General features: G+C 39.5%; 6 protein-coding genes across 10 annotated transcripts in view; 2 read left to right on the plus strand and 4 right to left on the minus strand.

Moving 5' to 3' along the window:
• Positions 1–9,567, minus strand: part of rab44 (RAB44, member RAS oncogene family) — a 15,217-nt gene extending 5,650 nt beyond the window's left edge. The window contains exons 1-6 of one of the 3 annotated variants that reach the window (XM_077602381.1): positions 9,523–9,567; positions 4,403–9,445; positions 2,273–2,322; positions 2,097–2,182; positions 1,882–2,007; positions 1,731–1,812 (exon numbers count right to left, since the gene is read on the minus strand). In XM_077602381.1, the coding sequence (XP_077458507.1) occupies positions 1,731–1,812; positions 1,882–2,007; positions 2,097–2,182; positions 2,273–2,322; positions 4,403–9,433 (5,375 nt within the window). In that variant the 5' untranslated portion in view covers positions 9,434–9,445; positions 9,523–9,567. Of the gene's footprint in view, positions 1–1,730; positions 1,813–1,881; positions 2,008–2,096; positions 2,183–2,272; positions 2,323–4,402 lie in introns of all 3 variants that reach the window. The other 2 variants (XM_077602382.1, XM_077602380.1) reach the window with 2 other exon arrangements.
• A 144-nt stretch (positions 9,568–9,711) lies between these two features.
• Positions 9,712–17,458, minus strand: srsf3a (serine and arginine rich splicing factor 3a). The gene is made up of 7 exons (XM_077602385.1): positions 17,306–17,458; positions 15,769–15,806; positions 12,095–12,308; positions 11,878–12,009; positions 10,387–10,425; positions 10,228–10,314; positions 9,712–10,131 (listed from the first exon to the last, which is right to left on the minus strand). The coding sequence occupies exons 2-7, from the start codon at positions 15,773–15,775 to the stop codon at positions 10,104–10,106; spliced, it is 507 nt and encodes a 168-aa protein (XP_077458511.1). The 5' UTR covers positions 15,776–15,806; positions 17,306–17,458; the 3' UTR covers positions 9,712–10,103.
• A 13,891-nt stretch (positions 17,459–31,349) lies between these two features.
• fkbp5 (FKBP prolyl isomerase 5) lies at positions 31,350–47,828 on the plus strand. The gene is made up of 11 exons (XM_077603310.1): positions 31,350–31,760; positions 38,092–38,222; positions 38,301–38,445; positions 40,087–40,229; positions 41,938–42,052; positions 42,137–42,293; positions 42,471–42,561; positions 42,646–42,729; positions 42,813–42,998; positions 44,959–45,198; positions 45,820–47,828. The coding sequence occupies exons 2-11, from the start codon at positions 38,118–38,120 to the stop codon at positions 45,919–45,921; spliced, it is 1,368 nt and encodes a 455-aa protein (XP_077459436.1). The 5' UTR covers positions 31,350–31,760; positions 38,092–38,117; the 3' UTR covers positions 45,922–47,828.
• Positions 47,829–49,368: 1,540 nt separating this feature from the next.
• Positions 49,369–94,906, minus strand: LOC144075874 (sodium- and chloride-dependent GABA transporter 2-like). 3 transcript variants are annotated; one of them, XR_013300658.1, is made up of 16 exons: positions 94,732–94,906; positions 85,144–85,328; positions 83,611–83,745; positions 79,877–80,017; positions 76,774–76,858; positions 76,561–76,693; positions 76,141–76,275; positions 68,554–68,657; positions 58,950–59,074; positions 58,034–58,146; positions 56,501–56,638; positions 56,328–56,430; positions 56,154–56,254; positions 52,971–53,141; positions 52,637–52,858; positions 49,369–50,453 (listed from the first exon to the last, which is right to left on the minus strand). XR_013300658.1 is itself a non-coding variant. In XM_077603309.1 (15 exons), the coding sequence occupies exons 2-15, from the start codon at positions 85,322–85,324 to the stop codon at positions 52,751–52,753; spliced, it is 1,773 nt and encodes a 590-aa protein (XP_077459435.1). In that variant the 5' UTR covers positions 85,325–85,328; positions 94,732–94,906; the 3' UTR covers positions 49,369–52,750. The 3 variants fall into 3 exon arrangements, 1 of the variants encoding a protein (XP_077459435.1); XR_013300657.1 differs by having other exon boundaries at positions 52,628–52,858; XM_077603309.1 differs by having other exon boundaries at positions 49,369–52,858.
• A 16,396-nt stretch (positions 94,907–111,302) lies between these two features.
• LOC144075470 (green-sensitive opsin-like) lies at positions 111,303–113,643 on the plus strand. Its single transcript, XM_077602505.1, has 5 exons — positions 111,303–111,799; positions 111,865–112,033; positions 112,472–112,637; positions 112,719–112,958; positions 113,057–113,643. The coding sequence occupies exons 1-5, from the start codon at positions 111,409–111,411 to the stop codon at positions 113,153–113,155; spliced, it is 1,065 nt and encodes a 354-aa protein (XP_077458631.1). The 5' UTR covers positions 111,303–111,408; the 3' UTR covers positions 113,156–113,643.
• A 7,010-nt stretch (positions 113,644–120,653) lies between these two features.
• synprb (synaptoporin b) lies at positions 120,654–125,746 on the minus strand. Its single transcript, XM_077603377.1, has 5 exons — positions 125,607–125,746; positions 125,020–125,144; positions 121,943–122,141; positions 121,677–121,868; positions 120,654–121,295 (listed from the first exon to the last, which is right to left on the minus strand). The coding sequence occupies exons 1-5, from the start codon at positions 125,628–125,630 to the stop codon at positions 120,960–120,962; spliced, it is 876 nt and encodes a 291-aa protein (XP_077459503.1). The 5' UTR covers positions 125,631–125,746; the 3' UTR covers positions 120,654–120,959.
• Between the last annotated feature and the right edge of the window lie 2,400 nt (positions 125,747–128,146).

A 128,146-nucleotide genomic window follows, 5' to 3' on the forward strand; every position in this document is an offset into this window, starting at 1 on the left:
AACATGCTGTGATTGGTGTTCACTAGTCTTGCTATTGCAAAGAATGCTTTGGGTATTTTAGAAAATTATGAAAAGCAATCATTGGTCGAGCAATAGTTCACCAAATCTAAAAATTAAAGTTGTTAGGTTGTATGTTTATACGTGTGTACATATGTTTACTCAGCTGCTAAACATTAGACTCCTCTGCCCTCACAGATACACTTGCAATTTCTCCCCATTGGAAAATGTATTGGCATATTTCTTAATTTTAATGACTTGATATTTGTTTCCCCTTTTTGTGTTTTGCACACATTTCATACAAAATTGGCATACTTTTATCAATTGTAAGGGGTTTTAGGGGAAGAATTAGGAATCTTACCGCATTACAATGTAATATGCGTCTCTACAAAAAAAAATCCAAGTTACGAAACCACTTCTGGAATCAATTAATCTCGTAAGGAGTAAATTGTAGGCATGACTTTGTGAAATCCATCCATCTGCTACGGTTGACTACAGAGTAGAGGCGGGTTCACCCTTGACTGGTTGCCAGTTAAGTGGAGGGCATAGACAACTAGTTACATTCACACAATGAGGAACTGTGCTTGAACATATTGGCCATTATGTGCTTGGGCAGTGGGATGGGGCAGTGGGATGGGAACCGCTTCAACGTGTATATCCTGCTAGTTTCTCAGTCAATTGTGAGGCGGCAGCAAATTCGTTTTAAAGACCGTTCCGGGACTGTGCTCACTACAGTGGACAGCTATTTTAAAAAAGGTGCTACTTAAGACCTTTAGCTTTTTTCTTATTTAATGTAAGCAATTACTATTATCATTTTTTTAAAAGATTTTTTCAATATTTTTGTTGGTGACATTTTAACAAATGAATACAACTTTAAGAGCTAAATTAATTGAATTTAAAATGAATATAAATAAACACTGGTTCCGCCCCAAGTAACACAAAAAAGGAGATTTTCCCCCCCTATTATATTTAAATCATTGCATGCCATTGATAACGATATATTTATGTCCAAATCATTTAAACTGAGAAGATTGACGTGGGGTGGCCCGGCGGCTGAGTGGTTCGTGCATCAGCCTCACAGTGGGGGACCTGGGTTCAAATCCAGGTCGGTCCACCTGTGTGGAGTTTGCATGTTCTCCCTGGGCCTGCGTGGGTTATCTCTGGGTACTCCGGTTTCCTCCCACATTCCAAAGACATGCATGGTAGGCTGATTGGACACTCTAGATTGCCCCTAGTGTACGAGTGTGAGCGTGAATGGTTGTTTGTCTCCTTGTGCCCTGCGATGGGCTGGCCACTGATTCAGTATGTCCCCTGCCTCTGGCCCGAATTCAGCTGGGATAGGCTCCAGCACCCCCCAAGACCCTAGTGAGAATAAAGCGTTTCAGAAATGAGACGAGACTGACATTAATTCTCATCTTTCAGGGCCATTGGCCCTGCTAGAGGTCCAGTGAATTTTGACTGGGAAGGGGAAAACGAACAAACATTCATTCGCCCCTCCCAGTCAAAATGGATTGGACACCTAGCACCGTTACTGACAACCAAAGAGTTGAATGAGTGCCCTGTAAGCGTAAAAAAGAAAACGTCAATTTGTGCTTGAAAGGAAATCTTTACAAGTTGTTCTGGGACACTGCCGTGATTGAACATTATATCGTGTAATTGTTGGTTTCTCATGGGAGGTTACTGTCAAGAATAATAATTTCAAAAAAATGAAGTAGAATAAGATTAAGCCTTACCTTTCTTGACCTGCTGTATCCCACAGCTGTAGCACCACAGTTTTGCCATCCACGACCACAGTCCACAAGCACGTATCAAGACCTTCAAAACAAGTATACATCCTGTTATCCTCTATTTTCTTCCCAACACAAGAGAAAATAAGATTTGTACCAGCAGAAGCAGGCAAATCAGGAAAAAACTTCCCGTTTTGTGCTCGCTTCATGAAAGATGTCTTGCCCACGCAGCTGTCTCCAACCATGATCACGTTATAGGGGTTCAAGTTGGTTGATTTACCTGCTGACATAATATGGCTTCCTATAGAACTCCAAACTAAAATGATTGATTTAACTAGTTACAAATGGCAGACCCAAATAATGTGTTTATACCATGCGGAACATTCCAAGTATCTGGAGGCTGGTGGACTCTATCCCGAAGGATTTGGGATGGCGTCACGTCGTGAGTTGCATGCAGTCTGTTGTGAATCAGAGAGGGGAATATGTGCCAGTGCATAGTAGTGGCCTATTACTGAAAATAAAATGGAAGCTGTACATAAGACTCTTACCTCACAGACTTTGAAATATTAGATGATGGTCTCATATTGTCTCCATTGACCTGAAGATGAGATGTTCAGTCTTTTGTTACATTGGATTCAAAATAATAGAAAGGGGGCTATTTGATTTTGAAAATACACTCTGCATTATTTAAAAACACTTCAGTCATTTTTAAGCTCCTAAATCACAGGTGTAAAACACTAGGCCAGATCCGGTCCCTCCACTACATGATTTTTGCTCTAATTCCATATTTGTCATTTGAGAATTCACAAGGTTTTATTTGTAGTCTGTCTCTCTCTGTCTCTCTCCGTCTCTCTCCGTCTCTCTCCGTCTCTCTCCGTCTCTCTCCGTCTCTCTCCGTCTCTCTCCGTCTCTCTCCGTCTCTCTCCGTCTCTCTCCGTCTCTCTCCGTCTCTCTCCGTCTCTCTCCGTCTCTCTCCGTCTCTCTCCGTCTCTCTCCGTCTCTCTCCGTCTCTCTCCGTCTCTCTCCGTCTCTCTCCGTCTCTCTCCGTCTCTCTCCGTCTCTCTCCGTCTCTCTCCGTCTCTCTCCGTCTCTCTCCGTCTCTCTCCGTCTCTCTCCCTCTCCGTCTCTCTCCGTCTCTCTCCGTCTCTCTCCGTCTCTCTCCGTCTCTCTCCGTCTCTCTCCGTCTCTCTCCGTCTCTCTCCGTCTCTCTCCGTCTCTCTCCGTCTCTCTCCGTCTCTCTCCGTCTCTCTCCGTCTCTCTCCGTCTCTCTCCGTCTCTCTCCGTCTCTCTCCGTCTCTCTCCGTCTCTCTCCGTCTCTCTCTGTCTCTCTGTCTCTCTCTGTCTCTCTCTGTCTCTCTCTGTCTCTCTCCGTCTCTCTCTGTCTCTCTCTGTCTCTCTCTGTCTCTCTCTCTCTCTCTCTCTCTCATTTTAAAAGCGTGTTTCTGAAGGCTTCGTGTCATTTATTGTGCGCATGATATGGAGCCATCATATCGGTTCGTATGGCGGCAAAAAGGAGTTTGACATCTTGAATTTTTTGATTCATCACATAAAAATAGAAAGCAGATCAAGATAGCATACAAACATGTCACGTAATATAGTGTCTTTACAAATCCTAATTTCTAAAGCAATTTTGTTATTACGCTTGCAATCAATACCTGATCGATGTAGAAAGAATAGAATACCAAAGCGCACCATCATATTAGTTTAAATAGAAAGGAGCTTACATAAGTCACCAACTGTCCAGAATAAACAGTCATTGTATAATATACGCAGTCATTTATTTGAGATGATTGAAATCATGGATTGCATTGAACATTTAAATGTACAGACGCTCCCCTACTTACGAACATTCAACTTATGAACAATGGTACATACGAACATGTCTGCAAATTGCGTTTAAGTCGAAAAATGTATACCGACGCCTGGCGCTGTGAGGGCTCAGCTCACCCAGCATCTACCTTCTTCGTTGCAATGTGGAAGTGCGTGAACGTATCTCCAGTGCGCAAAGAACCTTTTTCATTTGTATCATTAAATATCTCGTGCATCCATTATTGAATATGGTTGGTAAAAAGCGAGAGGCTTCTATTGAGGGAGTTGCAAGGAAGAGGCAAGCCATTTCATTTGAAACGAGTGGCAATAATAACGAAGCTTGATGCGCGTGAGAGTGGTGAGCGTTTCACGGGCATTTAATCGTTCGACCGTCAGTACCATTTATAAACAGAAAGATCGAGCAGCAGGACCCAAATATTGAACGTTGCACAAAGTTTGCAAATCAATTGAATGATGCCATACAGTGCTACCGCATCATTTATGATGAAAAAAAGAAGAACTGTGCAATCGTCGTTAGATCACTTCTTTCAGCCAGTTTATAATACATAAATCTTTCTCTCTCTCTCTCTCTCTCTCTCTCTCTCTATACAGTACTGTACATATTCTCTCCATTTTATTAAATGTTTTTTTCAGTACAAACCAATGCGTGTTACTTATACAAGCCTTAAACATACAAATGCACTTATATAAACCTTCAATATACTTATATAGGCCTTAAACATAAATTATAATACAAAATATAGCACTGAATCAACTTACAAACTAATTCAACTTATGAACAATCGCTCGGAACCTAACTCGTTCGTAAGTAGGGGAGCGTCTGTATAATTATGTACTTTGTCTCTTACCTGTAATTCTTCCGCCCCTTGTATGATGTCATCAGCAAGGTGGTGTGTAGTTGAAGCTGTCACAGGTTCTGTTTGCAATTTGCCGGCTTCATTTGGTTTCACATGAGTTTGTTGTACTCGGGACTTCCGGTGAGATCCCATTTTCCGCTTTCTAACCCTTACTTCTAATTCTGAGAGCCCATCAGGTTTGGCAGCGATTGACTTTGTTTCCATGGTGTCGTCTTGAATCCGATACTCTGAAATGATATTTTCCCCGCCTGTATCATGAGCCGGGATTGCGCTTGGAGGATCTCCAGTGTGTTCTTTGTTTGGTTCTGAGCTTTCATGTTTCAACTCTTTATCATCGCTTTGACAGGCACGCTCTGTTAGAACACCATGAACAAGAGCTGTCACCGGTTCCCCTTTACTCAAATTCAACTTCAGCTCCAAGTCCCCCTTCGCCAAGGTTCCGAGATTTTTGCGTTTCGAGCCAATCCTTTTTTTGTCTTTCAACGTGGGACTTTTCACATTTTTATCACTCTCAGTATTTACTCCGTGTATATTTGGTTGTTCATTTATGTGTTCTCCACCAAGTATTTGAGTTGTGGGTTGACCTTCAATTTCACTAGCTTCGTGTCCTGTGGCTTTACTTAAAAATTCACTTTCCTGACTCTCACTGTACTGAGAACTTACATGATGAACTTTATAGTCTGGATCTTGATCAGGTCTATACGTCTCCGTAGAATGCGCCACGTCTTGGTCATTTCCTCTCACGTCAACTACTTGTGAAGCAAAACGATGAGCACCGTTTACATCATGCTCATTTTGTATTTGCATCGCCTTTTCCGAAAACGTAGTCATGACACCGCCAGTGTCCTGGACAACCTCAGCTGTGTTGAATTCCTGCTCCTTTTCAAGTGAATATTTGGTCCTTTGACTTAGTATTGCTTCAGTCTGCTGTAAATCCTCCATTGCTCCTACATTTTCTAGGTCTCCCCTATCGTGTTCTCTGTGAATTTCTGCCTCGTGTTTCTTGTTGATCCAAGACCTGCGAGTAGAGCCCATCTTTCTCTTCTTAGATGGCGTTAATGACTCATTTACCTGTCCTGTTTTTTCTGAATTATCGGGTATTTCTTCAACACATTTTCCCTGGTCATCTTTCTCAGTTTCTAGAATGTTTTCCAGGGACTCTTCATTTAAAGATATAGTTTTTGCCTGGAATCTTTCATCTGATTCTTCCACTAAAGTATTACTACATTGTACATCTGGGACCGCCCTGTGTGAATTGGTCTTGCCAACATCATATTTGTCTGAATTTGGAGAAATTGAGTCATCTGATGTAGTTAATTGAGTTTCCAAAGCTTCAACTGTCTCATCTTTGGGTTCCTGTGACACTTTATTCCAGATATTCTGTGTTTCTTGCATATTCAGTTCCTTGTACGATTCCAATTCCACTAAAGGTTCCATTTGTAAGAGTTCAGTTGTGGGGTCATCAAAATGATTTAGTGAGTTAACATCTAATTTTTGTTTGAGTGTTTTATTGATATCACTTTTCCAAAATTGAGAACTGTTGCCTCCAGAAATGCTGACCTGCTCACATTTTTCCTCCTTTTCCTCTTGTGGCAATAGATTTATGCCTTTTTCAGGCCCATACTGAACATTTTCATCTTTGTTAAGGCTATTCTTTTGGGTGTTTTCCATCTTGGGAATTTCAATTGTAAACGTCAACTTATCTTCTGGGGGATCTTTTTCATTGTTGCGATTTCCGGCTGCATCATCTGTCGTCTCATTGTGTGTCTCCTTAGTTATGACCTTTAGGTTTAGATTCAAAGCAGGATCAAAAATGACCAAGTCTTCATTACGTTCTGTCTCTATTGATTGAAGCTCGTCATTTAAAATGAAGTTGGGATACGGAGCATCTATGACTTCAAAAAAGCTTGCATGCTCATGTTGCTCATCTGTGGGTATTTCTGCTTTTGTTGAGGAAATTGTGGCTTTTGCTTCACTGTACTCTGTGTCTTTTTTAAGGCCACCTTTAGATGTGCACATCTCCAGTGTTGCAATAGAAAGCTTTGCATCTGAAAGTGGGTGGTTCAGAAAATCAGTCTGTACATTTTCCACCACCGATTTTGTTTTGGACTGAACAACTGGAGCTTCTACACTCCCTGAAACCTTAGTTGCACTCGATTGTTCATGTAGTATTTGTGAATGAGTATTTGATTCAATGAATCCGGAGTCAGTGTACAGTTCATCAGCAAAGACCATAATATGCCTTCTTTTGTCACGTCGACTAGAGCCCAGTTTTCTCCTGATCCTTACATCGGTAATGGAATCTGTTTGCTCATCTGCGCTTGTATTGTTGTCATCAGATTGGAAGTCAAAGATTTCTCTCTCTGGTTCCACACTTTGTGAAGATTCGCTCTTCATGAGTTCATCCTTCATTTCATTTTCTTTCACCTGACTTTGTGTGGTTTCTGTTCTTCCTGTTTCGACCCATTTACTCATGGAATCAGATGCATAATCCTTCATGGGGACCTCTTTTGCATTGTCCCGTGGAGTTAAACCCAAATCAAAAGAGTTCATGAGACTTAATTTAGATGCATGTGTTTCTAAAATATCATTGACAATGCCAGTATTTTTATCAACATCACCTTGATGTTGATCAATCAAGATTTCGCAGACTCTTATTTGATTTGTATCTAATAATTTAGCACCCTTAACTAAAACCTCATCTGGTTGTTGAACTGCTGTATCTTGTTTAGTATGCAAGTCCGTAAGTTCATCATCCCTGGATACGTCTGCTTTTGGTGGGGAAATTGCTGCTTGGTGCCTTATTTTCACATGTTCATTAATACAGGATTGAGATGTGCACACTTCTGGTGTAGCATTAGGCACCTCAGCATTTGCAAGTGATTGGCCAGCAAAAGAAGCGGGACTCTCATTAAAATCTCCATCCATTATTTCAGATTCAACAATGGAAAGTTCTTTCTCCTCTGGCATCTTCTTTGAAGGTGGTGACACAGCATGTTCATTTCCTCTGACAAACTCACTTATGTTTTCTTCTTGAAAAGTGTCTGAGTTGTATAATCCTCTTATCTCTAAATTTTCCAACGCAGTTGTTTCTATTTTAAATGTTTTTGCAACCTGGCTAACGGAGTCTGTTTGTTCATCTGCGCTTACATTGTTGTCATTACTTTGGGAGTCAAAGACGAGACTGTTCTCTGATTGCACACTTGAAGTAAATTCACTCACCATCATTGCACTTGAGACTTCTTTTGCACTCTGTTCAAACATTTCTTTAATGTCAATGTCCAGTTCCTGACTTTTTGTGGGATCTGTTTTTTCAGTGTTGATCCTTGTCTTCGAGAGGTCAGACGCATGCTCGTTTTTAAAAATCTGTTTGGAAACCTTTGTGGTGTCCTCCTTCATAGGGGGCCCTTTGAGGTTGTCCTCTGGATTTAAACCTGAGTCTAGACAGTTTATGGAGCTCAAATTAGACCTATGTGCCTCCAAAATTTCAATGATGCCTATATTGTCATTACCTGTAGATCCAGTTATCAGGATGTCCGAGTTTTTTATTGGGTATTCTTCCAATTGAGCCTTCTTGATTAAATCCTTGTGTTTGTGTTCAGCTGCTCTGACTTGAGAGTGCAACTTTTGTTCATCTGCTTTTGGTGGGGAAATTATGGCTGCCACGACATTGCACATCGTTTCTCCACCTTCATTAAGACTTTTTCTGGGCATATCCAGCTCTATTGCATCATCAAGATTTTCATTCTGTGACAATGGTGAAAAAGTTTCATTTTCCTCCCCTACTTTTGTCTCAGATTTGACAGTGGAAAGAATCTCATATAGCATCTCACTGGAAATCTCAAGCTTTTTTTGCAGCTGGGGTTCAGTTGAGTTTAAATCTGCATTTATTTGGTCAGGAACACTTATTTCTCCAACTGGACAAGTGTCTATATTGTCTGTTAGTTGTGTATTTTCAACTGCTTCCATAGTAAATCTCTCTTCTTTAATTCTATCTGTATCATCACCACCAGAGCCAATGTCCTGAGCTGTATTATCAATGATTTCATCATTCACATTTTCAAGACTTGCGCCAAGATTTTTGTCATGTTCCACATTTTTAGGTAAACCGATTTGGTCAAATTGGGATGATTTGAGCTCTTTAATTTGAATTTGGTGTGGAAGCTGAGACCCTCTGACATGTGAAAAGTCAGATGGCTCATGTTCCTCATTTGCAGACAGGTTATCTATTGCTGATGGATGGTTTGGTTCCTCAACATTTTTTTTTATTTGAGCTATTTCATTGTAGCGATTTGTGCTAGCAGGGCCATCTTTCTTATTGGCTAGAAAACTTGTTTCCATCGAGTCGAAATTTAGGATATCGCCCAAAAATTTATTTGGCTGTGTAGGGTCTTTATTTACAGTTTCTATTTCTGTATCTATCAGAACGCACTCTGACATTGTTTGGAAGTCCAACTTGTCAGGCCAAAGTTTATCTGGGTTTTCCAATTTTTCACAGGAATCAGAATCCCACTTACTATCCATCTCTCCACCATCTTGAGCCGAATGCAAATCACTATTAATGGGTTGATGTAGCTCTTCTTCATCAGGGTAGCCGGGTATCAAAGCCTCTGAAGTATCTCCAGGTGTGTAGGCTGAATACAAATGTGTCCCATATAATGAATCATAATCTTCACTTGAACTGCCAGGTTTTTGCATCATCTGTGTTTGTATTTTTTCTGCGCTCGCATCTTCAATATCCTCTGTTGGTTTGTGGTAAGATTCAACAGTAAATTGCTCAACACCACGTCTTTTACTCTGTCTATTTGATCCGAGCTTTCTTCTGCTTGATTGCTGCTTTGATGAAATTCTATTCTGAGATTCTAAAGTGACCTGGCTTTCATTAGGTAGTATATTGAACGATCCTTTATTTTCATCCGGTTGTAGTACAGATGGCTGGTCTGTTACAAACAAATCCTCTGGCATTTCAACACGCTGTCCCACCCTTCGATGAGAGCCAAATCGCCTTTTCCCGCCAGGCATGTTTGATTCCTCCTACATTTTAATTCGATTACAGTAATACCATGTTAAGTACAACAATGACATTATTTGAAAATTGGTAAATGACTTACCCTAATGTGTGCGTATCATCAAATAGGTTGTGAGGTGCAACGGTAGTCACAGCTAAAGGGGAAGTCAGGTTATATAAGGGAGGTGCTTCTTTAACCATCACTGGAAGCTTCCTGTGTGACTAAGACATGAGTGAATAGAAATCATGTGAACAGATTAAAAAATAATAATTAAAAAGACAAAGACCGACATTGTTTGACTAGGCAAAAAACATTTATTGATCAAAAAGAATCTTGTCAGCCACAAAATGAAAGAGCATCTTGTAAAACAACGACAGATGCTGCTCTATGTAGTTAACAGCCCTAGTCAAGTCAGTTTTTAACAACACAATTGGAAGAAAAAAAATTCCACTTCGACAACAAGAGGACAAAAATTAAACCAGGAGGGGAAAAAAAGAATCCCACAACATACCAAAGACAATCATGCTGAATGAACCAATAGGAAAAAACGTAGTTTATTGTTAACCGACAGTATTGACAGGGTTACTTGGACACCCCCGAACACCAGCTTGAGTTGGTAAATAACGCCTAAAGAGATTAACTATAAAACTTTTGAGTTCCCACACACAAGCGATTCCGTGTCCTCACTTCCTGTCGTTCGAACGAGAGCGGCTGTGAAGGAAAGGGCAGAAACAATGGAACAATTACGTATTCATGTAACATTTACCAAGGGTAGATTGCAATGTTGTCATTAAACTAAACACATACCTTCTTGACCGCGAGAATGATTTTGAGCGTTTACGGTTCTTGTCTCGTGACAGAGACCGATACCTGCGTTTGTCTCGTGACAGAGACCTGAAGGGAAAATGATGGTAAATGCATAAATAAGAAATGAAAAAAGATATATTTAAAAAAAAATTAACATACCTGCTGCGACTGCGGCTCAAACTCCTTCTCCGAGGGGATCTAGAATGTAGATAAAACCAGGAGGGGGAAAATATGTTAAAGTAGAAAAAACATGGTTGGGTAGAATGGAAACCTCACAGGATCATCTTGACCGGGCTTCCTATTGATGGCTCAATGTGATAACTTTTTTTTTTTAAGTCGTGAACCAAACAGGAAGAGGTCCAAAACACGTGACAGTCTATGCAAAGTCACTCTGCTTTGGGACTGTATCCAGTTACAGTACGTGTATTCAAGCATGTGTGTAGAGATGAAGGGGGCGTGTCGGTTTTAAATCGCTTGCTCAAAGCACTGCAACAAGCCAAATAAGTATTGATAATATTTTAAATGAGGGATATTTGAGAGGTGAAATTGTATTAACATAGAAGGAAAAAAAAAGACCAAAACTGCCAGGTCACTTTAAATGGCCAGTCGCTTGAGCCATAAACCATGGGCAATTATTTGCAGCAAATGCAATACCAGACCAGAAAAATCTGCCTAATGTTTTGTCGCTCTACTCTAGTGCTTTTATTTTTAATCTACACCACTGCCACGTGGATGATGGGAGCTTTAACGTTTCGGAGAGAAAAAAAGAAAAAAAAAACTCATTACTATGAAAAGCATGATAAAAGCAACTTACTATTTTTTTGAGGGGGGTTTGGACAATAAAGAAATGGCGCATGGTAGCCCTGGGCGAGGGAGGTGAAATTGCAGAAGATCTGCCGCATGCTGCAAATGTTGGCGATAAGAGGTTGCTTGTTTGCTGGCTGCAGGGGACGGCCGTAGAGCTTCCCTGTCTTTAGTGGGGAGGGATGTAAGCCAATGGCCGTTCCCGTTGATACTGCGGCGAATAGTACGAGTAATGACGCCGATCGGCTGATAACGTGAGTTGGGCTGCTGTTGATTGGATTAAGGTTGGAGCAGAGAAGGATGCCGTGAACTGCATGCTCAGGAACCATAAGCTTGGTGGAACCTGATGACTGGCGCTGCGCCTGGGTCATGTGACAAAACCAGCCAAGCAGATCGCTGGTCAGCAGTCACATGAGGCTGAAAGAGGACTAGTTGACTGACTCAGATGGTGAGAAGCGTGGTGGTGACTCTGCAACGGGGTTCAGTTTATTAATAGATAGAAAACTGAACTCAGCAAAACAAAACTAATACCGACAGAAATATTTTATAAAGTCATCTATGTATAGGTGGGTGTGATTGAGGTTTAGATTTAGGCACCTCTAAGATTATTGTATTTCTAAAGAAAAGAGGAAAATACTAAGTTACACTGTCGGGTGCAGACAGATGCTGCTTTTCTAAATTTGCCACTCGCAAATATAATTTACAGAGAAAAATGTGCACAATCACTCTGCTTTTTGCCGTTGCCAAGAAGTAGCATTTTCAAAATCAGTTTGCCATTTACAGTGTGGGGAAACCGGCCATCTGTACATAGTGAAAGTGACACCCTTGACACTTCTTCAAACATACCTGCGTCTAATTGGAGAGCTTCGGCGTCTGCCCTCATCTCTCGGGCGACTCCAGGACGGAGGGGGGCCGCGGCTTCTGGAACGCTTTTCCCCAGTGGACAATTCAACGCGCACTCGACATCCACACATATTTCTTTGAGGGGAGCGTGAGGTCACAGGTTTAGCATCTTTGCAGATTGGGAAGACATTACATGTTAACTAGGAAGCAAATGTTCTACCTTCCGTCCAGTTCTCTCACAGCATCAGAAGCATCTCTTGGATCTTCAAACTCTACAAAAGCAAAGCCTGGCGGGTTCCTGGCAACCCAAACGCTTCTTAATGGACCGAAGTAGCCAAAAGCCGATTCCAACTCTGCCTTGTTGCCGTTGTTTCCAAGATTCCCCACATAAACTTTGCAGTCCAGAGGACAGTCTCTGCTGCTGTAAGAATTGTCTGGCGTGGAGCAAGAAATAAAAATCTCTTAAGGGGTGCGTCTTCAGTGTTATGATATATATGCAAGATACTGAACATTACTTCTGAAATAAGACTTTTTTAAACTGTACATGCAAAATAGAGAGAGGTATTGGTTGTATTATATTTATGAACAAGTGCTGAATGAAGTTTTCATGAATAAAGGGACATGAATGTACCCTGCCCATTTTAATCATTTTCCCCCCAAGATAATAATAAAAAAAATTGCGTGTGTAGTATCAGGGTTAATTGGTACATGTGAATCGTGATACGAATATTCTCGCCAGATAAGAGGCAATACACTCCCCTAATATTTACCTGCTGCTGTAAATAAGAACATGTTATTGACCAACTCTGGCTCCCTTCTATCACTATGAGTAGCATATTAGCCTTGGCCCCTTTGGGTTTAGCTAAACTGCAATAAGAGTGATCCTCTCTTTTGACAAATATATACAAGATAACTTAACCAGCAGTACCAGAAAATGAAGGGTGTACAATGCTACGGTGGTTACATTTAATATAGAGGTCGTGAAATTTCTCAGATTTAGGTAGCGACCTGTATACTTCAGCTGCAATGTTTGTAGTTTCCCTTCGCTACAAACAGTTACCGTATTTACTCACATATAAGCCGCCCTCGCGTATAAGCCGTACCCATAAAATTGCCCTAAAATTGTTGAATTTTACAATATCTTGCGTGGAAGCCACCCCCCAATTCACAATTTTTACCTCCATATTCATAGTTTTAATAGGGAGTACAAATGTTACTTTGAGGGGAAGATCTTGAGAAAAATCAAAAGCATATTATTAGGGTCAATATCATAAAAGAAGTTTATATGCCTGTAAATGCAAAATATCAAAATATTCAATTTGAAAAAAGAAATAAGTCTATCTTGATGAGAATCTGATCTATTTAATGACAGAAATTACAATTTTCTTACCAGAAGTTTAAGATGTTGGCAGCCAAATTGCTTCTAATGTCGAAATGTCTAGATTTTTTTAGGTGGTTCATATTACCGCAATACAACCTGTTAAAAAAAATTAAGCGAAATTTTGTTTTATTTCATAATCACAAATGTACAATCATTTCCTTTCTGTGTTCCAAAAGGGAGGGTTGCCTGTACGTAGACAAATTCAAAAAGGAAGTAGCGTAAGCACAACCAGGAAGTTGTCCATAGCGGTACAGTGGTACCTCGACATACGAGCAATTTGTGATAAGAGTAAAATTTTGAGCAAATATTTATCTTGATACGAGAAAATTTTTGAAATACGAGCAGGCAGCGGACGCGAGAGGCTGCTCATAAGAACATCATGGGCACTGTCTCTCTCCCCGCAACTCCCTCGTGTAATGTCTCTCTGGTCGCAACTCCCTCGTGTAATGTCTCTATGGTCGCAACTCCCTCGTGTAATGTCTCTACAAGCACTGAGCGGAGCATTGCATTTTTTCAGTATTTTTCCCCCCGTTAGTCGGTGCAAATGGCTCGTTGGCAAGTGGTCGTGCATTATCCTATTGTGAGGACATTTGTGTGCATCACTTTGGGAATATTTTGAAGGGAATACAAAAGCAAAAAATCGATAGGTTGCATGTGAAAGTCAGGGTGGAGGCGGGGCAAATAGAGCCAACCCAGTCGGGAGAAGGTATACAAATTTAAAGCAAAATTATAATTAAGTTTAGTGTAAGGTTAGATTAAACTTATTTTTGAGTGTGTCTGCATTGTAATCCAAGTTCATTTAAATTTGTTTGTGTTGTTACGAGCGCGTTGCCGTGCAGTCAGGGTGGAGGCGGGGCAAATAAAGCCAACCCAGTAGGGAGAAGGTATAAAAACTAAAAAAAATAGAATTAAGTTTAGTGTAAAGTTAGATTGAATTTATTTTTGAGTGTGTCTGCATCGTAATCCAAGTTCATTTAAATTTGTTTGTTGTGTTACGAGCGTATTGCCGTGCAAAAAGTCCCCACTCTCTCTCTCTCCCCCCCAGCGAAATCCGTATAATTTTAGTAGTATTAAACACATTTTAGTAATATTAAACCACTAATTATTTGTTACTTTGTCAACAGATGGCAAATCAGGAAAAAAAAGTTTTTCCAATCCAATATCCTGTTTTGGGTGTTTTTTCAGAGGATTGGAACGAATTAATTTGTTTTTAGTTCATTTCTATGGGAAACGTTTGTTTGAGTTACGAGAATATCGACATGCGAGCTCAGTCCCGGATAAGCTAGTATCTCGAGGTACCACTGTATAGTGTTCACCAAGTCTCTGGGTGCAATAATAGCATGGGATACACATTATGCAGGTATGATATTTTAACGATCGACCGCAAGACCTCTGATCAGGCTTAACAACTATTGGGATGTGCTGACATAGTAAACGAACACATCTATCAAGACGACTCGCGTGTGGCAACCATAAGTGATTTTTTTCACCTTTTATGCGAGATATGGTTAAAATAAATTTTGTTTGCCGTTTTATCAGTTTATCTATTCTTTATTTTGAAATAAATAACCGCATCGTCCGCATTTTCTTGCATTATGGCGCTGCGTCTTTGTCACCTTGCCGTTTCGTGCATGTCATTTTTATGTGCCTATAAGCCGCACCCTCGATTCAGTCATCTTTTTTATGTCGGACAAATGCGGCCTATATGCGAATAAATACTGTATATTGTGAATGTAACCCTCCACTGCATACTGCAAACCCTTCTGCTTTCTGGATGATATTGCTCCAAAAGAAATCACTAACATACTGCGGTATACGCTTGCCTGAAAAAGATATTTACCATCAGAGCCACAAAGCTTGACAGAGTAGCAACAATATCTAAGTCGAATGGAGCTTTTGCAAAAGTTCAATCTTTGTGGACACACAGCTCATAGCAAAAAGCCTATGATATGTCCCATTCAGGGATGCTCAAGTTTTGTTCATTGGTTCTAATAAAGCACATTATGTTAGTAATGTAAGCTGTCGACTTGTAATCCCATTTATTAATTCTAGTTATTTGAGACAGAAGTGAGAGTACTATGAAATGAAAGATGCCCGAGATCAAACAAGATTTCACTATTTATCATCTTGCACCGTGTTAAAGTAATGTCTAGAAAACTGTAATTAAATGGAACTCTTGCAAGGGTCTGTGATGCTTTGAAGCATAACCTGGGTAAAATTAATACTTTATATAATTTGGTGTTCATGTCTCATCCAAAAATCACAATATTCATTAGGTCGGTGCATTTTTACTTCTCGGTATCTGCAGATTCTCACAACCAGGTGACTCGGAGTCTCATGCAAAAAATATGGAATTGGGACGGCCCTAATATCAGTGTAAAAGTAATGTATGTAGCGATAATACTTCACGTTTGATGAACCCCCATCTATATTGATTGCTAGCCGAGTTTCCACATGTAATTCAGGACAGGTGGTCATATAAAATATTGCCAAGTAACAACTTGACTTCTTACCTCCCATTTCAGCAGGTACACGTCAATTGGTGAAATACCTGCAACAAGAGGGGGAAAGAAAGTTGGAAAATTGTCATATCATCCACATTATGACAATAAAAGCATTCAATTCAATGCAAGCTTCCTACATTGCCAAATGGCTGAGTTTCAATAGCAAAGGGAATGAATCGGGCACTTGTCAAATTTTCAAGAAAGCTGCTGTTTGTGCACAGGTATTTTAAGATGCATTTAAAAAAGGCAAGAAAACGACAGACACTTAACTTGAGTCATGTTGGTGTTGTCCTGCATCTCATAATCGCTTATTTTTGTTGTGTTATAGTCCTTTAGCTTTTATGCTCGGTGTTAGCCACTCTATTGCTAACTATGTTAAAAATAGCTGCTTGTTCCTTACCTTCTTCATCTACTGAACATTGGTCTTGAACTAGCATTAACGTGGCATCAGCGCCCCAGTTCTTTGGGGCGTTCGGGTGGTGTAATTGCAGTTTAAATGTATTGAATTTTATCGAAATGTATTATTGTTATTTGACGATAAAATAGTTATCCATTTATTGCCGAAGTCTAATTTGATGTCTATAACCCTCAATGGCAGCGGAAGAGTTCAGGGATACAAAAAAACTAGTTTGAATATAGTACACAAATACCTTTCCAGTATAACATGTTTAAATTTGAACCACTGGGGAAAAAATCAGTATCAAGTTTGTTATCACATTGGACTGTTTTTTTCTATTACATAGGTTTAGATTAATTAAATATTTACATGTAGTTTGTTTGCAACCTTATTTGGTGCTGCAGAATTGATTTGCCAAAAAATGTTTTCACTAATAACTCCCTTATACGGATTTAATGTTGCATATAGGTATAGGATCGCGAATCGGTATCGCCAGAGCCACCAAATTGGGGGACTCGTACTCGACTTGCATGCAAATATTGCATACTTAATGTATTGTTTGTGATTTCGATGGTTCACACGTACGTTTTAACCACGTGACCTTAAAAATAAAGCGTATCTTACCGAACAGTTGCTTTTGAGGGTAATGTACACCTCTTCCTTTGTTAAACTAAAAGCAAAATGTGCACCTATATTACCACATAGAAGTAAAAAGTGGTTTGTATCGCGTACATCAAACATTAGGAGGCGCATATTGTAAAATCAATGACGTGTTTCAAACGAACGGCTCATCTGGGGAACCTCTTTCGACGCCATTTCCAGACTTCCCGTAGAAAAGGCAGGCGGCAATGCCATCACGTCGCGCAACGTTTCAAAGTACATTGTCAAAGAAAAGCTCCAGTCAATATAGTTTTGTTTTAAGCCAGGATTTACAAAACCTCGCCAATGTCGACACAGTAACTCAATCAGTACTAGTAAAACAAGTATTTTCCACCCATCCCCCTATAGTCAAACGGGCGAACACGGAAGCTAACCTTAGCATCCCAAAGAGTGAGTCATCACTTCTTGAGGCAATTGGCTATCAGCAAACCAGATTCGACGCTTCCGTCAACACTTGTTATTATTTTAACCAATTTTGACTTAACTCACCACAACCGAAGCAGTAGCGCGACTCAAATGTTTCCCGTCGAGTTCACTTCGTCCAAACGACTAGCTTCACTTGTTGGTAGCGCTGGCCGGAAAGAACGGCCTTCTTCGACTTCTTTCTTTCCTCGAGTCAGGACCTAATGGGACCCCAGCGCCCTCTGCTGTAACGGAATATACTGTTTGATTTGCGTTGCTTGAGGGCAAAAAAGGGAGGAATAAGATGTTCATTTTTACTTCAATAGTTAATTATTCGGAATTTACGTTTTCATGGACAGTTCTATCCAAAAGTTATTGTTTGCTTAACTTATTCACTTTATTTAGTGATAGAGTGCAATTAATATTGAAAACACGGGTACAATCAAGGGCGGCTCTGCGACTTGGGTGGTTAACGTGTCGGTCTCACAGCTCTGGGTCCTGGGTTCAAATCCAGGTCGGTCCACCTGTGTGGAGTTTGCATGTTCTCCCCGCGCCTGTGTGGGTTTTCTCCGGGTACGCCGGTTTCCTCCCACATTCCAAAACCATGAATGGTAGGCTGATTGGACACTCTAAATTGCTCCTAGGAATGGATGTGAGTGTGCATGGTTGTCCATCTCCTTGTGCCCTGCGATCGGCTGGCCACCGATTTAGGGTGTCCACCGTCTCCGGCCCGGAGTCAGCTGGGACTGGCTCCAGCATCCCCCGCGACCCTAATGAGGATAAAGCGGTTCAGAAAATGGATGAATGAACGAAAAGGATACAATCAACTTCAACTGGAAGGCTACAGAAGCGATCATTTGCTTCTGTCAAAGGCAACCAAAGAGTTAAGATATGAGAGGGCATGGAATATTTATACAGCAAAATACACATGGGCCAAACCTATTTGAATGTTTTTTCTTTGTTTTTTTAGTCTTATTTTGCCCAAATAATCTTTACTAAAGATTTATATATGTATTAATACATCCATTCATTTTCAACACCACTTGTTCTCATCAGGGTTGCGGGGTGCTGGAGCCCATCCTAGCTGACTTCGGGTGAAAAGGCAGACTACACCCAAGATTAGTCGACAGTCAGTCAGTCATAGGTGTTGATGTTCTAGTTGGTTTTGAAAAGTAAAGAGTTATAGTTCCTCTTCTGGAGAAAGTAAAGAAATTACTTTACAGACTATTTGTTTATGAAAGTAACAAAGTTACATTTACTTTATATATATAATATGATTGAAAAGAGCATTTTTGTGTTTCTGACATACAATAATTGAGAAGACAACTCCTTCCTAACTCTATGAAATGTAATAGAACAATATATGGTGCAGAAATTTTTTACAGCCATTTTATTTTTGTTAACTTGCCTTCAAAACAAAAGTTGTTGTGCAATATGAAATCAATGAAATAATAATTTGGGAGTGCGCATGGTCGTTTGTTTCTATGTGTGCCCTACGACCAACTGGCGACCGGGCTAGGGTGTAGCCTGCCTTTTGCCCAATGACAGCTGGGTTAGGCAACAGCAATTCCCGCAACCCTTTCGAGGATGGGCGGTAGGGAAGTTGCATGGATGAATGAATGAAATAATAATATTTTTTTAAAAATCAACCGAAGAGATGTGCGAGTGGTTAGCGTGTCGGCCTCACAGTTCTGGGATCGAGGGTTCAATCCCAGGTGTGGACCTTCCTGTGTGGAGTTTGCATATTTGGTGATGAAGAATGCCTTTCCCAGCATGATGGAGCACCTTGCCATTAAGCAAAGGTCATAAGAAAATGGCTTAAGGAACAAAACATTAAGATTTTGGGCCCTTGACACGGAAACTCTCCAAATCTTAATCCCCTTGGGAACTTGTGGTCAATCCTCAAGAGGCAGGCGGACAATCAGAAACCCACAAATTCTGACAAACCCCAAGCATTGATTATACAAGAAGTTGATCGCCAGCATGCCAGGGAAAATTGCAGAGGTCTTGAAAAAGAAGGGTTAACACTGCAAATATTGACCCATTGCATGTAATTCTCAATAAAAGCTTTTGATACTTGTGAAATGCTTCTAATTGGATGTCATCATACCATAGACACATCTGGCAAACACCTAAAAACTCTGAAGGAACAGACTTTGTGAAAATGTAATATTTGTGCCATTCTCAAAACTTTTGGCCATGACTGTATAGTTAACAATAGTATAATTATTAATATGATTCGCTATTTCAATTTAATTCCCAAATTGCTGTGACATTGTACTGCACAAAGCACCTTGGCTGGTTCATGCAGTCATTAAAATAAACAAGAACATTGTGTGATAATGTATTTTTATCCACAAATGTATGTTAACAAGACAAAAGCCAGATTTTTTTTTTACATATGCAGTCAGCACATCTCCTTCACAGTTCTGAGATTTTAGATTTCAGCTTTGGCCTTCCAATGTGGAATTTACATATTCTCTTGGTAATTGCTTGAGTTATTTTTGTCCATTAAAGGTTCATATAAAATGCTACGTCGCCTCTATATTTATATGTGAGAGTGAACACTTATTTTCACTGAAATTAATAAAAGACCAGTCCATGGTTTTCCAAAAGTCATCTCCAGCTCAACCGCGATCCTTGTGAAATAATGTGAAAAAATTAAACCAACCATAACATACAACTTCAAGAGAGATAAATATTACATGAGAGTAAAATTCCATTTATTTTTAATGTCATACTGCTTAATAAAGTAAATATATTTTCCAATGTTTTTATGATTTTTTTTCAATATGGCATTAATGTCACTGAAATAAATGAACTTTCCTAGTTCATTTAAATTTATTAGGACGCACCCATACTGTATCTAAATTTTATATTGTTTGCAATCCTGCCAAGAAACATAAACACATTTCATGCAGGCCAGCCTCAAATGCAGAGACCATTTTCTGAGGTTAGATTATTACTCTGCAAGGAATATGACTAAATCAACAAGATGGTTATTGCTCAACAGGACATGACTCACCAAACACGCTCCTTGTACTGTAGGCTGTATGTAAATGTAGTTTTATGGTCTTGTGTTCACTTTGGCAAAGGTCACGTTAGAAGTAGACGACTATGAAGACGTTGATTTACTTTTTATTTTATTATTTTTAACATGACAGTCAGACGTTCTGTTGTTTTCTTAGGGTTCACAATATTACTACTTGGACTGAGTTTATTACTGTGGAGATCGCTGGGTGTTCCCACACCCGCATTTATATTTAGATAAGGCACCAACTGTCAATTTGAACCTTTAACCTTCTTACAGTGAAATTAGTTGCCCACACTAGCATCTCAACCCCCATTTATGTAATTATAAGGCATGATGGATATCATTTCTTTTTAACAGATTATCGTCTGTGCTACCAAATGTTTTGACATTACCTCACATTTATGTTCCAAAGATGATGTGTCGCCAAATGGAAGAAAGTTAATGTCTGATGTTTTGTTGAAATGTCTTTGTTTGAATTTATCTGCTATTTTGAATGATTGTGTTCCTTTAAGGGGGGCCCGGCGGCTTGAGTGGTTAGCGCATCGGCCTCACAGCTCTGGGTCCTGGGTTCAAATCCAGGTCGGTCCACCAGTGTGGAGCTTGCATGTTCTCCCCGGGCGTGCGTGGGTTTCCTCCCACAATCCAAAAAACATGCATGGTAGGCTGATTGGACACTCTAAATTGCCCCTAGGTATGAGTGTGAATGGTTGTGCCCTGTGATTGGCTGGCCACCAATTCAGGGTGTCCACCGTCTCTGGCCTGAAGTCAGCTGGGATAGGCTCCTGCACCCCCCGCGACCCTAGTGAGGATAAAGCGGTTCAGAAAACGAATGAAAAAAAAGTGTTCCTTTAACATCAATGAATGAATTGTTCTTATTGTAGTACCCCATTTTTCAGACTGTACGTCACACCTGAGTATAAATTGTATGATATATAAGAATATATAATGAAGAGGAAAATAAAATATATATGTCACATTTTTGAGAGGGATTTTTAATTTGATCAGAAACCAAGACCAAACAAACAAGCAACAATAGTAAAATGGAGAACAACTGGCTAAATTTGCATCTGTTAATATAATCGTTTTTTAGATAGCAAAAAAAAAAAAAAAGAATTGGCTGGCAGTGCTCTGAGAGCAAAAAACAACAACAAAAAACAAAAAAGCAATAAATAAGTCACGCCTGAGTATCAGTTACTGGCCCAGCCAAACTATGAAAAAACTGCAACTTATAGTCCAGGAGCATATGGTAAGCAACTACATTATTTGATATGGCATTATGGAGGAGGATCACTTACAACGAATAACACGCTAGGCCCAAAAAAAGAAAGGAAAACAAAAAAAGAATTCACATCCTATGAGGTAGAACTGAAGTCTCTCAACAAAATACATACTTTGTTTATTTTGACCTTTTAAAAATGATGCCCGTCTACTGCATATTCCATCTTTTATTATATATTATTATACAGTACATTTACATGGTTTTATTCCTGTAAAAATATGTCATACAAGAGTTACATTTGGTTTTAATTTAGTGGGCTGAGTTTGACTTTGATGGAGGTCTCTGTACTGAAGAAAGAAAACTAGCCACAAAGTAATGTATCATACGTTAATGAAACATGTGTTCTACCGAGTTACCAGGTTACATGAAAGCTGAGTACTTGCGTCATAATCTGTCCACAAACCCTACACTCCCTAAGCAAATACAAAATTAAAATACACTACATCTTCAAATTACCTTTATTATTTTTGTACGTCTTTACTTTCATTATCCAGCCGTCTACAACATTTGCATTGGCAAATTATGTAGCAACTGTATTTAAAAATGTGTGTGCACAGGATAGTAGAATTGATGTTCTGTATTGCGGTGCTATATTTTCAACAAAATACATTTTAGAATTAGACTAAGATGAAGTACACAAGAGGTTTGTTTATTTCATTGGTGGCTATGATGCAACTGCACTGAAATAAATATATGCATTAACTACAAGTTAATATTTTAAGCTGTACAACCTTAATTACAGTCACATGTTTAGTCCTAATTTGTTCGCTATGCTTTTTTATTTGACAAAAACCTTTTTTTTCACAATTTGACATTATATTTATCTAGTTGAAAACATGTGCCTCTCTTGAAAAGAAAAAGTACAGTCATTTAACCCCTCCAAAATATCCAAGTTCTTTTATCAAAATAGTTTTTTTTTCTTCTGCTCATCTATAGGGCAAAAGTTCAGAGATAAACAGAAGCACACATAAGATTACACTTTGTACATAACACGGATGGCTGGAACACAAAGAACATTATGTCCTGTTTATTTTTTGTCTCAGTGACTGTAAGAGGGTATGCACTCTTTCCATTTGATTCCAAGCCCCGTGTGTTTTATATCACTAAATAAAGACTTTGTTTGATCAGCATTGTGGCATGCAGCCTACACCACTGTTGTGAATGAGTCTCCTTTTTTTCATGCATCTACTCAGGGTGGTGTTTTTCAGCGCGATTAGTACAGCACATTCTGTTCTGTTTCACTTCCTGATGACTGTGCAGGCTGTATCCCTGAATGAACTCACCCGCGTGCTTCTGGTTACACCGAGACACAAGACAGACGGATTCCCGCAACTGCCTGTCACGTTTTTATGACTTTTATAGCCTAAAAAAATAGGCTGAGAAAATCTTGTTGTTGGAAAAAAAGAAAAGAAAAGCTACATTACATAAAAAAAGAACAGTTGGAAATGAAAGAGCACAGTAAATATTTTAAACAAATGAAAGAAAAGCATTTACAGTAATCCCTCGAATATTGCAGATAAAGTAGACCAGACATGTTTTCGCGCATATACAAAATACAAGTACACAAGCATAATTATCAAGAATTGTATTCATTAAGTTATAGGCACATGAAAAGACTGAAATGTATTAATATCTAATTATAATCTATACATAAAAATGTAAATGTGCTTACAGTGAAAATAGTGCCTCTCCACTTGATTTAAATAATAATATTTTTTTTTAAACTGTTTTTTTTGTGAGCTCTAGCCCAAGTCCTCTTTGTCATATTCGAGAGGCATTGGATGATTGTAGGAATCGTTAGGAGGGGCCGTAGGGGCAGGAGGAGAAGCATTTTTCTGTGAGTTTTTCGGCCCACAAGGAAATATGCCGACCGTCGTATCATTTGTTGTACAAATATTCTTTTGTACAAGGACATGACAGTGTCAAGACAATTGCCAAATTCAATGGCTCCAACCATGTTGTTATCAATCTCCTGGACACATTGTTGCAAACTGCGTACCATATTGAAGATATCCTGCAGAAGACGTTGTTCATCCTCATTCTTGTTGATTTCCGCTGCCTCTTCTTCCGCACTCCTGTGCTGACGTCCTCTCGTCATGCCAACTTCACGGCCATATACAGCGTAAATCCCTTGTAATGCTGGTTCATTTTTTGTTCATTGTGGTTACCACTCGCTCACTGTCCTTGGAAAGGGATATTGTGGCCGTCTTCCGAATGTTTGCTTCTTCGTTTTGGTGCTATGACGTTAGCATATGTAGCAACATCACTTTTTTGGTCACTGTCATCATGTCTCGTTTTCCTGGGGTCATTCGCTGCCAGGATGCTTAGGATGCATTTTCAACGGCGACTTAAAATCCAAACCAAGCTGGAATAGGCTTAGCGTAGTCTTTCTCCACAGTGATGTGCATGACAGGAAATTCACTGCTGAGGACTTACAAGGCTCCATTTCAGAAAATAAACACGTTAAATCTTGATGAAAATTATGTATAATGATTCATACTCACATCACTATATGGTTAGAAGGTCATTTGCAGTCCGTATTTAATGGCACAACAGGTTTGAAAAAAATATCAGATCTTATAATACCTAACACAAACTTAAATCTTTGTTTTTTAAGATTTTATTAAACAATTTGCAAGGCAGCACACTGATGAACAATTTGCGAGGCAGCACACTGATACATATTCCGCATAATTATTTTAGTTGTCCAAAACACTACAAGACGAGCATGAATGAATGCCCGCTCTCTCTGTTTTGGGTTTTTCTTTGTGTGTCTGTGGCAATTGTAGGTCCCTTAGCCACCCACGACTGGACTCACCACTGTCATTTCTTCCCCTTACTTCTCTCTTCCGCATATGTCTTAGCTTCATCATATGTAGTCCCTGTAAGGTGACATCTCATCTCATCTCATTTTCTGAACCGGTTCATCCTCATTAGGGTCGCGGGGGGTGCTGGAGCCTATCCCGGCTGCCGATCGCAGGGCACAAGGAGACGGACAACCATGCACACTCACACCCATACCTAGGGGCAATTTAGAGCGTCCAATCAGCCTACCATGCATGTTTTTGGAATGTGGGAGGAAACCGGAGTACCCGGAGGAAACCCACGCAGGCCCGGGGAGAACATGCAAACTCCTCACAGGTGGATGTAACCTGGATTTGAACCCAGGACCCCAGAGCTGTGAGGCCGATGCGCTAACCGCTCGCTCCACTGGACCGCCCAGTAAGGTGACATATTAACAGACATGACAGTATATAATGTTATATAACATTCCCATTGGTCACAGCCAATGATGTTGAATGCAATACTCCACACTTGTGGCCAAGTTTACAAATTAATTACGATAGAACTGGTCAATAAGGTGCCAGATTGGCCTAATCAAAATAAAAACGAACGAAATACAGTGAGGCCAAAACCAGGAAGTGCCGGATCCAGTTCCTGTAGGATCCAGTACAAGTTAACCCCTGCTTACATCCATTTGTAGTACAAAGTATAAAAGATTGTAATGAATATATATTTGACAAAAAAAGCAACAGATGATCTGGGTGTTTTAATAGAAGTATAAAGATTTGGCCCGAACAAAGGCAGGATGGAAAAGCAGTCTTATCTTACACATGTGCGTCAGGATAAACATTGTTCAAGTATTTCATTTCACGTCAAGTCAGATGAGGTCATTGTGACTTCCATGTAAGCATAGCGAGGTAGAGAACATGCTGCAATATTATGCAAATCTGTGAAAAACAACTGCAAAAACCTGCATGGTTAGTACTGCACTGTTGTAGCGTTTCTTATCAATAGGTGGGAGGCGCTGCACGATGAACGGCTGTTTGTGTTCTTTGATCAGAGTTGTTTTTTTTTACATTATCTTTGCTTTCTTGAATGGAAATTTCCATCAGCATATGAGAGGCAGGCTTTTTCTGGCACTTCTACTGTTATTATTCATTTGGGTGACAAACTCCCAGCGGACAGACAGAACAAATTCACTTGTGTTATGTCACCCTTGTTACATTAAGATCACCATGTTCTCTTCCCGGTTGGGTGTGTGCCAGTAATGTGGCTAGGCAGCGTTCTTCTATGCAACGATGGGATCAACATTTAGAATGCTTGCAGGACTGAAAGAAAATCCAACTTTACATCTGATTTCACAAGGCAATGTAAAACAAATTAAAATAAAATATTTTTGTATTAAGAATATGATTTTACCACTGCTAAAAATGTCTAAAGAAAATGCATTTTGTTGCAATAACCCATTTGTCTACTTTTCTTGATGAATAAAATGTTGACAAGCGGTAAAGGGTAAATTGATTGCACTTTCTTTAGCTAAGGTAGCATTTTTTTGATTTGGAGGTCTATGAAGTTTTCCTTTTTTAAATGATGATGAAATGACATTGAGTTGTTTTATGCAATAAGAGCATGGTTTACTATGTTCTTTGCAGATTTAAATTTGGCTCAGCAAACAAGACCATGAAGCACAATTAATAACTTGAACTTTATTTTTTTAACAAATTTCACCCTGTAAGATTGCCCTATAAAAAGGCAATAAATAATTGATTAATAGCAAACACACTAAATATAAATTATATACATTTACATAAAAACAAGCTCACTCCAATTAACTTTTGGATATCATTCACAAATCATATTTTGTAGCAGAAGATTTGTGAAAAGAAAATTGTAAATTTGGTCAGAACATGAATTAAAATTAATCACATTTTTAAAAATGTTTCATCTTTTTATGGTATTTCCTAGAAATAATCTGTCATATTTAAGGAATTTAAGCCTTTTCATTTCAACATCAAATTTCTAAATCAACAATATATAAATAAACATTTTTTTTAATTTTCTGGTCAAAATGTACAGCACAACAAAAATGCAGATAACACTACACAATACACCAGCGCTGGCGAACATGCAGCTCTTGAGCCGCATGCGGCTCCTGGCTAAATTGAATGCAGCTCTTTGCTTCGTTTCATGTTTCTCTTATTTGTATTCTCTTAAAACACAATCAGATACATCAGGGCCCATTAAAAACAAATAATAAAAAAGGATGGAAAGTGTTTTGGTAATAAAATGATTTTAATTGTGTGTCTGTTTTGGCAAGTCACTGCATGGTGTGGCTCTTTGACTCTCACAGTTTAAAATGTTTGCTCTTTGTGTGTAATTTGTTCGCCACCCCAGCAATACACCAAACACAAGATCTGATAGTCATTTACAACGGTCTGTAATTACCATCCAAAGCATATTCATTAACAAAAGTTTTTGTAATCCACAATGTTTGTTTCCTGGTAAGCAAAAAAAAATTGCTTGTGTGCACAACTTGGACATGCTTGAGTAGGCTTTCCCAAAAGAACAATGCTGCAGTCGCGCTATTATACAACTGGGTGGCACATTATATGACGAAGCAAGTTCCATTAAAGGGTGTAAATGGAAGGACGGACAGTTGGCGTGCAAGTATTGTTCGTACAACAACACTTTCTTTTTGTTTCCTGTTAGTATTGTCGGTCATTTTTGACATTGTGAATGAGCATTATTTTCACAACAATGTTTGTTCTAAATTTTAAATTCCAGTTGAAAAGAGCTGTACTACATGGATTGTTTTTTGTTTAACTACTACACCCTAGTAATGGAATGCTTAACAGTGAAGGAGCGTTTATAGTAGTTATTTCTAAAAGGAGATGTATGACTAGCATTGGTTGCGCCTGTTATGTTTTATAGCCTACAACACATGTGTCAAAGTGGCGGCCCGGGGGCCAAATCTGGCCCGCCGAATCATTTTGTGTGGCCCGGGAAAGTAAATCATGAGTGCCGACTTTTTGTTTTAGGATCAAATTAAAATGAAGAGTATAGATGTATATTAAATTTCCTGATTTGCCCCTTATTAAATCAATAATTGTAAATTTTTAATCATTTTTTTCTGTGTTTTTAGTTCAAAAATCATTTTGTAATCTAAACATATATATAAAAAAGCTAAAATAAACATTGTTTTAGATCTATAAAAAAATGAATATTCAGGGCTTTTAATCCAGTTCTTTTAATCCATTTATAAAAAAAATCTAAATATTATATCTAAAATGGTCCTGCCCACTTGAAATCAAGTTGACGTTAAAGCGGCCCGCGAACCAACCTGAGTCTGACACCCTTGGCCTACAAGGAATACCAATCCTTAAATTTAGTAATTGTTTTCTTGTGTCCAGCTCATTTCAGGCAACAACAAAACATTTATGGAAAATTGAGACGTTTGAATTTTCTGGTCTGACATTATAAATGCAATGTATTGGCACTGTCAATCAGAATTATAGCTTGCAAAATCTTTGCATGTTAGCATCACTTCGTTTATGGGACCACATGCATAAAAACACTGAGAATAATGTCTTAAGACAATATGAACTATTTGTCACACTGAATAATCAGAAGTTGCTGCTTTAACTAGGGTTAGTCCTGTACATATCAATGTCTGGATTAGATTATATTATACTAAACTTTATTCATCCCGTACTCGGGGTTAAATCACGGGTGTCCAGGGCCACTTTAAAAAAATAAATCAAAAGATCCAAGGGCCAACTTGAAACCTTCCACGTGTATTTGCTAAAGAGATGATTGGAATCAGATAATTTAAATAATAACGTATTTGCTTCCTTTAATGGCTCCTAGCCCCCAATCCATTTGGATTGGTGGTCTCTCGTCAATGGCAGTTAGAAACGATAACAGTGTTGAAAATGATTTGATGTCTATAAATATCAATAAAAGCGAATGAGTTAAGGACTACAAGCAACAAAATAATCCAAAAGTATAAAGATACCCCAAAGTACGATGTTCACAAAAATTAAAGGAACACTTTTTATATTGAGCCTGGATTGAAATGGATTGATCTGATAATTTTCTGGTTAGTTAAGCAGTTGGACATCAGTTATCTTTTTCAGCTATATTAGTGTACATGGAATTAACAACAGGTGCAGTACAGTGGCAACATCAAGAAAACAATCTAAACAGGACTGGTTTTACATGGGGAGGTCATTTCAAGTTTCTCACTCTTGATCATTTTTTCGGTTGGTTTTCTACTCATGCTGGTTTTGGCTTGAGTAATTATGTCCAAGAGCAGTATGAGGTGATTCCTTAACCCTACAGATGTTACACAGGTTGTCCACCATGTTCAACATGTCTCCTAGCAGAATCTCCAGACAATTTTCCAATGATCACTTCTGCAACATTCCTATGAAATCACAATGTCCCATCTCTGGTGTGCTATTTCGAGAAAAGGCCTTAGGGCTGTTTTATTTATTTAATTTTTTTTTACTGGAACTCTTATTTCCCAGTAGACTCAGAGGGAGGTCAAGTCTTGTTTTTGGCTGTGGCTAATTGTAATTAGGAAAGAAAATCACTAATTTCATACCATCTTTTCTTTTAACAATAATAGATGAGATAAAAATCAAAAGTGATATCCTATGAAATGAAAGGAAAACTTTTGATTTTAGTACGTACACTTTTGTTGCAATCAGTTGCAATAAATTGTTTTTGATATTTTTGACAATATTGTTGCTGAAACATTTCGGATATTTACATGAAAAAGGAGAGAAAATTTTCCAAATACTCCGTCTTAATCCCAACACCAATTTCATACTACTACTACTAAAATGAGTTACTGGGTAAACTTAGACATGCTGCCACTCGAGTGAAATTAAATAGAAAGGAGTGCGATGACGGGACCAACAGTGACGCATACAAATAAAACGTAATCACGGAAGGAGCACGGCAAAGATACTCATACTAAACAGAATCGTGAATGGACACGTTTTTCTATATTCATAGATCCTCATTTAAATGTTGGCCAGTGCCTTAAAGGCACATTTCAACACAAAAATACTCACAATCTTCCCTCGAATTTCATGGATAATGTGGACCAGACATCACAGGGATTAAAAAACAAAAACAAAAAGAACGCAAAGTAGTATCACCCCTATTATAACTATATACTGTTATCACGTCTATACAATACTACATAGAAGTGTATATATATTAAATGTTACAGTTATATGCATATGTAAATATTGTAATGCTTTATTATTTAATTATAACCTATCTAGAATATATGTGTAAAAACTTTAAGTACTGTCCTCACAATGACAATAGCTTTTTTCTACTTGATTTTAATTTAAAAAAGGTGATGAAAGCTGCGCAGTATAACGAAGGTGAAGTGAAGATGATGAAAATGAAGTTTTACTGCACAACCAGAATGTAACATACAACAAATAAAACAAAGCATATAGGCTTGAGACTTTCCAGCCAACCCACATTCCCAACTGTCCTGAAGAACATTCATTCATTTTCTGTACCGCTTATCCTCACAAGGGTCGTGCTTATCCCAGCCAACTGTGGGTGGTAGTTGGGGGACACCCTAAATTGGTTGCCAGCCAATCGCAGGGCAGATGAACAATCATTCATGCACACATTCCCATCGAGGGGCAATTTAGAGTGTCCGCCGCTTGGTGCCCATAGTTAGCTGGGATAGGCTCCAGCACCCCTGAGGCTTGTGAAAATAAGCGGGTCGGAAAATGAATGAATGAATACTTTTATAACAATTTCCTGATAAAATGATTGAAATTTAGACTAAAGAAAAATAAAAACATACAAAAACGCCACTGTAATGAGATAAAATGAAAAAGGACGTAGTGCGCAAAGACACCGTCCGCCAGAGTTGTTACTCAGCAACAAATGGCTGACAGCAAAATGTGATTAAAACTTTTTATTTTGCAACATGCGTTGTGGCTCAGCGATAACCAATCTATCAAATTCAGTATGTAGCCCTCCCACCACCACATGAATAACGCTCCACTGTATTGACTGCGGTCCCTTAAAGGGTTAAAAAAGTAACATGATTTATGCAAAATATGTGGACCCCTGGGTATTTAGCACACCCCATTTTGACAACCTTTAGAGCAGGGTTGTCATTTTAAACTGTGAGAGTCAAAGAGCCACACCTTACATCAGAATTTAAAAAAATCTAATCTGCCAAATTATGTTTTTGAATATAATTTATTATTTGTTTTAATGGGCCCTGATGAATTTAAGTGTGTTTTAAGAGAGTATATGAATAAGAAAAAAATTAAATGTGTCAAAGACTCACTGTATAATGATAAAAAGAAAGGAGCCGCATTTATTTAGGCCGGGAGCCGCATGCGGCTCGAGAGCCACGTGTTAGCCACTCCTGCTTTAGAGATACACAGCATGATTGTTTTTCATTTATTCATACATTTTCCATAGCTGTTAACCTCATCGTGTGGGGTGTGTTGATCTTCTTCATACAAAAAAACAACATGCAGTATAAGTTTGAAACAAATGGAGTATTCACCATGAAAACTCTTTCAAAAGAGGGACTAAAGATAGAAATTAGCCCTCGGCTTCTTACATATTTACATATATTTGTTTATTAATGGGCAGCCCGGCGGCTGAGTGGCTAGCGCGTTGGCCTCACAGTGGGAGACCTGGGTTCAAATCCAGGTCGGTCCACCTGTGTGGAGTTTGCATGTTCTCTCCGGGCCTGCGTGGGTTTTCTCCGGGTTCTCTGGTTTCGTCCCATATTCCAAAGACATGCATGGAAGGCTGATTGGACACTCTAAATTGCGCCTAGGTATGTCAGTGTGAATAGTTGTTTGTCTCCTTGTGCCCTTGGGGGGCTGTGTTCCGTTTACACGGCGCTGTTGGTGCTGTTGACGATCCGAACTGTCAGCTGACCGGAGTGGGAGGACAGCCTGCCTGCAACGGAACAGCCTGTTCCCTCCCCACAGGCCGCAGACCAAACTCGGCACAGAACGGGTTACAGGTCAGTGTGTCTATTTGGAACACAGTGTTCTCATCAGCAGCGGCAGCGGCGGTACAGCCGGAACATTGTGTTACTTTGTGGCTCCTTTCCAAAACCTGCCCTTAATTTCATAGCGAACGCCCCTCCCGCATCTCTCGAATTCCCGCATCTCTCTCTCTCTTTCTGCGTATTTTCCGCCTCTGGACGTCCACCCGGCTCATTTTGGCGTGCGTGTCCCATGTGACCGACCGGTGCGTTTGTTACGTCGAAGCCGGACACAAGGCGACGGAATCCGGAGCGAGAAGCGAGAAGCGCGGCGGCGAACATCGCGTACCGTGACGCGGAACCCACAGCACTCATTTGACCAGGATTTGACATTTTATAGTTCATTTTGACCCAGGTGGACTTGTATTTTAAGAAGCACAAGGAAAAAGTGAGTTGCTCTTTATTTTGTTGACTTGTGTTAGTTGCGCTTTCGAGGGATCGATTTCCTCTGATTTTTTTGTTAATGTCTTCTGAAATTTTGTCCATTTTGAGGATGTCAGCGGTTTATTTTATTTATTTATTCTGTCACAACATAGAAGTTGGCTGGGGGCATTTGAGGTTGCAGGTATAGCAAGCCCACTGGTGACAATCCCCCCTGGTGACAGTTTTAGGATATGAATGCAAATGATAAGCTTTTTATGGTTTCAGAATATTGTGAAATGGAGAAAATAGTGGAGATCATAAATAAAACATCAACTTACAGTGAGATCTGATGTGAATGTTGATTTCACATCAATGTGTTGTAAGGGAAATCTGAGAAATTTTTGGGGGGATTATCACCAAAACCCCCCAAAGCATAGCAACTCTTTGTGCTTCCCTACACATTTGGAAACTACTATAAATCTTGCGTTTACCATTTTATTTTTATAAATAATTTTTAATATTTTTTTTAAATGCATTTGAATACATGATGCCATATGAATCTAAATACATCATCATTTTACACAAAAATACTACAAGAAAAAAAGTCATCTATGATGCCTATTTACAGTGTACGTATAATTCTCTATTCAGCAACTATAAAGATGATTATTTTTTTTAATATTATCATAATAATTTATTGTTGACCAAATAAGGGTGTTTGACGGATTTTTTTCACTCTGGAAAAATCAAAAACGTGTCTCCGAGGCTTTCGGAGTCCTGCGTAGGAATTTTGAGTTTAAGTACATCATTTTTTTTTTATTACGCATGCTAGTTGGACATATGGAAAGATTACACCACCACAGTTGATGTAAGAGTTGGTTCATGTAAATGTGATTAATATATTAATAGATGCTATGATGTGTAAGAAAACAGGTTTCATATACTATCTGGGCTGGGATTTTACACCATCATTCTACACCGGTTGGGAACCGTGAATAGAAGGAACATTGTGTTCAGACACACACAAACACACACACACACACACACACACACACACACACACACACACACACACACACATACACACACACCCACCCACACACATGATTATTAAAGGTTTGCAACAATTTAATCTAGAGAATTTACCATTTAACTATAAAATCATAAAGTAACAACATAAATAAAGTATGAAAGCATAAAGTCATTGAGTTTTTATGCTCAATACATCAAAATCACAGACAATACATTGGCTTAGTTGAAGTGGCCTCAATTAATAATTCCAATTTCTACTCAGTTGATCTTTTTGGAAATTGTAATCATTACACTCAAAAAGACAACTTTTACAAAAGAGAATAAAATGGGGGGAAAGGTGTGAACTATTGAAATATGAGGAACTTGTCATTGCACATGCGAACAAAGGAACCAAAACAAAGAGTGGAACTTGAATTTCATTGGATTCAGGTGTTTCATCACGTTGTCACGGTTCCGAATGTCATAAAACACAACACCTCTTCCCAGCACAAGGGAGCACACTTTGTCCTCATCTTTTGTTTCCTCCAGAGGTTATTTTGTTCTTCTCTTGGATGAGCTTGTTTTACCTTAGTACACGATGTTCTTACAGGCTCTCCTGACATATCAAAGTGTGTGAGCTAATACACTACTTTGACTGATTTGAATAAAACTAGAATGTCCAGAGAGTGGTTGAACTCTTCTGCTTTTTCAACCCACTGCGGCCTGAATTGGATGAAAACTGAATTTCATTAGAATTTTGTCTGAAATGGAAAACAGTCTGAAATCAGGTAATGGAATAAAATGACGTGTGCAAGATAGGCTTGCTGCTGACATGTTATCTTTACACATCATCCTTTTTAACCTTCTTTACTGTCATGCTAGTGTAAAAATAAGTTCATGGTTGGTGTAATGTAAACATGTGCTCATCCATTTGATGACAAACCCACGGTGGGAGGATTATAGTAATGGCTCGCTTTTTCACTTTTGTTGTGTTTCTTTTAATACTAATGTTGATTTATGCAGTATTGACTTTACTAGAGATGCAATCATGTGATAGCAAATCGTGGCAGATAATGGATCAGCATTTGGAAAAAAAACATCGTGTTTTTAAAATGAATTTATTAAATTATTGGCTGCCATTGATGGTGATAGACGTCCAATTCATTAAGCAAGAGCCCCAGCCTTTACATTTGGAAAGGATTTGATGTCTAGATCTGTCAATGGCAGTGAAAGAGTTAAGGGCTAAAGAAAACAAAATCTAATATTGAGGTATATTACAAAAATACATACACAGTGTATTATTCTATGTATTTATATTTAGACTAGTTGAACAAACTTCACAGAACAAAGACAACATGCTCAAGGACAATATAAAAGTCAAGAAAATAAGTAAAATTAGCTTAATTTATTACACTATGTCATTTCTTTTATTAAAAGAAATACTCACGCAGTATGTTTCCTACTATATATTTAAATCTACACTGGTGAAAAAAACTTTGGTGAACAAAAACATGAAAATTAAGAGCTCAATTTATCACATTGGACTATTTTTTTATTCATTCATTGTCCATACCGTTTATCCTCACAAGTCTCGCAGGACTTTTTTTTAAATTAAATGTTTATTAATGAGAACCAAATATTTAAATGTATTTTAAACTGATTTGCAAATAAAAATTAAAACTTTTTCGCTAATAACTTTCTTGTTCGGCTTTAATGTTGGATAGCTTTGTTTCAATAGGAAAAAAAGACATTTGGATGCTTAATACATTTCCGAGGTATCGGATCACGACTCTGTATCGACAGATCTACAAAATTTGGTTATTTAGACGGTACTCACATGCAAAAATATGTGTTCGGGACATCCCTAGTATTTACTGTACATGTGGTATTGAGCATCCAGGAGTTAGGACTCCTGATTGTCACCTTCCTAAAACAAGTTAAATTTTTTTCTTCTATTGACATTATCTCCTCACACGTACTCATCAGAGGCAGCGACATAAAAAAGGGAGAGAAAAAAATGCCAGTTTGTCTTTAGAGCAATTTTAGTCACATTCTTACAGCCGATGTGGTCATATCATTCACTCGATAATTATTATACGCCATCTAATTTGAGGGATTCTACTGTATGCCACTGCTAATTTAACTTGTTCCCACCAATTTTCCTTTTTTTGTTATGACGGAAAAACAACGTCTTACTGATTTTATCCTCCTTTGAACCTCAAACTACACTTCTTTTCAGATGCCTTTTCTCACTCATCACCATGGCAACCTCAAAGATCTATTGCGCTTGTTTAATGGCATTTTCATTAGTGTATCATTTCTGAACCTTAATTGTACCAAAGCAGATTATTTTTCATTACAAGAAACTTGACAATTTTTACAAAAGTATTCATGCTGAAATTATCACCATCTCATTTGAAATCACTTATTTTTGTGGGCCTGTTAATTTGAGACAAACCTGATTTAGTTAGAGGAATTGAGGGTGTGTGTTTGAATACTATACATTCATTAATTTTCTGAACCGCTTTATCCTCATTGGGGTCACGGTGGGTGCTGGAGCCTATCCCAGCTGACTCCGGGCCAGAGACGGGGGACACCTTGAATCGGTGGCCAGTCAATCGCAGGGCACAAGGAGACGGACAACCATGCATATCCACCCATACTTAGGGGCGATTTAGAGCAGGGGTAGGGAACTTATGGCTCGGGAGCCACATATGGCTCTTTTGATGGGTGCATATGGCTCTCCACTAACCTGTGAGGTAAACTATGGAAACTGCTGGTGAGAAAGCACAGGAATAGGAGCGTTACGTTGGTATTATGGCATTGACACTACCCCAGCGCCTTATAATCCTTTTTTTTTCATTACACTCTTTTGCATGGATTTTCTCATTGATACTCATTGATTAGCAACAACGCAACAATGTTGTCAAAAGAATTCAAAGACTTTTTGTACTTTAAAAGTGGTGAAGTGACTAAAAAAGGCGCACATTTTCATGTATATTGACTTTTAAATTCGGAGCATGGCTCTCAACGATTAACATTTAAAAAATATGAATTGTTTATGGCTCGTTCCATCAAAAAGGTTCCCGACCCCTGATTTAGAGTGTCCAATTAGCCTACCGTGCATGTTTTTGGAATGTGGGAGAAAACTGGAGCACCCGGAGGAAACCCACATAGGCCCGGGGAGAACATGCAAACTCAACACAGTTGGACCGACCTGGATTTGAACCCAGGACCCCAGAGCTGTGAGACCGACTCGCTAACCACTCACCCTGTTTAAATACTAATTGTCAAAATAATTGAGAAAAATTAGGCCAGTTCTGTGGATAGATGATATTTTGTCTTGTCATTACTAAAAGTTGTAAGTTGCAGATTTGAGTCATCAGAGTAAGTGTATGTATGTGCATTGTTTTTGTTGCTGTCATTTAGGGATTGTTTTTTGTTTAAGTCTGGTATCACTGCTTTCCTTTTAAGGAGTCACCTCACTATGATAAAAGCTTCATTTTTATACATAAATGGATGTCCAAGGGACTGGAATTCAGGTCCGTTTCACGTGTTTATTTATCTCATTTGACCCGAGAGTTCATAGCCAAAAGAATGTGCTGGCATATTTCCTTGAAAATATGCATAATATCAACTCGCACAAACACAAGTAGACATTAATGGTGATAAGTATTGCAATGAATATTTAAAATACAGACAGTCTTAAATTATGAAGAAAAAGCAAAAACAAAATTAAACAACCTGTTCCAAACCACATGATCCATCCCAATGTTTTCCCTTTGTGCCCGTCAATTCTTTAACCACTTTTCCATTATTACAAAGAAATTGATGTGCTTAAGATAACAGATGAACAGTTTCCAGCAAAAATTGGCTTTTCAACTTTTCTGTACTCATGGAAAGAAGTAACACACGGTGTGTTCTTTAGTTCACAAAGTGATTAGAAAATACTGATGTGTACTGGGTGTACAAAACATATGTATTAAAATCTATAGTTTATAAGAAGGGATTACTACACCAAGAACATTGTAATATTTTTTTTATCATATAAAATTATTAGGGTGACCGGGTGACCGACTGGTTAGTGTTGGCCTCACAGTTCTGGGGTCGAGGGTTCGATCCCAGGTCGGTCCACTGTAGGGAGTTTGCATGTGCTCCCTGTGCTTGCATGGGTTTTCTTCTGGTACTCCCTGTTTCCTTCCACATCCCAAAAATATTGAACACTAAATTGCCCCTAGGAATGAGTGTGAGCGTCTCCTTGTCACCTGCGACTGGCTAGCCACCAATTGAGGGTGTCCCCCACCTGGTGCCCATAGTGGGCTGGGATAGGCTCCTGCACCCCCAAAGACCTTTGTGAGGTTATGGAGTTCAGAAAATGAATGAATAAAATAATATAAAATTGTTAATCCTACAAAAATATGGGCATGCTGGTTGAGATCTCAAATATACAATGGTATGCATTTTATATATTGTGTGGTTACAAATTTTGCTAAGATTTGAGAATCTCTCATCTCATTTTCTGGACCGCTTTATTGTCACTAGAGTCGCGGGGGGTGCTGGAGCCTATCCCAGCTGATTTCAGGCCAGAGGCGGCGGACACCCTGAATTGGTGGCCAGCCAATCACAGGGCACAACCAGGCACACTCACACCTAAAGCTAGGGGCAATTTAGAATGTCCAATCAGCCTACCATGCATGTTTTTGGAATGTGGGAGGAACCCGCAGTACCCAGAGTAAACCCACGCAGGCCCGGGGAGAACATGCAAACTCCACACAGGTGGATGGGACCTGGATTTGAACCCAGGACCCCAGAGCTGTGAGGCTAACGCGCTAACCACTCACTCCACCGGGCCGCCAGACTTAAGAATGCTGCAATATTTGCTTCTCACATTTGGCAGGCCTTTAAAGAAAGATATGATTATTAATACAATTAAGTATTGTGAAATTATGGGCTTTGTTTTTCAATTTATTGATAGCTGAAATTTAGCAGTTGCCAAGGCAAAGTGAAAAAGCTTTGCTCAAAAATATTCAATATCATTTTTTTTTAGGTGTATCTACCTAACATATGAACAAAATACCATAGCTTACAGTAGAGGTAACATCTTATGTACACAGCATACATTTGTTTATTTTTTTATTTTTTTTATAGTCAAGCCACAATTTACCAGCACAGTACAGACTGCATTTCTTGGAATGGATTTGAGTTGTAATATTAAAGACTCATTTGAGTCACTATGTATGGGATTCTGGTAACTCTGTAATGGATGACATGCAGATATTAGAGTATAAAAATACATGGACTAATAAAATTGTTAACTCAAGATTTTAATTTGATCTATTCCCCAGCATCACTGGGATGTCCACCAGCAGAAATGACAACTGATCAAGAGTTTTGTTTGGACGGGCCTTCAGCTGCGGCTGCGTTTGCTGCAAAGGGCACTGATGTAACCGTTAAAAAAGACCAAGGAATAATCAAGGTATTTAATTCTATTGATTGTTTTGGAGACAGGAGATTGTCTGTTGTTTCTTTTCTGAAAATGAAATCCCACTTTCAGGTTGTGAAGCATCAGGGGATGGATGGGGAGCTCCCAATGATCGGAGACAGAGTTACCATACATTACACTGGAAGGCTGCTCAATGGAGAGATCTTTGACTCTAGCCGAGAGCGGAAGGAGTCGTTTTCCTTCAATGTTGGCAGAGGTATGTGCAACCTTAAGTGTCTGCAGCCATTTAGATTTTTTTTTGAGTCAAAGATGACAATATCTGATATGTACCATATTTATTCAAGTATAACACGCACCCATAATTTCAGACTAAAAATTGGTTTACATTTTTTTTCACTTTTTCTCAACTCACACCAAGGATTGCACTGGTACTGGTAACTGGCAAATGCTAAAAACATGTCGTCATGACAAAACATTTATTCACAACCTGGTAAAACAAACTACTACCAATATGAACAAAATTATCAAATCTTTACAATTTTAAATCCTTCTGTCTAATTCATCATCATAATATTTTACATTTTTAACATTCTGATTCATCATCATCAGATTCAGCAAACAATTGATTCCATTCTTATTGAGTGAGGATAGTGCCGCCTGGGTGGGGAATCGAGTGAGTGGTTGCCCCGCTAACATTTCTCTGGAGCAACTTTTTTTAATTTTACCCTCCCCTATAAACTTGCCGAAGGCTATTTAGAGAGCGCTAGCTTTTATTTAAAAAAAAAAGGTTGATTATATCTCCTGGGCCCTGGTAGAACAGGCTCTCGCGCGCCATCTGGCGGACAAAGACAGGTTTTCACATCTCCAATTTTAACGGCTGCAGAGGGTACTTTTTCCCCTGGATTTGGTCATAAAAGCGAAGACCTCATGTATAACGCGCACCCAAACTTTGCTTCAAATAAATACGGTAGGCTTCACTTAAGTATGTATCATAAATTGTCCAAAGAAACACGATCCAAAAGACACATTTTTAGTGAGTGTGACTTCAATGTTCAAAAAATCATGTTGACAACCTGTTGTGTTACAAAGAAACTCTTCTAACTTGTTTTTTCATGTTGGGTCTCGTGACATTCCACATTTAGCGAATTTAGTGAGCTCTGTAACATCTCTCATGTTGTGTTATTTAACGTGACAGCTAGAAAGTTTATGCAATGAGTTCGGTCAGTGTAGTTGGAGAGAAGCCATTTATTTCCAACTATTGCCTTAAAAGTAGACTCTATAGCTAAGGGGTCGGGAAACTTTTTGATGGAAAGAGCCATAAACAATTCATATTTTTAAAATGTTAATCTTTGAGAGCCATGCTCCGAATTTAAAAGTCAACATACATGAAAATGTGTGCCTTTTTTAGTGATTTCACCACTTTTAAAGTACAAAAAGTCTTTGAATTCTTTTGACAACATTGTTACGTCGTTGCTAATCAATGAATATCAATGAGAAAATCCATGCAAAAGAGTGTAATGAAAAAAAAAAGATTATAAGGCGCTGGGGTAGTGTCAATGCCATAATACCAACGTAACGCTCCTATTCCTGCGCTCTCTCACCAGCAGTTTCCATAGTTTACCTCACAGGTTCGTGGAGAGCCATATGCACCCATCAAAAGAGCCATATGTGGCTCCCAAGCCATAGGTTCCCTACCCCTGCTATAGCTAGTTATCATAAACAACAACTGTCGTTGCCACTTTACAGCAAACCTTTAATCATTTGTCTTGGTCTATTTTCAAAAGTAGCGTGATGTGCAAAAACACTCGATATCAGTGTATACTCCCTCAGGGTTTGGAGTTCTTTTCTCAGTGATGAACATACTTCAATAAATCTTATTCTTTTTTCTTGCAACCAGGACAAGTCCTCAAAGCATGGGATATCGGTGTGTTATCGATGCGGAGAGGAGAGGTATGCACGTTGCTGTGTAAGCCTGAGTATGCTTATGGTGCTGCGGGAAATCCTAAGAAAATTCCTCCCAACTCGACAGTCCTATTTGAGGTTGGTATCGATGGGAGCGTGCATTCCACTGAGTGACCATCCAGATTAATCTACATTGTTGGGACTTAGAAAAAAAAAATATATATATATATATGTGGGGACGGTGGTTAGCATGTCTGCCTCAACGTTCTGAGATGGGGTTCAATTCCCAATACAATGTTAATGAAAAATAAATAGATTAAAAAAATTAAAATCAACAAAATAGAAATACAGTGGTACCTCGACATACGAGCTCAATCCGTTTCCCATTGAAATGAACTAAAAACAAATTAATTCATTCCAATCCTCTGAAAAAACACCAAAAACAGGATATTGGATTGGAAAAAAATGTTTTGTTTCTTCTAATTCGCCATCTATTAACAAAGTAACACATAACTAGTGGTTTAACAGTAATAAAATGTGTTTAATAGAAGTAAAATTAGACGCATTTCGAAGGGGGAAGAGAGAGAGACGGACAGAGAGAGGAGTGGGGGCGTTAATTCGTTCCAACCCTCTGAAAAAACACCAAAAACAGGATATTGGATTGGGAAAAAATGTTTTATTTCTTCTAATTCGCCATCTATTAACAAATAAACACATAACTAGTGGTTTAATAGTAATAAAATGTGTTTAATATAACTAAAACTGGGCGGTGTTGTGAGCACGAGTATACTTCATTACCCAGAAAGCCCTCTTTTTGCCCGCGCATGCACGTTGTGCGTTTCATGGTCGAAACTCGTCTGAATAAATCGTTCAGTGCCCGTAGATATCTGTTTAGACAAAAGAGATACGGCAAAAGAAGACTACAATGCGCTACAATGATAAACAGCCTCTCATGTAATGGCCACCTGGCTTTCTCGCATCTCGAAATTTTGATCGTATTGCGGGCGAATTATTCGATCGAAATTTTCGTCGTACCACGAGCTGATCATAGTTCGAGGTACCACTGTACACTGGCTAAGGCCACAAAGTACCACTCTTTTTTTCTTGGTAGTATTTCACTCATTGCACCCCACTGATGGTGATAGATGTCCAATACATACCGATTGTGAGGATTGACAGCCACACCTAAGCTAGACATATGTCCAATACATTTTGACCCTTGTGACTCATAAATAATTCATTCATTTTCCAAACCGCTTATCCCCGCAAGGTTAGCGGGATGCTAACAATAATTGATATGTGGCCAAAAATAGTCACTTTCCCTAAAAAGTGTCAAAATATGTTGGACATCTATAGGTAGTTTTTTCCACTCTTACAGCTAACTACGGGCACCAGGCATTTTGAATTGGTGGGCAGCTAATTGGAGGGCACAAGGAGACAGATAACCAGTCACCATTTCTAGTAAAATATTTAAAATCCATCACAAATAGATTGGGCAGGGCATTGTAAAGTCAAGTATGAGTAAAAATTAAGAAATCTGTCATACCGTAGTCTATACATTACATTATTTTTTAAAAACTCTACTGTAGTATTTGTCATCTATTTCTGACAAATCGACTGTCCAGTTTTTGTTTGTTTTATAACTCCACTTTAATTACATAGGCATAAGAAATATTGTCCAACACATTCTGCTAAAGAATCAACCATTGAATGTTTGTTTGTCTCCTACGTGTTTTTTATGCTCTTTCGCCTCCCATGCCAAACTTCCCCTGGTCTGGTCCACCGCTAAATTTTTTGCTGTCTTTGCCTAAATTGCACATCTCACAGTGTTTGTGTATTGAAACAGATTGAACTACTGAAGTTCAAAGGACAGAACCTCACACATGATGGTGGAATCATTCGGAGAATAAAGGTCAAGGGGGAAGGCTACTTTAATCCCAATGATGGAGCAATTGTGGATGGTAACCGCCCCAGGGATAAATACTCATTTTGAAATGCATGTTGTAGGTAAACATATTACAAAATGCTGTTACCTCACCCTTTAGTGCATCTGGAAGGGAGCTGTGATGGTCGATTGTTTGACATCAGGGATGTCAGCTTTGTCGTTACTGAATCAGAGGATAAAGGTGTTCCACTGGGGGTTGACCGTGCCATGGAAAAGATGCAGAAAGGAGAGAGCTGCATACTCTACTTGACTCCTAAGTAAGCCAATACTAGAAGTAAATATTGTTGCGTCACCTCAAAAGCACTACACTAAGACATGCCATTGAATGTTCCTGTTCATTAGCAATTGTTTCAATGCAAATTTTTACCAATCAGGAAGTTGTTTCTGCATCCTTTTTCAATGTGATGTCTCTCCCCTCTACTCCACCATTCCAGGTATGGCTTTGGAAGCAAAGGAAACCAAACATTTAAAATTGGGCCAGACAAAGACATTGTATATGAGGTTACTCTCAAGGACTTTAAAAGGGTAAGCACAATTTATTTATTTTTTGACACTTTAATACGAAAATATTTGTAACTTTCCTTTACAGACACTAATGTATTTTCTCAGGCTAAAGAGTCCTGGGAAATGGAGTTGCATGAAAAACTGGGCCAGACCTTAGAAATCAAACTTAAAGGCAATCAGTATTATAAGGTAAAAAAATAATCACTTTTCTATTTTGATAAATAGTGCCTCTTGTTATTATATACAGTAAAATATATATATATTTTTTTCAGTTAGGAAATCACAACTATGCTATCATGCAGTACCAGCGCATTATTTCATGGCTGGAGATGGAGTTCAGCAATGACTTAGAGCAGCAGAAGCAGATAAATGACTTTCTGTTGTCGGCCCACCTCAATTTAGCCTTGTGTTTCCTGCGTACTCAAGATTTGTCACACGTAGTGGAAAACTGCAACAAGGTGAGTTGGCATTTGAGGTAACGGCCCCGCGCATTACATAAGCCGTATCCAGCAGGGGTGCTCACAATTTTTTGCTTTAATATCTATTTTTCAATGAGGCAACTTCCGAGGAAGTAGGCGTTATTTGGTACCAAGTCCGATTGCCAGCAAATTAGAAATTAATTGGTTCCAGAACTTTTTTGTAACTTGAACATTTTGTAAGTAGGGGTACTTAATATGTAAATTCTCTTAATTCGTTCCACGGTCCTCACACAACTTCCAACTAAACTCTTTAAAATTGGTGTCCAGATTTTGTATGAAAGATGTGAGGAAACACAAAAAGTGAGAGAAAATTATAAGGAAATTATTCATTAATGTCTTAAAATAAACAAAGCACATGAAAATGTGCCCTTCATCGCTCAAATAGTTCCTTTTGTGGCCGTTATGATGGGAGATGTAATATCGTGTTTGTCCGCCAGATGGCGGAAAGAGCCCGTTCTACCAGGTCCGAAAGCCTCCCACTTTGTACCACATTTTAGACTTCTACCTGTGCCCTATGTGTGGGTGTGTGAAAATATTGTATTTGTACGTTTTTAATTGCTTAATATAGGGGGAATTGCAATCATTAATATTGGGAGCATTTAGCCGATGAGGACAGATATGTAAGAGAGAACCTTGAAACATGTACAGACGCTCCCCTACTAACGAACGAGTTACGTTCCGAGCGATCGTTCGTGGGGTGAATTCGTTCGTAAGTTAAAATGAAGTTTAACTTACTTTTGGAAGATGTACTCAATGCTTAAGGAGATGATGGAGGAGGAGGAGGAGGAGGAAGAGGAGGATTTTATATCATGAGAGGGTCTTCGTCGTCGCTGGAATGGGCTTCAGAAGTTACTTCCTCCTCCGTAACTTCAATGTAGGAAGAAGTTGAGGGTCGAGGAGAAGAAGATGAGGGTTGACGAGTATCTCCCTTGGAGGATTTACTAGAAACTGGCCGAAAGAAGCGATCTAACGACGATTGCAGTTTTCTTCTTTTTTTCATCATAAATGATGAGGTAGCACTGTATGGCATCATTCAATTGATTTGCAAACTTTGTGCAACGTTCAATATTTGGGTCTTGCTGCTCGAAGAGTGTGATGGCTTTATTTAGTTTCGTCTCGAATTTCTTCATGGGGACAGGCGTTTCTTCCTCCTCCTCCTCCTCCTCCCAGAGGAAGGTGGATGCTGGGTGAGCTCTCACAGCGCCAAGCGTTGGTATTAGCGGCGGAAAGAAGCACTACTCGGAAAAAGGCGCGCAATACAAAATCTAACTTACGATCTTACAGCATCTCTTTCTGAACATTTTTCGACATATGCCATATGCGCAGACATGTTCGTATGTACCGTTGTTCGCAACTCGAATGTTCGTAAATAGGGGAGCATCTGTATAGTGGTTATTGTGAGACAGCAAATTGAATTGAATGCTTTTATTGCCATTATGAGAGAGAATGAGAGCGATGAAATGTGAGCCCAGTAGAGGGTAGCGATGTTCTAAAGTGAGAATCAATGCAACCGCGAGAATATTTTCAAAATAAAGTAACGGATGAGGAAATGCAAATACTTTTTGGGGGATTTCATAACTTGAATCTTTTTCGAAGCTAGAGTCGCTCATTTGCATATGAAAAATTTCGTAACCTGAAAATTTCGTACCTAGAGGCATTCGTAAGTAGAGGTATGACTATACATCTTAGTGTAAGTGTGAGTATTGCGGTGGTCACATTGGGATGTCACGGTCGGTATAAACGAGCCATTGCTCAGGCCCGGAAAGACTGGAACAAATCTTACTCTCAGGCAATCTACCAATACTAGCTTGGTCCGAGATACTACTGGTAGATCGCCAGTTACTGGTTAATCGCGATCGACGTAATGAGCACCCCTGGTATACAGAATATACATTGGTAGTTGCCCTGTCCATTTCTAACTTTGTTTTTGTATCCAAAGGTGATTGCTATTGACAGTTGCAACGAGAAGGCCCTGTATCGTCGTGGCGAGGCCCGTTTACTTAGAAATGAATTCCACTTAGCCATGGTGGATTTTAAAAGTGTGCTACAAGTCAACCCCTTGAATCAAGCAGCTAAAACCCAGATTGTGAAATGCCAAAAAAAGATGAAGGAGCATCACGAGCTAGACAAGAAGACATATGCTGACATGTTCCAGAAGTTGGCAGAAAAGGACGCAAAGGTGTAATTTTTTTTATATTCTTGTCAATACAATTGTAAGAACTATTTTTCCACACCTTTGCTATGCACACTTGTGCAATTATTAATGAGATGCAATACAATACAATATATATATATATATATATATATATATATATATATATATATATATATATATATATATATATATATATATATATATATATATATATATATATATGGTATATATATATGGTATATATATGGTATATATGGTATATATATATATGGTATATATATGGTATATATGGTATATATGGTATATATGGTATATATGGTATATATGGTATATATATATACCAAAAATCTTTGTTAAGTTCATTTTGAGTTGTTTCACACTGCCACTCGTTATTGTTGGTTCCACTCCAATAAACAATGAAATTGTTCCACCATTATTTTATATGTATGCCTTCTTCAGGAGTATACTAACCTCTAGTGGTCATTTACAGTATTGTTGGCTTGTTATGATAGAAGGTTTCCTTTTATACCAGTCAATTTGATGATCAACTTGATGATTGATGAATGAATAATGATTTTAGCTGAAAATGTATGAAGATTTATGCAAAGCGAATAATCACTGCTGTATCTGATTTGATGGAAACAGGGTGGGAGGACCAAGAGGAAGAGGGATGAGAGCATGAAAAGCAGCATGAACGGAGAACTGGACTTTAAACGTCGACGGAGTCAGGATAGGTCACACCAGTGAAAGTCCAGTATTTTCTCTTAAAGGAAAATATACATTTCTCCTTGTTGGCGACAGCAAAACTGCTGGAACAGTCCTGCGTGTGGCTCACCTTGTTTAAATACAGGCATTATTAGCCTTGGAGTTGAGATGAAATGTGCCTCAGCAATATGTCCAAATCTCCAAACCTTGCTTTTTTTAGGGTATGAAATCATATGTCACCATTGCCTGTTTTGGTCTGGAACTTGAATTTATGGTGTATTTTTTTAGCAATTTTCTTTTCTGAAAAGTTACTCGAAGAAAATTGGTGGAAGACTTGGTTTTCCTCCAATTATTAACGACGCTCTCTCTTGCTCTCTCTTGCTCTCCCAAAAATGCAATCTTTACAAGTAGGAGCTTAAATGACTTATGGGAATACAAATGGGAATTCATTCTAAAAGGATTCTGAAATTGGAAATTGAACCGTAATGTAAAGTTAGTTGAGGAATTGTGGACATACTTAGGAACTAAAACAATCCAGATGAACTTAATGTAAACTACTGAGAAATATATTGTGGAATTGTTTTAACGAAGGCAAAAACAAAACAAAACACACAATTTGTCGAAATAAATTCCTGTCCAAACTGAATGAACTTGTTTATACTTGCATGTGATAACACAAATTAAGCGTCCCCTTTACAGAAATTCCTCAAATTCAATTCCCTAGTATGTACAGCAATTTATTTAACTGATACATTAACTTCAGATATTATTGTTCTCCATTTTATGCTTAACAATCCATTCCTGTCAGTTGAATGATATTGCACCTTCAGGTCACAAAATGACTTTGCCAAAAAAAAAAAAACATTTTAAAAAATGAACACGGAGTCTAAAATTGCACTTCTACACAAATGTGTGAGAAAATGTTGCACGTCTTGAAAAATGGAGTTCCTAAACATGGCGACAATATTGAGAGCGCACGCACACATTGAAATGTTAAATTTATGATGCTCTGATTTCTATACCACAGTTGAAGATAACATGGTGGTAACATGTTCTCAATGTGTTTTTGGGGGACATTTTCAAGTTTTGTAAAGTGAGCCTTGCAACATCATCAAATGATTGTTTGCTGTCTAATATTTTGAATATATATCTCCTGTTAGTCTTTGCATGCTGACTGATGGCGCCACATTTAATGTACAAATTGAATGTGGTGTTTTAAAAAGTGACATTTCATTATGAACGTGACATACAGTACTGATTAGGGACAGTATCGAAGCTATTTGTCATAAGATAAAATCAAATATAGATAATTTAGCGCAATATTCAAGGAACACGTGCTCCTTTATGGATTTATTTTTATCTTGTGAATGTCAATAGCAGAAAATGATGCACTTGAGTCAGGCAATTGTTTGACTAAATGTCTGGAAAAGTACCAGACAATGACCGTAGATGTTTTATAAACATTGGTATGTTGAGAATTAAAAACATTTGCTGTCCTAAATATGTTGTTTATCGCTGTGTGAATTGTAATATTTTTTTTTAAATGCATTGTTATAGCTATCATCATTTTGTATAGGGATGTGTGCATGAAGTATTTTTAAATCTAAAAGATCATTTCCATATTGATTTGACTTATTTATACACCACCCCCCACCCCCACTTTCTTTTTTTAGCCCCCACCCCACCCAAAAAATACATGATTGGCAAAATGCTTAAGAAAACTATGGGCAATCTCCCAACTGGGTTTGAATGGATGCTACGGGTTATCCTTTACAATGTTTACATGTAAACATCACCATTGTTTTTCATGCTTTGAACCTGGCATTAATGCAAGACATACAGGCAGAAAATGGTCTGAGATACCATTCATGTGTGCATTGTATTTTTTCTTTATTATTTGTATTTTTTGCACTTCAGAAAGACTAAACAAACATTTGCATTAAGGAAAACCTGTCTCTTTCTTGGAAGTCCTGTTATTGGATTGGATTGAATAACTTTATTCATCCCGTATTCGGGAAATTTCGTTGTCACACTAGCAAAAGGGTGAGGATGCAGAAATGGGAAAGGCATTTTAGACATAAATAGATAGGTATGGAGGGACAAACGGGCCGCTCCTGACAGGTGAAGCTTAAGGTGGGACAAGACCAGGGGTGGGCAAAGATTTTCACTTGCGGGCCACAATGGATATTAAAATTTGACAGAGGGGCCGGGCCAGGAGCATTTGGACACGCAATGTAATTTATCAAACCTGGGGATTGAAATGTAAGAAAAAAGACACAATTGAAGGTGAAAATTTATTTTCAAATTTACTTTCAACATTAAGAACATATTATTCAACGAAAGAAAGCAGTCTTTAAATTGAGAGTGATGAGCGGCATGTCAATTAAGCTACTGTACTGCTGCTGTGCGTACATGTGCAAGTTGCTATTTTTAACACAGTAGAGAAACTCACATTTCAGTGGGAACTGTGTTGTTCTCCCTTTTTTGCCAGTGCATGAAAAGGTGCACTAGTTCGCCATCTATCGAGGAAACGAGGGTATTGCAGGGAAAGGGAAATGAATGAGGTCATTGATTTTTACAATAATTTGGACAACGTCGGCGGGCCGGATTAATAATAATAATAATAATAATAATAATAATAATAATAATCGGACATAGGCCCCTGTCGTCGTTATCACAACACAAAAAGCCTACTTGTCATCACACGCAGAAACTGCGTGTGACGAAATTGATGGTGCTTCTCCATAAGCTACGTTTACTCGGCAAAAGACCTAAATCAGTGTAAGTTACGGACTTGTAATTTGGCATTCTGCTGTTTTGGATACAGGTCGCTTACCTCTCGCTTACCTCTCACTGTCTTTCACTTACCTTACTTCAGTCAGCTAGTAGGAGGCAGATCACCACCCAAACCTCTTTTTATATTACCGCAGAAGGGAATGTGTGTTATGTTACCGCGAGTTTAGAGTTCTGATGGATGTGGGGAAAAAACTGTCCTTAAGCCTATTTGTCCGTGCTTTGTGGGACCTATAGCGTCTGCCAGAGGGCAGCAGCTGGAACAGATTGTGACCAGGGTGGTAAGGGTCCCCTATGATGTTCTTGGCTCTGCTGAGGTAACGAGGGCTGGCAATGTCTTCCAGTGAGGGCAGAGAGCAGCCGACAATCCTCTGGGCAGTGTTAATCACTTTCTGCATGGCCTTTTTGTCTGCCGCCATGCTTCCAGCGTACCACACTGTGATGCCGTACGCCAGGATGCTCTCTACAGTGGTTTTATAGAAGGTTATCAAAAAGCCTAACGTGCTGTATATGGCCCGCGGGCCGTAGTTTGCCCATGCCTGGACTAGACAAATTGTCGTACAAAATTTTCTTTGGATAGATTGCAGGCAGCGGAGTAGATATTGCCACAGCAAAAAACATATGCATGTTTCACCCTGTCTAAATAAAAGAAGACATTATCAAGACAAATAACGAAAGAGACAACCAACAAGGTCATTGATGTTAATGGCCAACTTCTTCACTGATGCTTGTTTTATTTGAAATTAATCGCATGAATACATTTATAAAATTGAATGCTATCATATATATCGTGAAAATGGGTAACACTGTCAGTTAATGTACCAAGTAATACAATATCTGGCAAACCAGGCCATAGATCCTAGCCCTCTGGCATACAGTACAGGAAAAAATGTTTGCTTTTATAACTCTTTTATCATGCTTGTTTTCCAATTTTCTTCATATTAGCCCTGCTTTGTTCTGACTATTTTTTTTGCAAACTCTGGTAGTGTTTCAATTTACTTCACCTGAAATGTTTTTTACTTCACAGGTGTGCTTTATCAGGGTTAAATTGTGGATTTTCTTACTTTATCAATGGGATTGGGACCATTATTTGTGTTCCATAAAATGAGATGTCCAAACTTTTAACCTGTACTGTAAACTGTTCGTCACAGAATCATAATGTTACACAAAAATCACACTCGAGTAAGACAACTGATTTTTAATTAAAAAAACAAAACAGCAAAAATCAACATTTTGCGGGTTATTTAAAATAAGTCGGAATCCAATAAAGTTGCGAGCTATAGTATTCTTAAAATAATCAGAGAATTTATTTCATGGCATGTAAGGTCATTACCCCGCCCAACCTGAATATTACAATTCAATACAAAATATGCAAAAAAACAAAATTAAATGTCAGTTAAATCATTTCTTATATTTGTTAGATCTTTAAATGTGAATAGAATTTTCAAACAATGGAAGACTACCTGGCATTCCAACCCAAAATCTCAATAATTATAAGTAAATGGCAAAAATGGGGGGGAAAAAAACCTTAACCCGAGTATTGTGAAAACCGTAACGGAATACATCAATAATCTTTAAAATCCCAATTATGTACATTGTATTTTCTTAACCCCCCAAAAGCCTGGTAACAATACAATTATAAAAATATAGACATTGTATAATCCATTTAATGGTTACACTCAAACTTTCTTAGACAACCACAAGTTTGCACCATTTCTCTCTTGGTAAACGATTTTCCCAGTGATGGTGGACCCTGCGCAATTTGTACAGCACCCTAAAACCTGGAAAAATCAGAAGCCCTTCAATCTTTGAGCCGTATATATTGTATAAATACAAACCAGACCCATTTGTTGGGAGTTACATGGAAACATTTGGATTGTCTTTCTAAAACATTTTTGGAGTGAGTTTAGAGGCTACTAAATCCTTACTCTGTGTCCTTACACCAGCTATATTTTGGGTGTTGTTTGCTTCATAGACTAAGCGTATTTACTCGCATATAAGCCGCCTGCGCGTATAAGCTGCACCCTGAAAGGTGCCTTGAAATTTTTGAATTTTACAATTTCTCACGTATAAACTGCCCCACCGATTCCCAATTTAGACCTCCATATTCATGATTTTAATAGGGAGTACAGATGTGTTACTTTGAAGGGGAAAATCTTAATAAAAATCATCACAAGTGGTATTTCTGAGATACTGTATGAATCAACATCATTAGGGTCAATATCATAAGGAATTTAATATGCCTGTCTTTGTAAATGCAAAATATCAAATTATTCAATTTGAAAAAAGTCTATCATGATAAGAACCTGATGCTTTCTAATTACAGAAATTACCATTTTCTCACCAGAAGTTTAAGATGTTGTGGCAGCCATATTGCTTCTGATGTCAAAATATCTCAATTCTTTTGATGGTTCATATTACTCCAATAGTTGTCACAAACAAAAAATAAAACCAAAAAAAATCAAGGTGGAATTTTGTCTTATTTAAAAATCAAGGCTTCTCGCATCTGGCGAAAAAAATGCTCCCCGACCTCTTTAAGACGGCTGCGCCCTGACTTCACTAAGATGTTTTATCTGTTTATCCCTTCTCTATTTTGGAATAAATTACCGTGTTGGCATCCGCTTGCGTCGTGACGTCACGGCGGACGCATGGGCGCCATTTTGAAGTGACGTCGTCATGGCACCGTCAAATTGCAGCTTTTTTTGCAAGTTGTGTTTTTATGCGCATATAAGCCTTACCCTCGATTCAGTAATCATTTTTTTGTCCGACAAAAGCGGCTTATATGCGAGTAAATATGGTATTTTAATACCAATTTCATTGTTTGTTGGAGTGAACAATTGCAAATTCAATTGAAAACTGGCCCCTTGCGTCCCATTCTGCTGGTCAGCTTTCTCAAGCAGGTTCAAGTTTTTTGAATTAATAGTTTAGTTAAAATGATTGAATGTCAGTAGGATAAAGTTAAAAACAAAAAGACAAAACTTCCTAGCTTCCCGTTATTATATAAATTTTCCCAAAAATAGAATATAAAATGAGCCCTATTTTCATAGAAAGCGCTCCTGCGCTTCAGCACAAAATAAAATACAAGAGTATTTTTTAGCCAGCCCAGCATGTGCGATTTACAAAATTAATTGGTTGCAAAGGTTTTTTCATAACTTTTACATTGAATTAGTGTAATTCGTTTCACAATCTTTAATACTACCCACTATAAACCCCGTAGAAAATTATTATATTTGTATGAAATATGTATGCAAAGGTAGGTATGAAAAAAAGCAAAAATATAAGAAAAATATTAAGCCATTGAAATGATGTGTTTCGTATGTTGAAGCATTTGTAAGTAGAGGTACCACTGGACTACATTGAAAATTAAAAAAAAAATAAAGTAGTAGAACCACCACATTTTCACAAGTTTCTAACTTTGTCGAGGAAAGTGTGGTGGTTTTAAATCATGTCTTTGTTCCGGGATATATTTTACTTAAACTGTGTGAATATTTAAAAGCTTTTCTAGCAATAATTTGGTGCAGATTCATATCCTATTGAAAACTATTGACGTTTAAGGCACTTATAAAATCTTGAAAAGGCTGTTACTGGCTCACATGGCTAAGATTCACACAACGTTTATATATGTGGATTTAAGGATTTTTGCTATCACTTTCAAGAAATTATAAACCACCAACAGCTTGTTTTTTAGGCTATAGTTATAGTTATAGGCTAAAGGCAAAAAAATGAATTGAATTATTGAAGCAGTGGCTCATTTCTGTGCTTGTTCTTTACAAGTGAAAACAGAAACTCTTTCTTATCCATAAAGGATATAGAACCACATTTTACATTTTTTTCCTTGTGGTTATTTTCAGAAAAAAATCCAACCATCCCTTACCCCTTTATGTAAACCTTAAATTATTATAGTTAGGAATGGACAGAAACAGAGACAAGGTCTTGCGATTAGTTATTTTCTAACCTGACATACTTGGCTTGTCTTAAAAGGAGACATCCAGGCTGGGAATTTCAGCTATGACGTTGCAAGGATGATTAAAAGTTGTTTGTTCGGCGTCACGAAGTTCACTGCAAGTGTCTAGTAGTCTCACAACATCACGTCTGATTTGTGCGGCAAGTTGTGTAATTCATGTACGTTGTTGTCCGATTTGGGCAGCAAAAGGTCTTTTGATGGAGTGCACAGGGTGGCGAAACGCTACAAAGACAAATTGTGGAAAGATTAGCCTTATGTTAAAAACGGATATTGGCAAGATTCAATTTGAGTGCTTACGATAATAAAGATAATGACAATCACATCAAAATCATACCTGACGAATTGTCCCAGGAGTGGAAAACAGGTTGTACGCCATCCGTAAAGGAACAATGAGTGTGGAGGACAAAGTGAACCACCAGCCCAGAGTATAACCCCACCATGGGTACTCAACTGTGTGGTTGAACATTAATGGCTTGTATTTGACCAATGAGAAGATAAATGTTCCCTGAAAACAGGCATGAAAAACAGTGAATACAGGGTGGGACGATCGATGCTGCTGTCTTCACATAGAAGCACTATATCAGGGGTCGGGAACCTATGGCTCGCGAGCCAGACATGTTTCTTTTGATGGGTGCATATGGCTCTCCGCTGACCTGTAAGCTAAGATGTGGAACCCGCTGGTGGGAGAGCTGAGTCCCGAACACACCAATAAAAGACCCTCGTTGGCACACCTAAGTGGGGCCGACATTAACTCTAGTGCCGCTATATTGACCAATGGGAGCATCGTGCTGGGACATCTCTGTGTCCGCGACAATACTTCGAGTGGCGCTGCATCGACCAATGGGAGCCTCGCACTGGCATATCTTTGTGCTCGCGTTCGCGTCATTACCTCGAATGCGCTCCATTGAACAAAGGGAGCTTCGCGTTAGCACATCAAAATTTGCTGCTTTAGTCATCATTTTTTGTTTCATTAGACACCCTTGCGGTTGCTGCATACAGAGAAACCTCGCTACTTGGCGCTTCGGTTATTGCTGTTTCACTAAATTGCGGATTTTTTTCTGGGGAATTTCTATCTTTTTTATTCATTCATCTTCCATACCGCCCATCTTCGAAAGGGTTGCGGGGGTTGCTGGAGCCTAACCCAGTTGTCATCGGGCGAAAGGGTGACTACACCCTAGACTGGTCGCCAGTCAGTCGTAGGGCACAAGGGAGACAAATGACCAATCATACCACCGTCTGCGAGAATCAAGCCTGCGTCTGCCCACAACAAAGTCAGGCGAGTGAACCTCTACACCACGAGGCGGCTTATTTTTTTAATTTTTAAAATTAATTTTTAAAAAGTTCATAAAAATGTGAAAATCCACTTCCGCTTGCTCCAAGAACTCAGCACTGAAGAAATTTATTATTATTATTATTATTATTTTATATATAAATTCCTGGGGGTCCACGTCACGGACAAGCTCTCATGGTCTACAAACACCACGGCAGTGGTGAAGAAGGCTCAGAAACGACTCCATTTCCTCAGGGTACTTAGGAAGAACAACTTGGGCACCAATCTTCTGAGAACCTTCTATAGAACCACTGTAGAGAGCATCCTGGCGTACGGCATCACAGTGTGGTACGCTGGAAGCACGGCGGCAGACAAAAAGGCCATGCAGAAAGTGATTAACACTGCCCAGAGGATTGTCGGCTGCTCTCTGCCCTCACTTGAAGACATTGCCAGCCCTCGTTACCTCAGCAGAGCCAAGAACATCATAGGGGACCCTTACCACCCTGGTCACAATCTGTTCCAGCTGCTGCCCTCTGGCAGACGCTATAGGTCCCACAAAGCAGGGACAAATAGGCTTAAGGACAGTTTTTTCCCCACATCCATCAGAAATCTAAACTCGCGCTAACATAACACACATTCCCCTCTGCGGTATATGAACAGATGTTTGGTTGGTGATCTGCCTCCTACTAACTGACTGAGGAAAGGTAAGTGGAAGACAGTGAGAGGTAAGCGAGAGGTAAGCGACCTGTATCCTCAACAGCGGAATGACAAATTACAAGTCCGTAACTTACACTTATTAGGTCTTTTGCCGATTAAACGTAGCTTATGGAGAAGCACCATCAATTTCGTCACACGCAGTTTCTGCGTGTGATGACAAGTTGGCTTTTGTGTTGTGATAATGACGACAGGGCCTATGTCCGATTATTATTATTATTATTTTTTAAGTTCATAAAAATGTGAAGATCTTGCTACTAGGACTCAGCACTGAAGAATAAAAAAAAAAAAAAATCTATATATTTTCTTTTTAATAGGGGTGACTACTTCGCGAATTTTCACTTTTGAGTAAAATGATTGAATATTTTACAAGAAAAACTGTATTTTTACCCAACCATTACACATACAGTAATAAGCGGTACACTCTGGCATTATCCTCAAGGTAGCGCCACAGTGTAATGCGCGGATGAATAAAATATCATTCAGCGTCTGCACCGCGCATCTTCATAACGGTTGTAGGGGTTGCTGGAGCCTATCGAGCTGAATTGGGGCAAAAGGCAGACTACACCCCTAGACTGGTCACCAGCCAGCCGTAGGGCACACAGAGAGACAGACAACCTTTCGCACTCACAATCAGAGCAACACTAAGTGGGAACAGATTCTACGCTTGCCCGCACTGAAGTCAGGTCTGTGAACCACTACATTCAGGCGGCCAAGTATTTATCTTTTTTTTGTAAATATTATGTTATATCATTCATATTTATTGCTATTATAAGTCTCTCTCTCGCTCTCTCTCTCAATCTCTCTCTCAATATTATATATATATATATATATATATATATATATATATAAATATATATATATATATATATATATATATATATATATATATATATATATATATATATATATATATATATATAATTGGATAATTTGGATTAATATATACAGACACACTCAAACATACGTTTAATGTAACTTTACACAAAACTGAATTCTAATTTTTTTTTTACCTTTGTTCTCCGGGTTGACTCCACCCGGACGTTCAGCTGGAGTTTTTAAAAGTAACGCATCAAGAGTTGTTTGTTTTTGCCTTCCCTTCAAAATATTTCGAAAATGACGCGCACAAATGTCCTCACAATACGATAACGGGCGACCACTTGCCAGTTTGTAAGGGTGCCTCTTTTCTACAAAATCTGAAAACTCTTGCCACTTTGCTAGCATGTCTTTGATATGCTTTGTAGCCAGGCGGCCCCCCTCTTCCACCTACTCCTCCCTACTGAGTACCCGCAACACCTCCAAAATACCACTGAATGAATATTGTTACACAATATTTCCCATTTTCAAACAACAGAGGTAGAACTTGACAGAACATGCAAGACATTGTAGATTTTTTTCTGCACGAAGTGACAGCGCTATTTTCGCCAGCTCTCTAAACCAAGGTCAGTGGAAGGAAACTAAAGTTAATCTTCAACAGTGCAAACTATTTTTTTCTGTCTCAGAAGTGGCAAGTCAGACTAAATGTTTACTTACCATGCAGATAACTGGAGTGACATATTTCAAGCAAAGTTTAATCAGTGGAAAAGGTCTGTACCCAATCATGTCCTCGATGTTGTCATAGAAACGATCTCCTCCTGAGGCCACATGGTCAAACGATGGTGAGGAAGAGTGATTTAACAGAAACAAATAGATTTGCAATCTACTGACCATAAACCCAGCCAATACAAACTGACTGAAGTATGGCAAAGAGAAGGAGAGTCATCCCACTGCAGGCGTAGTAGTCAAACAACTGGAAAATATATAAACCTCCCTGTGTGTAAACAAGAGGTACAAAATTGAAGACAAAGACACCCCGAGAAGTAATCATAATCCAGCCTTACTTCAGTGACCATCACGAGGCCGATGAAGAAACAGCAAACGCTGATGAGGAGTAAAAGTAGTTTGCGTCTGTGGCCGACATGGAAGAAGGAAGGTTTCAGGTCACAAATAGCGGTTGCAATAGCTTCCAGACCTACAAACTGAAGCAGAGATATGTTTAATATGTTTTCAAACAAATTGTTTAATTATATTTCTTCACCCTATAACATGTTAAATCTTACTATTAGTTAGAAAGACTGAGATTTCTTTGAGGCTAAGCTAAAACGGTGCCTCAGGATATACTTTAGAGTCTGATGTGCCTTGCTTACAATATATATATTTTTTACCTGTATATTTTTTCTCAGCACAATGTCATTTATATGCACTGTTATAATTATGCTGTGCTAGAACCAATTACACAACCATATTAGGCCCAAAAATAGGCAAAATGATCAGCTAGAGAAATCAACAGAAATGAAAGAGCATGATTGTCCTCTAGAGGAGAAAACAGTTTTATATTGATATTAAAATGATCATATCTTCGGTTTACTTTGGTCCCAAATAATATATAAACAGTGAATCTTGATGAAAAAGTTTGAAATCTGTACTCTTAAGTAAAGTTGATGGCAACGCGCTTTGTGATATATATATATTTTTTAACGGCGCTTCAAGACGCAACGTGATTGAACTGGCTGATGCAATTGTAGGACTTCTGTTTGGCGCTTGTTTGTGGTGTTACTATATGATTACGTGATCGGTATCATTGGAGTCATGTGATCATTGTTGTTATGTCCCATTGGTAACACTACTTGAGACACATGACGTTATCTCTGGCAAAAAAAGGAAAATCTAATACTTAGCATCAAGAAGAAAAATATAATGACTATAGTGTGTCCTATAGTTTAAAGAAGTGGACTAAGAGTACCGTTTTGTTCTTCACAAATATACTCGTAAAAGTATGGTATGGTAAAATTTGAAAAAGTTACTCAAGTAAATAAGTTAACCCACCTATACCTTGAATTTTAAACTTGCCTACAGTTTATTTGATGCATGTCGCAATTTTTATTTATTATAATTTGACAAACGCTAATGTGCTTTTATCCAGTTTGCAAAGATAATTTGATTAGAATTCCATCATTAATATGTGTTTAACTGGAACAGATGAAAAGATAAGATGATGCTTTACTCTGAGGGTATTATAGGACAGGCCTGCAGGCTACTCGTGTGTTGTTTGGCGGTATCCATGATGACCATGATGGCAAACACTGTTTATATTTGGTCATTTAATTTTTTGGTTCATTTCATATCGTACAAGGTTGAACCACTCGCAGCCATAGGTTCCTCTATAAACTATAAATTGCCCCTGATGCACAGTACACTGCACACTTGAGTTCCAACCGAAAAAAGTGTTAGGTCCTGTTACAAAATAAATCATACTTAAGCTTGTCAAATAGAGACTGGCTATAATTTAGTAATAGTACATTGACTTGTTGGGGTTCAAATACATCAAAGATGCCATTTCTTACATGTTATCTGACAATAGAATAGTACACAACCTCGCTGTCCAGTCCAAGCAGGATGATCATGATGAAAAAGAAGATGGCCCAAATCTGTGGAAATGGCATCATGGCCACAGCTCGAGGGTAAGCAATGAATGCCAAGCCGGGACCTACAGAGAGAAAACAAGCCTGTTTTTGTGAGTATTCCCCTAAACTAAAGGTACAATGTGGGTATTCGGACGATTCGCCGAAAGACGTTTGGCCGACGGACGTTTGGCCGACGGACGTTTGGCCGACGGACAGTTCGCTGAACGGACGTTTCGCCGAAACGCTCGCCCCGCCCCAGGATCGTGTGTACATGTTTTTCAACCTCGGCCCGCGGGCCATATACGGCCCGTTACAGATAACATTCATTTAGGAATAACAAGGGCATGTACTGCCCCCCGCTGGACATATTTCTAAATACAAGTACGTACTACACTACAATGTGCTGCCATTTTTTTAATTTTTTTATTTTATCCTTGCGTTTAAAGTAGTAGCCATTTGGACACGCAATGTAATTGATCAAAGCTGGGGATTGATGTCTGACACAGAAAAAAACAACACTAGAAGACTTATGTGAAATTCTAAGTGCCTTGGACAGACTAGAGGGCTTTGAGAACAATACCTGAAAATGCCATGGAACACACTTTTACTTCTAGTTTAATTTTAAATAATTTCCCATTATTCATTCAAAATGATTTGCTGAGAACCTTAATTCAAAGATTAATCTCAACGTTTTCTATGCTGGTGTAAATTTTGTAGGATTTCTGGATTTACAATTTCATTACAGTAGTACTTACTGTTACTACTACTTTATTTTCTCTATTTCTTCTGTCACGTACTGTTCTGTGTGATCTCCAAATGGCTACTACTTTAAACGCAAGGATAAAAAAAAAAAATCGTCCGGTCACGACAATGTGTGATGTCTTACCTGATTCCGCTACTTTGGATATGTCTGTGTTCTGCTCGTAAGCCATGAATCCAAGAACAGAGAAGATTGCAAAACCAGCCACAAAACTGGTCCCGCTGTTCAGGAGGCACAAGTATATACAATCTCTGCCAGCAAAAAATAAAAAAGCAAGAAAAGTAGGTAAGTAATGCTACCGTTGTTTAGCTAGGTATACTGCTGTATTCTGGCTAATTATAATAATCCTTATAAAGCGTGATTTATGGATGTGTGTGTGTATGTGTGCGTGCGTGTGGTTTTGTTAATATTCTCACACTATGTTTGTCCAAACCGTGTATCGTAGAGTTGAAATTTTTATGGTGGCCTGAAAGGGCTGTCGGATCCTGTCATACCCCTCGTTATGAATGACTCTAGGTACGAAAGTTTCAGGTTGTAATTTTTTTATATGCAAATGAGTGACTCGAGATACAAAAAAGATCAAAGTTACGAAATCCCTCCAAAAGTAAATGCATTTATGTTTCCATTATTTTATTTTGAATTCCCATTATTAAATGATTAAAAACTACAAAGGCAACGTGGAACATATTTTCACACACGCACATAAAAGTCTAAAATGTACTACTACAAAGTGGATGGCTTTTGGCACTGGTAGAATGGGCTCTTCACGCCAACTTGTGGAGAAACACAGGTATTACATCTATAACGGCAGCAGAGGGAGCTATTTCAGCGGCGCAGGGCACATTTATTTTTAAAACATTAATAAATCATTTCCTTATAATTTTCTCTCATTTGTGTTTCCATTTTTGTGTGTGTTTTCATACAAAATTGGGACACTTTGACCAATTTTAAAGGGTCTAGTTGGTAGTTGTGTGAGGACTGTGGAAGGAATTAGAGAATTTACATATAAAGTACATCTGAAAATTTCAAGTTATGAAAAAAGTCTTGGAATCAATCAATTAATTTCGTAAGGAGAGGTACGACTGTAGACGAGTGATTGAATTTCTTCCCCTTCTCTAAGTGTGTAAACTCAATCTTTTATTTGTCAAAGCTGAAAGCAGAGTTGATGTATGAATCGTTGTCCCTAAATGCACCGCGTGGCTGATTGGGAATAAGGTAGGACGCCTTTTCACATCAATTACAAACGTCATTTTCGGAAGAATTCCGACCAGCGAGTTTCCAGGTGCTCCCGAAACACTTTTTTTTCTGTCTTGATAGGAAGACTCGGTGAGACACGATGGTGGTGGCCATGCTGACCCAATTTAGTATTAGTAGTAAGATAGGACGCCTTTCCACATCAGTTACAAACGTCATTTTCGGAAGAATTTCCGGCAGCGAGTCCTTATTTATATAAGCGAAAAGGCTTCTGGTTGCTCCTCAGGTGTTTACATCCATTGGCGTGGCTCATGTTTACTCCACGCAGATCCGACCTGAGCTATTGGCTTTTCCCTTCATTTGTTCCAAATCCATCACGTCCATTTTTTTCCATTTTCACACTTTATTGCGATCTGCCCACGTGTGGATTAGCCACTGTGCTTCACCTTACACAAATAGATTACCAAAACACACCCAATAACAACCTCGCCCAAGAAGGAGGGACCGGCGAAGCCGGGCCCTCCTGCTTGTATAATGATTGTTTGATTGTTGTTCCGTGCCACCTCAAACACTGCGTGCGTGATGACGCCTTTGATGCTACAGTAACCTGTCAGATAGCTCAATTATGTAGCCTAGTTTGAACAGGCACAATTCCAATTTGAGCACTTGCTAAAAAAAGCCTGGATGGCTAGTGGTTAAAATCGGATATGAGGATGAAACAAATTACAATCGAATATGCCTGCAGTTTGAACACAGCCATAGAAACAGACAACCAATCACACACAATCCCACTGCCACTGAATGAGAATCAAACCCATACCTGTCAACTTATTATGCGTTTTTCCCATATCTTATACGTTTTCTGATCATTTCAAATTGTGTACGCTGCATAACTATTGTATAGGATTTTTTTAAGTGGGTTTTTTGTAAAACCGATCTCGGTTTACCCATTTCGGCTATTCCAGATAGTCTCAGTCACTGGTAGCAGACGAAAACGTCATTGTCGACTGCTAATATTGTCATGCTTTAAGCACGATATGCGCATGCGCATTCCCCTTTCACACTACCGCCTTTTCACCATATAAATATAGCGCGTCAGCAAGCAATGAACCCAGACTGTCAAGCTGTCAGCGTCATACAGCGACATCTACAGAATCTATAATTCAGTGTATACTGATTGGGCTCCCTGTCCCCTTTGGGGAAAATTTTAGAATTTCACTCAACAATCTTCATTCGTTTTCAGAAAACAGTGGAACCTATACAATCTCAGAACTGTGAGATGGAAGTGAAGGTTTTTTTTGGCTTATATTTTTATACCATGATTTTTTTTAAAGTTCGGTCTCCCTGCACCTAATCAGCTTGTTCTTTCTTTTTAAACAGCACCCCCGGCCTCGAAAAACCAAACAATAAAATAATAATGATAATAAAACTAAAGCATAAATGAATGAATTTCTTGCAATGAGTAGTTATATAAGAATTGAAGTCTCTATTTCTCTCAGCTTTCCTGTGGGTTACTCGACTTATTATTTTTGCAGTAATCTCAAAATTGCGATCATTTTCCAGTTTCCTCTGTGTTTTTGTGTTGCCTGCGCACTCAGTCAAATTCCAAACATGTTCTGTTTACAGTGCTCAATTTTCTTTTCTCGTACGGTTAAGTACGTTCCTGAAACAGGACTGTGGTTTGTGTTTGTGTTAACATAAACAAGGATATGTTTATGTATAGAGTAATTGTTAGAATTATTATGGAATATTCTATATGTGTTGTAAGCATTTTTCAATAAGTAATAAGGCTATAAACCAATTCATGAACCATGGACACTTTTCCTCCACATCGGCTCCTCAAGGCCCCACAGCTCGAGGACACATTGTTTTCACACACGCTTTTCGGCAGAACACAACGGGACTGTTTTGACGGGACTCCAGCAGAAGATGGCGATAATCGCATTATTGTTTGAAAATACGGCTTTGCTTTGTTTACCTTGAAAGCATTCCTCACACTGTTGTTTTCTAACCAGCGAGGGTGTTATTGTACTGATTACATAACCATGTTTTTCGAGTGTCGCGATTAAATACAATGATTCAGTTACTGCAATTCAGAATGCACTGTGGACTAAGACGGCGTCGCATCGCATTTTCCTTGCAAGTTGTAAGCAGAGTTTGTTGAAAGATGTTTTTCCTTTTTTAATTAAATATTACTAATAATGATTTAAAAGGTTTGAATCATTATTCCAACATTTGGTCCTTCGAGTAGCCGGGGTCAACACACCGATAGGGAATCCAGACGCTGCGGTTTAATATCTGGAGTGACCGTGCACGGCGAGAATCCCTTTTCCAGGCTGGACTATTTCTCAGCAGCGCCTGTTTTCTAATCGGTTGACGACTATCCTCTTGGTAAGCATCTTTCGACATTTCTGCCGAGCCCGCGTGTGATGGCTGCATATTGTTGACGGGTTCCGAGTGCGTGAAGGGCATCACACGCGAAGGCCTTATTTTGAGAAGTAAGGCTCGCATCCTGGGGATGGCGATTAAAAAACCCTGTGGATACTAGTCACTAGCAGGTAGACACGGTGGGGTCTATAAAAATGTGGTGGTCGACATTGGTTGTGTGTGCGTAGTTGTTAAAAAAAAAAAGGTACTACAGGGGCACACAAATCCACTCCAAAAAAATGGGTGGTGCAAACAGTAAAACGGCTATTGACGACGATCCAAAGATGCGTCTGCCGTGTACAGATTGGATTGTTGAAAATCAAAGCGCTACAAGGGTTAAACACCTAAACTTATGGATAAATAAATATGGATTTGCTGGCCAGCTTAATATGCATAAGATATTGATACTGCAGGATAAAATACGTGCTAAGCATGGGGGAAATCTTAACAAAATGGAGCAGGAGGGATATAATGATACCTATTATTGGTTTATGATACATGGGTTAAATCAGTTGATAACGTTGGGACTGGAAACACAGAGGCTGTGTTATTCCACAGAAAAGAGGACGGGGAGACTTGCCCGGTGGGGAAGAAATATGTTGTTGTTAAAAAGGAGGGCCCCCTCCGACAAATATGACCAGGTCGGGAGGGCCCGTGGGGGACATGGGGAGAAAACGCTATCTCCCCAGCCTGGGGCGCCGCCAATGAGTGATGTGTTTATTGAACAATATCCCATGATCGAAGTTGCTAATACTAATGTGGGCAAGGAGCAGGCTCCTAATAAATTTGGATGTTCGAATCCATAAGCTGATGGTGGCCCGTTGTGTCATGACGGTGGTAATTTGAATTTGAGAGTGCATGAACTGATTGATCGGGTTACGGGGAAGTTTAAAACAAAAGTTAATTATACCGTGATCAGCAGAGCTAAACAGAGGGATGGTGAGCCTTTTGCAGAATATCAAATAAGGATGACGGCTTGTTTTAAGGCCAACAGCGGCCTCGCTGAAGACCACGCGGTGGGCAGCATTTATCAGGAGCAGCTAAAAAATGTGTTGCATGCTCATTCAAATGTGTTGCATTCTCATTCAAATTATACATATATATATTACATATATCCCGCGATTGCCCAAGTAACAGGGCCTGTTGGATCTGTGGGAAAATAGGTCATATATCCCGCGATTGCCCAAATAACAGGGCCTCTAAAAGTGAAGGCAAATCGGCATGACTAGTCGGGGGGCCTGCTCAAAACGAGAAATGGATTTGAGCAGAGGGAAGTGGAACTAAATTTAGCGGAGCACTTGATACAATTAAACCTGAAATCACACTGTTCGTGAATGGGATGCAATTAAAATTTTTGTGTGATGCTGCTAGGCATACTTGTTAATAGTACCTAAATATACTGTCAATTTAATGGAATGAAATGGCTTATTGCGGATTATCTTGGTTGTATCCCGTCTGCTAGCGGGAATATTTTGGTTAACAGAAATACAAAACAGCAAATTAAATGTTTAGCGGGGTTGCCAAAACTGCGTTTTGGTCAGACTCTAAACTTGCCGAATGATGCTTTGATTGCGGGGGGAGCGCTCTGTTTTGGTGCGGCTGAATATTACAATATTTGGCCTTGGGGGTGCTGAAGCAAACTTGAGGGCAGAAATGGGTTTTGCTATGATATAGTTGTGCTTGCAGCATATTGTAATTTAGTCTTCTCTAAAAAATAATTGCTCACAGGAGGCACAAGAGGGGAAGCATTGGGCAGAAATAAAAAGAGAGCACTTAGGAATGTCAACATTGATAAGCTGCTTCTGCAGCGAGCGTGAAGGTCACAGTCAGCGGGTAAGGGCGCGCTTCCGTTTAAACATTTCAGAATAAGAACAAAACATGGTCTGCAAGGGATGCAGAGTTCCGCGATTATCTTCGCATTTATTTTTGGGATTTAATCAGAAATGTCTTTCGAGGTGATAGAAAATCTGTTTGGCAAAGATTGATTTGGGAAAAGCTTTGGAATTAGGAATAATACTGTTATTATTATTTTCTTTTTACTTTAATATAGGTGATTGGCTGGGTTAAAGAAAAATGAATGGATTTTTTTACAATATTATGGCATATTGGTTACAATTTGTGGGTCCTTTATTAAGCATTGAAAATTGTAATTAGGAAATGCCTAGTAAAAGGTGGATTTCTCTAGTTTAATTATTGTAGATTTTTTTGTGGTAACAGGGAGCTATAAGAAATGGCTCTTATCTTAAGTAAACATAGTATGGGGTGATTTGCAATTTATGTCTTAGGTATTAAGGGTTATTTGGTTGTTAAAGAAATCAGACATGAAATTAACAATGCGGAAATGAGAAATTTCATGGCATTCGTCCAAATTGTTAGGTAAATTGAACCTGGCTGGGGTAGATAAGATAATTGGTTAAGGATAGGCATAGTTTCCCTAGAAGAAACATGGAGCGTCTTTAGGTGCACAAAAGACTTTCCTTGTTTGACCTGAAGGGGGCGTATGCTTTGCTATAGGTCATATTGATGACTATTGGGACGTTATTACTGTCTATTGCTTTAGGGGCATACAAATTAAGAATTTAGCCAAAACTTACTGCATTGCAATTATGGGGTTAATACACCTGAATGTTACGGTGATAACGATTGGCAATAACAAGCTTAGATAAAGGGGATTATCTACAACAAATTCAGGTGGGGCCTTTCATAGTGTGAAACGAGTGATGAAATAATGTCTATGTTTTAAAAATAACATCTCCAAATTATAAAATGTCAACCTTGGAGAAATGCTTTAAGTAGATGGGTTGACTAGAATGGGCAAAATTCGATAACATTGAAAGGGGGTGAGATAAAGTTTTTACAAACGGTTAAAATACAAAAAGGGGGTGTGTGTGTGTTTCAATGTGTCACAACTTTTCCGTTATTGAACAAATTTCTATTGTTAGATATGTGGCATGTGAAACTAATACATTAATTATCTAGTTTCTTCAGGCATCAATCTTGCGGTTTGAGGATCTACTAATGCGGAGTGGATCCAGACCTTCCGGAGTGTGGAGTATTCCTGGTGTCCTCAAGAATTCGTAGGTTTTCTCTGGGTACTCCAGTTTTACTCCAACAAACCAAAATTGTGGATGATTGGGGGAGCACTCAAGGCAAATTCCTTGATTATGAGTGCGAGCGTGGATAAGTGTCTGTCTTTTGTGTTTTAATTGGCTGGCCACCAAGATATATCAATATTCTAATATCAAGGTGGAATATTTCTGAAATCGCTGATAAGCCTTTCAAGGACGGCGGTGGCAGAGTAGGACAGAAACAAAAAGAAAAGAATTTCGCCGAATGAAATTTTTTGATTTCTGCAATGGGAAATTTTGGGAACCTGGGGGACTAAACAAAAACAAAAGACTTATCTGGGAGGGCTGCCATTTTGAGTCATGGTAAATTTCATGCCTCAAAAAAGGGGGAGGTTATATATTCAATCTATATGCAGATATATGGCAAAAACACGGGCGATTCCCCCTTATGTCAAGCTACAAAAGCTACGTATCCATTTCAAAGGATACACATGGAATATGTGTGGTACATAACAGTCCTAAAACAGATTGGGGAAACCTTGTTGCAGAAACTGGTCTAGATTGGCAAGCTTGGATGACACACGTGTGCAAAAAACCATCAGGCCTTCGATAAAATTAACCCATACGGTGGGGCATTACAAATCATAATTCAGACTGGCAAATTAACTTGTGAATCTTTGTCTGACGTTTTTCCTAAGTCCATGGGTAAGAAGGTCGTCGGAGATGGAAACACCCGGATCCGCCATAGTAAAATTAAAATCTGAGATGACCAGAGAATTCATTTCTGCAACGGGGAGTTCCCAAACGGGAGGCGGTAAGAAATAATTGGTTATTGTTGATGGAAAATGCAGCTATTATAAATCAAACCTGTATCAAACCTGTATAACATGTATGGGGGGCCGACCTCTCTTAAGAGTAGTACCCGCGCAAATTACCCCTGATTGTGTAAAGGAGATAATGCAAAATTTATAATTAGAATTATACCAATATTTATTACAATAATTTATACCAATTATTGTGGCATAAAGGCTCATTGATTGAATCGAATTTTGCCAGACTGTAATATCTGTACATACTGTATCGTTTTTCAAAGAATTGATATTGACAAAAGATGTAAGCCCAAAATGTATGAAATGGAATAATGTCTACCCAGTTACAACGGCAGCAAAGGACAAGCCTAACTTTTCAACACATGTCGCGTTTAATCATTTTACCTGCTTAGTCCTCACAGGGCACGGACCGGCACTGGGAGCGATAAATGTGACGTGGTGTGCCCACGTCCTAAAACAGACTACACCCCTGATTCCACGTTCTGACCTATGGTGGTGGTGGGGTCAAAACAAATTATACGACTCCTGCCAAAATGACAGCAGGACTTTGTGCCTTGGTCTCACTGCTATTACCAGTGTCTGTTTTTCCATCTACAGTAGAGGAGATACAATTGGCTGCACAGAAATCCGGTATGATGGCGGGCCCCTCGCGACGGCGTCGCATGGAGAGAGGGTGATACATTGATGCGATTGGCATCCACGAGGATGAGTATAAGTTGGCTAATCAGATCGCAGCAGGTTGGGAGTATATTTTTCTTTTAATTACTCCAAACAAAAATGTTGATTGGATAAATTACCTGCATTACAATGTCCAAAAACTTGGAAATTATACTGAACAGGGATTTGTGGCGATAAAGGAACAACTAGCAGCCACCAGCCTAATGACGTTCCAGAATCGCATAGCAGTGGATATGCTGCTCGCGGAGAAAGGGGGCGTGTGTGCAATGTTCGGAGTGTTGCACTTACATACCGAACAACACGTCACCCGAGGGGTCCCTCACCGACGCCATTGATGGCCTGCAGACCCTCAACCGCAATATGAAGAAGCATTCTGGAGTCAGTGAATCCGTCTGGCAGCGCTGGTGGCGGGATATGTTTGGAGAATATCGGAATTTGGCTCAATCCGTTGCAGTTTCCGTAGCTACGATTTTGACATTGTGTGGGTGTTGTATTATTCCCTGCTTAAGATCTTTGATAAGCCGACTTATAACCACTGCGATTGCCCCTACAAATTCCAAATTGCATGAATTATATCCCCTACTGAGACGTGCTGACACTAACAGTGAATTCCAGGAGCATGGTAATTACGAGGATGGATTGGACGAAAATGATCTTATTTTCTGTTTTTCAGACCTGCCGAACGAGTAGAGCCTAAGCGGGTAAAATTAAAACAGCCAACGGTGATATCCCTCTCTCTTGAATTTGTCATAAAATGAATAACAAACATATAGTAAAAGGAGGGAATGTTAGAATTATTATGGAATATTCTATATGTGTTGTAAGCATTTTTCAATAAGTAATAAGGCTATAAACCAATTCATGAACCATGGACACTTTTCCTCCACATCGGCTCCTCAAGGCCCCACAGCTCGAGGACACATTGTTTTCACACACGCTTTTCGGCAGAACACAACGGGACTGTTTTGACGGGACTCCAGCAGAAGATGGCGATAATCGCATTATTGTTTGAAAATACGGCTTTGCTTTGTTTACCTTGAAAGCATTCCTCACACTGTTGTTTTCTAACCAGCGAGGGTGTTATTGTACTGATTACATAACCATGTTTTTCGAGTGTCGCGATTAAATACAATGATTCAGTTACTGCAATTCAGAATGCACTGTGGACTAAGACGGCGTCGCATCGCATTTTCCTTGCAAGTTGTAAGCAGAGTTTGTTGAAAGATGTTTTTCCTTTTTTAATTAAATATTACTAATAATGATTTAAAAGGTTTGAATCATTATTCCAACAGTAATCCTTTAAAAAGTCTTTGCCAAAGTAGTATGAGGGATCTCGGGTCCTGTGAAATTCTTACAACTGATCTAAAACATTACATTTTGCAAAGAATAAAGAGTACAAGAGAACATTAAATCAATCATTCTAAAAGCTAAATGAGTGGAGCTATTACCATAAAATAAGGAAACTTGTATTTGACCTAAAAACAGATTTTTAAGTGCTATAGCATATATTGACAGAACTCGTATTAAACTTACTTGTAACAGTTATTGTTGTACTTGTTGTAACTGCCAAGTGCCATCAAACAACCGATGCAAATGGCATAGGAATAAAAAATTTGTGTGCCAGCGTCCATCCAGACCTGCAAACAAATTTTGAACACAGTAAGAGACGTCAGAGGAAAACATTCTATGTTGGCGTCAGTGGAAATTGCTTGATGTCTACTCAGTAATGTTTGACTGCAAAGCAATTACGAGGGTCATCGTAGGTAAAACACCAACCTGGTGAACATTATCCACAAATTACTCACCAGTCCACTCCCTGTTAGTTTGTTTAGGGTAATTGTCAAAATAGTAGTCATACCTCTACTTACGAATGCCTCTAAGTACGAAACTTTCAGGTTACGCAACCTTTTGAGATGAAAATGAGTGCATCAATATACGAAAAAAAGATCAAAGTTATGAAAAGGTCAATACATATGTATATCTATTTCCGTTATTTTATTTTGAAAATTTCTTGGATGCACTGTTTCTTGCTTGACAATTAACCTACAGTCTACTGGGCTCTCATTGGCTGTTTCACAACAACCCTACATGTTTCTTTGACCGCTGTTGTCTGCTTAAACCTATGCTTAGAAGAAGCTGTGGCCGAGTGCCTTCGACAGATTCGCAGTCGAGAAGAACTCTTCATGTTTCAAGATTCTTGAATTTTTTCACCGCCGTTCGTCGTTGTGTCGCGGGGGCAGGCGATGGGGCTTGTGGTCAGTAAGGGGAACGTTGACGAATTGGTCGGGGGGCACCAAAATGAACTCTAAACAGAGCAAGAGTTAATGCAATGCTCGGCAATACACGAGGAATTCAACGAGAAGGCGACTGAGGAGGAAGCAGCCACCATTCCAACAGCACAAATCAGAAAAATAACGGGTGAGAGAAAATTTTACGAACTTTCTGACTTTATGGAAAAAAACATCCTGAAGTGTTCATGAGTCGTGCAATCGCCCACTTTGATGACGTTTGTCTTGTGCATTTTTTAACTCCCTAGCAGAGACAAAACAAACATATTCGTCCCACAACTACCAGCAAAATCTCCCTCGACTGTGGTGGGCTTAATTTGCCACAGAAAAGAGCTTTCCTGACACTGAACCAAATACAAAGTGTAACCTTTCGCCTTTGCCATTTTCTCTCATGGAGGCCATCAATCTCTTCATTTTATCTTTCCAAACCACCTTAAAGGAGGATCTAAACCAGTGGTTCTTAACCTGGGTTCGATCGAATCCTAGCGGTTCGGTGGAGCCGCTGCTGCGGAGGTCAAGACACATTGACTCATCATGTCTATTCATGCCCTGCTTGACCATCCCTGGCTGCAGATGATCACATGACATTGCTTGTCAGTGCTGCAAGGAATTTATATATTTTGAATTAGAAAAAAAAAAAAAAAACATTAAAGTAGGGTTCAGTGAATGCGCATATGAAACTGGTGGGGACCACTGATCTAAAAGAAATTTAAAACAGTGTTTGGCAAGCAACAAATCATTTTAAATCAACAGACAGAACAGTCTGCCGGGTCGACTGGCTGGAAAAAAAAACCTAAAGATGAGGATCAAATCAAGAAAAAATATGGTTTTATTTCAACTCATAACAGCCATTTTTCCTAAAAGGAATATGATGTGGAGTATATCACATAAAGCTTTGCAGGCAAGAGACAGGGGTGTTCAGTGTTTGTGCCACTGGTGTCATGTGGGCTCTGATGAATTATAAATTTTGCGAACTATCTGGGCCTGAATTTTGGGTGCAAGTCAAATATACCACCTCTAGAGCATTGGTGGTCAACTCAAAATGTTAACATAGCCATATTGGTTGAAAAAAAACCAAAGAACAAATATGTCTGGAGACGCAAAAAAAATAAAAACCTTATAGAAAGAAGCCTTACAGTTGTGTTCAAAAGTTTACATACACTTGGGAAGAACATAATGTCATGCTCTCTTGAGTTTCCAGTTATTTCTACTACTCTGATTTTTCTCTAATAGAGTGATTGGAACAGGTACTTCTTTGTCACAAAAAACATTCATGAAGTATGGTTCTTTTATGACTTTATTATGGGTTAACAGAAAAATTGATCAAATCTGCTGGGTATATGTAAAATATACATACAGCAACACAAATTAGAAATTTTGGTGACTTAGAAAGTTGTGTCAGTGCTTCATAGCATGGCCTCTTAACTTCTTGTGAGTGATTATGAGTGACTACTGCTGGTGACTTCTCTGAGGCCATTTAAATAGGGCTCATTGGATGCAAACGCCCACAAACGCTACAATAGGAAAGTCAAAGGACCTCAGCATAGATTTGAAAAAGCGAATCCTTGACTTGAATAAGTCAGTAAAGTCACTTGGCGCCATTTCAAAGCAGCTGCAGGTCCCAAGAGCAACAGAGCAAACATTTGTTTGTAAGTATAAAGTGCATGGCACTGTTTTGTCACTGCCACGATCAGGAAGAAAACGCAAGCTATCCCCTGCTGCTGAGAGAAAATTGGTCAGGGGGGTGAAGATTCAACCGAGAATCACCAAAAAGCAGATCTGCCAAGAATTAGAAGCTGCTGTAACACAGGTGTCAGTGTCCACAGTCAAGCGTGTTTTGTATCTCCATGGACTTAGAGGCTGCCGTGCAAGAAGGAAGCCCTTGCTTCAAAAGCGGCACCTTAAGGCTCGACTGAAGTTTGCTGCTGATCAGATGGACAAAGATAAGACCTTCTGGAGGAAAGTTCTGTGGTCAGACGAAACAAAAATAGAGCTGTTTGGCCACAATGCCCAGCAATATGTTTGGGGGAGAAAAGGTGAGGCCTTTAACCCCGAGTACGCCATGCCTACCGTCAAGCACGGTGGTGGTAGTATTATGCTGTGGGGCTGTTTTGCTGCCGAGAGTAAATGGGATAATGAAGAAAGAGGATTACCTTGAAATTCTTCAAGATAACCTAAAATCATCAGCCCGAAGATTGGGTCTTGGGCGCAGTTGGGTGTTCCAACAGGACAATGACCCCAAACAGTAAACACATCAAAAGTGGTAATGGAATGGCTAAATCAGGCTAGAATTAAGGTTTTCTAATGGCCTTCCCAAAGTCCTGACTTAAATCCCATTGAGAACTTGTGGACAATGCTGAAGAAACAAGTCCATGTCAGAAATCCATCAAATTTAACTGAATTGCACCAATTCTGTCAAGAGGAGTGGTCAAAGATTCAACCAGAAGCTTGTGGATGGCTACCAAAAGCGTCTAATTGAAGTGTAAATGGCCAAGGGACGTTACCAAATATTAGCGCTGCTGTATGTATATTTTTGACCCAGCAGATTTGATCTGTTTTTTCTGTTCACCCATAATAAAGTCATAAAAGAACCAAACTTCATGAATGTTTTTTGTAACAAAGAAGTATCTGTCCCAATCACTCTACCAGAGAAAAATCAGAGTTGTAGAAATAACTGGAAACTCAAGAGAGCCATGACATTATGTTCTTCACAAGTGTATGTAAACTTTTGACCACAACTGTATAATGAAGGCAACATATGCTGTATGTATCCATATTAGCCTACTATCAAAATGGCTACGTTGGCTACAAATACTTCATGAGCATAAATGATTGTTTTCCCTGCACTGCATTTTGTAGAGAACGACGCCCGTGAAAGCTCTATAGTATAATCCTGCCTCAAGTTAAACTGCATTAGAATATTAATGAACTATGTTTTTTTGCTTTGATGAAATTAAAGACATGCAATAAAGAAATATGATTTTTGATTTGATTTAGATTTTGATGATTTGAGAAAATTACAACAAAATGGAACGTGCATATCTTAATTTATGCGCTCCTCTAATTTCTCCAGAGGTAGTACAATCGCACCTTTTCTCTCTTTCCCAACCAGGTACACGGTTGCAAATGTAGCAGGCCTTACCTGGAAATGTCTTTTTACCTGACTCTTTTTGTTATTTGACAACTTCTCGCTACAAAGCGAACATTCAGACAATCCTTCTGCATTTGCAATGAATGCAAATGTTTCGGTACAATGTTTGAATCCTCAGTTTTTCTCAGCTATTTTTCTATTTTCCACTTGAGATTCATGGCCCGCCACACAGTCGCCGGTTTGTTTACAACAGCGACCTGCCTAGCATCCCGCACTACTGATAGAAAATCTTTGCCAACAGAAATGTTGAAATTTAATATTTATTCTACACATTCTTATAGCATTGGAAAGCATTAAGAATTTTTGTGTCATGTTTTTACTCCCACAGAAACCATATTAAAACAAAAAATATATTTCTCTGGCCCATTTTCAAGCATTTTTTAAAAAGCTCCTCGGAGCCATTAGGGCAGTGCTTAAGAACCGCATGCGGCTCCAGAACCTATGGTTGCCAACCCTGTCCTAGAGGACTTTGAGTAGGCTCATCAAAAACTCCCTTCAAATAAACATGAACTGGAGGGGCGTTTACAGGAAGCTGGCTCTCACTAGATTAAGGATAAAAAGTTGTTGTTGGTAAGGAACCTTTTTAGTATAAGATAATAAAGAGCTGCAGATTATGATGATGTATATGGAACCTACTACCCATTTTGTCGGTTGTCATATTCCATATTATAAAGAGCTGCAGGTTATGAAGATGTATATGATACCTACTACCCATTCTGTCGGTGGCCATATTCCCTATCAAAGCTGCAGTGAGAAAAACAGTCCCATCACCTTGACTGCATCTGAAGCAGATCCGAGGCAGTGATGAAAAGCTGGCTCCCACAGGCAGCAGACAGAGATAGTGGGAGAGAGAAGAAAATGTACAAAAAAGACAATGTGCAGGCTTGAATGTGTGTGTATGTGTCTTCTTGCGTTATGTGTTGATATTTCAATCTTTGGAAAATAATCTGCCTTCATTAGCATTTTGCAGGAACGAAGACAACAGTGTGGCAGATTAAGAAAAATGGGTGGGCTATCTTGGCCCAACATAAACTCAGCCAACCCTCATTCATATCAGTTTTAAAATAGGGCGAGCAATGGCCCGTGAGGCCCATCTTTACAGTCATCATACTCTGTGTGGATCAATGTTCCCTCTAAACTGCGCGTGCGCAATTGCGCACTACTCTCGTCTTCTCTGCGCAGCAGCAATCATATGGCGCGCAGTAATATGTTTTTTTTTTTACCCCTTTCCCCATGATGGCGGCGTTTAAGAGGCAGCCAGTGGCAGTACCTCTGTCCACTCGTGTTTTTCGTGTTTTACAGCATGTTTTACATGAAAAATTAGAGGGAACATTGACATGCACCTGCTTGTGGCAGGTGTGATACTGGTGTGCCCATAGCGAGCAATGATGATGTCGTGACCGGATGATTCACCTAAAGACGTTTTGCTGACGGATGTTTGACAGACGGACAGGTCGCCGAATGAACGTTCGTTCAAACAGCGTTTAATGATTAAATACAAATACTAGTATTTGTTAGTTTAATGATTAAATACAAATACTAGTATTTGTTAGTTTAATGATTAAATTCAAATACTAGTATTTGTTAGTTTAATGATTAAATACAAATACTAGTATTTGTATTTAATCATTAAACGCTGTTTTCAGCTGGATTTGACCGAATTTGAGAGCATTTTGAGCCGTTTCGCGAATGGACGTATATGGACGTTTTTTTGCCTCCATCGCGACATCATCGCGACATTTTACCGATGAATTCACTTCCCTGGGCTCGGTTCTAATGTCCAAAGAGCTCCAGCATTTGTATTTAATCATTAAATGCTTTTTTAGGTTGGATTTGACCCGATTGCTGTCATTTTACGGCTCAGTTCTGCTACATCTGCCCGCCCAAGAGTGCTTATTCCCGGGCTGCCATGCCCGCCCAAGAGGCCTTTTTCCTGGGCTGCCATGCCCGCCCAAGAGTGCTTATTCCCGGGCTGCCATTGATGGTAGACTAACATTGATTTTTACTATAATTTGGACAATGCCGGCGGCAGGCCGGATTAAAAATCCTAACGGGCCGTATATGGCCCGCGGGCCGAGGTTGAAAAACATGTACACACAATCCGGGGGCGGGGCGAGCGCGCGAATCCCGTTTCGGCGAAACCTCCGTTCGGCCGAATGAACGTTCGGCGGAACGTCCATTCGGCGACCTGCCCGTCTGTCAAACGTCCGTCGGCGAAACGTCTTTAGGCGAATCATCCGAGTACCGATGATGTCGCTCACAGTGGTACTCAGTGCGCTCAGGGAGGTTGTCTTTCTGCCCAGACCAACGAAAAATTGGAGGGAACATTGGTGTGGATCCAAAAGAAACTGTCTATTCATAGTATAAGGGCCAAAAGAATTAGAGACAGCCATATTTCAGGCAAGTGGGCCATTTATGGGCCAAGGTCCCAGCCAACACTGAACTAGAACTGGCCCAGTACTGGACCTTACAAATTTTGCCACCCGGGATGGATTTCCGCTGTTTGCTAGGAGGAGAGGATGCTTTATGCGGTTTAGCCGTATTTAACCAGCACTCAGAGGACTTTATGACGAAGGCTTTTCTGATGTAATTACAGATGTAAATCACATTTCTCTCCCACTCACTCGATCTGCTCACGTCATCTGCCTACATTATTATTCATATTCAGCTATCTTTTTTCCCCAATGGATCAACTACAGTGGTACCTTGAGATACGAGCTTAATGCATTCCGGGACTGAGCTCATATGTCGATTTATCTCAAATCAATGTTTCCCATAGAAAGGAAGTAAAAACAAATTAATTCGTTCCAACCCCCTGAAAAAAACACCCCCCAAAAACAGGATATTGGAATAGAAAAAAACATTTTTCTTTGTTCTAATTCACCATCTATGAACTAAGTAACAAATAACTAGGGGTTATGATGTTTAATGGTACTAAAATTAGACGGATTTGCGGAGGGGGGAGGGAGAGGGGGAGAAAGAGACTTTTTGCACGGCAACGCGCTCGTAACATAACATAAACAAATTTAAATGACTTGGATTACGATACAGACACTCAAAAATAAATTTATTCTAACCTTACACTAAACTTCATTCTAATTTTGTTTTAAATTTGTATACCTTTCTTCTCTCGGGTTGGCTTTATTTGCCCCGCCTCCACCCTGACTTTCAGCTGCAGTTTTTAAAAGGAACCTATGGAGGGTTGTTTACTTTTGTCTTCCCTTCAAAATATTCCGAAAATGATGCACATCAATGTCCTCACAATAGGATAACGCACGGCCACTTGCCAACGGGTAGTATACTCCTCTCATATTGGCGAGCAAGCTCCGCCACGCGTACATCATTCTGCACTGACTAACAGGGGAAAAAACACAGAAAAAATGCAACGCACCGCCCAGTGCTCGTAGAGACATTTACACAAGGGAGTTGCGTCGAGAAAGACAGTGCCCATGATGTTCTCATAAGAAGCCTCTCGCTTAGGCTCTATGCTCGTATATCAAAATTTGTGTCGTATCTCTAGGTAAATATTTGCTCGAAATTTTACTCATATCTCAAATTGCTCATATGTTGGGGCACTCGTATGTCAAGGTATTACTGTAATTCAAATGTAACTTGTGTGTTACAGAGTATTTATATTTCATGATGCTGTTGTTGTTGTTGAAGGGATGCAGAGCCTCATACCTGTGGATCAGCAAGGCGAGATGGTTCTGGGTAGACATAAAACTTAATGCCATCGATGGCCCCGGGCAACGTGAGTCCACGGACAAGCAACACGGCCAGCATCACATAAGGAAATGTGGCAGTGAAGTACACAACCTGACAAAAACAAGTACAGTAATAAGGAATTCATTGTTGTATTTTTTGTGCTTGATATTATCTCAATCAAATCAAAGCCAGTTCTTTCCCTGTGACAAAGACCATATTGTTTTTTTGTGATTTGGAATATGTGTACATAACCTCGAATGTGGCACTATATGGCACTAAGGTAAATATTTATGCTATACTTTAATGCAGTCAGACCCACACTGGTTAGCTGGAAGACAGACACCTATCTACAGATAAACTGTGAAATAGACAATCAAACACATTGAATTAATCTACCTTTCCTGTGGACTTCACTCCTTTCCACACACAGAAGTAGCAGATAATCCAAGACAAAAGAAGGCAGAGAACCAACTCCCATCGAAAACCTCCTAAATCATGGACACTTCCCGTCAAATTCAATACTCTCCTCCTGTGGATTGATTTTCATTTACATCAAATAGCTTATTCGACAGCTTCTTGTTGTTAACTAAATTAAAATGTTGTACTTACTCCCAAAATTCCCTCACAGGTGACGTTGCATTTTCTGACTGAGTCCAGTTGAGCCTGCGTCCTGGACTGAACTCAACACATGTTTCTGTTGCAAAGACAGTTATCTTAGAGATCACATACTTTTTAATTTAACCACTGATGGGTCAATATTATAAATTGGGGCATCAGATGGGAATAGAGACGAAAAGGCATCATAAAACCATTTTTATAATGTTTACCTCAGAGAAACTTTGAACATGCATGCATATGAATATCGACTTTCTATGCTTGCAATAGAATAAAGTAAGGAAGCTTTACCACAAAACATCATAATGAACTCAATTTTTTTAAAACTATGATAGGTGACGTCTCATATGTCCCTTATGATGTGCAAAGTATAGCGTTGTTTTAAATGAATATGCTAGAATATTTGCTCAGGTTGGAATTCAAACACATTTTTATGGAACAGATTCATGTCACAGCAGGGTGTATAGACTGGGTGGGACTGATGTCAAAAATGAAAAACTGTGAAGTGGAGAAGTGACTGATATCCTAACAAAGCCTATGAAAACACAAGAACATGTACAAATGCATAGGGTTATATAGGATACTATATACAGGGAGTGCAGAATTATTAGATAGGTTGTATTTTTGAGGATTCATTTTATTATTGAACAACAACCATGTTCTTAATGAACCCAAAAGGCTCAATAACAAACTGAATTTTTTTTCGAGCTGGAGCAGGGCTTTTTTTAGTTTTAGCTTTTAGGAAGATATCTGTGCATGCAGGTGACTATTACTGTACCTAATTATTAGGCAACCTAACAAACATATACCAGTTTTCATTATTTTCACCAGGGAAACCAATATAACAGCTCAAAATTCACAAATATACATTTGTGAGGTTCAAAAACATCATTGACCAATATATACACCTTTTGCCATTAATGGATTGTGTCAGTGTTTTGACCTGTTCACTATCAACATTGCGTGCAGCAGCAACCATACCCTGCCGACACTGTACAGAGAGGTGTACTGTTTTTCCTCCTTGTATTTCTCACATTTGATGAGGGACCACAGGTTTTCTATGGGGTTCAGATCAGGTGAACAACGTTTTCTTGTCAGCCACACTGTGGAGCACTTGGATGCATATGATGGAGCATTGTTCTGCACGAAAATCCAGTTGTTGTTTTTTTAAGATCCGGGCTTCTTCCTGAATCACTGCTTGAAGAAGGTGCCTTCTAGAAACTAGCAGTAGGACTAGGAGTTGAGCTTGACTCCATCCTCAACCCCAAACAGCCCTACATCTTTGATGATACCAGGCAATTACCAGTATCCCACCTCCATTTTGCTGGCGTGTGAGGGGGACTGGAGCCCTCTGCCCTTTTCCGTTCCAGCCACAGGCGCATCAAGATCCACTCTCATTTCATCAGTCCAAAAAAACTTATAAAAATCAGTCTTGAGATATTTCTTGGCCCAGTCTTAATGTTTCGTTACCTCAGCAGAGCCAGGAACATCAGAGGGGACCCTTACCACCCTGGTCACAATCTGTTCCAGCTGCTGCCCTCTGGCAGACGCTATAGGTCCCACAAAGTACGGACAAATAGGCTTAAGGACAGTTTTTTCCCCACATCCATCAGAACTCTAAATTTGCGGTAATACAACACACATTCCCTTCTGAGGTAATATGAAAAGATGTTTGGGTGGTGATCTGCCTCCTACTAGCTGACTGAAGGTAAGTGAAAGACAGTGAGAGGTAAGTGACATGTATCCATAACAGCAGAATGCCAAATTACAAGTCCGTAACTATCACTTATTTAAGTCTTTTGCCGAGTAAACGCAGTTTATGGAGAAGCACCACCAATTTCGTCATACGCAGTTTCTGGGTGTGATGACAAGTAGGCTTTTTTGTTGTTGATGATGACGACAGGGCCTATGTCCGATTATTATTATTATTATTCAGCTTATGGATCTTGTTCAGTGGTGGTGATCTCTGAGTATTGCAAATCTTGGCCTGTCTAAAACTGTGCTAGTTATGTGTGTGTGTGCATATGTCTGTATATATAGTGTGCGTCATCGTTTATGTTCAACCTACACAAGGGACTCAAGATGAAAATTAGCCCTTGGCTACAATGTTACATATCTCCAAATATATGTTCATCAACATAAATATGAATATGCTCATTAATCAAACTCTTTGCAAGATATCTATTTATTTTTTATTTTTTCCAAGCCTGTCAACTCCCTCTTCTGACCCATTTTGCCAAGGAAAGGACGTATGCACACCTGATATAGGGTGTTGATGTCATTAGACCACACCACTTCTCATTACAGAGATGAACATCACCTGATATGCATAATTGGTAGTGGGCTTTCGAGCCTACACAGCTTGGAGAAGGGAGGATAGTGTGGTGAAAATACTAATTTGGCTAAATAATTCTGCACTCCCTGTATAGGTAGATATACGAATATAGGGTTTATTATTTCAAACATCGTTCATGTAAAACATGGCAAAAAAATAACAATTGAAGAGGTGCAACCCATGCTTTTGCATGTGGTGATGTTTTGAAAAAACAGTTCTGTTGGGCTCAACAGTTAATATTTTATCACTGCACGTATTTATTATGTATTGTAGGAGCGAATTGACTGTTTGTCGCATGTTGTTGACATTTTGTTAATTTTATAATAATTTAGTTAAAAGTAACTTAATGATTATGCATGTGAATGTTTTGGTTTGTATGCAAGTTAACTTTGAGATGTTTCAAAATGTACACTGAAAAAGTGTATGTCATCGCGTGATTAGTATAAGAAGGCACGGTTTCAAGTCATGTGGATCAAATGTAGCAAGCTCATGTGGAAGCGAGACAGTTTTTTGAACAGCAGATACGAAAGCTGCAATAGTAATACACTGTAACCGAACGTTTACTTTTTTTTTTAATGAAAAGTTTTACATTCAAGTTCGTTTTGTTGTGCACGTCTCCTGCGTCAAGACTCATCGTTTGCATGACTTCAAGGTGTTCGTTAGGAATACCGCACCAATATGTATGATTTTAGGTATTACAGTAAGAATGTAATGTCATATTGACTTCGTATATGTAGTAGAGAGACTGACAGAAAGACATACCTGTGTTCCAACTGTTTCTGCAGCTTGCCCATGGGAGCTCAGCGCTTAAGGAAGAGAAGAGGTAGAAGAATGCCCATGCCAATATGATGATGTAATAAATGCTGGAGTATAAAACTACCACTTGACTTCCATAACCCATACCTGAGATTGGACAAAGATAAAATATTTACATGTAAATAACAACATCATACGGTGGAAAGTTTTCTTTTTTTTCAGTTTTCACTTTTCGTCAAACTGAACACGTGACACGTCATCTGGTTAATTTGCTGACAATGTAGCACCAAGAACAATTGGTCATTCGGTATTTTGCTCAACAAATGCAGACTATTATTTTTTAAATACGTAGAGTATATATTCAAAATGCTTTTTAGTTATACTACAGATATGACCATAACATGGTAGTAGAATCAAGCGCAACATAATTGTAAATTACAATCATGCCTTGAGATACGAGCCAGGAATGAGCTCGCATGTCGATTTACTTGTATCTCAAAACGTTTCCCACGGAAATGAACTAAATACAAATTAATTTGTTCCTACCCTTTGAAAACAAACACCAAAAAAACAAGGTATTACAATGTAAAAACATTTTTATTGATTGAAATTGACCACCTACTAACAGAGTAACAAATATCTAGTGGTTATGTTTAATAATAAAATGAGACATTATTCAATACAACGTGGAGGGACGCTCGTGACATAACATAACCTTTAAATTTAACTTAAATGAACTTAGATTCCTATACACACACAAAGTTGTAATCTTACGTTACACTAAATTTAACACCGCGGCTTTTGAGGCAAACTTCCTGCTTCTCCATAAGTATTGGCGAGCGAGCTCAGTCATGCGTACACTCATGTTTTTTGATTATTTTGTGCTTAATATAGATTGTCATCATATGGCTTTTCTTAGCACTAGCATTCATTGCACTGGCTTACTTTGGACCCATTGTGTTTTCCTTAATTCTGCACTGACTAACGCGAAAAAACACAGAAAAAAACGCAACGGTCCGTCCAGTGCTCGTAGAGATCTTTGCACGAGGGGAGATGCGGCGAGAAAGACAGTGCGCTGAAATCATAAGCAGCCTCTCGCGGCCACCTGGATGTCTTATATGCCTCGTATGACGGGGCACTCATATGTCAAGGTATTATTGTAGTACTGTACGGTGGGGAGTTTTCATGTCAATATTTAAGCTATGCAACCAGCAACAAAGTTTCTAAAACAGCAAACCAGGGTTGTGTTACCTGTTAAAACCGCAAGATGCACCTCTATTGATATATTAACCAGATTAATATAATTTTGTGACTCAGTGGGAAAGCCTTGAAAATACAGACTGTACATAAGCCTCACAGTTCTGAGACTGACTGTGTGGAGTTTTCATGTTCTCCAGTCTTGCGTGGGTTTTCTCTGTGTACTCCGGTTTCCTCTCTAAATTTCTCCTAGGTATGAGTGTGAACGTGAATGGTTGTCCGTCTCCTTGTGCCCTGCGATTGGCTGGCCACCAATTCAGGATGTACCCCGCATGGTGCCCAAAATCAGCTGGGATAGACTCCAGCACCCCCCCACGACCGCTGTATGGATAAGCGGTAGAGAAAATGAATGAATGAAGTGTTTCGGGGGTAATATTGGAGACCATAGAACAGTTGGAATGACTTAGAGCTTTTGAATATGTTAGGATTATTAGTTTTAAAATGCCTCTCTACTTAAAAGAAAATACAAAAAAAACAATGTGTAACACCACTTCTGGAACAAATTAATTTTGTGAGTAAAGGTACCACTGTAATACTTAATCTTACTTGAGTTGAATAAGTGGGCAAGCCCAATCCAGATAGCAAGAGGGTGGGTACACCCTGAACTGGCTGCTGTTCAAATGTATTATCTAAATGTGATAAACATTCACTCACATTTCCAGCAACATAAAATACAAAAGTCAGATTGAATTGGCTACACCATACTTGCGGCCCTTGCAAGGTTAAGTGTTACAAAGAATGGATGGATGGAAATACATTATGTAGTTGCTGTGTTTTCAAAGGTTGTTAATCATTTTAATTTTCATGAAAAGGGTGTTGTAATTATAGTTAATTTTGATTCATAATACCTTTTTCTCACACTCTCTATAAGACAATTCATCTGGCCCAAGTGGCTCCGGGGCCATTGTTGCCAATGTTGATATGATTCAGATAAATATTTATCATTTAAAGAGACAGAAAGCACTTAGTATAGAAAACCTTCATGAGAAAGACGGTTGTTCAAAGCATCTAAATATGCGATTTGAAGGCTCTAAAATGCACAATTGAGTTGACAGAGCAAACATGCTATTAGCATTAGTGATAGAAAGTGCCGGTGGCTTATTGACAGTTGCTGCGACACACACCCTCAATTCTCGACAATATAAATCAACCTGAATGCCTAATTACATGCAATAACTTTTTTTAATTCATTCATATTTATCAGAGTTGTTAACAACAGTCTTTACTTTTGCACAATCCAAAAAGTTATTCATTTTTAAAGTCTCTTAAAATACAAGAAATGACACAGCTTAAATTCATCATAAAAATTAAAACGCATTGATCGCCTTTAACACAGGTGCATGGCACATTATTGATTATTGGCATGACAATGTATGGTGGGAAATCTGGGACACTCGTTTTTGATTGGCTAGTATATTACAAGAATACATAAAGTCTCTGGTTGTGTGGGAAATATAGCCTTTTAATTCGGTGTTTCACTATTACAGATCAGAAAAATTGAATTGTGTTTTGCCATCGACTGGAATGCACATGTTATTCTCTTTAAGGTTGTAATAATTAACTTACTATATTTTGTAACATCACATTGACAGAGCCACCTAGTGGTGTAGAGGTTCAATTGCCCGACCTCAGTGCGGGCAGGCGCGGGCTCGATTAGTGGTGGTATGATTGTGAGTGCATATGATCGTTTGTCTCTCTGTGTGCCCTACGGCTGATTGGCGACTAGTCTAGGTTGTAGTCTGCCTTGTGCCCAAAGTCAGCTGGGTTAGGCTCCAGCAAACCCCTCAACCCTTTTGAGGATGTGCGGTATGGAAGATGAATGAATGAATGAATCATATCAACAGCAAAACAAAACAAAAAAACAATACTATTGTTGATTGCGATAGTTTCTGGGAAAATCTATGGAACCAATTTTTTTTTTATCTTGACAAACCAAGATGTTACTTGGTGATATGAGGAAAATACGACTCAGAATTTGACAACTGGTCAAAAATAAACAAACAAACTTAGAGAGAAAATAGAGCACCTTTGTCGACACACAGCTCAGATCTCATCGACTTGCAATATGTGGAGCACAAGTGTAATAATTTTTCACTTCACAGAAAACATTTCTGATCTAGGACAAGAGTTATTATGAAATTATTTTTATGAATTTTATAAATGTGTCAGACAGTCTGTACTTTCCTTACGTAAATGAATTGCCAATAAATAAAATGCATTTTCCTCTGTCCAGCATTTTATATTTAAGTAATATTGTCTGAACTAAAAATTGCAGTGTCCTCACAAATCCTTGGTTGATGCTACTAGTCTAACATCATGTTAAAGATCACAGGATAGTACAGCAGTAGTATTTTTATCCTTGTGCAATAAAGGGATCACATGATCAGTGTTGTTTAGATGCTTCAAGATAAGTGTATTGGAATAAAGCAACTTTTTTTTTAATGCAGGTTATTCCGAGGTGTGACAGGAAACTGAATATTTACCTTCGAAAAGAGGACAAATTTTCTTCCAACAGGTGATGGAGCCCTGTTTAGTGTACTGGCCAAGAGCCGTCTCCAGTAGAAATAAGGGGATGCCACATGTAAAGAGGAAGAGTATGTAAGGGATGAAGAACACCCCTGGTGGTAAAAAAGTTATGTTATTAGACAGTGTATCCAATACAAAAAAACAATATAAAAAGCTAAGTAGACAACAATTAGAATTGAATTAGAATGATCTGTTATTTATCGTCCTTTATTTTGAAGGTTTGAGAGTAGGGGTCGGCAATCCAAAATGTTGAAAGAACCATAATGGAGCCCCCCAAAAATATGACTAGAGCGGCAAAAAATTCAAAGTCTTATGATGAAGTCAGCACATCCTGTATGTATGTAGCGTTCTATCGAAATGATTGTGTTGGCTATAAATGCATAATGAGCCTTCATTGATTAAATGTTTATTTTCCTTGCATCCTGTAGAGCAGTATTTCCCAACCACTGTACTCTTTTTGTTATTTGACAAACATCCTTTCGCATAGGCAATGAATGTAAATAATTTGGTCCAACAAATGTAGAACCCTCTGTTCTTCTCGGTTATATTTCTATTTTTCCCTTTGAGATCCATGGCCCATTACACTAGTTTGTTTACATCAGCCACCTGCCTGTCATCTCATGGTGCTGATAGAAACGTGTGGCATGACACGAATCTTTGTAGACAAAAATTTTAAAATTTAATATTTATTCTAGACATTTTTACAGCTTTGAAAAACATTAAGAAAGTTTGTACCATTTTTCTCCACCTACAGAAACCATGTTTCCCATCTTTTTCCATTTACAAAATTTAACCCAAAAATGCTCCAGGGAGCCGCATGCAACTTTACAGCCGCAGGTTGCTGACCCCCGTTTGAGAGAAACACTGCAAGTTTGAGATTAAAGTTGACTTAACTGAATTTGCTGACACCGTAGGACCACTTCGTTTTTTGTTTTTACAAAAGAAAATGTTGAAAATTAACAGGCATTCCCAAACTTTTAATACACTTGTAATCAGATTGGATTGGAATCAGATCAGTATCGGCAAAACATATCACGAAAGAAGAGTCTCGGAAGACAAAAAAAACTGACAGGACATGCATAGTTTGAAATTAGCAGAGTTTAGCCAATAATTTTGAAAGAATCGCAATTAAAATGGCTTTGGCTATGCTTCATTTGATGAGCTAAAAGTAGCAGAGATGGATGTGGTGTGGCTCTTCTTAGGGGTGACCAGGTTGAATGGGATTAGAAATTAGACAATAAGAGGGACAGTTGAGGTTTTGCGTTTTGGAGAAAAGGTCAGAGAGACCAGACTTCAATGGTTTGGGAATGTCCAGAGGAGTGATAGGGACTATATAATTATAAAGATGTTGATGGCGGAACTGCCAGGAAACTGGCCTAGCGGTCGACCTAGGAGAAGATATATGAAAGTGTCTGGTGTAGGGGGAGCATGGTGAAAAGAGGGAAGCCAAAAGTGTATAGTAGAAATGATTGAGTTGTTCACCAACTAACCTCCTCCATTTTTGTAGCAAAGGTAAGGGAACCTCCACACATTTCCAAGTCCAATAATTTGTCCTGCAACTGCAAGGAGGAACTCCATTTTATTGGACCACTGTCCTCTGGGCACAATAACTGGTCTAGATGAGGCCCTTTCCTTGCCAGCCTTGAACTTGATCTTTGGGTCATTTTCCATGGCACTGCAACAATATGGTAAGGATTAGAAGAAATATGGAAATCTCTAAAATGTATCCATAAATAATAGGATATCAAAAATGAGATGAGAGAATGATAGGATATCATATTTATATATATCACATGTATATCAATCATAATAAAGATTTAATACCGATGAGAGAAATGAATCCCAGCAGAAGTTGCAGGTCCTAATTTTAAATTTAAACATTCATATTTTAAATGTTCAGGACAGCAGGCAGTGTTCTTCAGTAAAAAGGACTCAAAGGCTCCCTGAGATACTAGTAAAACCTTTTATCACTTATAATCATATAATAAATAACCTGCTAACAGTCTCACTGTGGAAAAAGAAAATTCTAGTTGGTAAAATATGAATATGCAAACTTTTGGAATCCAAAATGCCAAGATCGCCAAAGATGCTGGCAATGCAAATAAGCATTCAACCAGTAGCTTGTTACAGTAAAACAAAAAGCGCCACAAATCAGACAGATAGAATTGTACAATAGGATTATATAAATACACTAAAGTACAGGGAGAGAAGTGGAGGCAGCTGAGCATGAGAGGAAACTTGAGCGATTGGGCATGATGGCAAACAGCAGCTGACACATTGAAGGGAAAAGACTCCAGCAGCTTCCAGGAAACTTGCACATAGATGCTAAAATGACAACAGTTCCACAATTACATGCATAGAAATTATCATATAATTATATATATATATATATATATTATTAATCCTATTGAGAAATTTGAAATAAACTTCATGAAAAAGCTTTTATATACAAACAAAACAAATGTTACTTGTTCAAATATTTGGCATGTTTATTTAGTTGCCATGAGATTCCACAGCTAACATTTTAACAGCTCCGATCCAAAATACAAAGGACAACAACAAAGACAAAACCATTCCTTTTGAGCTTTCCAATGAAAGTTACACACAATTTTATGAGACGGTTTTGATACTTGCTTTCGAGAACGTTGATTTTTGCTAATCAATGGCGATGGAACTTTTCAAATTGTGAGAATAAAGACTGCAGTCTTGCTACAGAGAGTCACCAGAGGGTCAAAGCTGCTTAGTAACAAAGGGACTTTCTCCACAATGTTGCTTTTGTCTGGCTGCTATAGTTATAGAGTGGGAGTGAGGCTAAACAGCCTACAAATGTCCTCTTCTACACTAAATGATGTATAGATTATAGTGACTTCATAATCCATGACAATGAGGTCAGCAGCAGGCTAATAAAGGAAAAGTGACATCAGAACTGGCGCTGGCCTGATGACACCTGAGTGGGCTACAGTTTATTAGTATTCAAACACATCATTCATTGTTATGGAGTTTTATTTCAATAAAATGAGCTCACAAAACAAATTGGACTCAAAGTATCTTTAGCTCAGCCCCGCTGATGATGGTATATCTTCTACCAAAACAAAATGTCACATAAAAACTATTTAGATTTAAGTGGTGAGCCTTGATAGGGGCACATCTATTCGACACCTTATCATCTTTCAGCAAATAGCATACTTAAGGTGAGTAGGAAACCCCCCCACAAACGATTACATCAGTGATGTTCAAACTATGGTCTGCAGGCCCATCGCAAGTTTGGGATACTGGAATACAGCAAGTCTGTTCACAAAATACTAAATATAAATTTTCAAAACCTTTATTTGAACGCTATATATAAAAAGCATCGCTTCAATGCTTGCGCATCGCTTTAATGTTAGCACACTCATAAAATGGACTGCGAACGACATGATATTAACCCTTTAAGACCTATTTTGCCCGATTTTGCATGACTTGCCTTTAAATGTTCTCTTTGTATTTCAAAGAAAGGCTTTATTCACAAGGGCCGAAACTTTTTTTCGGGACAACATAACCTATACATGACCAAACTGTTGGTTTCTTCACTCTGACACAATATATCAACATTTTGGGCCCATAAAGACCGCAGACAAGAGAAGGTGTGGCCAGCTTGGAGTATAGTGGTTAAGCACTTCCAGCCAAAGTGGTGCTGATTAACTTTCCCAGGTTTGAGTCCCGTTGTTTTAACAAGTGTAATATTTCCATAACCCTTGTTAAGACAAGCAGAACATAAAATGCATGGATGATTGCCTCAAATGTTTTGAATTCTGGTCACTTATTAGGGTTTGCAGTCTATCATGCTGTAAAATCTTTTACAAAAAACAGTTTACTTCCCCCTGCCATCAGTGACACATACACAGGCACACACAGTAAAAACAAAAGTTCAGATCAGTCATAAATAACACCCCTACGTCTTTGAAAAAGCATCTAAGGGCACGGTCTAACTACTGAAAAAAACTTAACATGGCTTACACTCTGAAACCAGCGATCAATTGATTTAATTGTTTTGGTCTTTGTAAAATATTTCCAAACTGTATTTTGAATTACATGGAAAGCATTTTTCTAATGGCACTTGCTATAGAGCAGGGGTCTCGAACTCAATTTACCTGGGGGCCGCTAGAGGCCGAGTCTGGGTGAGACTGGGCCGCATCAGGATTTCCACAAGAAAAGCACTGATAAAACATTCCAACGTTATCAAATATCTTTATTTTTTAACAAAAAATAATGAATTAAATAAATTAACTTAAAGATTAATAAAAAATAAATCGATCGAAACATGCTGTAAAACACGAAAAACATGAGTGGACAGAGCTACTGCCACTGGCTGCTACTTAAACGGCGCCATCATGGGGAAAGGGGTAAAAAAAAAAAAAAAATTAAAAATCGATTTTTTTTTTTACTGCGCGCCATATGATTGCTACTGCGCAGAGAAGACGAGAGTAGTGCGCAATTGCGCACGCGCGCAGCTTAGAGGGAACATTGCTCCGAACACAAGTGTCATTCATATCAATTTTGCGGGCCGCACGAACATTAATCTTTCATATTAAGACGGGGGCCGCAAATTATCGTCCCGAGGGCCGCAGTTGGCCCGCGGGCCGCAAGTTTGAGACCCCTGCTATAGAGGAAGAATCATACAACACCCTACTTCAATGTTTTAGCATGGATACCAAATAATGTGGGGAACCTATGATTGCAGAAAAAAATGTAGCATGAGAGTTTAAAAAGTGTTATATTCTATGCTAAGCTATACTATGCTACCCTACGCTACAATATGCTATTCTGTACATTAGATGATGAGCATATAATACAAGTACATTACAATGTTAAACAAAGATGCAGAATTATTATTTTTTTAATATATTTTCTATAGTAGTGGTGGACACTATGACAATATTTGCTCGTCAAGAACTTTAACATGTTGCCGATCCCATAAAGCCAAAAGATCGTTAAATCGTCGTGAGACATATCTGACCAGCTGACTCCAATGTTACAAAAGTGGCATGTGTTGTTGTTCATTGTCGTTTAAGTTTATATCTTTTAAATTTATTCAGTCATTTATTTTCCGTACCATTTATCCTCACAGGGGTTATGGGGGTGCTGGAGCATAAACCAGAACTGTAAGGCAGACGTGGTAACAACTCGAGCACCGGGCCGTATTTTACATACAGATTTTAACTGTATTTTATATGAGCAAAATTCTCCCCTGACGAGTCATCACTTTATTGTAGTGGTGGGGTTTGTGTGTCCCAGTGATCCTTGGAGCTATGTTGTTTGGAGCCTTGTGACCCTGGTAGGGTCACCCATGGCAAACTGGTCTGAGGTGAGGGACCAGACGAAGAATGGCTCAGAAGACATCTTATGACGAGAAAGAACTATGAAGTACGATTTCCCTCGCCCGGACATGATAGCCAGCGGGCTCCCGCTCTGGAGCCAGGCCTAGAGGACGTGCACGATGGCCAGCGCCTGGTGGCCGGGCATACCATGGGGCCCGGCCGGGCACAGCGCGAAGAGGCGACGTGGGTTTTCCCTCACATCGACTCACCACCTATGAGAGAGGCCAAAGAGGTCGGGTGCGTCAAAAGCTGGGCGGCAGCCAAATGGAGGGATGCTTGGCGGTCCGATCCCCGGCTCCAGAAACTGGCTCTTGGGACGTGGAATGTCTTCTATTACTGAGGCAGCAGACCGGAGCCGTGGTGGAGGCCTGTCGTGGCGGAAACCCCAGAATCCGCTGGTGGACACCAGCGGTAAGGGATGCCGTCAGGCTGAAAAAGGAGTCCTACCGGGCCCTTCTTGCCCATGGGACTGCGGAGGCAGCTGACGCGCCAAGCAGCACGCGGGTCTGGTCGTCTCCAAGGCAAAAACCGGGCATGGAAGGAGTTCGGTGAGTCCATGGAGAATGACTTCCGGGTGACTTCAAGGAAATGTTGAACCAACATTTGACATCTCAGAAGGGGGAATCAGTGCACCATCAACACAGTGTATAGTGGGGATGAGGCGCTGATGACCTCGATTCGGGATGTTGTGAATCGGTTGGCCGAATACTTTGAAGACCTCAATTCCACCGACAACCCTTCCCATGAGGAAGAAGAGCCAGGGGACTCTGGGGCGGACTCACTTATCTCTGGGGTTGAAGTCAGCAAGGTGGTTAAAAAGCTCCTTGGTGGCAAGGCCCCGGGGGTGGATGAGATCCGCCCGGAGTTTCTAAAGGCTCTGGATGTTGTGGAGCTGTCTTGATTGACACGCCTCTGCAACATCGCGTGGAAGTTGGGGAAAGTGCCCCTGGATTGGCAGACTGGTATGGTGGTTCCCCTTTTTAAAAAGGAGGACCAGAGGGTGTGTTTAAATTATAGGGGAATTACACTTCTCAGCCTGGAACGATTCGCAACCGAGTGTGAGGCTGTCGGGATGAGAATCAGCACCGCCAAATCTGAGAGCACGGTCCTCAGTCGGAAAAAGGTGGCATGCCCTCTCCAGGTCAGGGATCAGGTCCTCCCCAGGTCAAGTATCTTGGGTTCTTGTTTAGAAGTGAGGAAGAGCGGGAGATCGACAGGCGGATCCGTCGTCGTGAAGAAGGAGCTGAGGCAAAAGGCGAGGCTCTGTATTTACCAATCGATCTACGTTTTCACCCTCATTTATGGTAACGAGCTGTGGGTCTTGACCAAATGAACGAGATCCCAGATACAAGCGGCTGAAATTAGTTTCCTCCGCAGGATGTCCGGACTCTCCTTTAGAGATAAGGTGAGAATTTCGGTCATCCTGGAGGGGCTCGGAGTAGAGCCGCTGCTCCTCCGGATCGAGAGGAGCCAGATGAGTTGGCTCGGGCATCTGATCAGGATGCCCCCTGGACGCCTCCCTTGGGAGGTGTTACGGGCAGTTCCCACCAGGAGGAGGCCACGGGCCCGACCTTGGACACGGTGGGGAGACCATGTTTCCTGGCTAGCCGGAATGCCTTGGGTCCCTCCCGGAAGAGCTGGATGAAGTGGCTGGGGAGAGGAAAGTCTGGGCTTCCCTGCTGAAGCTGCTGCCCCCGCGACCCGACTTCGGATTAAGAAGATGAGGTGAGCAAAATGTTCAGTATATGCCAACGAGTAAAAAAAAAAAAAAAAATGATAAAACCGTGATTTGGGTTTTTCATTTATTTATTTTTTATGTTTAATCATGAAATGATCTTTTTGATATTTGAAAATGCATTTAGATCTGCACACTCCTATTTTATCATCATTGCAGATCACCTTTTTATATTGTTATGATAAACCATATTCTGTAAAGGCCACAATTCTAGGCCTTGACTGTTGGCTCATCCCAGTTCAGTAACAAACTATTTAAGAACTTAAGTTCACTTCAGTTACTACCATTTATTGTCCTCTCAATTTATTGGTATGTTGTTCAGAAACTACAATGATGTTTTGAGATGAAGCCAAGCCAATAAGTTCAGGAAAATCCTTTTAGGCTCAAGTTACGCAGCTGATCTTTTGACTCCTGTTAAATTGCAGTTGATAATTACAGTACTTGGATGAACAAGCGACAACGTGTTTTCAAAGTTGGATGTTTGATTTTTATGGTTTCTAGTGCACATTTTTTAAACATTTACCACATTGATGTGTGTAATGGACAGCCTCACTTGAAGTAGGGTTTTGAAATTTGTGTAAAATAACTGCTTATGAACACAGAGCTTTACTTTTATTGCCTGGCTTTAAGTAGAATTTTTTTTCAATGCAACTTTTTTATTTTATAAAATTGTTTTAAATTTGTTATCAGCAGTGTTCTAAGGTGGATTAAAGTGCACAGCACTTTCAATTTGTTTTAAAAAATGCTACCGAAATTAAAGTTATTTTTATATGGTATTGTCTATCCTTCGGGTAAACAATGATGAAAAACTGAATGTTTGAGCATAAGCCGTTATGTGTAAAACTACAAATCTTGTGCACTGGCCCATGCAAACTAGCATATAGTACTTATGGTTGTAGCCTTGAAAAGTGTTTGTTTTTTCAGAAGAAAACAAAAAAATAAAAAAGTTGTCACATCTGGTTGCTGCAGATGTCGCCATATCGAAGTGTACGTCACAGCATGTTACAGGGGCCAAGAGGCTACAGTTTGATGCAGCTGTTATCCAAAAGGGCATCTTGAAAACAACCTTCTCATAGCATGAGTTTTAATCAGTCCCCCCTATGCTGTTGACACTTGGGGAGAAGGCACCAGCTTGAGGCTGAGTAGACCCTAAAAAGGACACTGCATAAGAGTGTGATGAGGTATGAGTCCCTCTCTGTCCAGCAATCACATCCACTTAGAGGTGACATAGAAGATCCATTTTTGGTATTATTTTATCATGCCTACATAATGTGCATTATTTTTTCATTCCTTCAAGAAAGTGAATGATAAATCAGTGATAAATTAACACAGAATTACATTTAGGGCTTATTTTTTTCAGTATCAAGTGTTAACTACCACCAAGTTAGACAAAAATAAACTTAAGTGTCCTGTAATGTCTGCTGCATATATTTTCCTTAGACATTTACATCCCAATCAGTTAACAATGTAATATAAAATTAAGCATTGCTTATTATACATATTTTATAGTACACCTACATATATTATTTCAAAATATATGTATTTTACATTAATCCCAGTCTATGTTTGACTTTTGCCTCACATTTTTAAACACAATGAACTTTGCTGGTAGCCAATATATGTTTTATCTGTTTTTTTAATGTTTTTATTTTTACTCTCTCGGCAGTCGAGGAAGGCCAGATACCAAAGAAAATAACATACATGCATGATACTGAGGGAGGCTGGCAGTTTTTTTTAGCATTTCATTCAAAAAACAAATACAGTCATACCTCTAGCTACGAATGCCTTTAGGTACGAAATTTTCAGGGTACGAAATTTTCTATATGCAATTGAGTGACTCGAGATACGAAAAAGATCCAAGTAACGAAATCCCCCAAAAAGTAAATGTATTTCCTTATCTGTTATTTTATTTAAAAAATATTATTGCATAGTTGTGTGAGAACAGCAGAACCAATTAGAGAATTTACATATAAACTACACCTCTACTTGCGAAATATTCAAGTTACGAAAAACGTTCTGGAACAAATTAATTTCGTAAGTGGAGGTAAGACTAATTCATTCATTAGTTCATTTGCCGTACCGCTTATCCTCATAAGGTCCGCGGGCAAAAAACAATTAATTATCAAATATGTTGTGCTACGATGATTTAAATGTGTTTTCCGCTTTCCGATTTCAGTGTGAATTTTGACATTTTTATGAACATTTTTGAGTTGGATACTTTAAATGTCTTTAAATGTAAAAAACGCCATGTACCGAAGCCACGAATGTTAAAGCCGCGAAGCGGTGAAGGATGACAGTATGCAAGTAAACCTGATTGACTCACCTTTGCCAAGAAATGCGTAATAATTTATAAGTTAGTTGATGAACATATTTGACACCTTTTTCCCTGGGTCTATTACTCAATACGAGTGGAAACGCTCAGTGTTCCATTCCGCTAGCCAAGGTCTATTTTCATAAACTATTAAACTGACAGCAGCGGCCCGGCGGATGACTGGTAAGCGCGTTGGCCTCACAGCTCTGGGGTCCTGGGTTCAAATCCAGGTCGGTCCACCTGTGTGGAGTTTACATGTTCTCCACGGGCCTGCGTGGGTTTCCTCCGGGTACTCCGGGTTCCTCCTACGTTCCAAAAACATGCATACTAGGCTGATTGGACACTCTAAATTCCCTCTAGTTTGGGTGTAAGTGTGCATGGTTTTCCGTCTCCTTGTGCCCTGGGATTGGCTTGGCCTAGGGGCAATTTAGAGTGTCCAATCAGCCTACTATGCATTGCCATGAGGTATGGGTGTAAGTGTCCGTCTCCTTGTGCCCTGGGATTGGCTGGCCACTGATTCAGGGTGATCCCCGCCCCTGGCCCAGAGGGTACTCGGTCGTTTGGTCGCCGGTCTTTTGGTCGCCAGGAAGATTATTGATAATTACCATTTAAATCGTTGCTCAAATTCCCTAAATACAAACTGCGAATTATTATTTAGTCATACTTAATGTCCTATTAATTATTAGGCTAAAGAAAAGCTCCAAATTTCCCGTACTGTTATTGTGTTTTGTTGGAGAACTTGTTAAGACCCTGACTGACGTCCCTTCCTAAGGGGACAACCTATGTACATACACACTCTTATACACTCACACGTCCGCTCAGTGAAACTGCTCAGGGCCATTGTTGGCTTTTATTGATGTGTAGACAGTGTTGTTTTACCTTGTTTTGTCGCCGGTCTTTTGGTCGCCCGTTGTTTGGGTCCGGGCGACCAACAGACCGCGACCAAAAGTCAGGCGACCAAAAGACCGGCGACCAAAAGACCGGCGACCAAAAGACCGGCGACCAAACGACCGCACACGGACCCAGAGTAAGATGGCATAGGCTCCAGCACCCCCCACGACCATAATGAGGAAAAAGCGGTTCAGAAACTGAATGAATGAATATTAAACTGATATCCATAAACTTGCCAGAGTTCTGTGTAATTGCGAAACACAACTAGGAGACAAAAATTGGCATCAACTGGAAAAAAAGAATTCCCCTGAGTGCCAAACGACTCACTGCACATTGCTAAGCACCTGCTCATCAAATTAAGAATAGCATCTTAACCACATCCGAATTTGACATGAATAAATTATAATCAATTATTTGTGTATATAAGCAACACGACTATTCCTACAGCGTAACTGTGACACTTAGTGTTTGCTTGCATGCTACTCGAGTCTGTGCAGCAGGACCCTATAACGCATTTGTTTCCAAAAGATACCACTGGCAGAGATGTTATCCTAAAACAAGTGAAACAACCACTCCGGCCGCTGGGCTGCCAGTCACCTTTGGCCTACATAATGTGACAACAAGCACCAACAAGAAGTGTATTAGCGGTTTTAAAGCCCCGTTGCCAAAGAAAAGTTAGCATCTCTACCCCCAAACGTCACTCAAGTTCACATGTTTACAGCCACCGCGCACACGAGCTAAAGGGAAAAAGCGTTTGGTGTGAATTAAATGGCATTGATAGTACCTGAGAAAGGCAGTCACAACGTCAGCGATCCGGTTACGTGTGGCACTTCATTCATAGTGAGGTGGTCCTCATCTGGGTGCGAGTCGGTGTGATAAGGGCAAGCGTATGGGGTGAGCATTGCAAGTGTGGTGATAAAGTAAGAAAGCTGGACTCAGTAGGAAGACAAGACGACTGGAGGGCGAGGGCGGGGGAGATGGGGAAGATACGGTGGGTGGGGGGCGCGCGCTTGTGTTTCAGAGTCTGTGTAAATGAAGGCGGGTCTTCAGCATGGCTACACAAACTGGACTCTACAGAAAATGTATTCACTTATTGCGGATTCACTTCTTCGCGATTTTTTTTAAATTATCTTTTTATTAAGTTCAGAAAAATGTGGAGAAAAAAATTGAAAATCCTTGCGATCAGGGTGTCCTCTGGCCCGAAGTCAGCTGGGATAGGCTCCAGCACCCCCAGCGAAACGAATGAGGATAAAGCGGTTCAGAAAATGAGGGGAGAGATGAGAATAATGTGAAAATCCACACTGAAACTCCTAAGCATTACAAGTATTACAAGAAGAGAATCTGGATTTCTATTGTCTTCTATTATTTTCTTAAGTATATTTTTTAGGTTTACACATGCTGATGGGGGAACAATGCTGCCTATATTAACAATGAATTCATTCATTTTCTGACCTGCTTTATCTTCACAAAGGTCACGGGGGTGCGGGAGCCTATGCCAGCTGTCTTTCGGGCACGAGGCGGGGGACACCCTGATTTGGTGGCCAGCCAATCGCAGGGCACAAGTGGACAGACAACCATTCACACGCACACTCATACTTAGGGGAAATTTAGAGTGTCCAACCAGCCTACCATGCATGTCTTTAGAATGTGGGAGGAAAACCAGACTACATGGAGGAAACCTACGCAGGCCCAGTGAGAACATACAAACTCCACACAGTGATGACCCACCCTGGATTTGAACCCAGGACCACGGAACTCTGAGGCCGACGTACTAACCACTCAGTTGCCAGATTGCCCTCAAAATGAATCAATCAATCAATAAATATACATGACAATATCAAGGAATTTATTTTCACTTAATTTTTTTCTTATATTTATCATTTTAACAACTTTGGTCCTCCATACATGCCACCATCATTAGCAAAGCATATGATTTACTTTTTCTTCAGCTAAAACAATTCATTCATTCATTTTCTGAACTGCTTTATCCTTATTAGGGTTGCGAGGGGTGCTGGAGCCTATCCCAGCTGACTCCGGGCCAGAGGCGGGGGACATCCTGAATCGGTGGCCAATCAATCGGAGGGCACAAAGAGACGGACAACCTTCCACACTCACACCCATACCCATACCTAGGGGTGATTCAATCAGCCAGCCTACCATGCATGTTTTGAGAATGTGAGAGGAAACCGCAGTACCCAGAGGAAACCCACACAGGCCCAGGGAGAACATGCAAACGCCACACAGATGGACCAACCTGGATTTGAACCCAGGACTCCAGGGCTGTGAGGCCAACCCGCTAATTCTTAAAAACAAATTTTTAAACCTAATTAAAAAAATAGAAATACGTTGGTAAAGAATGAATCGGAAATTGTACTTAAAAAAGGGGACATTAAACGTTGAAATTTCTTTGATTTTATTTCTCGCATAAACAACTGACTGTAGGCAAGAAGCAGCTAAGGAACCACATTCTGTTATTCTTCAAACAATAAACTAAAAAAAATGAAGATACAATCAATACTTTAAAATATACATATTTCATTTCATTTCCTCACTTTCTTTAATCATGACCGCCGAATTAATATTTCTTCAACTCTATGGTTTTTAGATATAGTATATATAGCACGCTAGATGCTAGGTGCTCTCAGTGAGCCAATGACAACGGACGTTAGCCTATGACGGCCATATTTCTTCAGAGCCATTCGCTAAATGTAACATAGTATTTATGATTGAGAAGCACTTTTGGTTATCCCTTTAATTTAGTTGGTCTGCTTCTGCTTCCAGAAATCACGCACATGACCTGGCATTTGCGGACGGAGTGTTTTAGTGGCGCTCTCTCTCCGATGGTTGCCATGTTTCTACAGGCCCCAGGCAGGGGACACCCCTGGTTGCAAGCCAATCGCAAGGCACAAGAAAATGGACAACCATTTATGCTCACACTAGGCCTAGGGGCAACTTAGCGTGTTCAAACAGCCTATTATTTAGGCTAGTTTTAGGAGGGGGGGGGGGGGGGGACCCGAATTCCAGGAGAAAACCCACCCAGGCCCTGGGGGAAAAACATGCAAACTCCACTCAGGAACCCACCAGGATTGAACCCTCAGCCTTAGAACTCTGAGGCAGACTTGCCACCCACTCTGGGGTGTAGTCTGCCTTTCACCCAATGTTAACTAGGACAGGCTACACCACCCCTCGACTTTGACATCGATAAACAGAATGGAAAATGAATAAATTAATAATTCATATGGGTTATAGCACTTAATCTGACCGGAGGAGAGTAACGGGCAAGCATTGCATAGACTGTGAGGCGGCCTGGTGAAAGAGTGGTTAGCGCGTTGGCCTCACAGTTCTGGGGTTGTAGGTTAAATCCCAGGTCGGTCCTCACTGTGGGGGGTTTGCATGTTCTCTCTAAGCCTACATGGGTTTTCTCCGGTTACTCCAGTTTCGTCCCACATTCCCAAAAAATGCAGGTTAGGCTGCTTGAATACTCCAAATTGCCCCAAAGTATGAGTGTGAGCGTGAGTAGTGACCCATGTGAGGATAAGCAGTTAAAAAAAAAATGAATGAATGAGTGAATGAATGAATAAATAAATACATAGACTATAATCAGTATTAGCAGTTCTATTCCAATGGGACATTTTGTTGTTAAATTTCTTTTTACAAGAAAAGGAAAAAAAAATCTGAAAGAAAAATAAAAGTTTAAAAAGTCACATTTGAAATATAAGACACACTAGCAATAGTCTTATTTTAAGTCAGCTAAGTGGAATTGCTATTTCATTGATTGTGTGTACCTGGCGTTGTTAAAGGCATACACTATTGAACATTGTCAATTGGCGTTTGAACAAATATGTTAGCTTTAATTTTTTGTGGTTGTTTCACCTGTTTATTGTTGTACTTTTGTGTTTCATCTATTACAGCTCCTTGTTTGTTACATGAGATCGTTTGGGTTCTTCCATTTTATATAGATGAACAAGAGTGATTGGAGTCAGGAACATGTCTTTGAAGTGTTGATCAGTTCAGAATGGTTTTAAAACATTCTCATCTCATCTCATTTTCTGAACCGCTTTATCCCCACTAGGCTCACAGAGGGTGCTGGAGCCTATCCCAGCTGATTTCGGGCATGAGGCGGGCATCACCCACAATTGGTGGCCAGACAGTCGTAGGGGCACGAGGAGCATCATCAACCAATAGAGAACCATCCTTTCACGTATCTGCTTGATATTGCAATTGTGGCCCCTTGGAGGTGCTGCAATTCCATGTCCTTCACCATCCTGATTTCCCCGCTGGACTTAAGTATAAATAGAGTGCAGTGCAGTACATTATGTAGGGTTTTCTCTCATCTCATCTCATTTTCTGAACCGCTTTATCTTCGCTAGGGTCGCGGGGCCTATTCCAGCTGACTTCGGGCCAGAAGCGGGGGACACCCTGAATTGGTGGCCAGCCAATTGCAGGGCACAAGGAGAAAGACAACCATTCACGTTCACACTCATATATAGGGGCAATTTAGAGTGTCCAATCAACCTAATATCCATGTCTTTGGAATGTGGGAAGAAAACGAAGTACCCGGAGAAAACCCAAGCATGCCCGGGGAGAACATGGAAACTCCACACAGGTGGAACCAGGTCCCCCACTGTGAGGCTGACACGCTAACCACTCTGCCGCCGAGCCACCAGTATGTAAGGGTGTAAAGTATATTAAATATAAAACAAGACAATACAGGGTGGCCTGGTGGCTAAGTTCGGGGGTCCTGGGTTCAAATCCAGGTTGGTCCAGCTGTTTGGAGTTTGCACGTTCTCCCTGTGCCTGTGTGGCTTTTCTCTGGATACTCTGGTTTTCCTCCCACATTCCAAAAATATGCATGGTAGGGTGGTTGGACAATCTAAATTTCCCCTAGATTTGAGTGTGAGCGTGAATAGTTGTTTGTCTCCATGTGCTCTGCGATTGGCTGGCCACCGACTTAGGGTCTCCCCTGCCTCGTGCCTGAAGTCAGCTGGGATAGGCTCCAGCACCCCCCACAACCCAACTGAGGATAAATTGGTTCAGAAAATAAATGAGAGAATGAATGAAAATTACTTTATTGGCTGGTTGCCTCGCCACAGTTGACCTTACGTTAAGTACAGAACGAGATATATGTAGTGCACATCATCTGAAATACAATAGCTGATAGGCATTCAAACAAATGTGTGTAGAACCTATATTTCTACTCTATGAACTGTCACATTGGTAATTCAATTAGTACTGTGGAGCTAGAGCGGAAGCAAGGCTGCAGTCTGAGCTCTGAGCTTGAGTATCAATGGGCTGCATGAGAAGAGAAGGAGAGGAAGCATCAGGTGTGAATTTGTCTGGGCCACTGGGGATTAGAGCACAGATCCTGTCAGGAGTTAAAGAGGATCTGTCAAGATTAGCCAGTGAGAAAGTGTTCGCTTATTTAATGTTTATATTAGTGCGACACAGTGACCTACAAAGCCGTTTTATGTGTCACGGCCTTTTAATCAAAATATTTCTCTTTCTCTCTTTTAGCTTTCATACTCACTGCATAAGTTGAAAATTGCAATTTTTTTCGATTGTACTCACTCTCATCTCATCTCATCTCATTTTCTGAACCGCTTCATCCTCATTAGGGTTGCGGGGGGTGCTGGAACCTATCCCAGCTTACTCCAGGCCAGAGGCGGGGGACACCCTGAATAGCTGGCCAGCCGATCGCACCATTGTACTCTACGTAGTTTTTAAAAAAAATACTTTATATTAACATTCATGCAAACATAAATAAAATTATTCATTCATTGATTTTCTGAACCGTTTATCCTCAATAGGGTTGCGAGGGTGTCGGAGCCTCTCCCAGCTAACTATGGGCACCAAGCAATTGGTGGCCAGCCAAACGCAGGGCACAAGGAGACGGACAACCATGCACACTCACACCCATACCTAGGGGAAATTTAGAGTGTTCAATCAGCCTACCGTGCATGTTTTTGGAATGTGGGAGGAAACCGGAGTACCTCGACAAAACCCACGCAATCCCGGGAGAACACGCAAAATCCACACAGTGAGGACCCACCCTGGATCGAACCCTCAACCCCAGAACTGTGAGGCCGATGCGCTGACCACTTTTAGGGAACACTGAAAAATCTTTAATAATGGTAATCATACTAAGCATTCAGTAGGTATCAAATGTATTCAACAAACGTAGTTGTCCGTATTCCAGGTCAGTTATATGATGCATCTTCTTTATGTGGGTCTTCTGGTTTTCGTTTTGGTTAATTACATCCTGTCACACATTACATCCACCAAAGTGTGCTCATCGCTTACCCTTACTGTTAGATGACCTGGTAATCCCATTTAAGTGTTTTGACTTAACGTGTTGCTTCTCACCTGCTGTCATCTGATGCGCACTTCCAAGCTTGCGTATCAATCTCATTTACAGCTCAGCTAAGCCAATGGCCCACATACCCAACTGATGAGTTTGATGTTCATATGTATGCATATATTTTGTGTGTGTGTACATGTATACAGTATTCTATAGGTATTTATTATTTTTACAGGCTGCAGGCCTGTGACCCTCATCCTGTTTTGTTGTTGTTAGGGACAAAATTTGCTCGATAAATTATAGGGACGTATATGCATGAATCTTTAAGCCTCTTTTATTTGAAAGTTGTTTTTAGTTTAAGTAAAATAGAAATAAAAAACTACAACAAAATGAAAAACATGCGTCAAAGTTAATCAATTGTGGACTCATTGTTGCCTGTAAGTTAGGAATTAGACAAAAGAGGCATGCAAACACTACAAGCACCATTAATAATAATAATAATAATAATAATAATAATAATAATAATAATCGGACATAGGCCCTGTCGTCATCATCAACAACAAAAAGCCTACTTGTCATCACACCCAGAAACTGTGTATGACGAAATTGGTGGTGCTTCTCCATAAGCTGCGTTTACTCGGCAAAAGACCTAAATAAGTGATAGTTACGGACTTGTCATTTGGCATTCTGCTGTTATGGATACAGGTCACTTACCTCTCACTGACTTTCACTTACCTTCAGTCAGCTAGTAGGAGGCAGATCACCACCCAAACATCTTTTCATATTACCTCAGAAGGGAATGTGTGTTGTGTTACCGCAAATTTAGAGTTCTGATGGATGTGGGGAAAAACTGTCCTTAAGCCTATTTGTCCGTACTTTGTGGGACCTATAGCGTCTGCCGGAGGGCAGCAGCTGGTACAGATTGTGACCAGGGTGGTAAGGGTCCCCTATGATGTTCCTGGCTCTGCTGAGGTAAAGAGGGCTGGCAATGTCTTCCAGTGAGGGCAGAGAGCAGCTGACAATCCTCTGGGCAGTGTTAATCACTTTCTGCATGGCCTTTTTGTCTGCCGCCGTGCTTCCAGCGTACCACACTGTGATGCAGTACGCCAGGATGCTCTCTACAGTGGTTCTATAGAAGGTTATCAGAAGCTTGGTGCCCAAGTTGTTCTTCCTAAGTACCCTGAGGAAGTGGAGTCGTTTCTGAGCCTTCTTCACTACTGCCGTGCTATAATTATTGTTATATGTATGAATTTACGGTATGTGTATGTAATTTGCTCAAGAGATACAAAGAGAATACCACAGGCTAAACTAACTTGCTTTCCATCAGGTACAAGGCAACAAATCCTCGGCTTCATAATGAGAAATAAGCTATACAAGTGACAAGAATCCATATCCGTGAAGTAAGAGGAATCGCTAAGTAAGTGGCACGAGTAAGCAAAAGAGCACACAGGAGAACGTGGATAACCATTGCAACTGCTAATTGAATGTGAAACGTAGGACTTTAGTTAATATCAGAAATATGTTCAAAACAGAATAACAAAGTTGAACATAAAGATTTATTCTTGATTCTTTTAAAATATAAACGTACAAATCCTTTTTTTCCACAGATTTTTTTCTGTTTCTAATAACGCCCCTGGCCCCATTCAATTTTTTTTCCCACATTCTTTTGGCCTTTGGCGTGAGGGGATGTGGCCTCGCCATAAAGGTGTTTGGGCTTGTGAAATACTACGTGGAAAGCGAAGAAAAAAAATCATTGAAGGCAAAAGAAAATGCAACGGAAAAACGATCTGAAAGAAAAAAAACATTAATGTAGAAAAAAGGATTTGAAACAAACTAGTTTTTGCTTTGTCCACCAACCAATACATTTGTTTCAAATTCAATTTACATGCCACTTTCTACCTTTGCCCCTCCAAAAGGCTTTGCAATTCCCTGCTCTTTGTCGTCACTGGCAAGCTGAAATCTTTGACCTGTGACCGGCTACATAGCTGCCGTAATCACGTTTGAAGACTATGGCAATTAAGGTGGACAGGAGTCACCTCTAATGTACACATAGACGCCTAGCAATGCGCATGGAGCCCACTAAATGCCTTGCAATTGCGTACGAGGTGTGAATCCAATTTGTGAGGATTGAAGATTAGGAAGGCTTGCTCGTGACAATTTCTGGACACTAAGCAGATGGGAGCAATCGCCTTGCTGTGGAAATCCCACTTGTACGTATTGTCATACATGGAATCTGGGTGACAGATGGCTTCCTGTTTGTAGGAGTCATTTCTACAAAGTATAATCCGCTGGCATTGGGCTGAGACATTTTTTTTGTACAAATTTGGTTTAAATCAAACATTCCCTTCATAGATACTCAAATTATTAAAATACTTTAAAAGTGTACACATTGGCGGCTGAGTGGTTAGCGCGTCGGCCTTACAGTGGGGTGGACCTTGGTTCAAATCCAGGTTGGTCCACCTGTGTGGAGTTTGCATGTTCTCCCCAGGCCTGCATGGGTTTCCTCCCACATTCCAAAGACATACATGGTAGGCTGATTGGACACACCTAATTGCCCCTAGGTATGGTTATGAGTGCGAAAGTCAGCTGCGATAGGTTCCGGCACCTCCCGTGAGTCCGTGACCCTATTGAGGATAAAGCGGTCCAGAAAATAAGATGAGATGAGACATTGGTGTGAATGTGGCAGACCTTGTTATTGTGACAACTCATTCATCCATTTTCCATGGCACTCATCCTCATGATGGCTGGCTGCAAATATGTTGGAGCCCATATAAGGTACAGGCAGGAGGCGGGGTATACTCCCTGAATTGGTTGCCAGCTAATCACACAATGAGAAAAACACCCATTTGCCTACTCGCTCATACATAGGGACAATTTGGAGAGTTCAATCACCCTCCCACATGGTTTTGGGATGTAGGAGGACACTGTGGTAACTGGAGAAAACACATGTAGGCACATGGAGAACATGCAAATTCCACACAGGAAGGTCCGAGCCTAGGTTTGGACCCTTGATATCGAAACAGTTAGGCCACATGTGTCAAAATTGGCGGCCCGGGGGCCAAATCTGGCCCGCCACATCATTTTGTGTGGCCCGGGAAAGTAAATCATGAGTGACAACTTTATGTTTTAGGATCAAATTAAAATGAAGAGTATAGATTTATATATAAATTTCCTGATTTCCCCCTTTTTAAATCAATGATTGTAATTTTCTAATCATTTTTTTCTGTGTTTTTAGTTCAAAAATCATTTTGTAAAATCTACAAATATATTTAAAAAAAGCTAAAATAAACATTGTTTTAGATCTATAAAAAACAATATTCAGGGCTTTTAATCTAGTTCTTTTAATCCATTTATAAAAAAAATCTAAATATTATATCTAAAATGGTCCGCCCCACGTGAAATCAAGTTGACGTTAAAGTGGCCCGCGAACCAACCCGAGTCTGACACCCTTGAGTTAGGTGGATGTGCAAGCCACTCTTCCTCCATCCCACCTTATGGAGACAACAGTTATCTAGTAATAGTCAAAAATGCACTCAGGTCAAATCACAAGCCCAGTAACCTTATTATTAGAGTCATATCTGTAGTATCTGGCCTCCAGAAAGAGAAAGACCAAATACCTTCATTTCAATCATTTTGATTGGGATTTGATTTTTCATTATTTTATAATTCAATATCAGGAAGACAAGATAATGGTGGCAAACTGAATGGTGTGTGATTTTCACACACATTTGCATACTAATAAAAGTAAATTAGATTTAAAAATCCACATCAATAGTCAAGGGGCCAAAAAATGCTTAAATAAAGACTGAACACCAGCTGATTGGCTATAAAAGGTAACAGCAGACAAAAAGAAGACCACAACAGTACTGAAGAGTGACATATGTCTTTAGAAATTTCATTATATATAACAAAGCAGTGGTATTATTCCTTGTCAGGCACCAATAAAAGTTATAGAACTTGCCTTTTTAATTTCCAACACAGCGGGATTTTTATAACACCATGCCAGTTGTTGACATTTACAGAAAAAAATCATTTGCTGAACCACTTGTCCTCACAAGGGTGGCGGGGGGTGCTGGAGCCTATCCCAGCTACTTACGGGCACTGAATCAGTGGCCAGCCAATCACAGGGCACAAGGATACGGACAACCATTCACGGTCACACTCATACCTAGAAGAGTGTTCTACCAGCCTACCCTGCATGTCTTTGGGATATGGGAGGAAACCAGAGTACCTGGAGAAAACCCACACAAGCCCAGAGAGAAAATGCAAACTCCACACAGGGAGGCCTGATCTGAGATTGAACCCACAACTGTGATATGATAACCACTTGATGGCCTCAAAAATTTTCTGAATGGAATTTTCCAATTACATGCAAGATAAATATTTTCTTGACTTTTTAAGAAAACAAGTTCATTGAATGGGCACATGAAATTTCTGGGGTTCAGTACCTTTAGCAAGGTTAACAACCACTGTTCTATTTTAAATATTTTATTACTTTAATGGCCAGTAATGCAGTGGTTCTCTCGCCTGACTTTGGGGTGTGCTGTGTGGGATCGTTTCCCACTTGATGGCAGTGTGATTGTGAGTACGAATGGTTGTCTGTCTTTATGAATTCCTTGCGACCGACTGGCGACTGACTGCCCTACGGCTGAATGACTGAATAAGGGGGAACATGAGGTGAAGGGTTATCCAAATTCTGAAAGAATGTAAATCATCATGCAGTGCTGCTAAATATGTGGGACAGCTCTAAAACTGACTAATCTAGAAAAGATCTGTGTGGAGGAGTGGGCCCAAATCCCTCCTGCAGTGTATTCAAACCTGGTGAAAAAACTGCAGGAAATGTTTGACCTCTCTAATTGCAAAGAAAAGCCACAAATACTATTAACATTAGTTTTCGATGGTGTTCAAATACTTATTTGAACATGTATCACAAAAAAAGTTGAAATATCATACCTTATGATTTATGGATTTTTTTGTTTAGATTATCTCTCTCAAAGTGGAGGGTATCAGATTATTGGCATACGGCCAATTCTGTCATGTCTTGTTAGAATTTTGGTTTAAGGTGTGTGTGTGTGTCTTTGGTTTTCACCTCTTGTGCCCCTGGGGGCTGCCCGTTCCTCTTGTGACTAGCTGCTCGTTATTGATAATCAGCCCTTGTCTGTCCATTTAAACCCTGTGTGTTTGTTAGTCTTGGTCGATTCGTCTGCTTTGGTTCCTTGTTCCCCCATGTCTTTCATGTCAGGTTTGATTTTGTTGTCTGATGCCTAAGTCCTTATTATTTTCTGAAGAACCCTGCCTCAGTAATTTAACTTTTGTTAGACCACTCCACGTCCTTGTCCTCGTGATTGCTTCCCTGCATTTGGGTCCAACCGCCACGTTCCATGCTCGACGTCGCCGAAGACGTAAAACAATTCAATCCATATATATCCAGATACATGTGGTCCCCATTCGATACAAAGACTAAGGACAGAATATTTAAGTTACAGGTTTAAAGTGATACAATGGGATAAATTGTGGCAACTACAAAAGTGATAAGATTTGGAAGGAAGAGTATATAAATCCATCACTTACCACACATCGTCAAGGAGATTAGCAAAGATTCAGTGTAAAGGCTACGGTGGCTTTAAAGGTTTTAAATGTTAAACCGTTTGCCCCCTTTTGTGTTGCCATTTGTAAACCGGCTTACTCTCGAAATCATTTCACACTCTTATCTTTGAAAATGTTTTTAACTAAAAAGTGATGTTTAATTTTCAGCATCACCTTTTTGTACTTTTACAATGTTGTGCAAAAAAATAGTTACTGAATCAAAAAATTATTTAACATGACATCTAAATCTCAAAGAACATCTAGTTTCAAATGCAACTGTTCAAAGTTCAAACATCACTTTAAATATGAATTGTATGATTATTATTATACAATCTGGTTTAATTTTGTAATGTGGAAAATAAAATAGTAAAGATTATCAAAAAGAAAAAAAGTGATATGACAATGGCTAGTTTGTCCTTTTAAGTAGCGGGTATATTCACATTTTATTGTGCAAGCTGGGAAATGGCCTCTCATTTCACCTTCAAATGTGAATTTGAATACTTTACATTTCTAAGGATCATTTGTTGCATATAATTGTCAATGTAAAAATCAAACCCGGCCTTTTTAATCAGTAAAGTGATTAACAGTATCTCACAAAAGTTAGTACAACCCTCTCATTTCTGCATTTTTTATTTATACCTTTTCATGGGACAACTCTGACAAAATGCCATTTTGATACAATGTAAAATAGTCACAGTGGAGCTTTGAAAATAAACTGTGACGACTTTATAAGTGTCATTTTTTATGTTATCACATAAAAACATATAATAAAAGAATTGCAGAAATGGGCGGCCCGGCGGTATGAGTGGTCAGCACGTCAGCTTCACATCTCTGGAATCCGGGGTTCAAATCCCGGTCGGTCCACCTGTGTGGAGTTTGCATTGTTCTCCCGGGCCTGTGTGGGTTTTGTCAGGATACTTCGATTTCCTCCCACATTCCAAAAACATGCATGGCAGACTAATTGGACACTCTAAATTGCCCCTAGGTATGAGTGTGAGAGGGAATGGTTGTCTGTCGCCTCGTGCCAAACGATCGGCTCCCCACTGATTCAGGGTGTAACCCCTCGCCTCTGGCCCGAATTCAGCTGGTATAGGCTCCAGTACCCCCCGTGACCCTAGTGAGGATAAAGCAGTTCAGAAAATAAATGAATGAATTACAGAAACTCTTTTGTGATATATTGCAAATTGTTTAAATAGTCATCCAGAGATGTAAGTTATTTCCCTGCCCATGCTTCAACCAGAATATAAACACATTTTGTTGTGTTTAAAGACAAATGTGACTGTTAAATTGTTATTCATTACTTTTTGAAGCTATAAATTGTTGGCTTTAATTTCAGCGTGACCCGCTTTATATAAATCTTCTATTATTAAATAGGATAAGTATACTTAAACCCACTAATCTACGGCACTCCCGATCAAGTACATATAGGGTGGGGAAAAACTAACCACCTCAAGGCTTGGTGTTCATTCAATTTAACTTTATTTTCCATCCCAGGTATCAAGCACAGTTAAACTAATTTAGATTTTGTGTTGGCAGTGTCGACTGTGGTCAGACTCTGCTCACAACCCGTCGGTTTTAAATTGGCCCATCCTTGAATGGATCAATTGGTTTGGTTAGTTTTCATCCTTAGTTGGCCACACAGAAGTTATTCAAGGGAAAACCAGCATTTCTTACAGGCGCAACATTGACTCTGCTTTTTGCTTGGGATGCAGCAATTGGCTTGGACAAAGTCCTGGAGAAGCCTTCCTACATTTTATCACCCGTCCCCAATGACATACACCTCAACTGTAGCGATCTTAATTTGCCCCACCCAAAAGTTTTAACAAGCATTGTACCCAACATATAATAAGGCTGCGTTCTGAGTGCAGAAATATCGGATTCATCTCCGCAATCCGATTTTTAGGTCTGACTTTTCTCACAATTTTTCGCAAGTGTCCAGATCGGATCTGGGCCTGTTCAAACTGGGCGACATTAATTACCCATCAGACAAAAGGCGGACTACACCTTAAACTGGGATTCATCAACCCGTGTCTCTTTTCTTTAAATGTACCTCCAAAGCTTCATATTGATTTGTTACCTTTTTGACTGACACTGATGTCACTAGACGTCCAATACATTTGAATGGAGATCACATCCCACTTCCCCCACTTCAAATGGAGTAGACGTTTGCTAGCAATAAATTAGTGACAAAATCGAAATGGAGGTCTATCACCGTCAATTGTAGCCTATAGGAAGGGCAAAGAGTATCAAAAAGGACAATACACATCCCTGCTACCACCGCTTCAACCTGATGTCCTCTGGCCGGCGCTACATTATTTCAAGATTAAAGTCATTTTGTTTGGTTTCATGGGGCATCAACTTTTGGCGATGTAAAGTCTGTATGAACACCAAAAAGTTTTTTGCGTAATATTAAGAGATTGAAGTAATCTTGGAAGAAAAAGTTGTAAAAAACTCAAGAATACAATTGGTACCTAATTTTTACAGCACGTGAACCAGGAGTTCTACGGACTTCAACTTTTGGTTACATAATGTCGGTATGAAAAATTTAATATCGAAATACTTTTTTTTTCTGTGGATAAATCTTTGATGGGAATGACATTATATTGTGAATATAAGTAACAGAGTTTTTTTTGCCTTGAGATTGCAATGTAAAAAGTGTGTCATAGCTTAAAAATGTTTGGGAGTAGAGAACAAACAGGTGGATGATGTTTATTTTGCTTTCATGATGTCACATGATTGATTACGCAGGCCTTGTGTCCCATTACAAGAGCATTAATTTATTAGATTAAACTTTATTCATCCCGTACTCTGGAAATTCACTGTAAATCGCAGAACATTTTGTGCAGTAAGACAAAGTGCAAATATAAACTCTCAGGTAAACTTGTATAAAGATGGGGCTTGGTCTGCCCAGTGTGCAAAATTAGCCACGACCGCCTCTGTTACAGAGGACACGTTTTCCCTCTGCAAACTGGTAGTCATCGACTTAGGACCGATGCGAGTTACGTCTGTTCAACTTTACGACCGTAAATGTCGTGGAGCATGATTCACAACAGCGTAGAGCGACTGTTTTGTAAAGCAGTTGTTTGCGCTGGTGGAAATGCACAGCTTCACTTTCTAACTGTCTTCCAACTGCTCAGAGCGGCGTAACAAATATAGTACAGTACATATGTAAATGCTCTATACTTATTCGTTCAACCCCTACCTCAAGATGGTGACCAAAAGAAATGTAAATTTTACTGTTCCAAAGCTTTACACCTAAAAAGAATAATGATAATAATAATAACAATAATAATAATAACAACAACAATAATAATAACACTGATAATAATAATAATAACAACAATAATAATAACAATAATAATAATAATAACAATACTAATAATAATAACTCTATACCACGGTTCCTAAAAAGAATATGAAGCACTAAGATAATACAGCATGTAAAAGTATGTAAAACTTTATTATACAGAATCTACAACATGGATCGACATACACCCATATGGCTTTACGACCGGTCTGCCAGACCTGAATGTGGTCGTAAATCGACGACTTCCTGGATTTAGTCTGTAAGCGACTTATATGAGGGGATGAATCCTCCAAGTGGTAATCAAAGATATCAGCCACTTGCCAGTAGTGCCAACTCTCAGTCCTGATTCATACTCTAGTGGATAAAAAAACAGACAAGCTGTAAAAAAGAAAAATAAAGAATAATAGTTGAATAATAATAAATATATTCATCAGACTTGAAGAATTGAGCATTTTTTTGTGGTTTTTGCGCTGTATGCTTTTAAAAAAGCAACTTGTGATTATCATCATTTAGTTGCAAGGGGCACAAGTTGCAGCCAGTCAATCAAGAGCTCTATGTTGTACGCAACCTAATCTCTCATCTCATTTTCTGAACCGCTTTATCCTCACTAGGGTCGCGGGGGGTGCTGGAGCCTATCCCAACTGACTTCAGGCCAGAGGCGGGGTACACCCTGAATTGGTGGCCAGCCAATCGCAGGGCACAAGGAGACAAACAACCATTCACCCTCACACCTAGGGGCAATTTAGAGTGTCCAATCAACCTAACATGCATGTCTTTGGAATGTGGGAGGAAACCGGAGTACCCAGAGAAGACCCACGCAGGCCCTGGAAGAACATGCAAAATCCACACAGGTGGACCGACGTGGATTTGAATCCAGATCTCCCACTCTGAGGCCGATGCGCTAACCCACATGTGTCAAAGTGGCAGCCCGGGGGCCAAATCTGGCCCGCGGCATCATTTTGTGTGGGCCGGGAAAGTAAATCATGAGTGCCGACTTTCTGTTTTAGGATCAAATTAAAATGAATAGTGTAGATCTATATTAAATTTCCTGATTTACCCCCTTTTAAATCAATAATTGTAATTTTTTAATCAATTTTTCTGTGTTTTTTGTTCAAATATTATTTTGTAAAATCTAAAAATATATAAAAAAGCTAAAATAAACATCGTATTAGATCTATAAAAACTGAATATTCAGGTCTTATAATCCAGTTCTTTTAATCCATTTATAAAAAAAATCTAAATATTATATCTAAAATGGTCCGGCCCACATGAAATCGAGTTGACGTTAACGCGGCCCGCGAACCAACCCGAGTCTGACACACCTGCGCTAACCACTCAGCCGCCGCCCCCTCCCCCTTGTACTTGACCTAATTTAGAAAAAAAAAAAAAAATTCAAACAGTGAAAAAAAATCTGAAAATAAGTAGGACGCAACAAAAAAAAACAGAAAAAGGACAAGGAATAAAGGTTGAATAGTAGGTTTTGAAGCAAGTTTTGAAAAAGCAGAGCAAACACCTCTGTCATTTACTCACAATTAGAGTTTTTCTCCTTTCAAAGAAAGGGTCGCTTGAATTACATTACTTCTGAACAGTTGGACCCATGACTCAATTAACAAGTGATTAAAAAAAAGAATAAATAAACAAAGTTTTAAATCTCGAGACCAACCTTTTTGGATTTTTTTTAAAAATTCATTTTAATCAACAATAAATGATGGTGGTAGATATGCACACTAGCATCCCATCATATTGACGAGTGATTATATTATGGTCACATGATTATTAATTTCATAAAAGGCCGACAACATAATAATGGACATGTTGTCGAATACCTTTGCTATGTTCAGTTGTATTTAAATACGTACTTAATAGAACCCATTGATTGGAACATTAATGGTTAAATTTCAGTGGAAACTATGAGAAAATGTCTTTCTTTTGCAGGGTAATGTAAAAATTGTTAGATAAAGCTTTTATCTCTACTTTGATATGTGATTGTAAAATGTAATGAATGATGTGTTCGATGCGTGTTAAAGTGTTAAGGATGTGACCTGCAGGGCCTACATCCTTTGGCAAAGTCAATTATCAGTCAGACTTGAGCTGTTCACTGTCCCTGAAATCCACCTTTAATCTTATTTTGCCAATTTGAGGATCACCATGAGGTGGTATAAAACAACACCCAGGGCGACAGGCGCCAACAGAGGCCACCGGAGTGAGCACCAATTGAGTTCACACCCTCTCCAGGTTTGGACGGACCAAAACTTCCACATTCCAACTTGATGACGATGGGTTGGGAAGGACAATTCGAGCCTAATGGCACAGAGGGAAAAAACTTCTACATCCCCATGTCAAACAGGACAGGGATTGTTAGAAGTCCTTTTGAATACCAGCAGTATTATTTGGTGGATCCTATATGGTTCAAACTTCTGGCTATTTACATGTTCTTCCTTATTTGCACTGGATTCCCCATCAACGGACTGACATTGATGGTCACGGCTCAGAACAAGAAGCTCCGACAACCTCTCAATTACATCCTGGTTAACTTGGCTGTGGCTGGTCTCATCATGTGTTCCTTTGGCTTCACCATCACAATCACCTCTGCTGTTAATGGCTACTTCATTCTGGGAGCAACAGCCTGTGCAGTTGAGGGCTTCATGGCCACACTAGGAGGTAAGATCACCTTAGGACTAATAAGGTTGGAAAACATCATTTCAAATAACTAATTTGTCTTGCAGGTGAAGTTTCTCTTTGGTCTTTGGTGGTCTTGGCTGTGGAGAGATACATTGTTGTCTGCAAACCTATGGGAAGCTTCAAGTTCACCGGGTCTCATGCCGGAGCTGGAGTTGGCTTCACCTGGGTCATGGCTTTTGCGTGTGCTGCACCTCCCCTGGCTGGTTGGTCCAGGTAGGCCTCTTGATATTCCGTCAATACATTTCAACATCTTTATCCTGTTGAAAGACTTGGTTAAACATGGATCCCTCCTGGCAGATTAAGATCTAGAGGCAAAATGCACCCAGTTAGATTTTAACTCATTCACTGCCATTGATAGCGATGAACATCTAATCCAATCGACTGGCGAAGGGTGGCGGGCAATGGTCACGTTTCAGGGCATTTGAGTGCGATAGATCCATTGATTGATTGATTCCAGAGATTTCTGTTTCAATGCAAGAAAATGACTAAGAGAGAATTCCATACAGTTTTTTTTGGGCTGTGGGAGGGAAATAAGAATATTAAGTTCAAGGAAGAATTTGCCTTTTTTCACTTGCTAAATGCTTGTTAAAGAGGAAGTTGAATATTTCCAAATACAATGGCCTTACACAATATATGCACAATTTTCAACAGATACCTCCCTGAAGGTATGCAGTGCTCTTGCGGACCCGACTACTACACCCTGGCTCCAGGCTTTAACAATGAATCCTACGTCATTTACATGTTTGTTGTCCACTTCTTCGTTCCTGTCTTCCTCATTTTCTTTACTTATGGCAGCCTAGTGCTTACGGTCAAAGCTGTGAGTAGCAGAACACATTTAATCACCCACCCAAAAATGTTGAATTTCAAACTTTAACAGCATTTGTGATTTTCTGTACAGGCTGCAGCCCAGCAGCAGGACTCGGCATCCACTCAAAAAGCTGAGAAGGAAGTCACGCGTATGTGTGTGCTGATGGTGTTTGGTTTCCTCATGGCTTGGGTGCCTTATGCTACTTTCGCTGGGTGGATTTTCTTGAACAAAGGCGCTTATTTTTCTCCCCTGACTGCTGCTATTCCTGCCTTCTTTGCAAAGAGCTCTGCCCTCTATAACCCAGTCATTTATGTGCTGATGAACAAACAGGTTGGTACACCACCTTATCTTAATGTCTTTGTTGTCTGTTGTCAATACTGTGACTTTATTCTAAAAACTATTCTCTCTGGTCATTTTTATTTTACCAGTTCCGTAACTGCATGCTGACCACTATCGGAATGGGGGGCATGGTAGAGGATGAGACCTCAGTTTCTACAAGCAAGACAGAAGTGTCTTCTGTGTCTTAGATATGATGACATCTCAAAAACTATGGACGTTTTCCTGATTGATTGCATCCAGATTTTTTTAAACAATCCCATAACATCTTGGACTTTTGCCAAATGAAATTATGGAAAATGAATGGACTTTGGATTTAAGAGACAAATGAATAGCTCATCTGTCAATATGTATATAAAACCAAGAGCTACTCTACCAGAGGTGATGCATCGTGTTATCAATCTGTGTTTGCATCAGTGTGAATGGACTGTATCTCCCTGTTCAGTGTTTGATGACGCTCCAAAAAAAAAGAAGAAAAAAAACGCATGACACACTGGTTCAAAACTACTGCAACATGATAACACTTGGCCTAAGTGAAATCACTTGTGGGGCTGTTTTCTTGTAATTATGTAATGTTTCACTGGGTAACCAGTCTGAATGTTTTTATGTATTTAACAAAAAAAAGAAAAAGAAAGAAAAAGAAAACATAGGACTGAGTAAATAAATGCATGCATGAAAAGATTTGTTTCCGCCTGTGATTATGATTGTTACATGATGCTCCTTCTTATTAGATGTAATGTGGCATTTCATTAAGGGCATATATGAAGTGCAAATTTAAATTTAGATAACAAATTAACACCAAAATTATCCTAATTTAATGTGAATACAATTTCATGGTCAGCTGGAAGGAACCCTGTGTGTACTGGTTCCATGAAATGTCAATTATTTACTCTTGAAATATCCATGAAGTAACACCCGATTATGGTATTATCAAGGCAAGGACAATAATGACATAAAGAAGCCATTATTTCAATAATTATATAAAAATTAAGAATTTTACTTTAAAAAAATATAAAAATAAAACATTTTTGGGTCATCCTGGAATTGAAGCATATTTTGCCTCATGTTGGCGTTGTGTTTTGAACTCCTATCCACAATGGCATGTGCTCATTTTCAGGTGCGGGGGATTTCAAGATATACGAAGACAACAAGGAAGACAGAAAGCCCATCTATTGAAGTTGCACCTTATATTCTGGTGTGTCTTATAGTCCAGAAAATACAGTAATCAATATATATGGTCAAATCAAGGAGTTGGCAGACTATATAAATAAAACATTTGTATTGAAAGAACATTGTATTGCATGTATATTTTAACAAATTACGCGGGATCAAATACAGGGGACTATGGCAGGTGGGACGGAGCCCCACCAGGAGAGATTGCGGTCGTTGTTTCAAATGGCCAATTATTGTTGCTTATACTGGGTACATTTTGGCAGCCCTCAGGGGCCCTTTTATCTACAAGAGCCTCAAGCAACTGCCTGGCTTGCTTTTTTTGCCAGCTGCACCTCTGGTACAAGAGCAAATTATAGGGGCATAATACTTCCACATAGTGGAAGGCTGGAGGGTTGGGTTGTGACATTCAGTAGTGAAGAAAAGTAATGCAGCATACTGTTGATTACAACCATATAGTGCTCCCTAGGGGCAATTTAGAAGTTCTGCAGAAAAACATATTCTGTATCAGTTAGGTTTGGAAATCATTTTTTTAAGCAGCATCCTATCCAAATACAACATACCTTTTACATACATCTCAAACACAGTATGTGTGTGTGTGTATATATATATATATATATATATATATATATATATATATATATATATATATATATCCAAATGTACATACAGTGAGTTCAATAAGTATTAGACAGTATAAGACAGTAAGTTCCCCCAATTAGAAATCATGGATGAGTCGGGAATTTGCATCATAGGCTAATGTCCACTGTGAGAGAGATAATCAAAAAAGAAAAATCCAGTAGATTCACAATCACAATGTATGAGTTTTTAACAATACATTTTTGTGATACACCTGCAAATAAGTTTTTGAACACCTGTGTATTAGCTAGAATTTTTACCCTCAGCAACCTGTTAGTCCGCCTTTAAAAGTCCACTTCCATGTATAGTACTGAATCCTGAATGAGATGTACTGTATTTTCCACACTATAAGGCGCGCCTAAAACCCTTCAATTTTTTTGTTAGTTAGGATAGGCTCCAGCTCCCCCCACGACCCTTGTGAGGATAAGCGATTCAGAAAATTATTGAATTAATTAAAATTAAATGTGTATTGTTTTTTTTTCCCATAAAATCCTTATTACTGTATTTTCTATTTTAAATAAATGTAAAATAATTAAAACATTATTTTGGGAAATGTATTCCTACCCTCACTGCTAAAAGAAAGCCAAGAGAAAACATTGCACATACATTCAAAAACACACAATAAGGTCATAAGTTTCAAAATTGAAGAACCCCAGCAAAGTGTTTTTTACTGTTGTTCTTGTTCTTTTTAAACGATTCAATGGCTCCATACCAGTAGTTAAATGCTGATTCACAAGTCCTACTTTACTCTAAGTGTAAATAATATTATGGTTATAGAGCAGCAGACCCCAACTCTTTTCTCACCGCGGACCAGTAAAGCTCTTTATATTTTCTTGCGCACGGGCAAATGGGGAGGGTGACAACTTAAGACAAAATTGTTGGGGGTGGGTTCGGTATAACGTCCACGACGGCAAAACAAAGAAAAACCAAGTCCCAAGCATAATAGCAATTATGCATTATTATTATAACAACTTTTCTTATTTCAAGTAGGAGGGCGAGATTGAAAACGGTAATATTTATCACGGAACGGTGGTTGTGGACCGCTGCTATAGAGTGAGAAATATAATTGGCACGTTTGCATGCAAAATCCAGGTCAGTCCACCTGTGTGGAGTTTGTATGTTCTCGCCGGGCCTGCGTGGGTATTCTCCGGGTACTCTGGTTTCCTCCCACATTCCAAAGACATGCATGGTAGGCTGAATGGACGCTCTAAATTGCCCCTATGTATGAGTGTGAGCGTGAATGGTTGTTTGTCTCCTTGTGCCCTGCGATTGGCTGGCCACCAATTTAGGGTGTCCCCCGGCTCTGGTCCGAAGTCAGCTGGGATAGGCTCCAGCACCCCCGCGACCCTAGTGAGGATAAAGCAGTTCAGAAAATATGATGAGATGAGACGTTTGCATGCATATTTGTTTTGGAAATGAAATTCAGCACTGCTTGAAATACACAATAAAACCCAAGAAATGTACCAGACTTGCTTAACTAGAATTCTACTATACAAATACTATACAAAACATAATGTGACATCTTTCAAATGATGTAACCCTTTATTTCCTTTTCACACGCAATGCTAATTGTCAAGCCTGGAGCACATGCACTGTAATTTACCAGTGTCGAGATCTGGCCCCGGACACCTGCGTGCCATTAGCAATTGTGTGCGTGGCAACACCCACAGAAAGGAGCTTCACTTCTCACCCTCTGTAATTGCCTGGAACAGATATCGGACCGCAGTAAACTGATGCCTTAATAACAAAGTGCATTTAATTCCAGGCTGTTCTACATGAAGAACAGCGTTGGGTGGACTTCACTAATCAGCTGTGCTAATGGGATGCCTCGGGCTCCATTTGATGTAAACTGCAGTAATGGTGGTTCTCATTCTCTCTGGGAATACATTTCTTTTCCATGAGTTATAGCATGGGTGTTTTTTTTATTATTAAATTCAATAGCCTTTTCGTTTTCTTTGTAAAATAAACCTAAAAAGGGCAAAACACAGTTTTATTCTCATTTTATTGTTGATTAAAATAAAAAAAACAGTCGCTACCGAGGAATGTCACACATGTTTATGTCATTACAGTGGCAGCCAGCTGTTGGATTTTTTTTTTCACGAAGAGATTGAATTGTTTTATTGGAATAATTGCTAATATGTGTTGTGTAGGAATTTGCTCAAGCATAGACCATACCAAAATAAACCTAGATTTTTTTTCTATATCGAATCAAGCGGTGATCTGTGGGGATTGAGCACATAGAAGGAAGTGGAGCAGCCGGTAAGCAGACTATTCTTTTGTCAGATAAACACATTTTACCCAAAAATGATGTGTGGCCAAAGAAATGGGTTGGTTTAAACTGCAGTAAAACATATTGGTCTTAGATGGTTACCATGTGTGCTAGTTTCCAAAACAATGGCATTGAAGAAAAAACAATAAAGCTCAGCGTTTAAAGAATTTTAATATCCTGTCAATTATTTCATTTTCTGGCATTTAAAGGTTTGGTACAACTGATTTTGGAAATTATTTTGAAATAAATATTTACTGACCATACAGTAAATGAAATGCAAAATAGATAAATGAATAAAAAATTGTGTGTTTGAAATTTGGAACAAAAGCATTGTACTTGCAGCCAACTAAATGCTAATTTTACATTCCAACATTGCAGCAAATTCTGCACTTTCTCTTGAAAATTAGACAGTCAATTATTCAATATATACTACCTTTTACGGTGTGATTAACAACACAATAATGCAACTAATGTATACTTTACTGTATTAAGCAGCTCAAAGCAGGACTGCTCAAAGAGCAAGTGTTTGTAAATTTACTTGGATGATGGGCATATGGCTTTGAGCGCACAATTTAATTGAAATAAAATTGCTTGTTTGTTTTGACATTGTCCAAGCCCCAAAAAAAACCAAGTCATTAATGAGAGTTTTGGGTATGACTAAATATTCGGTTAATTGTCAAAGAAAGGAAAGAGAAAGGATGAAAAGCCACCAGGAGGGATTATCCCGCTGGCTGTTGCAATGGAGATAATCCTAGTACGCGGCATGCTATGCACTTTAATGTTCTCACACAAGAAGCTTGATTTATTTAGTATTCTCTCTTTTCTTTTCTGCCTGGTGACTATGGGCTTTGAATCTCCACTGACATTTGTGTTTTTTAAAATCACCCTGGGATGCAACTACATTATGTATACGAGAAGAAAAAAAACAATAATTGTCCATCATCAACCTAAACACATCCTTTAAAGAACTCTCAATACTTACAGCAGCTGCTAAAGCTGCTCAACCTCATGTTTATTCAAAATTTAGGATAATGTGTAGCCCCCACAAAAAGAGGACTACATATATTTTATATATGTTCCGAATTATGACAGAGATAGCATAAATCAGAAAGTAGAACTCGCTAGGATAGTAGATCTCTTTAGGCCGCTCAATTTTGATCTCCATTTGTTCAACACCACAATTCCCGTGAATATAATGTTGCATTCATACTATACAGTAGTTTTACAACCTAAGCCAATATATACTTCGTTGACAACATACTCCTCAGCTCAGGTTGTCAGTGCAGTTTATAGACTAAAAGATAGAAATTGTTTTTCAGTATTTCTAGCAGGAAAATCGTAATGACAACCTATTTTCTATTTGAGCGGACAGAAAATTAGAATTACTACTCCACGTGACACTGCACTGTCCCTCCGGAGCTCTTTCAGCAATAGACTGCTGCACCCTCATTGCAGGAAGGAGCGCTTCCGCAGATCCTTCCTCCCATCAGCTGTCAGGCTCTTTAACAAATCAAATGGCTGAGTTTTAAGACCTACCGTATGCATCTATGTACATCTATGTGTATGTATGTATATATGTGCTTATATATATGTATGTGTATGTATGTGTACATATATGTGTATGTACATGTATGTGTATATGTATGTATGTATATATATGTATTTCAGCAACACGCTTATTTATTTATATATTTATTCATGTATTTATTTATATATTTATTCATGTATTTATTTATTAACTTACTTATTACCTATCTATTTATGTCTAAAATGCCTTTCCCATTTCTGCATCCTCACCCTCTTGCTACTGTGACAACGAAATTTCCCGAATACAGGATGAATAAAGTTATCCAATCCAATCCAAAACATCGAAATATCAACATTATGTCAATTGAAAGCCACGCTAATGTAACTGCATATAGTATCTCTATGAAGAACAGTCGAGTTGCTGTTTATTTTTACAAGAGTGGTAAGTACAACCCTGCTGTTGTCTTTATTTTATTAACTTCACTTCAAATTAAGATATATAAAGTTGTTGAATTATAAACATACGACACAATTGGACATAAATAAAAGGACCAATAGTATGTTTGTGTATTGCGTTGACGATGCTCCTCTTAGAGAGCCACTAAACACTCAGTACTTTCCCTACTGGTCATTATTCATTCAATGGGCTATCAAAGGTGAATATTTAATCTGCAAAACGGCGAAAATAAGACAGGGAATTACAACGATTACAATAAAGAACGGTCACTTCCCACTCCTCCGTGTCTGCATTAGGATGCCTTGTCTCCACGATTCCTAACAATGCCACGACAAAGTAGTGTGGCTAAGAAAACATCGAGTATTGCCCATGGAGAACGAGGGCTGAGCATGCTGGGAAAGTAGAACGGCTATGGCTGTGATATCCAGCCATTTGGTTGGTCCCACAATTCAAACCACTATAGTGGGTTTCCTAAGCCTTAGTATTGTTCAATGCTTCACCACTCTTATACATGTGGTATTGTATCTTGTCATAATATACAAAATGATCATTCCACTTTGGAGCCTGCAAATTGAAAGCTTGTGTTTTTACACTCCTGATTTATCTTGGCTGTAAAAATGCGAGGCCAATTGTCGCAACGGCTTTCCAGAGAATTTTGCATACTTTATAGAGCAGTGGTTCTTAACCTTGTTGGAGCTACCGAGCCCCACCAGTTTCATATGCGCATTCACCGAACCCCATCAGTTCCATATGTGCATATATAGAACCCTACTTTAGTGTAAAATAATATAGGATTTTTTTCAAATTCAAGATATATAAATTCCTCGCAGCACTAATTGGCCAAGCAATGTCAAGAGATCATCTGCAGCCAGTGATGGTCAAGCAGGGCAGGTTATCGTGAATAGACATGGTGAGTCGATGTGTGTTGACCTCCGTGCCAGAGGCTCCACCGAACACCTGAGACCGACTCACCGCATCCACTGTTGTTATAGAGTAAATGAAGAGAAGAACCAACCTGTCACGCAGAGTAATCATGAATAAGTGTTTAAAAATCTGAAAAATGGAAATTGTGGATACATTAGATACTGGTTTTCAGTCAAGATAAGATGCTTTGTTTTTATTCATTCATTTTCTAAATGGCTTATCCTCACAAGGGTTGCGGGGGTGCCGGAGCCTATCCCAGCCGACTTCATGCATGAAGCACAGGAAACCCTGAATTAGTGGGCAGCCAATCTGCGCACAAGGAGATGTACAACCATTTATTCTCACAGTTATACCTAAGGGGAATTTAGGACGACACCGGAGGACTTACCTGGGATTCGACATAGGACCCCAGAACTGAGAGGCTGATGCTCTAACCACTCAATCATCGGGCAGCCATTCGGGCGAAAGGCAGACTACACCCTAGACTGGTCGCCAGTCAGTCGTAGGGCACACAGAGAGACAAACGACCATCCGCACTCTCAATCATACCAACACCAGTGGGAGTCGAGCCCAAGCCCCCCCGCACCAAAGTCAGGCGAGTGAACCTCTACACCACGAGGCCGCCCACTCAAGAAAATATTGTCTTCCAAATGTGCAGATTTCCGGGGTTGCTTGTGTGTTTTCCAGTGAGGACAATATTGCATGTACTTAAACACTTTTTATTGACAAATAATGAATAGGTTTGCTACGCATTCACAACCAAATTTGCATTTGACAATTTACAGACATACTATAATGGACCATTACCTTCATCAACAAGCTTTGTACGGTGCAAACTGAATCAGAAAACAAGTACATTAAAATTCTTCAAACCATTTCCTCAAAATCTAAATCATCTTGTTAGTTAAGATGGCACTCACAGTTTTTATGTATTTTCCCCCCACTGGAGTACACACATTATATATTCCATATAGTATCTATCAACTTTAATCCTCATCAAGATGGATCACTAAGACATCCCTTTAGTGCCATAAATAACTGGCTGTCCAAGATATGTTTGTGGGAGGCTATAGCTCATTTGTGAGTTGTTAAAGCTCCCTTCCCGGCACAACTGAATTCCCAAATCCTTCCTTGTCTGGTTGACACTCATCTGCCTGGAGAGCTGTGGACCAAAGTTTTCCTCTTGAAGGTCAAAGCTGCTTTCGCTGTAAAGCCGCTGACGCATTTCTCGTTTTCCAGAGGAGCTCCTGGTCGGATACCTATGCCCCATCCTGTACCATCCTGTTTCCTTAAAAACAAACCAAATGTTTCCTGCCCAAAGGATGACATTGGCAAAACCAAAAACCTGAAAGGAGAAAATAGAATAGAATGTATGTCAGTCAGGTAAATGATTCATGTAGAGTACCGTACTATTTTCACGACTATAGGGTGCACTCAAAAGTATAAATTTTTCCCCCAAAATGGATGGGGCGCCCAATAATGTGGAGTAACTTATGTGAGGACCAAATTTTAAAAAATCTGTAAATGTTGCTGTGTGACTTTGAAGAGCTCTCCATTTGACTGCCTGGGTGCATTTCTTGTACAGTGATTACAAGTGTCTGCCCAAATGCAGACACGGCCAATATATAGAAGAAAATCAGACGTAACTGACAACAGCATGCAGACGTGAACAAGGGACATAGTCATTGGTAAAACCAACAAGTTTAAGTGAAGTGTTTCTGCTCACCACAGATGCGTTGAGCCGAGCCCAGTGAGGATCCTGGGTAGCTGTGCATTTGTTCTCTGGACCCAAGCAGGCAGGGATAAGCAGCAGTACCTTGGTGGGCTTTGTAGCAGTCTTGATATCAGAAAGTGCTTTAGCCCAACAACAGCTGCTAAGGAACCATATTAGGGAGAAGGTCACTGTCACCACAAAGTCCTGAGCACCAAAAAAAGAGAAAATATTTACTTCAGTTAATTGTAACAATTTTTCTGGCTAAATAAGTCACTGACCACAAGTGGGCCTCTGTTGTTCTTCAAATATTTGTTCTGGTAGAAGACGTAGACCACAGTTGCCAGTAGGGAGTAGAGGAACGTGATCACACCAAGGGTGACAAAAAACTGAGCAGCGGAGGAAAAGTCGCCATCCAGAAATAGGATTTCCTCTCTCTTGGTTTCACATACTGGAGCCTTGAAATGCACTTGTTGTAACCTGGGTGAGAAAATGGGTCGGTACTCAACTTATTAATTTTGAAGAGAAGATCATCAAAGTCAGCACACCTGTTCCTAAGAAAATGTTCAGGCCACAGTTGCTCTTTTACATTCAGAAAATATTCTCATTAAGTTAATGTAAGAATTTTTAAGGTGTTCATGATCATTAATGACTGCATTTTCGCTAAATGAGTGGTAGGATTGTCACATTTGATCCAGAGTATATACTGATATATAGTGACTTGTCAAACAAAATCGAATCAAAATTGATCAAAACATCGATATTGTCTTCATTTTGTCAAAAAGAATTGTTTTCATTAAAATGTCAGAATTGTTTCAAATTTTCAAAAACATCTAGATTGCTGTGTAATTTTTTTATTGGTTGGGACAAAATAGAATAAGAATCACTGTATTAAATTAACACCCCTTAAATTGAATCTTAATCTAAACGTTGCAGACTTTTTATTGTCGGCAAATATTGTTTTATTCTTCAAGTAAATAACAAAATGTTGCTTTGCATCCCTAGTTAATGGATGGCAAACGACCAGTCAAGAGTGCACTGTGCTACGAACAAACACACCATTTAAATGAGGATCAGTATTCTTGAAAATGGATATTTGGTTTTGAGGGGTTGTCATTCAAGTATTCATCTTTATTTTAAAAATATAAAGTGAGGGAATTTGTGACTGTTTTTTAATTCACAAAAAATCATGGTGTTGGTTTTCTCCGAACCGGACCATTTCTTAGACAGTTGGCTGAGCCAAGCATCGAATTGAGCCAAGTTGGCTCAATGTAACTGACAGTTAGACGTTCACTGTCACTGTAAAGCAAAAAAACACCAACCTCTTGGTACATTGCCAATTTCCTCACACAAATGAAGTCGCCAGCTGCAGAATGGATCAATGCTTTGAATTGATCTAAGTCGCTCATTATGTAGTTATTAAATTTCTTTGTAACACAGTTTTTTATTGGTGGATTGTTTCTTCTGATATCATATTAGTTGCAGGAAATATCTTTCCAGATATGTTCATAAGGGAAGTCTTAGAATAGTTTTGTGCTCATCTTTAACATGATGCATTCCACTTTAGACTAAATGAGTTTACCTCATTTGTAATATGGAGACAGGAAGCGAGCCAATTTAAAGGGCCCTTTGTCTCAGACGTTTTACTGCATCATTTGACCGAAATGCACTCAAAGCCAGATTGGTCAAGATTCTAACCTTAAGTGGTCCCTTTTGACGCACCAAAATGTTTCCAGTATTGATTTTGTCTCATGGCTTGTACCCACAATGCCTTGGGCACATTGCTAAGACTGCTTCATTTAGTGGCAGTATACAGAGAGCATCTCTTTCTTTTCCACCAGTCCAAAAAAAAGTATCTAATTGAATCCAGGACAGGAACGTTTCAAACAATGGACAGTGTCATTCATATGGCTAAACTTTTTTTTGTTTTAAACGGACCTGATCCACTATTGGCTATCTACACTGATGGAATGCTTCAACTTATGATTATAATAACAGAACTCTTTCCCTCATTTTCCATAGCGTGCATCCTCATAAAGATTGCCAATCCCAACTGTTGGGTGAAAGACAGACTACACCCTAAACTGGTTGCCAGTCAGTCGTATGGCACACAGAAAGACAGACGGCCATTTGCGCTCACAATCATACCGCCACCACCAATCGAGCCCGTGCCTACCCGCACCGAAGTCAGGCGAGTGAACCTCTAAACCAGTGGTTCTTAACCTTGTTGGTGCTACCAAACCCCACCACGTTTATATGCGCCTTCACCGATCTCCACCAGTTTCATATGTGCATTCACCGAACCCTACTTTAATGTAAATTAAAATGTCTTTTTTGCAAATTCAAGATATATAAATTCCTCGCAGCACTGATTGGCCAAGCAATGTCACGTGATCATCTGAAGCCAGTGATGGTCAAGCGGGGCATGCTATCGTGAATAGACATAATGAGTCGATGTGTCTTGACCTCCGTGGCAGAGGCTCCACCGAACCCCTGAGACAGACTCACTGAACACCTAGGGTTCGATAGAACCCAGGTTAAGAACCACTGCTCTACACCTTCAGGCGGCACAAATAAAACAACCACAATATTTTTTCAAGTTATTCTAATACAGACGTAACTCTACTTACGAAATTAATTGGATCCAAAACTTTTTTCGTAACATGAACATTTTGTAAGTAGGTGTACTTTATATGTAAATTCTCTTATTCGTTCCACGGTCCTCGCAAAACTACCATTTAAACTCTTTAAAATTGGTCAAAGGGTCCCAATTTTTTATAAATGTGTGCCCTGTGTGTGTGAAATTATGTGCCGCGTTGTATGTTTTTTATTTGCTTAATAAGGGGAATTGCAATCATTAATAAGGGGAGCATTTAGCCAAGGTGGAAAGTTATGCAAGAGATAATCTTGAAACATGGATAGTGGTTGTTGTGAGACAGCCGATTGAATTGAATGCTTTTATTGTCATTATATGAGATAGAATGAGACTGATGAAATGAGAGCCCAGTAGAGTGTAGCAATGTTCTAAAGTGAGAATCAATGAATATAATATTCAATAATTTCAAAATAAAATAACGGTTAAGGAAATGCATTTACTCTTGGGGGATTTCGTGACTTGGATCTTTTTCATATCTCAAGTCACTCATGTGCATATAAAAATAATCGTAACCTGAAAATTTCGTACCTAGAGGCATTTGTAAGTAGAGGTATGACTGTATTTATAAATCGCTAGGAAACCTTTTTGAAGAGTCAGTCAAGAGAAGGACGACCAATGTAAAAATATTGACATCTTAAAAGCACTAAGCTCTAAAAAAAAAGTCAAATTTTCAACAGTTTATCAGGCATAGGAGTGTTTCACCTGAATGGATAGCCAAAATTGATGTTGATGCTTCTGTTACTCTGTCTGTTGTCTCCACAGTCCACTTTAACCCGGACTTGCCCATAGTAGCCTCCGCATGTTGCAAATGCACAAATGGCAAAAATCTGGGGAGAAAAATTACAAGGAGTCATATGAGGAGAAAACCGTTGACAGTCATGATGTCAATGAAACAATTCTTAGTGAGTGTGCATGCCTTATTGCATAATATATTCCCATCAATAAATCACAGGACTGATTAAAATATCTAAATGGTTTGAAAGGGAAAGCTGAATAATTGAAAGGTGGGAAGTGCTTCTCACTGTGCACTAGAGGGTGGTCGCAGCAGTGTGGGTTGATTCATTTTATATCAAACGTTTCTACTGCTGTAGGATCACAATATTGCTCACGTGGTGAATATTCAAAGCAAAGAAAATATTTACGCTACACTTGGAACTTTCATGGGGCGTGCACATTATAAATAATGTCTTGTATAAAAAATTCAATTTCTGCATCAAACCTAATAAACTACTAGAAAAGTTAAAATGAACTAATGTATTAATATTCAAAGCAAAGTGGAAGATACTTACCGGGGCAAATATAACCATACACATTTAAAAATCCCAGAGATGTGTGGCCAAAGTCGTCTCGATGTCTTCAGTGTTTGTCATCAGGCAGAGATGTGGAAAACAAGAAGAGAGTTTCCAGTCGAGGGGAGGGCGTACATGAGGAACACTAACCTCCCAAAGGAGGAGTCAGAAATACATTTTGCCTGTGTATTTGCTGAAATATAAAGCATTCCATACAAAAGCAATCCAACCATCCATCCATATATCAAACCATGCGTCTGTCCGTCCGTTCATCCGTCCATCCATCCATCTATGGCCCTGCAACTATAAAAAAGCAGAAAAGGGAAGGCTGAGAACTAATGAGCATCAATTGCACATTCCAGGATGAAATATCAAAAACCCTAGATTACATCAAGAAAATGCCCCCTAAAGTTAATGTCTTAGACAGCAGAAGCCCCATGAGAGTGCAGAAGAGGAGGAGCAGGGCAAGCTCTTACGTGAAAACATTCATTCATTCATTTTCTAAACCACTTTATAAAGGAGTTGGGTTGCGGGGGGTGCTGGAGCCTATCCCAGCTGACTCCGGGCCAGAGGCGGGGGACGCCCTGAATCAGTGGCAAGCCGATCGCAGGGCACAAGGAGACGGACAACCATGCACACTCACACCCATACCTAGGAGCATGTTTTTGGAATGTTGGAGGAAACCGGAGTACCGGGAGAAAACCCACACAGACAACCATTCACACTCACAATTACACTGCTACTGAGCGGGAATTGAACCAACACTGCCCACACTGGCGAAAGAACCACTGCAACATGGGGTGGCTGCACACATGACTTGAAGCTATGTCATCCCATCTCATTTTCTGAACCACTTTATCCTAACTAGGGTCGCAGGGGGTACTGGAGCCTATCCCAGCTGACTTCAGGCCAGAGACGGGGGACAACCTGAATTGGTTGCCAGCCAATCGCAGGGCACAAGGAGACAAACAACCATTCACGCTCATACTCATACTTAGGGCCAACCTAGAGTGTCCAATCAGCCAACCATGCATGTCTTTGTAATATGGAAGGAAACAGTAGTACCCACAGTAAACCCACGTGGGCCCGTGTAGAACATGCAAACTCTACACAGGTGGATCGACCTAGATTTGAACCCAGGATCCCCACTTTGAGGCTGACGCGCTAACGACTCAGCCGCCGGGCCGCCCCCAACCACGCTCTCCGCACACCCAAATGAATGAATTTTCTGAATAGTCTCTTCTTGATGATCTGATCATATGATTCAGAGGTATTAGAGGTGAGAGACATTTCCCTCAAATTATTATGATCATTTTTAAAATGATTCCTCCTGGGCAGTTACGTATAATGATTTCAATACTGAAATTGAGCAACACTGTCCTCTGGTGGTCGACTTGTAGTAAGCTTGACAGCCAATCCATGGAACCTCATTCTTCCCTCCATTTTGGATTACTGTAGTATGTCTATAACAATAATACTTGTCTTGTTTTATCAGATTTCAATTGTTCATTAACAGCAAACTTTCATTTGTTGAAGTTTTGCATTTAAAATAAATATTTGTCAATTCCTTTCAGATACTGTATACAACTGAAAAATTACATCTCCTGCCCACTTACTAGAGCAGTCATTTGGTGTCACGGATGATAGCGCTTTAAAAAAAATGACTTGACTAATCTTAATATAATTTGGGGTAAATATGTGAGGTATCACTGGGGTGGGGTGGGGTGGGGTGGGGTGGGGTGTGGTTTGGGGTTTATTGGCCCAGTGGCTTGAGTGGTTAGCACTTTGGCCTCACAGCTCTGGGGTCCTAGGTTCAAATCCAGGTTGGTCCACCTGTGTAGATTTGTGTTTTCTCCAGGTACTCTGGTTTCCTACCACATTCCCAAGACATGCATGTTAGGCTGATTTGACATTCTAAATTGCCCCTTGGTATGGGTGTATGTGTGAATGCTTCTCCTTCTGCTTGTGCCCTGCGATTGGCTGGCCACCAATTCTAGGTGTCCCCCGCCTCTGGCCGTCTGGAGTCAAATTTTCACGCAAAATAAATTTTGTTTAGCGTTTTATCTGTTTATCCGCGTTGTGGCGTTTCGTCTATGTCACATTGCAGTTTTGTGCACGTCAAACCTAATTTGTGCGCAAATAAGCCGTATTGATTCAGTCATCATATTTTTTAGCGGCAAATACAGCATTGCTGTATCAAGAAAAGGGGCCTTCCACCATGGTTAAGTGGCAAGATTTTATCCTAACCTTGAATTATTAATGAATCGTTTTCTGGCATCACATTTCTGCTCCAGCCTGAAAACTGTGGGAGGTAAGAGACAAGCCTGAATCTGGTGGGGGTTTGTGTGGTTTTTTTTGACAGGCTCCCACATATCTAGTCAGATTAATTCCCTACAGGCATGTGCCATCCTCTGTAGTTTAAAGCTTTATGTCTTTGTGTTTCAATCTAAAAGGAGAACATGAATTTATATCACATAAGGGTGACTGATAATGTTCAGCTTGCTTGCAAGTCTCAATTGCCGTCAAAGGCGGCAAATGAT

This window comes from Stigmatopora argus, chromosome 6 (genome assembly GCF_051989625.1).
Source record: "Stigmatopora argus isolate UIUO_Sarg chromosome 6, RoL_Sarg_1.0, whole genome shotgun sequence".
Lineage (NCBI taxonomy): Eukaryota > Metazoa > Chordata > Actinopteri > Syngnathiformes > Syngnathidae > Stigmatopora > Stigmatopora argus.

What these genes read in the sequence shown, in the direction of transcription:
- srsf3a (XM_077602385.1), bottom strand. An exon ending in AGCTCTCCAATTAGACGCAG is followed by an intron (nt 10,426 to 11,877) that starts GTATGTTTGAAG and finishes TCTACATTCTAG; the next exon opens with ATCCCCTCGGAGAAGGAGTT. An exon ending in TTGAGCCGCAGTCGCAGCAG is followed by an intron (nt 10,315 to 10,386) that starts GTATGTTAATTT and finishes TTTTCCCTTCAG; the next exon opens with GTCTCTGTCACGAGACAAAC.
- fkbp5 (XM_077603310.1), top strand. Translation starts at nt 38,118, where the DNA reads ATGACAACTGATCAAGAGTTTTGTTTGGACGGGCCTTCAGCTGCGGCT. An exon ending in ACTCGACAGTCCTATTTGAG is followed by an intron (nt 40,230 to 41,937) that starts GTTGGTATCGAT and finishes GTATTGAAACAG; the next exon opens with ATTGAACTACTGAAGTTCAA. An exon ending in AAGGCAATCAGTATTATAAG is followed by an intron (nt 42,730 to 42,812) that starts GTAAAAAAATAA and finishes TATTTTTTTCAG; the next exon opens with TTAGGAAATCACAACTATGC.
- LOC144075874 (XM_077603309.1), bottom strand. Translation starts at nt 85,324, where the DNA reads ATGGAAAATGACCCAAAGATCAAGTTCAAGGCTGGCAAGGAAAGGGCC. An exon ending in CAGAAACAGTTGGAACACAG is followed by an intron (nt 76,859 to 79,876) that starts GTATGTCTTTCT and finishes TCTTTGCAACAG; the next exon opens with AAACATGTGTTGAGTTCAGT. An exon ending in GCCTCGTGATGGTCACTGAA is followed by an intron (nt 56,431 to 56,500) that starts GTAAGGCTGGAT and finishes GTTTACACACAG; the next exon opens with GGAGGTTTATATATTTTCCA.
- LOC144075470 (XM_077602505.1), top strand. Translation starts at nt 111,409, where the DNA reads ATGACGATGGGTTGGGAAGGACAATTCGAGCCTAATGGCACAGAGGGA. An exon ending in CTTCATGGCCACACTAGGAG is followed by an intron (nt 111,800 to 111,864) that starts GTAAGATCACCT and finishes TTTGTCTTGCAG; the next exon opens with GTGAAGTTTCTCTTTGGTCT. An exon ending in ATGTGCTGATGAACAAACAG is followed by an intron (nt 112,959 to 113,056) that starts GTTGGTACACCA and finishes TTATTTTACCAG; the next exon opens with TTCCGTAACTGCATGCTGAC.
- synprb (XM_077603377.1), bottom strand. Translation starts at nt 125,630, where the DNA reads ATGTGTATGGTTATATTTGCCCCG. An exon ending in GTATGGTTATATTTGCCCCG is followed by an intron (nt 125,145 to 125,606) that starts GTAAGTATCTTC and finishes TTTTCTCCCCAG; the next exon opens with ATTTTTGCCATTTGTGCATT. An exon ending in ACAACAGAGGCCCACTTGTG is followed by an intron (nt 121,869 to 121,942) that starts GTCAGTGACTTA and finishes TTTGGTGCTCAG; the next exon opens with GACTTTGTGGTGACAGTGAC.